The sequence below is a fragment of the Notolepis coatsorum genome (genome assembly GCF_963971535.1).
Source record: "Notolepis coatsorum genome assembly, chromosome: 10".
In the NCBI taxonomy this organism is placed as follows: domain Eukaryota; kingdom Metazoa; phylum Chordata; class Actinopteri; order Aulopiformes; family Paralepididae; genus Notolepis; species Notolepis coatsorum.
In genome coordinates, this window is record NC_140174.1 from 107,155,935 (window position 1) to 107,300,113 (window position 144,179).

The 144,179-nt window shown below is 45.3% G+C and overlaps 1 protein-coding gene across 1 annotated transcript; it reads right to left on the bottom strand.

Annotated features, from left to right (window-relative positions):
* Positions 1-56,071: 56,071 nt before the first annotated feature.
* LOC311235058 (chymotrypsin-like protease CTRL-1) lies at positions 56,072-119,753 on the bottom strand. Its single transcript, XM_084322381.1, has 6 exons — positions 119,552-119,753; positions 89,442-89,456; positions 88,220-88,388; positions 76,408-76,676; positions 60,152-60,297; positions 56,072-56,798 (listed from the first exon to the last, which is right to left on the bottom strand). Exons 1-6 carry the CDS (start codon positions 119,604-119,606, stop codon positions 56,442-56,444), a joined length of 1,011 nt encoding a protein of 336 aa, XP_084178507.1. The 5' UTR covers positions 119,607-119,753; the 3' UTR covers positions 56,072-56,441.
* Between the last annotated feature and the right edge of the window lie 24,426 nt (positions 119,754-144,179).

The window sequence follows — 144,179 nt, forward strand, 5'->3', positions numbered from 1 at the left end:
CAGCAGGGGGGATCGAAACCTTTTTGAGGCACACAGTGCGGGCTTCCCCGATCTCGCCTTCGCCAGGCCAGGTATCATGTTGGTGCCTCCCACTCCTGAAAGATTGGCAGTGGTCTCGCAGGCGCGCGTGATTTGGGTGGTAGTAATATCATTGCAGGGCTACGGTGTGTAGGAACCCATGGGGGCTGCAGAACAACTCCTCAGCATGTTCTGGAGGGGTGTTCAGTGGGGGAGCTTTTGTCACCTAGAACTGATGTCAGCTTCCCCCGTATCAAACCGGCCCTTTCTGTCGGGGTCCCCCCTTGGGTGCGATTGCCTCGTGGGTAGTGTCAGGGTCAGATGTCCCGACACGGAACGCTCTGCTCGCATGGGTCCAGGGTTGGCTACGCACAGCGGGTGGGACCGGGCCGCCTATCTACAGTTCCTAGCGGACCTGCGCCACATGGCGGCGGGTGCATTGGGAGTGTCATCACATATGGCTACAGCAGTACCATATGTCGAGGTGGATGGAGAGAACGCTGAGGTGGGGACTTGTATTTACACAACCCCACCCGTTTTCGGGTTTGGTACAGACCCTATTGTCAGGGTCACCAGCAGTGACAGCTCTGGTCAACGAGATCCAATCTCTGTGGATGAAGCAAGCCATCGTCGTGGTGTTTTCCTCCCGGTGTTCTCTGGTGCCTGAGAAATCGGGAGGGGGGAGTGTTAGACCCATGCTGGACCTGTCCCATGGGAAGGTTCAGCATTTTTTTTGGATCGTCTCCTACCTGTTGAACAGGTGGGGGTCTGGTTCTCCTCCATAGACCTGTAGGATGCGTATTCGCATCTCCGATCTTCCATCCTAGGGCTTACCTACGCTTCCTTTGCAGGGTTAGCGTATGAGTACCAGAGGCTGCCGTTCGGTTTTCTCTGGCTCCCCGCATCTTCACCAAGTGTGTGGAGGCCGCACTGGGGCCTCTGCGTCATCAGGGGTTACGAAGTGTATTCTGCCCTGACGACGTTCTGGTCCTTGGCGGTCAAGGTGGATCGTCAGGTCTCGTACCAGGCAGGTTCCTACCAGCCTGGGGTTTGCTGTAGACTGGAAGTAGAGTACTCCTCTTCCCAGTCAACGGTTGGAGTGCTATGGGCATCCCTCTCAGAGCGTGTTGTCGTTTACGGCGCTGTCCGTGATACGCCTGCTCGGTATGATGGCATCTGCTCATTCCGTGGTCCCTCTTGGCCTCCTCTTCACCCCAGGAGGTGGGTTTTCCAGTATGGAAATAGACCCGGTGAGAGGCAAGTAAGGTTCCCGTGTCAGTACTGGGGGACGTCGCCCCTGGGGAGGGCCTGGGGTCCTCACCAGGGGGGTCCCCATGGGCAGTAGGCTGTCACACGTCATGTTTTTCACTGACGCCTCCCTCGCTGGAGACGCGTCGGGCCAACGCAGTAGGGGCCAGCTGGCAAGCCATGCTGCCCGGTCTGCGCTATGTTCAATGTGTTGGTATTGAAAGCGGTCCTTCTGGTCCTCAAACGGTGTTGATCAGGACGGACAATACGACGTCTGTGTCGTATATCGACAGACAGGGAGGAGTATGCTGTCTGCACCGGGCGGCTGGCTATGGGCGTTCTCCATCTGCGCGGCCTGAGGGCTCTCCACATCCCCGGCAGGGTGAATGTGGGTACAGGTGTAATGTCGTGGGGCAGTCCTCACCCTGACGGGTGGGGATTACGTCCGGACATAGTCAGGCAGGTCTGGGACCGATGCCGTGCCGCCTGGGATTCTTTCCCCCATACATCTGTTAGGTCAGTTGTTGGGGCGGGTACGTTGAGGAGCGCAGGTCGTTGATCCTGATTGCGCCGGACCGGGGCGCAGCTGTGTGGTTCCCGGTCCTGATCCAGCTCTTGGTATCCCGTCATGGCCTGTTCATTGGTCATCGCGGGCCCTCTCTCAAGCGCACGGGTCTCTGTGTTAGTTCCCTGTGCTGGGCCAGCTGCTGGTGGGTTGGCTGGTGAGAGGGTGAGTCTGGAGTGGATGGATCCTTCTGTGGTTGGTACCATCCGGAACGCGCATGCTCCCTCCACTATTGCGGGTTACGCGGGTAGGTGGCGTATTTTCCAAGAGTGGTGTAAGGCCACCCTTTTGTGAAGCGTTTCCTGCTTGGCGTTTGACGCCTTAAGCCGGTGAAACGCTCTTTGGCTCCGAGCTGGGATCTTTAATTGGTCCTCGGTCGGTTGTCCTTGGCCCCGTTTGAGCCTCTTGAGCAAGCGCTGTTGGAACGGCTGTCGTTCAAGACTGCGTTCTTGCTGGCCATCACCTCCGCTAAACGAGTGGGTGTGCTTTGTGCTCTCTCGGTACGGCCAGAGTGCCTGTCTTTCATTCCGATAGCGGTGCCACTCTGCGGCCTAATCCAGCCTTCGTGCCTACAAATATCCGGAGTGCTTTCCGCTCCAGGGATATTATGGTTCAGGCGTTTCATCCGCCTCCTCACGCTAGTGAGTTGGAGGCGGGCCTTCACCTGTCATGTCCGGTCCGGGCTTGGGGGTTTACCTCAGCCGTACTCAGGGCCTCAGGGCTACGATCAGTTGTCTGTTGAGGTGGTTCTCATGCTGGTAAGGCACTGTCGAAACAGCGTCTGTCCCATTGGTTGTGCAAGGGCATTGCCCTTTGCTTTACGTTGGCCGGGCTGGCTCCCCCTGGGGGCGTCAGGGCGCACTCCACTCGTGGGGTGGCGGCCTCTGCCGCTCTCCTGGGTGGGGCCTCATGGTCCTCACCGGGTCACTTCGTAAGGTTTTACCTCATGGACATGACCGGGGGTTCCGTCTCCCAGGCGGTTCTGAGGTCTGTGGCCTCTCCTGCTTCCCGTCCTTTGGTAGGGTAGCAGGTGGGTGTGGGCCACAATGTGTTGTGTCACACGTGGTTCCGCCTGTGCTGTGCGTTCAAGAGGTTCTAGTTCCCTCTTGTTCGCACTCGGGTGGAGTTGACTGCCGCCCCCTCTTCATTAGGAAGGGTGGGGTGACGGGACTCCCCTCCCCCCTGATGTGGGTTTACGGGTCCTCAGGGGGTGCATTTGTCGGGCCTCGCGTCCGCTCTACCCCATATCTCGGTATGGCTTAAGAGCGGGACGCGATGCCAGTACGAATATATAACGACAGGTTATGTATATAACCTAGTTATATGAGTACTGGCTAAGCGTCCCGCTCTTAGCGTGCCCTGAGTTCCCTTGGGGAAACTTTTCTTTGGAAACGATTTTCAGAGGAAGAGTGAGTGGTGGCCACGCCTAGTACTATATAGTACGGCAGTAGGGCGGGGCCTGGCAGGTGCTGGGTGTATTGGTTTTATTCGTTGATGGAGTACACTAGGTACATGAGATGAGGTATATCTCGGTATGGCTTAAGAGCGGGACGCTTAGCCAGTACTCATATAAGTACTCATATAACTCATATAACCGAGAAGCAGTAACACAACACTGAACACATAGTTAAGTACGACTGACGGATGCATTGCAACTATGTGTTCACTGTTGTGCTACTGCTTCTCGGCATAAGCCCCGTAATAAGACCGTCTCTGGCTTCGTCCAGCGGACACCATGATGAGCTCAGCGATGCCGCTCACGGCAGCATACTCTCCCCGCTGTTGAAAGCCTTATCGGAGCACGGAGGTGTGTGTGTGTGTGTGTGTGTGTGTGTGTGTGTGTGTGTGTGTGTGTGTGTGTGTGTGTGTGTGTGTGTGTGTGTGTGTGTGTGTGTGTGTGTGTGTGTGTGTGTGTGTGTGTGTGTATGTGTGTGTGTGTTGAGAAGCAACTGGCCGATTCAGCACAACAATCCATTCCCAGCATAGTGTAAACAAGCACAAGAGTCGATAGAGAAGCATCACAATCATCAACTTCTCTACTGGTCACATCAAACAGAGTCCTGTATGTGGCCAAAAAACCTCCAGAGACAATCTACGGCCTATCAGAAAATATACACGGCCTACTAAAGAATATACTTGAATAATAACTTGCTTAAAACTATGATATAATCGGAGGATAAAAAGCACACATCGCCCCATAGTCCTGATATGGTGACGGCCTTTGGCGCAGCTCACAGTACATCAGACTCACTGTGAGTTCTTAAGCAGAATATAACAGTGTATAATAAAATAACTCAACAACAGCAATCCGTGGCTCCCTATATCAGCCCGGACCACAATTAAGCGGAAAAGGAGAACCATTCACACATAGCCCGGGGGGGGGGGGGGGGGGGGTCGTGGCCACAACTCCCTCCCCAGAGTAAATGTGAACTTGGTCCGCCCCTGCCAAAATAACTGCATGTAAACAAAATGATGCTTCAAAACAGGAAACAGATTATCTAAGCAATATCTACTTCCAAAGGACACAGGAATGGAGTCCACTCCAATGTTCCTACCAACACCTAGCAAGAACAAGGCTGCGGATGAATTAAAAACACATACCACAGTCCTCAACCTCACTAAGTATGGACCTGTTAAAAGGCCAAAAATCTACCAAAATTGAAGGTCAGGAAAAAATTCCGTTGGCACAGGATACCGCCGTCCGACGTTTGTGATGCATCTCAGTACATTTCTGGACATATATCTACGTATGGGATGACCAACTATCACCAATACACCAGACTTGCACTTAATCTAGGTGGGCATGTATGTGTAAGCGTGGAGCGTGACTGGGGGGCCCAGAGGAGAGAGAGTCGGGTGCAGTCAAGGAGAGGGAGAGAGAGAGAGAATGTAGAGTAGGAGAAAGAGTGCAGGTGGGAGTCCAGTAGAATGAGGCCTCTTCGTCCTTCCTCGTGGTACGGCACAGCAGAGTCCTAGCAAAACCTCCCCGCGTGTTGGAGATCACAGACTGTTACATGTGGCAAATAGACGGCCCAGAGGTCATCCAGCCCCTGATCCCCTGCACAGTCAGTGGGGAGAGAGGGAAACGGGGGAGGAGGAGGAGGAGGAGGAGGAGGAGGAGTAGGAGAGGGGAGGAGAGATAGCACTGTGGGAGAAGGACTTTCATGGCTCTTGGTAGGATACTGAGAGACGTCACCTTTTCGCGCTCATTATTACCCATTTCACAAATGAAAAAATAAAAAGAGAGGACAAAATTAAAACACAAAACATATACTTCAACTACACATGGAGCAATTGAAACATTCCTTCTCCCCCTGAGGCCAAGGAGAGAGACATAACAACAGAGATTAATGGGGATCGAGGGGGGAAAACTAACATTGTTTATCATTCCGTAACATACCTTCCTTTATGAGAGCTACGTCTCGGAGTGTCATTGACACAAACTTTGCTGCGCCTATTAGGTTTAGGTTTAGGTTTACTTTATTTGTTCAAGGGGGACAGTGTACATTAATAAAACATTTTACAGATGTAAATGCACCCAATTTTAGCCAAAAGGCTAAAGGCTATTGATTGTAGCTGAGCTATAATGCCAGGCCAAAGCGTGAGGCCATTACCCCCTAGATCCACCAGGGAGTGTAAAGCTCTGGCCCCCTCGGCACCAGTGGCGAATCCTTATGGAAGCCAACGGAAGCCAGGCCTCCCTATCAAAATATGAATTAATATCAAATATGAAATATGAAAAAAATATATATATATATAATTTTTTTTAATATAGTTTACATTCTTTTTCATCTGTGTTATAAATTTTTTTTATTTATTTTTTTAATGTTTCCCTCTTCTCCTTCTCACTCTCTAACATACTGTCAGACTCACTATGCTCACTGCAGCTAGAGGAGAGGCAGGGGGTAGGTGTCTTTCTCCAGCCTCAACCATGTGATTCATGTATGTAGAGTCCAAAACCGATACTAGCCAGATACTATCAGATTCGAGCTGACTGCCACACCTTAAAAGTTTAAAACGGGGCTGTGAGCAGAATAATTAGTCTGGCATCCCCTCTGCACACCTCCCCTCTGCACTCTGAAAATTGTATTAACCCGTGACTGCTCCCACGGGCCGAATATTGACCCGATCCTCGCGAGATTAAATCCACAGGTACCTCTCGGCGTGCCAAAGCTTTTTCTAAATCACTTCCATCATCGTAAACGAGGGGAAAAGGTCGGCTCGCGACCCTGAAAATGTTGCGTGATTTTAAAAACGCTGTATTAAGTGAGCCTATTATGGGATCCACGCAAGCTTTCTATCGTGGAAACATCTGGGCGTCCCGCAACTTTTACTCATTCACATGTAGCCCCGAAAATGCTTAGAATAAAATGGCGAATTTAAAATAAATCAGTCCCAAACCCAAAAAGAGTAGAAAGAAAAAATACAAAAAAAACATAAAAAGAACGTAAAATAAGGACTAAATAGGGAGAGAGAGAGAGGGGGGGGGGGGGTGGGTGTCGTGTGTGGTGTGTGCGCAGTCAGCGTGTGTGTGTGTCAGAGTGTGTGTGTGTGTATGTGTGTGTGTGCTCGTATCAGAGTGTGTGTATGTGTGTGCAGACAACGTGTGTGTGTGTGTGTATCAGAGTGTGTGTGTGCGTGCCGTGAACGTGCGTGCCAGTGCGTGCGTGTAACGGCGTGTGCTAGCGAGATTATCAGCGTGTGCATCAGAGCTTGTAGATGCCAGTGTGTTTCGGGGCGGGACCTGCTGCTGATAACCACCCTGTCTCTGCTGTAGGGGGTAAGTGGGAGGGCGCCGGGGGGAGCTTGATCCCTGACCGCACCCTGATGACAATTCCGTGCCCAGTGACCCCTTCCCCCGCATAAATGGAAATAGGTTGTGTCATTCCGCTGTTGCCGATGTTTCACCCTGTTGTGAAAAGGGGCCAAAAAACCCTAGACCTCCCTCGTGGGTTCCCCTTTCCTTCTGATAGCAGTTGCAGGCCCAATGACCGGCTTTCCCACAGGTATGGCAGCACGTGAGGTCCCGCTGTCGCTCTGCGCCCCCTGTCCCTCGTGGTGCACGTCCAGCCATCTGTCAGTTTGATTACAAAATACAGACACAGGACTCGTTGGATGCAAGAGAGAGAGAGAGGGACGCGTTCATGCTGCACCATCATACAATGCACATACTGAAGTTGTGAGTGGTGTACTTAAAGTTGTGCATGACTGGGCAGTATGTAGCAGACTTGCCCTCAAAATCCCCAAAATCAAACGTATTGTTTTGTAACTTAATAGGCCAGGTTAATGATTATGAGTTATATTTCATATGTTCATATCGATTATTGTTTACCTTTGAAAGAAGTGGAAGTGGAAGAGTGTTTGTTTATTCTAGTCAGAGATACCATTATTTACATTAGTCGCCACGTTAGTAGAAATACAAGTCCCAGGATGCCTTGCACCTGCTACCAGCTGCGTCCTTTTAGGGTGATTGAGTTGCCGACGGCAGAGTGCGTTTTATGAATGAAACTGATGAGAACTCAACTGTAATGTGTGCTGAAGATTCTATATAAAGTACAGCCTATTGGAATCCATACGTATTGGACAATCTATTGGACAATCTATTCTTTTGGAAAGTAGTTATTCTACATTTTTGGTGCCGAAACCAGGGAACTTTAGATCATTTAGATCATTTGGATATAACGATAGAATGGATGAAAGTGAAATAGAACGTCGGAGTGAAATAGAGAGACAGAAACGGAAGCGCGGTGCCATCAGAGGTGGTACTACATGTCTTTTAAATCAGATTGACACTGAGATTGGAAAGGAGGCTCCGAGTGTTGAAGACTTGACAACTATGTTGGATGTACTGGCATCGAAGGAGGACAGTTTGCTTGAAATTAACCGGGAAATAGAGCAGCCAACTTTGACTGAGGATTTGGATGCGGAGATTGAATCAACGGAGACGTGCAAGGAGCGCATCATTATCCAACGGAGCCGCGCACAACGAGAAATAAGGAACCAAAAGGAACTGACGGCAGAGGCCCGGCGGGTGAGTGATACTGAAGCAAGATCACAGAGACAGTCAGTAAAGCTACCAAGATTGGTCATTGAGAAATATAATGGAGATGTCAGTAAATGGCAGGAATTCTGGAGCCAGTATGAAACTGCTATTCACAATAATGATGCACTGTGTAAAAGAGAGAAGTTTACTTACCTGAAGACCTATCTCACTGGACCAGCTGCAAAGGCAATAGCAGGACTGACATTAACAGATGATAACTATGACAATGTGGTCACTTTATTACAAAATAGATTTGGAAGGAAAGATCTGCTGATCAGTGCTCACATGTCAAAACTACTGAATCTTACTCCTGTGAAGAAAGCCTCTGACGTGAATGGATTGCGGCAGCTATATGATGAATGTGAAATTCAAATGAGGAGCTTGGAGTCACTGGGTGTAGTGTCAGAAACCTACGGAAGCCTGCTATGCCCAATTTTACTGCAGATGATTCCAGATAGCATCGCTCTTGAATAGTCATCAGAGGGGAGTAGATGATGAATGGAAAGTTTCTGAAATAGTCACATTCCTACAGAGGGAGGTTCAGAGCAGAGAAAGAGCACTGCAAATGACAACATCATCCAACCATCAGAAAGAAGAGAGCAAGCCATGGAAACAGGCCTACTCATGGAAACAGGCCTACCTCACCACGCAGTACTCAGAGAGGACAAGGTGACGACGAAACTGAGAGTAGTGTTTGATGCTTCATCTCATGAAAATGGCCATCCATCCCTCAATGACTGCTTATTCACAGGACCCAACCTGAACCCAGACCTCCTCAACGTCCTGATTAAGTTCAGGCAACATGCGATCGCCTTTATGGCAGACATCAAGAAGGCCTTCCTGCAAATATCCCTCGCAGAAAGGGACAGAGATGCCGTGAGGTTCTTGTGGCTCACTGGCCCACCAAAGGGAGAAGAGGAGGAAGAGCCACGAGTGTTAAGGATGACCAGAGTGGTCTTTGGCGCTTCCCCAAGTCCATTCTTACTCACTGCTACAATCAGGAAACACCTGAAACAGTATGAGACAGAACATCCATCCGTTGTAGAGACATTGAGAATCACTTTATGTCGATGATTTTATTGCAAGTTCACACAACGTTGAAGAAGCTTACACTGTGACGACAACTGCTAAACAAATGCTGTTGACCGCAGGCATGTACCTCTGCAAGTGGATGACAAACTCTCCTGAATTGATGGGAAAATGGGAGGAGACCAAAACTGACCTCACGGTGGCGCCAGAGACACACGGAGCAGTACTGAAAGTGCTCGGCTTGGTATGGAGGCCAGAAACTGATGACTTCACATTTGACTTAAGGCCACTGGTGAGCATTCTAAACCAGAAGGAGAACACAAAGAGAAGTGTTCTGCAATCGTCTGGACACATTTATGACCCCCTTGGGTTCCTGACTCCTTTTACAGTCAGAGTCAAGTGCATGTTTCAAGAAATGTGGGAGAGAGGACTCTCCTGGGATGAGGAGCTACCACCTGATCTGACTCGAGAATGGCAACAGTGGTGTTCGGAGCTCCCCCAGCTACACCAGCTCGCTATTCTAAAATGGTACAGAATAGACCTGCAGACAGAGAACAGCCACCTCCTGAAACTACATGTGTTCTGTGACGCCAGTGAAAGGGCTTACAGTGCTGTAGCCTACCTGCAGGGCGAAACCCAAGATGGATAACTTAGAACGAGCTTAGTGGCATCCAATTACAGGGTAGCCCCTCTCAAGAAAATGACACTGCCGCGCCTGGAGCTCATGGGAGCTGTGATTGGGGCAAGACTAGCCAGCCACTTGATGAAGACTTTGAAAATGGAACACAAACAGATCACAATGTGGACAGACTCTATGATTATGCTGCACTGGATTTGCAGCTCCGCTCACAAGTGGAAACAGTTTGTCTCAAACAGAGTGACATAGATCCAGTCCTTGACCAACCCAGAGTCATGGTCACACATAAAAGGGAAGGTAAATCCAGCTGACCTCCCTACCAGAGGACAGACTGTGGAAAACCTGATACAGAACAAGCTATGTTTCAAGTTTCTTTAATAGTTGTCATACAGAAGTACAGAATACTTTCATACAAAATGCTTCTTACTGTTACACTCCAGAGACTGTGCTAGACAAGATAGTATCAAATAACATAGTATAGCATGTAATTTAGAAGTAGAAAATGAGGTCACAGTGTTCAGTATAGACATATGTACAATGTTCGGTGCAGAATAGACGTAACTGAGTTACCATATAATATACAATACTATGCAGTGTACTAATGTACAGTACTATATAGTGCAAAGCAGAAATGGGATGAGGTACAATTTAGGTACAATTTACAGTAAGGTGTACGAGTTGTAGTGCAATCCTTCATCAATAAATATAAAGTGTGGGGAGTGGGTGCTACAGTGTGTTTGTTTAAAGTGAGTGTGTGCTATAAAGTGTGTGGAGTGGGTGCTACAGTGTGTTTGTTTAAAGTGAGTGTGTGCATGTGGATGTGTGTGCTATGTGCGTTTGATGGTTGTTGTTGTGTAGTGTTCATTGTTCGTTTAGCAGCCTGATGGCCTGGGGATAGAAGCTTCTTCTGAGTCTTTCTGTGCTCGCCTTTAGACTCCGGTATCGCTTGCCTGACCGCAGTAGTTCAAAGAGGCAGTTGTTCGGGTGACTGGAGTCTTTAATGATTCTCTTAGCCTTGCCCCTGCAACGCTTGTTGTAAATGTTCTGGAGGGTGGGGAGCCCCCCTCCAATTGTGCGTTCGGCTGAACGTGTCACTCTTTGTAGTCTGCTTCGGTCTTGTGCCGTGCTATTCCCAAACCAGGAGGTGATGTTGCCAGTCAGGATGCTCTCTATTGTACATGAGTAGAAGTTCTTAAGGATCTTCTGACTGACTTGGAACTTCCTTAGGCGCCTGAGGAAGTAGAGGCGTTGTCGTGCCTTCTTCACAACACTGTCAATGTGTGTGGTCCATGTCAAGTCCTCGGATATGTAGGCTCCGAGGTACTTAAAGCTGTTGACTCTCTCAACCGGTGCCCCGTCGATGCTGAGGGGGCTGTAGTCCTTGACCCCCGACCTCCTGAAGTCCACAACCATCTCCTTTGTTTTGCTGACGTTCAGGGAGAGGCTGTTTTCCTGGCACCATCCCGCCAGGACCTTGACCTCTTCCAGGTAGGCCCTCTCGTCGTTGGCAGAGATCAGGCCCACCACCACTGTGTCGTCAGCAAATTTGATGATTGTATTGCTACTCCGCTGAGCCACACAGTCGTGTGTGTACAGGGAGTAGAGGAGGGGACTCAGAACACAGCCCTGGGGGGCCCCTATGTTGAGGGTGATGGATGAGGAGGTGCAGTTGCCTGCTCTCACCACCTGGGGTCTGCCCGTCAGGAAGTCCAAGACCCACTGGCAGAGGTCATAGTTCAAGCCCAGGTCCCTGAGCTTGGCTATGAGTATGGAGGGGACTATGGTATTGAATGCCGATCTGTAGTCGATGAATAGCATTCTCACATAGTTCCCCTGCCTCTTGTCCAGGTGTGATGCTGCTGTGTGCAGCACATGGGCTATGGCGTCCTCCGTGGACCTGTTGGGGCGGTATGCAAATTGCAGGGGGTCCATGTTAATGGGGAGGGAGGAGCAGATGTAGCCCTTTACTAGCTTCTCAAAGCACTTCATGGCTATGGAGGTGAGAGCTACAGGGCGGTAGTCGTTGAGGCAGGCAGGCTTGGATTTTTTGGGTACAGGGATAATAGTGGACTTCTTCTATGGTGGTACGGACCTGAAGTTCTGACAACACCTGACCAGTCACCTGATCAGTCAGAGGAGACTGATGAGGGCCAGGTTCCAGAAGAAGTTCACACAGAACTCAAGTGCCATCACCAGGTCACAGTACAGCTAACTGCAAATGACGCAGATCTCTCTGAACGAAGTGTCGAATTCTTACGGAGGTGGAGAATTAGTATGGTTTATGGATTGCACTAACGGGGGAGATAGGATCTTATCAGCCAGTGTCAGAGACGTCAGGACCATTAAAATGACACAACGCAGAGGAATTGGATGGAGGGCCAAACAGACGAAGACGTGATACTGGCCAGTTTGATCAGGATCTTACAGTCCCCCGTTAGTGCAATCCATAAACCATACTAATTCTCCACATCCGTAAGAATTCGACACTTCGACACCGTGAAATACCTTATGAGGAAAAGCGTTGTTTTATTGCTATAAACAGAACCTCATAATCAGATGTTATCAGATGTTATCAAATTGTATCGTCCTTGAAGAGTCTATTCTAATGATCTTTCGGTGTGTTCGTCTATCGTCCTTTTGTTATTCAGTCCAATAGTGTTCAGGCCTGGCCTTTAGCCTAACCCTCCTTGCGTTAGCCGGAGCTAATGATGATGTGATATTCTCCCCCCCCCCTCCTCTCTGTGATGAGAGGAGAGAGTGTCTTCTGTGTGATCTCAGTCCTACTCGCTCTTGGTCAGATTCTAGTCTGCCTTACACCCGGAAACACCGTTCGACTTATAGATCCTCGCCGTAGCAACGATAGCCCACCCCTTTCTGGTTGTCATGTGCCACATTGTCATGACAACTGCGTTAATAACCTTTCACACCATTAAACGTTTCATTCACTGTTGCATTAAAGAGGTCACCCCTCTCCCTCGCTCTGGGATGGGACTCGCTATCAGTGTTATGTCTTCAGCAAAACAAAACACCCTGCTCAGTGTGGTGCTCACTCGCTCTGAACCAACCTCTGCTAAGCCAAACACATTTCTGCCCTCTCTGACCTGGCACCGTTTGATGCTACCATCTTCCCCCAATCTATACATCACATACATTGAAAAAGCACCCCAAATCCCTCACTAGCCATATAAACTATGGGAATAACGTGACACTAACCTAGCCATATAAAATATGGGAATAACGTGACACTAACCTAGCCATATAAAATATGGGAATACCGTGACACTAACCTAGCCATATGAAATATGGGAATAACGTGACTCTAACCTAGCCATATGAAATATGGGAATAACGTGACTCTAACCTGACACTAACGTGGTATTTCTACCTGTGGCTCTAACTTAAATAAATGACCCTAACTTAAATAAATGACTCTAACTTATATATGGAGATGACTCTAACTTAATTAAATGACACTAACTTAAATAAATTACTCTAACTTAAATATGTGGGTAACTCTAACTTGGTATTAGGGGAAAAAAGAAAGAGAGTGAAAGGTGTGAGGGAAAAGAATAAAAAAGTTTTAGATAGAATGGTAGATTGCACCTTGCTTATATCCATTTCAACAACACAATTCAATGGGTTTACTTATATTTTTAGCAACTTATTCACAAGACAATAATGAGAATGCATCCACTCATAACGGCTGTTTTAACTATGCAGATTTCGACTTAACGTAACAGGTTACCTTTGAAAGTGGATCCTCTGAGTGGATGTTAAGTCAATATTGTCCGCGAACAGGCTGGTACGTCTGAATGAAGGCCCACCCAGGGAACGCCAAATTGTCACGTTTTAAACTCGAATACGTGAAAGTTGTAATAAGATATTTAAAGATAAAAGAGATGAAACACTTTTGACGGTATTTATTATAAAAATTGAACAAGCAAAGTAATATAAAAAGTGAATAAGCAAGGTACAATTGAAATCTAGTTGGTACAACCGGCCGGTCGTGTATAAAATAAAATGCAGTCAAGTCATTGTGTCAGTCCAGTCCGTCCAGTCCAGTCAGTGTCCAGCAGTCTCGTCCGTCCAGTCCAGTCGAAGTCAAAAGCAGAGAAGAAGTGAAGTCAAGCCCCCCTCCTCCCTTATCCTAGTGTTTTTATTGGTCCCCCAATCGTCCAGTGTGGTTGTGGTCTTCGTCCTGAGTGCACGTTGTGTGTCTTGCGTATTGGTCAGCCTGTATGTCAGGCATGCATGAGTGCGTGGTACGCACTTTTACGTGCACATATGTGCGTGTGTGTCTCTATCAATAGAGATTAATGGAGACTGTGGTATGTTGACCGGGGTCTCTAATCCCTTGGCTAGTCGTATATTAGCGACTTGTGGCATCTTGTGACAATGAGTTGAATTATTTGATCTGGCTAATCTGGTGAGATCTCTCACCAAAGGAGTCAATGTGTGTGTTTGTGTATGTGTGTTTGTGTATGTGTGTGTGTGTGTGTTGAGAGTGTGTGTGTATGTGTGTGTGTGACAGTGTCCAGCGTGTAGTCAATGTGTGTGTGTGTGTGTGTTGAGAGTGAGAGGGGGGTGTGCTGTGTAGAGGAATGTAAGCCTATTTTTGTGTCTCCTGGATCGTGGCCTATGTGCTGTGTCTTAACTTAGTAATTATTTAACAGTAGGGTGACTAATGCTAATGGCCTTAGATCAGGGGTCTCAAACTCAATTTACCTGGGGGCTGCTGGAGGTAGAGTCTGGGTGAGACTGGGCCGCATCAAATATTCCACAAAAAAAGGGTTTCAAGTATTCAAAAAAAAAGTACAACTGATCCAATGTTCTCAATCTTTAGCAATAACATTTCAGAACATGAACAGTTCTTCAGAAAATGAATGGTTCTTCAGAACATAGGCTTCTCAGTGGTGTCAGTAGACTCATCCACAGCTATGGAAATGCACTGTGCATTTTTAGTTTTTCTATCACAAAGCTGTTTAATCAAATCACCAGCCAGTATTTCAGTTATTCTGGTTGCTGTGTGATCTGAGGGGGATTTGCTTTTGTTTGCCTTCAAACATGGTCTCCATCACTCAGTCATACATTATTTTCAAATTGCCACCCTTCACAAGACCTACCGTTTCTTGGCATATAGTCACATTGGTTTGGTGCTGGGACTCAGGATGAACGCATATTGTTCAGTCCATTCACCTTTGAATTGCAGTCGACTTTTCTTTTACTGACCATCTTTGAAAATGCCATATTTTTCTGCTGGCCGCCTGCTGGCAAAACTAGGCTAGTAGCTACATTTATCTCACAGAGTTTACTGTAGATGCGCTGTCAACTCTGCTCTGACTGAAAGAGAGAGACGACTTGCATTCCGTGAAGACCCGCCCTACTCTGCATCTGATTCGCAGACTGTGGGTGAGGAGGGAAAACGCTGACGGGACAGGGACGGGACGGGACACTGCCACACAGACAGACAGTGTGGCAGTGCAGCCGGACATGCATAGCACTGCTCGCAGTCAGAGGAGATAGCGAGGATGCATTTGCCTTCCACTTTACTTGATATCACTCCGGAATCACGTTTCAACCAAGTCACTAACATAACGTTGCTGTCATGAGCCTGCGCTATGGTAGCCTACAAGTGATAAAATAAATAAAACTTCCAACTCTCGCGCAACGACTCGGCAAACAGTTGCGCGCGGGCCGCATTAACACTTAACTTTGATGTCAAGTAGGGGGCCGCAAAATATCATCCCTCGGGCCGCAATTGGCCCGCGGGCCGTGAGTTTGAGACCCCTGCCTTAGATTCTTCTCCTTTTGGAGACCTCGGATCTCCGTGCTAACAAAGAAGCGTCGATTGGCGTGGGTATCAGCTGTAAGATGACCAAACATCACCTTCAACAACATTTCCGAAAACATGGTGGTGTGTTCACAGCATTTTCATTCGGGTAAGTCGTAAAAATTTTTTTTATGTTAACGCATGGGTTAACGTTACCCCTTGCTAGCACCAGCCAGCCAATTTAGCACAACTAACATTGGCTGGCTGCTGTCTTTGTAATGTCTGTTCTGTTGTGCTTTTTGTTTTCTTTGTGGCCCAAGAAAAGTAGCTGATGTTCTGTGCCAGCTAATGGGGCTCTTAACACATGCAGGGCCATTCGGGGCCGTCTAATATCACTCTAGATGGCCAGCATTTCAAAATAGACTTGCATAGTTTGTGAGGCTGTTTGTAGAGCTAAATCTATACTTTATAATATTGCTATCTGTCCATTCTCATTGTCAATTGAGACCATAAACCGTCCCTTCAAAATGGCTTAAAGAAATACTTTTTTCATCAATACGTTCTCATTTTATAGCCTCGTGAATATAAGCGTTATATGGGATTTGGACTAGTATATTTCCTGGAAGGCGAGATACAGGCTGCTAAGCTAATAACATTAAATCGAACAGCGCTTCGGCACTACAGAAGCTAAAGCTAAAACGCAAAATGCATTATTGTCGGTATTGATGGTCCACCATGAATGGCTATGATAACAAGGCCTGATCAGCGTGTAATTTACGTCAAAAAGATCTTACCGTGGGCCGGTTGGATCCCCAAAAGGATTTCCCAGTTATCGATCGCCATCTGGTAGATCGATATGTCCATTGGCTGATGATATATTCCTTTACTGCATAGTGAATTCGGCGTCGCAAAAGGTATTCCAGCTAACTGGAAACTCCATTGAAAGTAAAAAAAAAAAAAAAAAAAAAAAAAAAGAGTGCACACTGCATTATCGAGACAGCGCCCCTAAGAGGATCTGGCCGGTAATGCACTTTTCAGAATTCCAAGAGTAGGGTACTTCTGCAGTGCCGCTCGGTGACCTTGAGTAGGTTATTCAAATGGAATAAAAGCCAAAACAAAACTCTAGCGTTGGATTCGAAACACGGACATCTCCGTGGTCGGGCGGGAATGTGTTAATAAAATCCCAAGTCCTGCATAGCTACATAACTAATCAAAGAAATTGTGTGTTTTTCAGGGAAACCGGCCTATGAAATGTATGAAACCCACCCAGACTGGGCACCTTCTGTAGACCTCGGGGCACACAGAGGGCAAAGCAACACAAACTGAGCGGTTTACCTGGTGAGCGAAGAGACGGCAAACTCTGACAGTGGTTAACAGTGCACCTGCTACACCTGCCTGGAGGTGAGGTAAAACTTGAATAAAAAATCCAGACTACAGTAAAACAGATGTAACATATGGAATGTGTCAGGATGTGAGGTCAAAGTTGTAAACAAGTAAACGTCTCAAACTAGCAGTGTGACCTCAGTGCAATTGAGATTGAGTTTTCATTACTCATTTCTTTTTTTGGCATGTGCTACAGAGCCACGGCTCACTTGAGGCACGAATAAATAACTGTAGTGCATTATACAGGAAGGCCTACGACTTAGGCATATGACCTAGCCTGCACGAGCTATCAGAACATGTGCTAATAATGTGATGACGTTGCAAACAATATTCTTATCCCCCAGTACTTAATTCAATATGTTTGTCCTTTTGTTGAATTCTGTTCACATGTTTTATTTTTAACACATTTATTTGGGCGTTCAATAAACAGCCTTAAAAAAATGAAAATGCCATAAAATTACATTTATTTATATATATATATAATTATCTTTACGATATGTTTTTGTCTGGGCTGTACAATGGCTGATCCTGCACTCTGACCTCACTGATGAAATTAATATGATGTTTTTGGGGGATATGCAAAACACAAATTCGCCAGAGGGCGAAGCGCAGCCCTGACGGAAAGAAAACCAGACGTGCTTTGATGCTCTGCGCACTTAACAAAATCCAAACTGCAGCGTGCGTGGTTTTGTCAATAGAAACCTTTACCCAGTGAAAAAGCTTTAACAGGCTTACATGCTCATCAGTGGCATTGTTAGCCCTGGGCCCCGGATGTTTTTCTCCTAGCCCCGGAGCTTAAAAAAAAGAAAGAAATTAAATTTTTTACTTTTTTTTTTAGATGTCTTTTTTAAGATGTCAGCATCCCCATTGTCTGTGCTGAATGTTTGTTAGTGTTTGGTATTTTTGGTTGGTTTTTAGTACTTTTAAACATCCATTTTTAGTAAGTAGTTTTCATTTAATCCTATAATTTTTTCATTCACCGATTTGTGGACTTTTTTTTTGTGTCCTGAAAGGCGCCTTATAAATAAAATGTATTATTATTATTATTATTATCATCCAGGAGGGAAAAGACACTTTGCATAGTAGGGACTGCATCTCTGCCTGTCCTGACCAGGAAACACTTTGCAACTGTGATCTCCTCTGGCAGTAGTTGGATATTGTAATGTGTGGCGAGGGGTTGCAGCAATTCCACTGTGAGAAACTGGTCTGAGGCTGGATAACATGCCTGTATGCCTCTCATAAGTTGTTATCCAACTCATGAGAACCTGCTCTCAAGCTCTTGCAGCATTCTGTCGACGACTGGATAGAACAGTCTCTGTCTCAGCTGATCTCCTAAGCTGAGGTCTGAGCTTGTGCCACAAGATGACTCAACTACATACTCGTCCATCCTTTTCTGCTCCCTCCTTTGGCTGGTAGTATGTTCCTCAATCCCAAGGCCATTACATATGGCCTTTGTCCTGTCATACATGTCCACTGCCATCTCTGAGGTGCGATAACCTTTGAGTGTGTCCTGCACTGTGCTTTTAAATAGTAGGCTACAGATAGGTATTGAAGATGTGCACGTTAACGCAGCAGCACCTGGAGCCATCCATACCCATGTCCAGTGTCCACTGACAAAGACATGCTCATGATACTGTGATAAACTATAATAAGCTTTAATCGAACAATGGTTCATTTCCTCGGATAGTCCGGTTGGTTTGGGGTGGTGTGAAAGCTCATTCACTCTTGCAAGTGAACCCTGCTGCGGTTCATTTGAGATGTGAATGCAAAGCGGACCAAAGGCAGGAAAAGACCCAAAAATCTAATATTTATTTTATGAGAAGACTGAAACATAAATTATGTATATAATGAAACACACAATCACTTTTTTTTTTTTGGTGAAGGCAATATCTACCTATTGAAGCGTTGAGAGAAAAAGACAGCCAAGATTGTACTTTAAACTAAATGACTTTTATTTGACTGTATTCTAATACTCTACATGCAATGCTTTGGTCCAACATTAAAACGTCAAAGTATAACTATTATGTACTGTCAGTGCAGTCATCTTATGCAGCATCACTTTTCACATCAAAACAAAAGTAGAATTGTAATGTGGACTTTCTCATATTATTAACATTGACAAACATATTTACAATTAGCATTTTATAAAGTAGAACTGTAATGTGTACTTTCTCAGTCAGTGCTAAGTATAGCATTACTTTTCACATCAAAACAAAAGTAGAACTGTAATGTGTACTTTCTCAGTCAGTGCTAAGTGCAGTCAGTGCTAAGTGCAGCATAATTTTCACATCAAAACAAAAGTAGAACTGTATGTGTACTTTCTTAGTCAGTGCTAAGTGCAGCATCACTTTTCACATCAAAACAAAGGTAGAACTGTGTACTTTTTTTTTTTTTATGGAAAGATCTACAGGGACAGTCTCAAAGATCGACCAGTCGATCAAGATCGACGGGTTGGTGACCACTGCTGTAGACTGATGAATATAATTTATTTATCTCCATACCCAAATCAATGATGCAGACTGATGACAAAAAAAAACATGTTCTCTCCATATACCCAAATCAATGCTGCAGACTGATGAAAAATATAAATGTTCTCTCCATATAACCAAATCAGTCAACATTTGTACATTGTCTGTCTACATTTATTTAGACTAGAATTGGTATTTAAATATTGAGTGCAGTTGAGTAATTGTGGGATTAACATAATTCACACACTGAACAGAGAACAGAGATGGAGGAGAACAGAGAACAGAGATTATTATTATTCTAGATAATATGACAACGTTAGCTAGCGGCTAACGCCAACGTTATATTATTATTATTTATTAGTTACGGACTTACGGTATGACCAGATGGCATTTCGGACCGTGAAACACTTATTGTATTGCGTGGTAGATGTTCTACCACTCGACAGTAAAGACATGTCTAACATAATAGTTTGTTTGAACAACTGAACTTACTTAGTGGAAAATCCTGCTGTTGTTGTAACTTGTGCGTTGTGCGGTTGTGCCTAAACTAGTGTTCACGAATCACGCTGCCTGCCTGTGTACCAGCTTACACTGTTACACCTGGAGTGGAGGCTGCACTGTTGCAGGCAGCGGCGCGCTGTGCAGACTGGAGTCTGCGGGACTGGATCAAACCATATCGGGCAGGGGGGTGTCGCAATCTTTGGAAACTTAAAAACTTGCTATTAAGTGTCATTGCGTATTATTAATTTGATTGAAATTACGTAGTTATGGTTAGATAAGATTTATATATTGGGGGGGGGGTATTTATATCATATGATCAAAAAGTGAGGGAGCAAAGAGACAAGCTTGCTCCCCCAAGTTCAATAGTCCTGGAGCACGTGCATCGCCTGCTCCGTTACGAAGGCGCCTATGCACGTGTGTGTGCGTGTACGTGTGTGTATGTCCCAGTGTGTGTGAGTGTGAGTGAGAGATGGGAGAATGGATTGAGTGGGGAGCACAAGGAAAATTGTTAAAAATTGTTCATGAGAGTGACACTGAACATTCTGTAGATCTGTCGATTGAATGTGAAACCTCATGAAAAATAAAAAGATTTAAAACAAAGTAAAAAAAAAAAAAAAAAGCACCGTTCTGCCACAGGGAACACTGCATTATCGAGACAGCGCCCCTACGAGGATCTGGCCGGTAATGCACCTTTCAGAATTCCAAGAGTGGGGTAAATCTGCAGTGCCGCTCTGTGACATTGAGTAGGTTATTAACACTTTCTTTGCCAGGCTTATGTACATCCTTATACCATCCTCTGCCAGCTCTATTTGTCTATGGAAGAGTTCCCCTTCTTTGCAGGGCTATAACTTTTTAAATTGTATTGCTAAATTGACATTACTATGGCCCATTCAACGTCAATTATCTATCGTTCAGGATGTAGGAACGTTATACTTTTCCATTCACATATTCATACTAAAATACGGTCTAAAGTATAAATATGTTTTTATCGTTTTCTGCAGCATTCTGCAGAACGTGATTTATAGCCCTAAATGCATTATATTGATGATCAAATACAGTTTGATAGCGATCGGTGCGAGATAAAAAAAAATTCAAATGGACGTGCTTCTAGAACTTACTACTTATCATCTGATGTTGACCGGATGGGGGGGGGGGGGGGGTCGTTTATAATTCCGTGGCCAACGTTAGATGATTCTGCCATGAAACTGCATTTCCTCTCAAATTACACTAGGTGGCAGTGTCCCCCTATTTTCTAACACTGTATCACAAGAGAATGGCTATTGCAGCCCTACAATGAAGCTGATCTGTGATTGGTCAGTGTACCTGACCGCAGGTATAAGCTCACGCCTTCCCATAATCGATGAGGTTTTGTTGGAGAGATAGAGAGAGATTGAGAGAGATTGAGAGAGATATTTACATTCATGAGAGCAGCGTATAGTCTTATTATATCAGTGATAGTTCATGCAGTATTAGTAGTAGTATTAGGAGTAATTGTAAGGTATCAGCTGTGATTTAGAAGTACATAGTTGTGCTAAATAGTAGTACTTATTGTGAGGGATTAGTGTGTAGTCTAGGTAGTATATTGTAGTAGTAGTAATAGTAGTTTGATCAGTTAGTTGTTATATTAGATTATTATTTAGGATGAGGAAACGTAGTGTAGGCAAGAAACGTGGGGATAGGCCGACGGATGATCGGTTTGAGTAGGTTATTAACACTTTCTTTGCCAGGCTTATGTACATCATTATACCATCCTCTGCCAGCTCTATTTGTCTATGGAGAAGTTCCCCTTCTTTGCAGGGCTATAACTTTTTAAATTGTATTGCTAAATTGACATTACTATGGCCCATTCAACGTCAATTATCTATCGTTCAGGATGTAGGAACGTTATACGTTTTCATTCACATATTCATACTAAAATACGGTCTAAAGTATAAATATGTTTTTATCGTTTTCTGCAGAACGTGATTTATAGCCCTAAATGCATTATATTGATGATCAAATACAGTTTGATAGCGATCGGTGCGAGATAAAAAATTTCAAATGGGGGGGGGGTCGTTTATAATTCCGTGGCCAACGTTAGATGATTCATCTAGTGTGGGTGATATGATCATTAGAGCAGTTTGTATCGAACACAGTAAAAAAAAACGCTGAAACTTACCCCAGTCTCCTCGGGCCGTTGGGCGATGAGCGTGGAGCTAAAATATTCCTATTATGGGATGTTGAAATATGCGATCCATCTCCAGGTTGTATAATAGTATATACGTCCAAATCATGTTGTTTATTGAGTTATTGGTAACGGATCGCTATCCATTGTGTCTAGCTCGAGTCCATGGACCTATAGCGAGTGATTGGACCGAATTTGGATGAGCACCAGTTTCCGTGTCCGGTTTCCGGTTTGGGCGATCCGCCGATCGGCCACCAGATGGCGCTCTTGAACCATTGGAGAGTTGAGAGGGGATCAACAGTAGACTCCGCGGGAGAAATATGATTGCGATCACAGATTTTTGAAATATTGATCTCAATGACGTGTTACGGCGTCATTGGCAGAATTAGCATGGCGGGGAATGACGAGTAAGGCGTCCTTGGCGATTAAAGTGTTAAAATGGAATAAAAGCCAAAACAACCTTGCCACGGGGCCCTCTACCGTTGGATCCGAAACACGGACATGTCCGTGGTTGGCCGGGAACCAGTTAACTGTGTTTTTATTTTGTTATAGGTGTATATGTGTGTATGTATGTACAGTATATGTATATATATATATATTATATATATATATATATATATATATATATATATATATATATATATATATATATATATATATGTGTATATATGTATATTTGTACTCCTGTTGGGGCCTCTTGGACCAGATCAATGTTTTATCTGGCTAAATAAAGGTTAAATAAATAAATAAGAAACTGATGATTTGGTCCTGTTAACTTTGAATTTTCTATGGGGACTGCCCAGATCCCTCTCATGGACCTGGACCTCACTTTGAGAACCTCTAATCTAGTTATTCAGTATTCGTCTCTAATTACAATGTTTTCTAACCGTAAAAACGCCCCTGATGCTCATCCACTTTTACAGATTCCAAGTGGTTTGATTCCCTGGCACAACAACACACGTAGCCTACCACACAGTCTTTCTGTGAACGGGAGATGAAATCCGAGGGATTCTGACGGAGGGAGGACTTCTACAGCGCCTGGAACCCACAAGGGGCTCACTTTAGCTGATTTGGCAGCACACACTTGGATAGAAGGACAGATCATGATGAATATTTGATGTTGTTGTTGTGTTTTCTTTTAACAATGTTTTATATTCCTCCAAACCACTTCACTCCATACACAGTGTTTTCATATGCAGTCCTGGTGGGCAGCATAGATAATATTGTTTGATAACTATGATTGGGCTTAAACTGCACCAAACGCCTCTGTGGAGGAAGTTCTTGCTTTCATGTTCCGCCACTGGAAATAAAATAAGCTGAAGTTGCTTTTCGTTTTTTTTTTTATCAAATATCTTTATTTCTTTTTTCCTTTTATACATAAAACAAGACAAACACAATACAGTAATAATAATAACAAACAAGACTTCACAATACCATAACAACAATAATGATAATCAATAGAAATAATAAAAACAGATTATAAAACTTTATTACATGGCGTTTTCACATTTGTCGAAATGCTTGCTTGTGATTGGTCAATAGCCCCCTAATGACCGCTGTGGGACAATAATGACCGATGTGCGCAGCTGTTCGCAATCAAGCCCACATCAGTGCAGCAAATCAGACACACCTGCCGCGGCTGCACTGACAGCGGAGTGTGTGTAGATTACAGCGGAGCCAGAACAGTGGCTGCCCGCGATAATAATAATCACTTTATTTGGGCTGACAGAGCCACAGAACTGTGATTTGTCAAATGAATTAGGTATATTGTTAGTAAGTTAGCCATGTAATAAGCGGGATAATGTATAGCTTTACTCGGTCATCATCGCAAAATAATTGACCTTCACTGACGTTTAAAACACCTCGCCGAGGCGGCTCGGTATTTTAAACTACGTGTCGGTCAATTATTTTGCGACAATGACCTCGTAGCTATACATTATCCCTTACATAAAATTCAGGGATGTGATTTCTCCGGTTTAAAGCGGAATTCCGGTTTTTCTGACCTAAAATAGTGAGTCACGTGAATCATGCAGAAAAGCAATAAAAACATTTGGGGGGGGGGGTCATGGTCAATATTGAGCCGCGGAACCGGTATGGCCAGTAGGGCCGTGGCCATACCTACCTTGGCTGTGATGCGCCCGCATGCAGGCACGAGAGCGAAGCTTGCGTCGCATCACAGCGTGGCAATATTCATGACATCCCACGGCTCCCTCGTTCCATTGGCTATCGATAATGTTACTGTAGCAGTTTTGTTGAGTGTCGTGAGCCGCACAAGATGCTGTAAAGACGTCAACGCAGTTTTGTTGAGTGGCGCGAGCCGCACGACAAGAAGACGTCAAGTCCAAGGTCATTCGCAACACTGTCGTCCTTCCTCGCATTTTGAAACACCTGCCAGATTTCGGTTGTCATCGCCAGCTAAGGTAAGTCAAATGTCTTGATATATTTCATTGTGTTTGTGTTATATGCTTTATTATTTATGCTGAATTTCCTGAGAATACACTAAATTGTCCTGTGTAACCCTGAGGTAAGTTAGGCTAACTAACATCTCGAATAGCTAGCTAGCTAACGTTACAACAAAACCAACAACCGGGAGACATCTGGGAGATCATGGGCATGAAAAACGGGACTATGTTTGTCGGGGACGTGAATGAGCTATGATGATATCGATAACCAGGGTGAACACTATGCATACACTGCTGCGGGATAGTTGCATCTAGCTGGGTAACGTTAGCTTGATACACATTGCCACCTAGCGGTTTTGAGAATACACTGCTAGCCAGTCTACTTGACTACAGTGTACCATCCAATACTTTTTAACGTGTAACGTTACGTTATATTATAATTAGCGATGCGGAGTCGCTGGATTTGGTCCTTTTTTTAATGGTTCGGGATTCGCCCGAATCCTTCACAAATATTGGACCGAATGTAACGTTATTTAACAGTGTAAACAAATAACCATTTAGCTATGATTAATAATTGTGTCACTCATAGCTTTCAGCATCTTATCACCTTGTATTTATTCTTTATACTCACCCTGAATCTTAAAGCTTAGAATAACAGATATTTTATCTCAAAATTTGTATTTTAAATCAAGTGAATTGAGAAACATGTTTAAAGTGTTTAATAGTAATCATTGGAATTTAATTTAATACTAAAACTTAAATTTTCTATTTAATTCCCCCCCCCCCCCCCCCCCCATCATAGCATAACTAATGAACCATGGCCAAAGTACCATTTAATAGCCCTGAAGTCAAGACCATTGATGAGGGGGTGAAGAATTGCTTCAAATGGAGCTGGCTACCAACCAGGCAAGGTTACTTGCAACCTGTGCAACAACACCATAAACTATGGCTCAAGTGGGAAGAAGGCACTCCAAATGCATGTTAATCCACCAACAAAATATGATAATTGAAATAACACCAGCAGACAATGAGAGAGAGATACCTGGAGGTTAAAGAGAGAGATACCTGGAGGTTAGAGAGAGAGAGATACCTGGAGGTTAGAGAGAGAGATACCTGGAGGTTAGAGAGAGAGAGAGAGAGACCTGGAGGTCAGAGAGAGAGAGATACCTGGAGGTTAGATAGAGAGAAGGGGATAGAGAGAGAGAGATACCTGGAGGTTAGAGAGAGATACCTGGAGGATAGAGAGAGAGATACCTGGAGGTGTGTGAGAGAGATACCTGGAGGTTAGAGAGAGAGATACCTGGAGGTGTGTGAGAGTGATACCTGGAGGTTAGAGAGAGAGAGATACCTGGTGTAACGTCTGGGCTTTCTCTCCCTATTCAGGATTGGAAGCTCTGCTGCCAACCTGGAATTCTCACTCTGTCTCTGTAATTATCCTGATTGTCGTCACCTGCTGTCTCTGTAATTATCCTGATTGTTGTCACCTGCCTGTGTTTTGTGTCACTGGTTCTGATTGGGTCTGCTGGCTGTGTTGAGGCCTTTATAGTAATACCTTGCCTCTCTCTTTCTGTCGGTTCTTCAGCAGTTACTGGGAACAGCCGTCCACTGGCAGAAGTCTGATATCTCGCCCGTTATCATGATTTAAAAGTTATCTTTGCTTTAGGTCCAGAAGTCGGATCTCTCACCACCCTATTCTCTTATTGCTTTCCTTAAGTTGTTTATCTCAGTATCTTCCTTGTATTACTATTTACCTGCTGTATCTTGTAAAGTAATGTTATCGCTCAAAGTGGTTCTGATAATAAAAGAACACATTCGAGAAGAGCAACACCCTCTCCGTCTCGTTTTTCCGTGCCACACTTGAACTCAACATACCTGATGTTAGAGAGTGTGGGAAATTATTATCAGGCTTGAGAATATTCGTGACGTACTTATTATTTACCTTACTGGGGACATTGATCTAAGTTAAAAGTTATTATTAAATGTTATCAGGTACAATCATTATCAATATAGAATATTGAGTATGAGTTATGACCAGTGATGCCACTACTCCTTTAAGAAGTAATCTAAGTTACTTTACTGATTACTTGATTATCAGAGTAACTTAGTTACTTTGAAAGTAACTAGGTTACGAAGTCGTCGTCGTTCCCCCAACAGTTTTTTTTAAACGCTTTATTGAAAGTGCATAAATTGTTTTTACCTTGTTTCTCTGCACATAACGTAAATTGTTAAACTAGTGCTTCAGCTTCTGTACCATCAAGTATGGTAAAGCAACAGTCTATGATGCTCACAGCATTAGAGCAGCCAGCCAGTGGTTTTACAAAACCAGTGTATCACATCTAACAAATGCAGGCTGAACTATTCAATTATATCAACTGTAACTATTAAATTGTTTTTATAAATGTCTCTCTATAAACATACAATCAGTCTCTCTTTAACATGTAAATTAACTGTAAATCTGGCAAATAAGAGCTTTTGCTCTGCCACCATCAAATATACATTAATCAAAAGGGAAAGAAACAATCTCTCTCTTTTGCTGTTGGACATCCGAGTCCTCCTGTACCTAGTCGAAGCGTCGGCTAGTGTTGTGATTCCAGATGCTTTCAATGCAATTGGATGTGCTGTTTTTAGCGGTAGACAGTATTTTGTTTCCTCCGCATATGAACGTGAAGTAGTGATTGAGGCTACGTTTAGACAAGCGTTTTGGGATGGAAGTCTGAACAGAAACCGCAATCACTTTTAATTTTGCGTTTAGACAACCGTTTTGGGGTGGAATTCTAACGACGGAGCCCTGCTGTCACACGATTGGCGCATATGTCACATGACATGCTGTGAAGACCCGCCCTACTCTGCCTCTGATTCGCAGATTGTGGATGGGGAATGTGATTGGGCCAAAGCAGAGTCACTCACAGACAGAGGGACCAGTCACGCCGCGGGACACATTCTTGTGTAACCCTTTCACTGCCACACGACGTCACTCCCAAAAGAAAAACAGCTCAAAATGTATTTTTGACTGTCGAAAACGAAATAAAATACTGCATTCCGCCTGCATTATGAATTTATGATGAGATAGTAACGAAATAGTAACGCACAGCCACTTGGACAAGTAACTGCAATCAGATTACTGGCTTTTAAAGATTAACGCGTTAGATTACTATTTTCGGGGAAAGTAATCAGATTACAATAACGCGTTACTTAGTAACGCGTTACTGGCATCACTGGTTATGACATTATGTAAGTTCAGGCCTCCCCTTAGTTTAGTGGTGTCTCTGTGTTAAGGCCAAGCACCTGGACGGTTCCCTAGTTATCTCTGGGCCAGTGTTGGATTGGCCACCGACCACATATGCCTATGGACAGAGCGGAGCATAAGAAGGAGGGCTATGGCATTAGCTCTCTCTCTTTCCGGTGTCTCCTTTCTGGCTGGACTCCACTCTCTTGGTCTGGAGTCACACGCCGTCTTTCTGGACTTCTATCTTTAATCTCTTTTCTCCATCTATTCTCTTATTTTCTACTATACTTCTCTATCCCCTTCCTGGTTATTATTTCATCATATCTTCTTCTGTCATGTCATTAACACATTCCCTGCCACCACTTTGATCATCTTATACCATTCTCTGCCAGTACTGTAAGTCTATGGAGATGTTCACCTTCTTTGCAGGGCTATAACTTTTTTAATTGTATTGCTAAATTGACATTACTATGGCCCATTCAACATCGATTATCTATCGTTCAGGATGTAGGAACGTTTTACGTTTTCATTCACACATTCATACGAAAATACAGAGTATAAATATGTTTTTATCGTTTTCTGCAGTAATTCCTAGAACGTGAGATATAGGCATAAATGCATATATTAGATTATCAAATGCCGTTTGATACCGATCGACGCTATATTAATCCTTTAATCGCCAAGGACGCCGTAACACGTCATTGCCCAGATAGCAAATGTGAGAGCAGAGTATTTAGCTTCATATGTTTCGTTTATTTTATTTATTTAGCACATTATTATTACATCACCCAAATACTTCCAGCTCCATCCCTTCTTCATCTGGAGGCCTGAGCATGCCATAATGGAGCGACTCAGGAACAACTACATCCTGCCTTGTCTCTATGGCTGTCTTTCTCCTCAGGTTCTCTCTGCAGGTGTAGGAAGGCCTCGGGTGTAGCACTCAACACTTTGGTCAACATTGTTACTCAGCTGATAGAGTTGAGCCCTTCCTGATGACTTGTCGAACAGAACTTGTAAGTCGCTTTGGATAAAAGTGTCAGCTATTTTCTTTTCTATTTTTTTTTTTTATATCCTTTATTTATCCAGGAATGTCCCATTGAGATACAATATATCTTCTTCCAGGGAGTCCTGACCAACACGGCACACAACAAGTTTCAACATAAAAACAAGGGCATTAAACAAAAAACATACAAATCAAATACAAATACAGAAGGCCATTTGTGCAGTGGCAAGAAGCATAATCACATCAGCAATAATGCGTGATCCACAGAGTCAAACGCTTTAGACGGATCAACAAACAATGCTGCACAGTTTTTTCTTGTCTAGTGCTTCAATTATGTCATTTGAGACTAGCATAGTCACTGAAGTACTATGGATCTGAAGCCTGCCTGAAACTCGTTAAGAATATTATGGTCAGCTAGAAACTTTTCAGTTTGTTTACAAGAGATTCAAAGACTTTGGCCATTACAGACAATCTGGAAATAGGGCGATAACATTCTGCACATACACAAACGCACTTTAAGAAAATAACTTGTTGTGATTGTCCTTGTTTTCCGTCCGTATAATATGTAATGGGATCCTATTCCAGTATGTTATGGCTCTATACATTGCTATATAAATGAAGATTATTATTATTATTTACAAATATAGAGTAAAGGAGGGGTTCAAGACAACTTCCTTGGGGAATACCACACTGGAGTGTTACCATATTTGACATGGAACCATTAAATATAACACATTGTTGTCTATTAGACAAGTAGCTTCTCATCCATTCCATGGCAGTGTCTTCAAGCCCATATGTGTGTAATTTCAATAATAATAGGCCATGATCTATGACAGGGCTATTCAACTGGCGGCCCGCGGGCCAGATCCGGCCCGCGGGATGATTCTGACCGGCCCGCCAAAGATTACAAGATAATAATAAAAAAAAAAAAATTACTTTTTTCTTTTCATGTCAACGTTAACACGCACAATTGAGCCAAAAGTCACTCAATTAATGACAGATTTCATTGATAAATTGAGGGAAAACTTTGCAAGTCGATTTGATGAATTTGACATGTCCAGAGAATTGATGCATTTTGTGAGCAACCCATTTGCCAATGTAGCTGCTATTTCCACAAAAGTACAAGAGTTCCTTGCATCACTTCACATTGATGAATGTCTCCTGCAACTTGAAATAATTGACATGCAAGCATCATCTGCTTTGAAGCAGGCACTTGAGAATGAATCCACCACAACATTTTGGATAAAGTGTATTCATGTCAAGACATTCCCCAAAATAAAAACGCTGGCAATATCTGTGCTAACAATGTTTGGCTCAACATACACCTGTGAATCCAGTTTCTCTCACATGAATGCCATTAAAACAAGCAACCGTGCCTCCTTGACAAATGAGCATTTGCATCACTGTTTGCGGGTAGCCCTCACTTCCTATGAACCCTCTTTCTCTGCCATTGCCCAGTCAAAGAAGTGCAATCGCTCTCATTAGATGTGTGTATGTATAGCTAGGCCTGTCTGCCCCCCACCCCCCTGATGTTTGAGAGTTAAGAGTGGACAATAAGTGCTAATAAGATGCTGTGATTTGCTGTTGTTGCACAGACATGAAGCACTTTTTCATAAGCTCAGCTGCACTATAAATGTGTTTTTTTGTTCAAGTGTTGATGTTAGAATGTTCAGATGCACATCATGCACTTGTTTGTTTTTTATTTTATTTTTATATTGAAATGTTGAAGAGGAGATGTTGCAGTTGTTGCACAGTCATAAATGAAGCACTTTTTGCAGGAGATGTTGCAGATGTGGCACATAAATGAAGCACTTTTTTTTAAAAGTATACTACTTTTGCAATGTAGTTAAATAAAAGTTGTGAAAATGTGGTTGCGTGTTGTGTCAAGTGTACATATATTCATAGCACGGGGAGGCGCCGTGGCAGTCTGGCCCCTGGCCCCTTGGGTTTCTGACAATGTGGCCCCCTGAACAATTTAGTTGAATAGCCCTGATCTATGATGTCGAAAGCCGCACTGAAATTCAAGAGCACTGTACCCACAACTAACTTCCCATCGATCAGTTGTAGCCAGCTATCTGTAAGAGATGTTAAAGCAGTTCCTGTAGAGTATCCTACTTTGTATGCATGCTGGAAATCAGAATTAATGTTGTTTTCGTTGAAATAATAAATACAGCATAACATTAAACATAGTAGTAATAGTATCCAGCAAACCTAGGAGGTTAAGTATCTGGAGTTGCTGCTGCGTTTGGCCACCAGAGGGCGGCAGAAAACCACTGTTCACATTGTTTGGGCAGGATCCCTTCTTCTTCTTCTTCTTTAGATTTTTCGGCAGTGTAGACGCATTGTGGCGTATTACTGCCCTCCGCAGTTCTTTTGATTGAGCTCTTCTTCTTCTTTCTTCTTTTGAATTTCCCGCAGTGTAGATGCACCATGCCGTATTACTATTACTGTCCTCCTCAGTTCTTATACTACGCTAGTAGTATGGTTTCCATAGTGTGGTCTCTGGTAAATCAACTTTTGATTGTTTACACTCTTCTTCTTCTCATCTTCAAAACACATTATACTTCTACTTTCTTCTTCTTCTTCTTCTTCTTTTGAATTTCCGGCAGTGTAGACGCAACATGGCGTATACTTCTGATTGTTTACACTCTTCTGATTGTTTACACTCTTCTTCTTCTTCTTCTTCTTCTTCTTCTTCTTCTTCTTCTTCTTCTTCTTCTCATCTTCAAAACACATTATTATCGTCTCTGTCTCCTTCTTCTCTGCTCCTCTTGTCTGTCTCCTTCTTCTCTGCTCTTGTCATACAATATTGTCAACACCCACCAAAAAAAAAATCACCCCCAAAGCAGACCCAAACACGGAACAAAAAACACCCGACAGCCCACAAGTGCGGCCTCCACCCACAGCCGACCGCTCCAACACAGCACCCAACCAGAACAAAGCAAAAACCAATGAACAACAAAACATCTACAAAATGCTCTGGGACCATGACAGATATAGCTATAATATTTAAAAAGTTATAGCCCTGCAAAGAAGGTGAACGACTCCATAGGCTTACAGCACTGGCAGAGTGGTATAAGATGGGCAAACTGCGTGGCACAGAATGTGTTAATGTATTAGTTTCATCTATCCCTCCCAATGTTCCTCCTTCCTTCCCTCCTTCAACCCCTCCCTACATCCCTCCTTCCCTCGCCACCTGGGGGATCTACAGAGCCCCGTAATCTTCCGTCTATCTTCAAACCTTCTCTTCCTCTCCTCTCTCTCCGTCGATCTGTGGTGCAGATGAAGAGCCCCCGCTGTGAGGAGCGCACATTGGTGGGACTGAGAATTGACTGCAGTCATCTCGATTGAGAGGCAGAACGTTGTAATGACAACAGGGCCCTGGAAATCTACCCCCACCTTGTCCCAGGAGTAATCGACCATGCACAAGCATCTGTGCGTGTGTATCTGTTAGTTTTATGTGTGTAAGCGTGTGTGTATCTGTTCGTTTTTATGTGTGTGTGTGTGTGTGTGTGTGTGTGCATGCTTGTGTTTCTGTATGTGTTAGCATGCTTTTTTATGTGTTATTGTGCATTTCTGTGTGTGTGTGTGTGTGTGTATGAGTATCCCAGGGGGGATCTAGCATGCAAAAGCCCATTTCCGTGGCTCAGAGGTAATGGTCCTGCTTGTCAGTGGCCGTCTGTGAGCTGCTGATAGCTAACAGCCAACAGAGGAATCTGTGTCTGTCTGACCGACATCAGCATCACAAACACAGTGACACACAGACGGTGGCTGTCAGCCTGGAGTGGCCTTATCACTCTGGGTAAGGGCTTACCAGAGTGGCTCCTGTAAAAATCTCTCTCATACCAGCGGCCCCCACATACATCATTTAGACAATGTTAGAATTCACTTACAGCTACTGGATGACTTGAATTAATTCTCCACCGACAGAATGCAGAGGGGTATTGGCCTTTGGCTTGGAGTTGTCTTATCACACTAGGAACCGGTTTATTGGAGTTGGCATAACTCTCTAATACCAACCAGTGCTGACAGCCCATAGACTCATAACACATTGAGCTGCTGTTGTTTGATCTGACTCAGCTATGCTATTGGATGACTAAATATCCAGGTGTACATATAACGGGTTAAAGGGACACTACAATTGCCCTGATTCATTCTTAACATCATATCTTATTCATTTTACCATGGCATTGGTCAAGTCTATATCTATCTATCCCGAGTAGGGATGCCCCGATCAATCGGCCAGCGATCGATATCGGCCGATAATCAGTATAAATATGAGATTGGGGAATTCCGCTAATGCTTCATACTCGCCGATTGCGAAAACCGATCGATGGCGTGCGTGAAAAACATAACAGAAACACAACTCTCAGCGGAGTTGGAATGAGAGCGGAGAGCAAGTGTGTGAGAGAGAGCGTGTGTGTGTGCGATCGTGAGAGAGCGCGTGTGTGCGAGCATGAGAGTAAGTTACTTACTAAGTGTAATAGACTCAAGACGACGGAGCCCCGCTACACTATAGATATATATAAACATTCTTTTTTTAACCTTTATTTTACCAGGTAGTCACTTGAGTTGAGATCAATTATCTCTTTTTCTAGCAAAACCTGGCAAGATTATGCGCTACACTGCCCCAGGTGAGTGCAGTGCAGGTCGCTGAGAGACAACCAAGTTTACCGTGAACTACTCTGCATCTGATTCGCAGACTGTGGGTGGGGGAATGTGATTGGACCAAAGCAGTCACACACAGACAGTGACTCCAGTCGACATGCATTGCAGACAGAGACGCTGCTTGCATTAGAGAGAGCGGAGAATTTCAACTTGTGTGTTGGCGCTGTCTCGCAGATAATGCATATGAAAATGGTTAAAATTCATTGAATGCAGCTCAATAAGGAGGTGTAGTCTGACATTACTGGTTGTTCCACCCGTATATGGATTTATCATTGGGGAAATGGATTATCGGCTATTGTAAGAATTCTGCCCCATGAACATTGGCAAGCTTTCCATTTTTGCACAAAATGAGTTCCCTTCTACCACTAACATTATTGTTTAAGCATTTTTGGTTGAAATAAAGGTAGTTATAAGGTTTTTAATTTGTTTGTAAAAAAGACAAAAAAATAACTACAGTTACCAGTAGGCAGCCTGTTGTTCAGTACGCTATGCTATTGGCCTGTTAGGCTGTCGCCTTATCCTCATCACGGCCAGCTGACCAAGCTAGCTAGCTAACGTTAACGTTACCCCGCTTGTCATGTGAATGAATGTACTGAAACGTACTAGACGTTAGCATTATGTCTACTGTCGTGAATCATTTTAAATCTGGGCATGTAGAGGAGTTTCGGGAACAAGTAAAATGTGCAGGTCCTCTTCTCAGACCTGTGGGGCAGACCTGTGAGGACAAAAGTATACAAAGAGGAGAGAACCATTTTAAATCAGGGCATGTTAGGAGTTTCGGGAATGCCGTCTAGCAAGCTAGCTAGCTACTAACGTTATGTAAAAAATAATAACGTTATAAACTATTGTCACGTTTTAAACTCGGATACGTGAAAGTTGTAATAAGATAAAAGAGATGAAACACTTTTGACGGTATTTATTATAAAAAGTGAATAAGCAAGGTACAATTGAAATGTATAAAAGAAAATGCAGTCAAGTCATTGTCCCGTCAGTCCGTCCAGTCAGTGTCCAGCCGTCTCGTCCAGTCCGTGAAGCAGAGAAGATGTCAAAGCAGAGAAGTTCCCCTCCTCCCTGTCAGGGTGCTCTTTATTAGCGGCCCCACAGTCAAGTGTGTATGTGTCTCTGTCCTGAGTGCACGTCGTGTGTGTATTGGCCAAGCTGTATGTCTGCCGTGCATGAGTGCGTGGTACGCACATTTACATGCACATATGTGCGTGTGTGTGTCTGTGTGTCTTTATGGATAACGATCTGTGATTAATGGAGACTGTGGTATGTTGACCAGTACCTGACCGGGGTCTTATAATCCCTTGGCTAGTCGTATATTAGTGACTTGTGGCATTTTGTGACAATGAGTTGAATTATTTGATCTGGGCTAATCTGGTGAGATCTCTCACCAAAGGACTTAAGTGGATGCATGTTATGTACTAGAGGCCTAGTCACTCCTGTGTCACCAGGGCATACAGGTGAGGGCTGCCAATTAGCCAATTAGTGCTGATTGGTTACCTGCTGGGGAGCTTCAAAGGCAGACCCAGTAACACACATGCACGGTCTGTGCCTAGAGAGAGTGAGCTGTCAGGTCCTTACAGTCCTTGTCCGTTGGGTTACCAGTACATTAGTTTATAGTTATATTAGTAGTTCCTTGGTTTAGTAGCATTTTTGAGTTAGAGCACAGGGTTTTGGTGTTGATTACACATAGGTTGCGTACCCATGAGCCAGGGTCGTAACAATTGGGCGCTGGTCCGGGATCTTTTACCCCTAGCACTTTGTTTGGTGATTTTTTTTTGTGTTGCACGGGGTGTCATCATATTATGGTTTGGGTGGTGTTCGTTACACATGGTGTAACGTGGGGGCTGAGCCATTTTCATCAAACAGGTGAGTATGCCGTATTTGTTTGTAATTTGATGTGACTACTTATGCTGTTAAAATATATAGTTTAGTAGGCACCACATGTAGATAGGGATATTATTTTCTGGTTGTTGGTTAGCGTCCGGTGCACCGCGTACTCCTGGGGCGGTCAATGAAATGATTGTATATGATCTTTGACTGGTAGCAGGTGTGGTTGAAGAAAGTTAGGTCTACAGGGCATTAGTTTAAGGGTAGGTAGGTTAGGGCGGCCAGGAAACACAGGAAGTGTGGTAGGGCTTGATTTAGTGTTTCTTAGGGTAGACATGTGGTAGGCCGGGGTTTTCTGCAGTTTAGACGTAGAAGCATATGTGGTCACATCAGGTTAGAAGGCGCACCTGTTTGGAATATTTTGTTGGATTTATTTTGTTTGTTTAAGTGTTTGGTGAGCATACCTGGTAGCACCTAACACCCTGCGTGTATGACACGTCTATTTAGGGTGGGTGTGTTTTTTTTTGTTTTTTTTTGTTTGTTTGTGCAACCTGGAAAGGTGCGCTCCGTAGAGCTCACATTTCCACCGCGTTCCCTTCTGGTTGTTATTGTTGGCAATTAGCATTATTCATGGTTCTTCAGTGGTTCTTCGTTGTTCTTCAGTGGTTCGTTGGGGGGGTCTTCGTGGTTTGTTAGTGGTTCTTCGTGTCTGTGAGGTTGGGTGTGTAGCTTGGGGTGTCTAGTTCAGTGACAATGGCTTCCATCAGGGACTTTGTTGATCGCCCGTCTCATGACTTATTAGACAAATTTTCCAAAGAACAACTGCTCGAGCTTGCTGTGCACTACAAGGTCGAGCTTACTCCCAGTGAGAAATGTTTGAAACCATCTGCCTTGGGTGCTTTGAGGGTTTTGCTCATTAGGGAACAGGTGCTTGAGGAGAGGGTGGAGGAGCCTCCTTTGTCTGACGTGTCTCCGCTATTAACTGGTGTAGAGGGTGAGTGGAGGATTAGGGAGTTGGAGTTTAAAGAAAGGCAGCTAGAGCGAGAGCGTGAGGAGAGGAAAGAGGAGCGTGAGCTTAAGGAGCGGAGAGAGGAGCGTGAGTTTAAGGAGAAACAAATGTTGTTGGAGCACGAGCGTGCACAGAAGGAGCTTGAATATAAGCATGCTGCCTTGCAGGCGGGTGCTCTGCATCCAGAGTCACGTTCCGGGTTTGATGTAGGCAGGAATATCAGGATGGTGCCACCATTTTTTGAGAAAGACGTGGAAAGATATTTTCCCCTTTTCGAACGAGTGGCAACCACATTGAAGTGGCCTGATACCGCCTGGACACTGCTGCTGCAATGTGTTTTGGTTGGTAGGGCACAAGAAGCCTACACTGCTCTGTCCCTTGAACAAAGCGCTGATTATGAGCTGGTTAAAGCTTCCATTTTGAGGGCTTATGAGTTGGTCCCTGAGGCCTATCGTCAGCGTTTTAGAGGTTATCGTAGGTCCGAGGGGCAGTCTTATGTTGAGTTTGGAAGGGAGAAGGAGAACCTGTTTGACAGGTGGTGCACTTCTCAGAAGGCAGAGTCAAGAGAGCAGCTTAGGCAGTTGATTCTCCTAGAGGAATTTAAAAGATGTGTTCCTGATACCGTTTCCACACATCTAAATGAGCGTGGGGTATCGAAGATAGGCGACGCCGCTGTCTTCGCTGATGAGTTTGTGTTGACACACAAGTCCGTGTTTTTGGAGGACTACCGTGTTGAGTCCGGGGATAGGCGTCCTGTTCAGGGGGGCCGTTTCCCAAAACCTGTGTCTGCTGGTCAATTAACTTCACCTCCTAGGCGGGGTGGTTCTGCTGGTGCATTCCCAGAAGGGATTATCTGTTTTTACTGTAAGGAACCTGGTCATATCGTTGCTGGATGCCCGGTGCTTGAGCAGAAAAATGTCAGAACCGTGGCTCTGGTAGAAACCATATGCAGGACGCCTATGCCAACGTTAGATGGGGATGGGGAAGGTATCAAACGTGTGGACAAAGAGCTCGAGGGTTCCTCAAGGTTTAGGATGAATGGATTTGTTTCCCTGACTAATGCACTAGAGTCCAAACAGGCTATAACAATTTGGAGAGATACCGGTGCTTTTCAGTCCCTCATTCTGGAGGGGGTTTTGCCATTTTCATCAAACTCTTCTTTGCATTCCGATGTCGTTGTTCAGGGCTTTGGGGGTGGATTTGTGGATGCACCTTTGCATGAGGTCACGCTCAATTCTCCCTTAGTATCAGGCAATGTTGTTGTGGGGGTATGTTCTCACATTCCCATAAAGGGGGTGTCCTTCATTCTAGGGAATGATTTGGCTGGTGACAAAGTGTTGGCTACTCCGGTTGTAACTCCCATTCCTGTGGTTTCTGAGGTCTCTAATGAGCTGGTACAGAAACATCCAGGAGTGTTTCCGGTGTGTGCTGTGGCACGAGAAATGTCAAAGGACAAAAGTGATGTTGTTGATACTTCGACTTGGGACATTACACTTAGTGACACATTCTTTGTTGAATTAAAAGGTGCACCTGTTGAGAATTTTGGAAAGCACACTGTGGATGTACCTCTGCATAATTATTCTCTTGATTGTGGTTTTGTGTTAGGCCCGGTGGTGAAACCAGAGTTGACAGGCGTGCCGGAGAAGCATGTGACAGGAGATGATATGGCAGCGCAATGTCTCAACGTCTTCCCAGCCTGTACGGTGGCTGAGGCCATGAACGAATTGGAGGAGGAGTGTGGGAAGGATGCTATGAGAGGTGCTGTTTTTTCATGTGACACCGTTCTAGTTGGAGGGGCTACTAAGCTTGATTTAGGCTGCCAGCCTTCCCACAATAGCTCTATTGTCCCTAATGTTTCACTTGTGGGCAGGGATGGTCCCAGTATGTCAGTTGATGATTCTGACATTGATCCACATGTCCACACTGATTCTCTGCCATGCACTAGGTGTGATGGTCAACCTAGTTACCTGTGTCCTGTGGAGCAGGAGCCGCCTTCGCGACCTGGTCTGTTGAGTGGCAGCCATTTTGATCAGGACAAAGTTATTTTGGGTGACGCCATTTTAGATGGTGTTCCAGACGTTATGCTGGCTGTCGTACTGCCAGGTTCCCGGTACACTGGGGCTGTACCTGAGGCGGTACAGCCTACTCTGGATGTTCACGGTGTGCAGTATCCTGAACTGCCAGTGCCAGGTGGGATGGATATGGGTGCGGTGGTGGTATCAGTGATTTATGGTTTTGTTGTGCTGTGGTCTGTTCTGTTAAGCGCAGTTCTCAGGTTGATTTTGGTTTGCAGTATAATTTTGACAGATCGGTATCGGTGGTCGTGTTCGACAGGGGCCGACCCGGTTCTTGCCTTGAACCATTTTTATGTTTACGTTGGATCCTCCAGTTTGCCCCTTGTTGTGTATACAGACCATAACCCTTTGGTTTTTCTTCGCAGCATGGTGAATTCGAACCATCGTTTGATGCGATGGAGTTTGTTCCTCCAGGCGTATAATTTGGATATTCGCCACATTCGTGGGAGGGACAACGTGCTAGCAGACGCCCTCTCACGATCATAGTGCCGGTGTTTGTGGTACCCGTTATCGCTGTTGTGGTAGTGGCCCTGACAACTAAGGGGTCACAGTTGGTTTTTGTTTTGTTTATGGGTTGTTGTGTAGTGGTTGCCTCTTGGGCAACCAGTTTGGTGGGGGAGGTGTTATGTACTAGAGGCCTAGTCACTCCTGTGTCACCAGGGCATACAGGTGAGGGCTGCCAATTAGCCAATTAGTGCTGATTGGTTACCTGCTGGGGAGCTTCAAAGGCAGACCCAGTAACACACATGCACGGTCTGTGCCTAGAGAGAGTGAGCTGTCAGGTCCTTACAGTCCTTGTCCGTTGGGTTACCAGTACATTAGTTTATAGTTATATTAGTAGTTCCTTGGTTTAGTAGCATTTTTGAGTTAGAGCACAGGGTTTTGGTGTTGATTACACATAGGTTGCGTACCCATGAGCCAGGGTCGTAACAATGCAAATGGATGGATCTGGTCTGGAGCTCTTACCAGATGTGGCAGTGTCCAGCGTGTAGTGGTCAATGTGTGTTGAGAGAGCGAGAGTGAGGGGGGGGGTGCTGTGTAGAGAAATGTAGGCCTATTTATGTCTCCTGCAGTGTTATGGAGAATTGCTACATGGCCTATGTGCTGTGTCTTAATTTAGTAATTATTTAACACTATACACAATATGTACAATTAAACAATGATTTACATTAGTATTTACAGTGATTTACTATGCAGCGAAATAACGTTATACGATTTAAATTATAAATACAAATAAAAAAAATGGTGGTTGGCTATAAACTGATGTTGGGTGAAACAGATACTAGCAACAGATTCAGGGTCAGTTATTTTCCCATTGTACGAATTGTTAAGCTGGAATGTAAGGGAAATCTGATCCTAGGTCTGCGACTAAAGCCAGGCGTCTACGCTGTGGTGACGTCAGTCAGCTGCGCCAAATAACAGTGTAGTTTCGCCGTAACTATCCCTTTATCCAATCTAATATTGAAAATAACTTGTACACACTTGTCATGTACAAAGGTCTAAGGACCACACAGAATAATAACTGGAGCCGGCTGCACATGAGCAAAAAACAGCCTCTCTCAGTAAATGCCTTCAAAACAGTCCCAGGCAGGTAAGAAACGTACACAAGGCGCTTTTCCAAAATAGTAAATTATATTTATTGTATAGGGTAGGAATTCAAACCTCCACTGATTTATTATTCTAAGGAGGGGAAGTAATCCCACAAACATATAAACAAACAGGGAAAAGGGTAAATGTGAGAACAAACAAGGTAAGTATAATAATAAACAAACACTAAACACACAACCACATGCCACGTGGTTGGCAATCTGGGAACCACCCAGCAATAAGATAATTAGGGCTATTTACAAATAACCATAAGTGCCATAAGACACAATCAAGCTTACCTGGCTATACAAAGAAACACCACTCTAACCATATAGCTCACAGTGTAGGATGAACACCACTTTAACCCCAATGTTTAGAGTGTAGGATGAATCACCACTCTAACCATATAGCTCACAGTGTAGGATGAATCTAAAATGGCCAACAAGATACATACCCCCCAGGGTTTGGTCCACGCAGGCAGCACTTAATTAACAGTCCACACACAGTGGCAATTGGCATAAACAAGCACAATAATAATCCCACACAGTTGGTAAACAATGGCAACCCCACTCCACTCTGGTCACTGGCAATTGACAGAATGAGGCGCCCCGATGTGTGTGTGCTGTCAGGTATTTGTCCACCCGTCCCTCTTGAGGTGATTGCCATCAGCTGTCACTCATTAGGCAATCAGCACTCTTCAGTGTAGGGACGGGCAGCACCTGACAGGAAGAGAAGAAGAGACAGCATTAGCTCTCATGTTCACACACACACACACATCACATACAAAACATAACATAACACATACTAATTATACTAACCTGATGTTCACATGGTCTTCCAAATACAGTAATAATGATAATGACCAACCCACGTACGTCACACCTCCCCCCCATAAGAGCGAACCCGCAGGGTTAGCAAAACATTATCACTTATTATTAACCAACATCAGATTAGCACCGCCGTCGTGTCCGCTGTCGTCATCCTGTCCACAGCCGTTATCTTGTCCGTAGTCGCCATTCCGTCCGTGGCTTTCGTCTTGCCTTTAGTCGCCATTTTGTCCGTGGCTTTCGTCTCGCCTGTGGCCGCCATCTTGTCCATGCGCGTATCACGCGCTCTGGTTGTGTTTATTCATGCACGCTCTGTCTGTGTGCCCGGTGGATTTGCAGAAGCTACACCAGACAGTCTTTGTGCATTCGCTTCTCCGATGGCCTTTATCTCCGCATCGCCAACATGCCAGGTCCGTCGTGGTCCTGGTTAGCACCCTATCCCCCTCCTCCGCGGCGGCTGGGTGGGTGTCTTCTGAGGCCCCGAAGCTCCCCAACCCAGCCCTGAACTGTCCCAACGTAATGTCCGCCGAACCGTGTGTCATCAGTAAGGCTGTCCCCGAACCCTGTTTTTAGGGTTAGAACGTTCGACAGGGTTTATCGAACGAACGTTCGAACGTTCGTTTTTTTTGTATTATTATAGATCCTACGGAGGGCGGCATTGCATAGTCTATTGGTGAAAACATGTTGTTTACAGTGGTGGCTGTTCATGTAAACATGTAATTAAACAAAGCACTCAGAAGAAAATAAACAAGCTACTGCATCAAAGTTACTACTTATGATAAACAATAGCCCTTGCACACCGCAGTCACGTAAGGGGCTAGATAAACAAAGGCATTCGTTTTGTGGCATTAACGTTATATAGTTAGTGTTACACGTTCAATAACATCAGCATATTATTTACCCGAACATAGCAAGTAGCTGGCATTACTTGTCCTTCCGTTGCTAAGCCCTGAGTTGTACCCATTCTGCAGTCTGTTAATAAAGTTTTCAATCAGACACATGTATAGAAACAAAGGCTTTGTTTTATTATAACATTCGTTGCAGTAAAATCATTATGCCTCGTTTGGTCATCCTCATCTACGTTCTCGGCGGGGAGCTAATGTATTAGCTACGGTAAGTCTGTTGTGCTTCTCGCAAGCAGATCAATGGCGGCATTGCCGGAAGTAAAAAACGAATAAACGCTTGCCGATTGGTGGTAACAGCAGAGGCGGGTGCAAGCGGTGTGACGTAATTGGCAGAATCGCCTGTCAATCAAAATTGTTCTATTGCATTGGTTGAGAGCTCTGGTTGAGACAATAGTATCCCGCTGCAGCCCGGCAGACCATACTGGTTGAGCCGAGCGCCGTGGGGGACGCGCCTCTTCACATCGCCTCAACCCTGCTCGCCTCGTTTTATTTTTTTCACCGAACGTTCGAACCCATTAATTAAAGTCTGAATGTCAGCGTAACGTTCGAACGTTCGGGCTCAGCCTAAGTCATCAGGAGCGCGAACGGTCCGTACAGCTCCGGCAGTCCTCCCACCACCATCGCCACCAGCCCGTCGCTCGGTGCCTCTCCGGCACTCCTCAGGCCCGTTAGTGCTATGTAGAGGGCCACGACTCCGGGTCCTCCTCGCCCGATGAAATGCTCCCTCGTGGGGGTCGCCAGGACCATCTCCCTCAGCCCCGCCCGTGCATGCAGCACAGCATGCGCTCTCCCCAGAGCTCACAGTTCTCTGCTTTTCCGTTGAATATCGGCCACCCGTCTGCTCTCTTGCCTTCCATCCTCTTCGTATGCTTAGCTTTTGCTCTTGTTGGCCTAGCGACTAGCCACGCGGTGCTCCCGGTGCTATCCTAGCCTATAACTTCAGCTAAGCTTGATACAGCACCTCCACTATTTCGCCCGGCGTTATCTGGGCCCATAACCTGTTAACAGAACTCAGTTTAGGGCGACAATAATGTGGTCAAGAGGCATGGTTTCTATCTTGTGCCTGAACTGGCGTGGCTTCTTTTATTCACATATAAGCAGCAGTTGTACAACTCTTCTCTCTCTGAGAGACGTTGGAGGAGAGAACGAAAGGGGTGGGCACCTTTCCTTTTATAGTTGCCCTAAGGTAGAATACCTGGGTGGCTCCGCCCAGAGCGCCCTCCAGTGGGGACAGATATATATGCAACAAGGCAATCACTGGTGGAGACAATTGTCTACGCAGGTAAACAGTTACTAGTGTAAACAGTCATATGTACAGTTAGACAGTTACTAACAATCCTATACAGAGTCTCTGATCTCAACACTCACAGTCCTTATATCCCTCCTAGTTACACATACACACAGTCCTAATATCCCTCCTAGTTACACATACACACAGTCCTCATATCCCTCCTAGTTACACATACACACAGTCCTCATATCCCTCCTAGTTACACATACACACAGTCCTCATATCCCTCCTAGTTACACATAGTCCTCATATCCCTCCTAGTTACACATACACACAGTCCTCATATCCCTCCTAGTTACACATACACACAGTCCTCATATCCCTCCTAGTTACACATACACACAGTCCTCATATCCCTCCTAGTTACACAGACACACAGTCCTCATATCCCTCCTAGTTACACATACACACAGTCCTCATATCCCTCCTAGTTACACATACACACAGTCCTCATATCCCTCCTAGTTACACATACACACAGTCCTCATATCCCTCCTAGTTACACATACACACAGTCCTCATATCCCTCCTAGTTACACATAGTCCTCATATCCCTCCTAGTTACACATACACACAGTCCTCATATCCCTCCTAGTTACACATACACACAGTCCTCATATCCCTCCTAGTTACACATACACACAGTCCTCATATCCCTCCTAGTTACACAGACACACAGTCATCATATCCCTCCTAGTTACACATACACACAGTCCTCATATCCCTCCTAGTTACACATACAAACAGTCATCATATCCATCCTAGTTACACATACACACAGTCCTCATATCCCTCCTAGTTACACATACAAACAGTCATCATATCCATCCTAGTTACACATACAAACAGTCATCATATCCATCCTAGTTACACATACACACAGTCCTCATATCCCTCCTAGCTACACATACAAACAGTCCTCATATCCATCCTAGTTACACATACAAACAGTCATCATATCCCTCCTAGTTACACATACACACAGTCCTTATATCCCTCCTAGTTACACATACACACAGTCCTCATATCCCTCCTAGTTACACAGACACACAGTCCTCATATCCCTCCTAGTTACACATACACACAGTCCTCATATCCCTCCTAGTTACACACACACACAGTCCTCTTATCCCTCCTACAGACGGAAAGCATGAGAGAAACTGCCCGGTTAAGTTGAGTCGTTCCGCTTGTGATCATGAATCTACAAGCGTTTTATTTATCATCTGAATTTGATGATAACATTAAAATATTCTGAAAGCCAACTTTGTTTGCAACTTGTGAAGCATTAATGGAAGGATCGATTATAAATAGAGCAGCGGAGTAGACTGGCATCATCCTGTCTGCGGAGATAACCATTTATAGGCAGTTTGTGTTATGAGTTTTAATAAAATGATGGATCGTTTGTCCCTGTACTGTTCTTCAGCAGCAAGCTATTATGAGCAAACTAAATTAGTTAGATTGGACATTTGATGAATTATATCAAGCGGAGAATGAGAAATTCGGCACTACAGATGAATGAAGTTTGGAGACCTATTTCAGAATGCGCTGCGAGTAACAGACAAATGAGTGTGCGTGAAAAAAGTTTAAAAAAAAGCTTCAAATATGTTTCTAATTATCTTCACAAAAAAATGTAAAATACCTAATTACATGATAAAAAAGTACTCATTTACTTAGCTTCAGCTAGACGGCTCTGTCAAATGAAAATATAGTATATATTAAATTAAGAGCGAGTCTTTATCCCAAACAGTTCCAAAGATATTTAAGGTTTTGTTTGTGGGAGCGACAGGCTTTAGATGGTTAACGTGAGAAAATGCTAAAACTACCAACCGGGGGAATTTTGCTTAGCATAATTCTCATTTTGTCACGACTCGCCGTATTGAACCCAATATGCAGATAATGAGAAACGGCAGACAGGTCTTGTTAAAACCCAGCACGTGTATATTTAATTAGAAAAGGAGTAGTCAGGTCTCCAGGCAGAGGTCGATTACACGGGGGATTCTCGTACAGTCCAGGGGCGTGCACGGGACAGGATAGTCAGACAGGCAGGGGTCAAAATGGGTACAGGTCCTCATACGTTCCAGGAAAAGGCAAGGAGAGTTGTCAGGCAGGCAAAGGTCAGAGCACGCTTATCGAGAGCCAGAGATCAGGGTGAAGAGCCAGGTAGGATGCGGGGAAAGGAGGACAACAAAGGGTTAGGCACGGTCAGAGAACAATGGACTAGAATGGGGTTCCCAAACTTTTCAGGCCGGGACCCAGAAAATAAGGCGTCAGAGAGCCGCGGCCCAATGCACATCGTCAGGCTTTTTTTTTTTTGCCAGGCGACCGATTTTTTAAGCCAAATATCACTTCAATCCTATTAAGTTAGTTCAAGTTAGTTATTCATTTATATGTGCTATTTATGAGAGGACTAACTTGTTGCAAAATAATAATGATAATAATAATAGCCTCATTAAAATACTATTGTTGCTTCGGTTGTTTTCAGCGTTTTATGTGCATAATCTGTTATTTAGTTTGAAATGTTCTTTGAAATAAGTAGATTTTTCGTTTTTGTTTATTTATTAAGTTAATATAAAACCATATAGTCACATTTTAGAATACAATAGAATAGAAATTTAGAATACAACTAGAAACACTGTCCTGGCCTGCTTCTAAGTTCAGTGACCTAAAAAAAAAAAAATTGGATTATTATTATTATTGGCATTATCCAACCGGACTCCCGGAGAAGCATGCAGCTGCAGAGCCGCAGAGCCAGCGGCGCTCTCTGGGCCGCGCGCTGACGGCCGCGCTGTGAGGCAATAGTATCCAGCTGCAGGACGAGAGCAGCCAAAAAAAACTGTGCATGCGCGCGCACGCGCGTGGAGCGTTTGACCTACTGTCAATTTGCCACTGCACCACTGGTCGCGACCTCGACTTTGGGAACCACTGGACTAGATAACTATACAAGAGCAGAATAACACGACATTTGTTGCATGGATAGAACAAAGGCTGACCACATGATATAATAATAATGCATGAGTAGGGTGATGAGTTGGGTGAGTAACCTACATGCCATTACTGCATTTTATCTATTGACTCATTATAGCTTCTTTATTATCTTGAAATAATATAACACCCACCAGTTACTATGACATTGTTTATCATTACATACAATTTACTAATCGATGTCAAATAGAGTAACCTATAGTACATTTACACACACACACCAACAACACTCACACACTCACATGCACACACAATAGAGAGGGAGAATAGCTTATAGCAGACTTAAGCATTTTAGAATATCTCTGCTAATGAAGTGAAATAATAACTATCCAATTCGTTTTTATAGTGTAACGTTTGGCTACTTCAAATCATTGAACATAGAGAGAGAGAGGGAGATACTGTTGCAGCTGGAGTTGACATCAATGCGAGTGAAATGCGCACTGTTGAGTCCTGGCTTTACGCAGAATCACGAACGGTGTTTTAAGTTATTTCAAACATGATTCATTCATTGTGTATCAGTTAGATGACATGTTGCACATGTTATGACTTGAGTAACGATACGATGCGTTGGTCATGAATATTCAAATCGACAAAATGTCATGGTCAACCTCATCGTTGCAGCCCTAGCCACAAGAAACACACTGACATCAGTTCCCCCGGTCAATGATGATAATAATAATAATAATAATAATAATAATAATAATAATAATAATAATAATAATAATAATAATAATAATAATAATAATAATAATAATAATAATAATAATAATAATAATAATAGGTTACATGTTTAAGGCTCAGTCAAGGGGAAGCAGGTGGAGAGCCTGTAAGACAAGGGGAAGCAGGTGGAGGGTCTGTAAGACAAGGGGAAGCAGGTGGAGGGTCTGTAAGACAAGGGGAAGCAGGTGGAGGGTCTGTAAGACAAGGGGAAGCAGGTGGAGGGTCTGTAAGACAAGGGGAAGCAGGTGGAGAGCCTGTAAGACAAGGGGAAGCAGGTGGAGGGTCTGTAAGACAAGGGGAAGCAGGTGGAGGGTCTGTAAGACAAGGGGAAGCAGGTGGAGGGTCTGTAAGACAAGGGGAAGCAGGTGGAGGGTCTGTAAGACAAGGGGAAGCAGGTGGAGGGTCTGTAAGACAAGGGGAAGCAGGTGGAGAGTCTGTAAGACAAGGGGAAGCAGGTGGAGGGTCTGTAAGACAAGGGGAAGCAGGTGGAGGGTCTGTAAGACAAGGGGAAGCAGGTGGAGAGTCTGTAAGACAAGGGGAAGCAGGTGGAGAGTCTGTAAGACAAGGGGAAGCAGGTGGAGGGTCTGTAAGACAAGGGGAAGCAGGTGGAGGGTCTGTAAGACAAGGGGAAGCAGGTGGAGAGTCTGTAAGACAAGGGGAAGCAGGTGGAGGGTCTGTAAGACAAGGGGAAGCAGGTGGAGGGTCTGTAAGACAAGGGGAAGCAGGTGGAGGGTCTGTAAGACAAGGGGAAGCAGGTGGAGAGCCTGTAAGACAAGGGGAAGCAGGTGGAGAGCCTGTAAGACAAGGGGAAGCAGGTGGAGGGTCTGTAAGACAAGGGGAAGCAGGTGGAGGGTCTGTAAGACAAGGGGAAGCAGGTGGAGGGTCTGTAAGACAAGGGGAAGCAGGTGGAGAGCCTGTAAGACAAGGGGAAGCAGGTGGAGGGTCTGTAAGACAAGGGGAAGCAGGTGGAGGGTCTGTAAGACAAGGGGAAGCAGGTGGAGAGTCTGTAAGACAAGGGGAAGCAGGTGGAGAGTCTGTAAGACAAGGGGAAGCAGGTGGAGGGTCTGTAAGACAAGGGGAAGCAGGTGGAGGGTATGTAAGACAAGGGGAAGCAGGTGGAGAGTCTGTAAGACAAGGGGAAGCAGGTGGAGGGTCTGTAAGACAAGGGGAAGCAGGTGGAGGGTCTGTAAGACAAGGGGAAGCAGGTGGAGGGTCTGTAAGACAAGGGGAAGCAGGTGGAGGGTCTGTAAGACAAGGGGAAGCAGGTGGAGGGTCTGTAAGACAAGGGGAAGCAGGTGGAGGGTCTGTAAGACAAGGGGAAGCAGGTGGAGAGTCTGTAAGACAAGGGGAAGCAGGTGGAGAGCCTGTAAGACAAGGGGAAGCATGTGGAGGGTCTGTAAGACAAGGGGAAGCAGGTGGAGAGTCTGTAAGACAAGGGGAAGCAGGTGGAGGGTCTGTAAGACAAGGGGAAGCAGGTGGAGGGTCTGTAAGACAAGGGGAAGCAGGTGGAGGGTCTGTAAGACAAGGGGAAGCAGGTGGAGGGTCTGTAAGACAAGGGGAAGCAGGTGGAGAGCCTGTAAGACAAGGGGAAGCAGGTGGAGGGTCTGTAAGACAAGGGGAAGCAGGTGGAGAGTCTGTAAGACAAGGGGAAGCAGGTGGAGGGTCTGTAAGACAAGGGGAAGCAGGTGGAGGGTCTGTAAGACAAGGGGAAGCAGGTGGAGGGTCTGTAAGACAAGGGGAAGCAGGTGGAGAGCCTGTAAGACAAGGGGAAGCAGGTGGAGGGTCTGTAAGACAAGGGGAAGCAGGTGGAGAGTCTGTAAGACAAGGGGAAGCAGGTGGAGGGTCTGTAAGACAAGGGGAAGCAGGTGGAGGGTCTGTAAGACAAGGGGAAGCAGGTGGAGGGTCTGTAAGACAAGGGGAAGCAGGTGGAGGGTCTGTAAGACAAGGGGAAGCAGGTGGAGAGCCTGTAAGACAAGGGGAAGCAGGTGGAGAGTCTGTAAGACAAGGGGAAGCAGGTGGAGGGTCTGTAAGACAAGGGGAAGCAGGTGGAGAGCCTGTAAGACAAGGGGAAGCAGGTGGAGGGTCTGTAAGACAAGGGGAAGCAGGTGGAGGGGGAAGCAGGTGGAGGGTCTGTAAGACAAGGGGAAGCAGGTGGAGGGTCTGTAAGACAAGGGGAAGCAGGTGGAGGGTCTGTAAGACAAGGGGAAGCAGGTGGAGGGTCTGTAAGACAAGGGGAAGCAGGTGGAGGGTCTGTAAGACAAGGGGAAGCAGGTGGAGGGTCTGTAAGACAAGGGGAAGCAGGTGGAGGGTCTGTAAGACAAGGGGAAGCAGGTGGAGAGCCTGTAAGACAAGGGGAAGCAGGTGGAGGGTCTGTAAGACAAGGGGAAGCAGGTGGAGAGTCTGTAAGACAAGGGGAAGCAGGTGGAGGGTCTGTAAGACAAGGGGAAGCAGGTGGAGAGTCTGTAAGACAAGGGGAAGCAGGTGGAGAGTCTGTAAGACAAGGGGAAGCAGGTGGAGAGCCTGTAAGACAAGGGGAAGCAGGTGGAGGGTCTGTAAGACAAGGGGAAGCAGGTGGAGGGTCTGTAAGACAAGGGGAAGCAGGTGGAGAGCCTGTAAGACAAGGGGAAGCAGGTGGAGGGTCTGTAAGACAAGGGGAAGCAGGTGGAGAGTCTGTAAGACAAGGGGAAGCAGATGGAGAGTCTGTAAGACAAGGGGAAGCAGGTGGAGTGTCTATAAGACGAGGGGAAGCAGGTGGAGGGTCTGTAAGACGAGGGGAAGCAGGTGGAGAGCCTGTAAGACAAGGGGAAGCAGGTGGAGGGTCTGTAAGACAAGGGGAAGCAGGTGGAGGGTCTGTAAGACAAGGGGAAGCAGGTGGAGAGCCTGTAAGACAAGGGGAAGCAGGTGGAGAGCCTGTAAGACAAGGGGAAGCAGGTGGAGGGTCTGTAAGACAAGGGGAAGCAGGTGGAGAGCCTGTAAGACAAGGGGAAGCAGGTGGAGGGTCTGTAAGACAAGGCGAAGCAGGTGGAGGGTCTGTAAGACAAGGGGAAGCAGGTGGAGGGTCTGTAAGACAAGGGGAAGCAGGTGGAGGGTCTGTAAGACAAGGGGAAGCAGGTGGAGGGTCTGTAAGACAAGGGGAAGCAGGTGGAGGGTCTGTAAGACAAGGGGAAGCAGGTGGAGGGTCTGTAAGACAAGGGGAAGCAGGTGGAGAGTCTGTAAGACAAGGGGAAGCAGGTGGAGGGTCTGTAAGACAAGGGGAAGCAGGTGGAGGGTCTGTAAGACAAGGGGAAGCAGGTGGAGGGTCTGTAAGACAAGGGGAAGCAGGTGGAGGGTCTGTAAGACAAGGGGAAGCAGGTGGAGCCTGTAAGACAAGGGGAAGCAGGTGGAGGGTCTGTAAGACAAGGGGAAGCAGGTGGAGAGTCTGTAAGACAAGGGGAAGCAGGTGGAGGGTCTGTAAGACAAGGGGAAGCAGGTGGAGGGTCTGTAAGACAAGGGGAAGCAGGTGGAGGGTCTGTAAGACAAGGGGAAGCTGGTGGAGAGCCTGTAAGACAAGGGGAAGCAGGTGGAGGGTCTGTAAGACAAGGGGAAGCAGGTGGAGGGTCTGTAAGACAAGGGGAAGCAGGTGGAGGGTCTGTAAGACAAGGGGAAGCAGGTGGAGGGTCTGTAAGACAAGGGGAAGCAGGTGGAGGGTCTGTAAGACAAGGGGAAGCAGGTGGAGAGCCTGTAAGACAAGGGGAAGCAGGTGGAGGGTCTGTAAGACAAGGGGAAGCAGGTGGAGGGTCTGTAAGACAAGGGGAAGCAGGTGGAGGGCCTGTAAGACAAGGGGAAGCAGGTGGAGGGTCTGTAAGACAAGGGGAAGCAGGTGGAGAGTCTGTAAGACAAGGGGAAGCAGGTGGAGGGTCTGTAAGACAAGGGGAAGCAGGTGGAGGGTCTGTAAGACAAGGGGAAGCAGGTGGAGGGTCTGTAAGACAAGGGGAAGCAGGTGGAGAGCCTGTAAGACAAGGGGAAGCAGGTGGAGGGTCTGTAAGACAAGGGGAAGCAGGTGGAGAGTCTGTAAGACAAGGGGAAGCAGGTGGAGGGTCTGTAAGACAAGGGGAAGCAGGTGGAGGGTCTGTAAGACAAGGGGAAGCAGGTGGAGGGTCTGTAAGACAAGGGGAAGCAGGTGGAGGGTCTGTAAGACAAGGGGAAGCAGGTGGAGAGCCTGTAAGACAAGGGGAAGCAGGTGGAGAGTCTGTAAGACAAGGGGAAGCAGGTGGAGGGTCTGTAAGACAAGGGGAAGCAGGTGGAGAGCCTGTAAGACAAGGGGAAGCAGGTGGAGGGTCTGTAAGACAAGGGGAAGCAGGTGGAGGGTCTGTAAGACAAGGGGAAGCAGGTGGAGGGTCTGTAAATCAGGGGAAGCAGGTGGAGGGTCTGTAAGACAAGGGGAAGCAGGTGGAGGGTCTGTAAGACAAGGGGAAGCAGGTGGAGAGCCTGTAAGACAAGGGGAAGCAGGTGGAGGGTCTGTAAGACAAGGGGAAGCAGGTGGAGAGTCTGTAAGACAAGGGGAAGCAGGTGGAGGGTCTGTAAGACAAGGGGAAGCAGGTGGAGAGTCTGTAAGACAAGGGGAAGCAGGTGGAGAGTCTGTAAGACAAGGGGAAGCAGGTGGAGAGCCTGTAAGACAAGGGGAAGCAGGTGGAGGGTCTGTAAGACAAGGGGAAGCAGGTGGAGGGTCTGTAAGACAAGGGGAAGCAGGTGGATAGCCTGTAAGACAAGGGGAAGCAGGTGGAGGGTCTGTAAGACAAGGGGAAGCAGGTGGAGAGTCTGTAAGACAAGGGGAAGCAGGTGGAGAGTCTGTAAGACAAGGGGAAGCAGGTGGAGGGTCTGTAAGACAAGGGGAAGCAGGTGGAGAGCCTGTAAGACAAGGGGAAGCAGGTGGAGAGCCTGTAAGACAAGGGGAAGCAGGTGGAGGGTCTGTAAGACAAGGGGAAGCAGGTGGAGAGCCTGTAAGACAAGGGGAAGCAGGTGGAGGGTCTGTAAGACAAGGGGAAGCAGGTGGAGGGTCTGTAAGACAAGGGGAAGCAGGTGGAGGGTCTGTAAGACAAGGGGAAGCAGGTGGAGGGTCTGTAAGACAAGGGGAAGCAGGTGGAGGGTCTGTAAGACAAGGGGAAGCAGGTGGAGGGTCTGTAAGACAAGGGGAAGCAGGTGGAGGGTCTGTAAGACAAGGGGAAGCAGGTGGAGGGTCTGTAAGACAAGGGGAAGCAGGTGGAGAGTCTGTAAGACAAGGGGAAGCAGGTGGAGGGTCTGTAAGACAAAGGGAAGCAGGTGGAGGGTCTGTAAGACAAGGGGAAGCAGGTGGAGGGTCTGTAAGACAAGGGGAAGCAGGTGGAGCCTGTAAGACAAGGGGAAGCAGGTGGAGAGTCTGTAAGACAAGGGGAAGCAGGTGGAGGGTCTGTAAGACAAGGGGAAGCAGGTGGAGGGTCTGTAAGACAAGGGGAAGCAGGTGGAGAGCCTGTAAGACAAGGGGAAGCAGGTGGAGGGTCTGTAAGACAAGGGGAAGCAGGTGGAGGGTCTGTAAGACAAGGGGAAGCAGGTGGAGAGTCTGTAAGACAAGGGGAAGCAGGTGGAGAGCCTGTAAGACAAGGGGAAGCAGGTGGAGGGTCTGTAAGACAAGGGGAAGCAGGTGGAGGGTCTGTAAGACAAGGGGAAGCAGGTGGAGAGTCTGTAAGACAAGGGGAAGCAGGTGGAGGGTCTGTAAGACAAGGGGAAGCAGGTGGAGGGTCTGTAAGACAAGGGGAAGCAGGTGGAGGGTCTGTAAGACAAGGGGAAGCAGGTGGAGGGTCTGTAAGACAAGGGGAAGCAGGTGGAGGGTCTGTAAGACAAGGGGAAGCAGGTGGAGAGCCTGTAAGACAAGGGGAAGCAGGTGGAGAGCCTGTAAGACAAGGGGAAGCAGGTGGAGAGCCTGTAAGACAAGGGGAAGCAGGTGGAGGGTCTGTAAGACAAGGGGAAGCAGGTGGAGGGTCTGTAAGACAAGGGGAAGCAGGTGGAGAGTCTGTAAGACAAGGGGAAGCAGGTGGAGGGTCTGTAAGACAAGGGGAAGCAGGTGGAGAGCCTGTAAGACAAGGGGAAGCAGGTGGAGGGTCTGTAAGACAAGGGGAAGCAGGTGGAGGGTCTGTAAGACAAGGGGAAGCAGGTGGAGGGTCTGTAAGACAAGGGGAACAGGTGGAGGGTCTGTAAGACAAGGGGAAGCAGGTGGAGAATCTGTAAGACAAGGGGAAGCAGGTGGAGGGTCTGTAAGACAAGGGGAAGCAGGTGGAGAGCCTGTAAGACAAGGGGAAGCAGGTGGAGAGCCTGTAAGACAAGGGGAAGCAGGTGGAGGGTCTGTAAGACAAGGGGAAGCAGGTGGAGAGCCTGTAAGACAAGGGGAAGCAGGTGGAGGGTCTGTAAGACAAGGGGAAGCAGGTGGAGGGTCTGTAAGACAAGGGGAAGCAGGTGGAGGGTCTGTAAGACAAGGGGAAGCAGGTGGAGGGTCTGTAAGACAAGGGGAAGCAGGTGGAGGGTCTGTAAGACAAGGGGAAGCAGGTGGAGAGTCTGTAAGACAAGGGGAAGCAGGTGGAGGGTCTGTAAGACAAGGGGAAGCAGGTGGAGGGTCTGTAAGACAAGGGGAAGCAGGTGGAGAGTCTGTAAGACAAGGGGAAGCAGGTGGAGGGTCTGTAAGACAAGGGGAAGCAGGTGGAGAGCCTGTAAGACAAGGGGAAGCAGGTGGAGGGTCTGTAAGACAAGGGGAAGCAGGTGGAGGGTCTGTAAGACAAGGGGAAGCAGGTGGAGGGTCTGTAAGACAAGGGGAAGCAGGTGGAGAGTCTGTAAGACAAGGGGAAGCAGGTGGAGGGTCTGTAAGACAATGGGAAGCAGGTGGAGGGTCTGTAAGACAAGGGGAAGCAGGTGGAGGGTCTGTAAGACAAGGGGAAGCAGGTGGAGGGTCTGTAAGACAAGGGGAAGCAGGTGGAGGGTCTGTAAGACAAGGGGAAGCAGGTGGAGGGTCTGTAAGACAAGGGGAAGCAGGTGGAGAGTCTGTAAGACAAGGGGAAGCAGGTGGAGGGTCTGTAAGACAAGGGGAAGCAGGTGGAGGGTCTGTAAGACAAGGGGAAGCAGGTGGAGGGTCTGTAAGACAAGGGGAAGCAGGTGGAGGGTCTGTAAGACATGGGGAAGCAGGTGGAGGGTCTGTAAGACAAGGGGAAGCAGGTGGAGGGTCTGTAAGACAAGGGGAAGCAGGTGGAGGGTCTGTAAGACAAGGGGAAGCAGGTGGAGGGTCTGTAAGACAAGGGGAAGCAGGTGGAGGGTCTGTAAGACAAGGGGAAGCAGGTGGAGGGCCTGTAAGACAAGGGGAAGCAGGTGGAGGGTCTGTAAGACAAGGGGAAGCAGGTGGAGGGTCTGTAAGACAAGGGGAAGCAGGTGGAGGGTCTGTAAGACAAGGGGAAGCAGGTGGAGGGTCTGTAAGACAAGGGGAAGCAGGTGGAGAGTCTGTAAGACAAGGGGAAGCAGGTGGAGGGTCTGTAAGACAAGGGGAAGCAGGTGGAGGGTCTGTAAGACAAGGGGAAGCAGGTGGAGGGTCTGTAAGACAAGGGGAAGCAGGTGGAGGGTCTGTAAGACAAGGGGAAGCAGGTGGAGAGTCTGTAAGACAAGGGGAAGCAGGTGGAGAGCCTGTAAGACAAGGGGAAGCAGGTGGAGGGCCTGTAAGACAAGGGGAAGCAGGTGGAGGGTCTGTAAGACAAGGGGAAGCAGGTGGAGGGTCTGTAAGACAAGGGGAAGCAGGTGGAGGGTCTGTAAGACAAGGGGAAGCAGGTGGAGGGTCTGTAAGACAAGGGCTGCTTCCCCATCGGACTGTCTATGACCATTATCTTGCTTATCAAACTGGATTTTTGCGCCTTAATTCAATAAATATTCTTATTGATTGATATTGCTCTTGTGTGGACCTTTTGAATTTGTTTGTATTTGAACCATGGCGAGTCTGGTCCCCACCAGATTCGTCACATTTGGTGGAGACTGCGGGCAAACGTTCTTTGGTTCAAGGACAAACAATTTTCAATCAAAAACACAAAACAGGCTCGCCGACAGAAAAGGGGATTGTTCAATACTCAGGGTAGTCGTCCGGTCCAGGGTCAGTACACAAGGGGGAATCTCAGCCAGTCCAGGGTCCAGTACACAAAGAACACCTACTCGCTTTCTCCTCACCTCTCACTACCTCTCACCGTCACAACTGAATACTCAATCTCTCTCTCAATAACACAACTCCAACTCCTACTCCGCTCAACTTACTCCTGACTAACCAAGTGACTTTGTAGTGTGTGTGTCTGGGGTGTGTGCACGTGAGATGTGTGTCAACTAATTATGCGCAGGTGTATTCTATCAGTACTAATCAGATAGTGTGTGTGTCGGGAGTGTTTGCATGTGAGATGTGTGTGGCTAATGCTGCGCAGGTGTATTCTATCAGTACTCATCAGCTACCTAATTGACTCTACTCCTCCTGTGGCAGAAGTATCTCCCATCCTTCACATATCCATGGGAGGGGGGAGATCTGTCACAACATGTTGGTGATTTATCCATATATACATGTTGATAATGTTTCCAAATATACATGTTGATAATTTATCCATATATACATGTCGATAATTTATCCAAATATAAATGTTGACTCTGCTAACTGCGATCAATGGTGAGTCTGTGAGTCATTGGTTGATTCTGTCGACAATTCAGAGGCCATGTTGCCAAGGAGATCAATATGGAAATAGATAAGAAAGTCTCACCTCACCTTATTTGGGCACAAGTATCTCATATTTTATTATTTTATATTTTATTGTCTGCATACAACCCAAAACATTCGCAGAATAACTTGCGCAAAGTACATAATGTGTAGATTCTCCCTTGTGCATTTGGATATTATTGTAACATGATATATAATGTGGATATATAATTTTTATTCCATTTGTACCACAGAAGTATATCTTTTTACTAGGGCTGACCCCTATTAGTCGATTAGTCGACTAATCGGTCGAAAGGAGCCGTAGTCGACTGCCAACCTCTTATATATATATTTTTTTTATCATTCTTTCCAAAAGAAAAGAGGCCTAGAAGCGTGGCTAACGCTAATGGCGCGCATACCAGAGGCTAACTGCCTACGAAAACAGGCACAGAGGCTGAAAGAGGATTTCACCCATCTAATGAACACACTAGACTAGACATATCAAGATGTATCCATCAGTGGACCAATTGCATGCTTTTGCAGAGGACAAGAAGCCTTCAGTCGACTCCTTCAGACATTAAGCACCCCCCACAGCCCAAATGGAATGATACAAAAATATATATATATAGTGTAATGATCTGGGGTTTTGTGTGTCACTGTACCTGGGGGTGTGTTTCCCCCCGGGAGAGATAGGAGGTGGGACCGGAAGTTACGTTGTTGTCGTGAAATATACGTGAAGGAGGGAGCTGTGTGTGTACCTGACGAGTGAGGTATTGACCTGTATGTACTCATATCAGTGGAATTAAATAACCCAGAAGAAACATAAACCTCTCCTCATTCTTCCTAACAATAAGGGTATGACAGAACGTTACAATATATATATATTATACTTTTTTTGTCTACTAATAGTCGACTAACGGCACATTTTCGCCAATCATAGTCGACTATCCAAATCCTTAGTCGGGGACAACCCTAGTTTTTACACATTTTATGTGAACAAATAATAATAATAAAAAAGGTTTTATTGGTATAAACAAAAAGCATGACAACAAAGTTGCAACATTTTGGGATCCCTCCTCCATCCGCCAATCAACCCAAGACCAACAGGACCTTTACCTTGAGGGTCTTTCGTCAAAACTATAGCAAAATGATGGCAAAACTAACTTTTTGTTCCCAAACAGAGATGTAAACAGTTTTGGACGTGTGTTGGACAAAACACATGTTGATAGAGAGAGACCATCGACATCTTGTGGTTAATATCTCTATGATGCTTCACGTCACTGTACCTTGTTGCTGTATTTGGACGATGATTATGTGACATTATCAATTGAAAATAAGCTCCCATGTTATCAGGGTCTAAGATCTTTAGGGTCTTTAAATCTCCCCAATGAGGACGACACGGGACAGAAGCAGAGACGGTATGAGGAAGAGCAGAGTGTGCTGTCCACCGGGGGCAGCAGAGGACGGCGTGGTTGTATCCGGCGCGGTGGCTGTGGTTGCATCTGTATTGGAGCAGGTGAAGCTGCTGTCCGTGTCGGTACCGTTGGACTTGAACGTGCGGAAGCCCAGGCTCGCCCCGGCCGTGGTGTCTGTGATCCAGGTCTGGAACCGGGACACCCGGGTGAACACCTCGGGGAACCCTGCCAGGGCGCATGGCACCCCGAAGCTGGTGACCCCGGCCTGGACCCACACTGACCCCTGCTGACACTGGAGAGGACCTCCCGAGTCTCCCTGAGGTCAGAGGTCAAACAGAAAATATCTACATGGTAAATAAAAATGCTAAATGGCTGCATTCATATTGTCCAAATATCTAGCAGTCACCGTCAATGTGTCAGCTAGACCTCCCCTTTGGAAGGGTGCAGGCGATCAACTGTTGTAATAGGGACCAAAGGAAACAATTCCGACTCTTGCTTGAACGTTATTTATTCAGGATATACAATCCAAACGCTCAAGTACTCCAGTGTCATTGACAAACAGCCACCAGGTGGTCAATTAGACAGCAGGTAGCTAGTAGCATTATCCAATAATTCAGTCATCAGATTATTTACCTATACAAACAGGATGTCCTACTCAATCAACCCTGCACCAACCCAGCATGTGCTTTGGCTCCACCTATTTTATAAACCTATGCATTTATTTTCATCTACTTTTTCTCCTTATTTTTCTATTTTTCTCCCATCCCAATTTTCGTATCGCCAATTCTCCCCTTCAATTCTCCCCTCCCCTGTCTTGAACGTTGCTAGACTATGCCTCCCACTGGTCGGCTGTAGTGCGGATAGAAGCCTTGCATCACGTGTCCCCTCCGGTACACGAGGAGGCAGCCTGTCGCATCTTTTCACAAGACAGCGTGGACACACACGGACGCGTGGGAGGCTGACGCTGCCCCAGATACTTCCTGTCTCTGCTGTACAGGCGTCACCCAACCGACCTGTAGGAGTCGCTGTCCACAATGTCCAATCCCCACCCATCGACTTTCCACCCGCTACCTCTGCCAATTGAGATAGTATGACGACTGGCCCAAGCCGCAGGCAATGCTGACTCGGGGAGTCAAGACCAGAGTCTCTTGCATATAAACATATGCATTTAAAATCTTGCTGCCCTCTAGTGGTCAGAAAATAGTTATCTGACATGTTAATACATTTAACCTGGCATGTTAACACATTGAGTGCCACGCCCTTTCCGGGAAGTGACCACTTCCGTGCCGCCCATTAACCCCATGTAAACGTAGTTGTAGTTTGTAGAACTAAACCTATATTTTATAGTATCGCTGTGGGTCTAATAACGCCCTCGAGTCTCATTGAGCTACTTCTGGTCAACGTGCAAAAAACAGATAATTTTTTCATCCGTACATTTCCGTTTGATACCGTTTTGAATATGAACATAGTCCGGCCGCTTCTGAGCAATTCCAGGGAAAAGACACGAAAACACGTTGTAATTTTTTGCCTGATTATCGGATCTTCCTGAAATCAACGCTAGATCATCACTATTATCCTTTGTGGTGCACGCATGCAATGTGGTTTAGACCGGCGTGCATGGGATGGCTTTCGAGCCGCAAGAATCAATATGCTTTCGGCGTTTATTGCGTCATACAAACGGAAAATGGATCTAGCAGATCAACATCAAATAATTGGAATATTTTTCCTCCAGTCTCATCGGGCACAGGTAAGAGGAATCTAACGTTATTTCCAGCTCGATTGTCCATTTATTTCATTGCAATCTATCCGATCAACGTATGGCGTCGTACTAAAGAAAGCCGTTAGTGACAATCAAGGAATCATAAACGACCCCCCACCCCTTTCCTTCACGCATGATGGAGCATAATGTATAGCGATCATATGCATTTGAATTTTTTAATATAGCGCGTATAGGAACAAAACGCCAATCGATTATGTGTAATACGCGTCGGGGCCTATAACGTGCGTTCTAGGAATTACTGCTATACACTCCAAAAACATACTTATATTCACGACGGTACTAACACGACAATGTATGAATGGAAGAATATAACGTTCCCACATCCGGAACGATAGATACCCGATGTTGAATGGGCCATAGTAATGTCGATATAGCTATAATATTTAAAAAGTTATAGCCCTGCAAAGAAGGTGAGCACTGGCAGAGAGTGGTATAAGATGGGCATACTGCATGGCGCAGAATGTGTTAATACATTTACCTGGCATGTTAATATATTTAACCTGGCATGTTAATATATTTAACCTGGCATGTTAATACATTTAACCTGGCATGTTAATACATTTAACCTGGCATGTTAATATATTTAACCTGGCATGTTAATACATGTAACCTGGCATGTGAATAGAGCGCCACAGCTTTAATCAATGGGAGGACTGGGAGATTTGTGAGTGCTTAAAATATATCTTAAATTATGGCTATGGGTCTAATACACCCGTCGATTATCAATGAGTTGCTTGCAGTCAACATGTACAAAACGGATTGTTTTTTCATTTGTACATTTCCGTTTTATACCGTTTTGAATACGAGTATAGTTTTGGTGATTTCTAGTAATTCCAGAGAAAGACGCGATAATAGCCCTTTAGTGGAATACACAAAACACATTGTAATTTTTCAGCTGATTATCGAATCTTCCTGAAATCAACGCTAGATCATCATTATTATCCTTCCTTGTGCATACATGAAATGGCCCTCGTAGCGCGGCGCCCCCCCCCCCCCCCCCCCCCCCCCCCCCCACCTCCTGCACCCAACGGAAAACAGCCACACATACACACAGATACAGCGTCGATCGGGGTAGAAATACATATCAGATCAAATTTATATATAATGTCCTTACCTTGTATCTGATGTAATGCAAAAGAAATAATCCAATTATCTGATCGCCATTTGAAGTACTGGGCGCGGAGGTCCGTGCCACGTTCAACAGCATTGCATATGAGGGGGGGGGGGTGGTCAGCCTCGCAGATGTATCGTTGAAATCAGGTTACCTCGCCTGGGTATTTAAACCACACCCGCACGGCTTGGATCGTCCCAGAAAATAAACTATACCATTCCCAGTGGAGTGCAATACCAGCCGGAAGGTGTAGGGGGCGGTATTTGCCCTTTTGCGAGCTCAGACCCATTCCCAACGATAACATCAGGCTGGATGGATGAAAATGCATGGATATCGCTAATAAAAGAAATAACGATTAAAACCCGACTATACTCGTGATTGGCGCTCAAGCGATGGCGAGTTAACCCGACTATCATCGTGACTGGCGTTGAATGAGTTGATATATTTAACCTTGCATGTTAGTTCATTTAACCTGGCGTGTTAGTACATTTAACATGGCATGTTAGTACATTTAACCTGGCGTGTTAGTACATTTAACATGGCATGTTAGTACATTTAACCTGGCATGTTAATATATTTAACCTGGCATGTTAGTACATTTAACCTGGCATATTAGTACATTTAACCTAGCATGTTAATATATTTAAGCTGGCATGTTAATATATTTAACCTGGCATGCGCCCTTGTTTTCCTGGCATGTTAATATATTCAAGCTGGCCTGTTAATATATTTAACCTGGCATGCACCCTTGTTTTCCTGGCATGTTAATATATTTAACCTGGCATGCGCCCTTGTTTTCCTGGCCCGCACAGATCATGTTGTCGGTGATGAAGTCGCCTGCTGGTCTGTACTGACAGGTACACTGGTTGTTTCCCCTCACAGGCACCTCCACTTCCTGTAGAGTCTGAGGAAAGCCCAAAGGATCTGCAGGGGGGAGAGGACTCACATGAATCATTTGTCATTAAGAACCAATTTAAGACCCACATAGCAAGTGAGAACATTTATTAATTTCAGCAAATGTACTTAATTCGTTCTCTCTCTCTCTCTCTCTCTCTCTCTCTCTCTCTCTCTCTCTCTCTCTCTCTCTCTCGCTCGCTCTCTCTCTCTCTCTCTCTCTATCTCTCACACAGCAAGCAATTGTCCGTCATTCTCTCTCACACACACACTCTCACACACACACACACACACACACACACACACACACACACACACACACACACACACACACACACACACACACACACACACACACACACAATTATTTTGTTACAAAAACTTAATTTCCTGCATTCTGGTGCAGGAATTTTTACCCGTTAAATGCCAGTGTTTGTGATGGGGATCACAAATTATTGTAAAAAAGAAAAGAAAACACATATTCAATACATTTTTGAATGTTTACCCTTTAAATGCCAGTTCTGTTTCATTAGGGGCTCTGCTTGGCATCACTACTGCACTCGCTCGCGTACGTGCACGCGCACTGAATAAATTCCACAAATGTACCTTTAATACCAGTATTAGTCTGACCACACCCCTCATCAGCTTACCTTTATAAGCAGGTGTGTGGTCACCTGCTCTCCTCCTTCTCGCTTTCACCACAAGAAAGTGCCTCGGTAGTACCCCACTTGACGTGTTGTTAGTGGAGAAAAAAAAATGTTTACAAGGAAGGAGATACGTTGACATCATATCTTTATTTTCTCTCTCACTATTTTCGAGAAAATACGGCGATATTGTCTTCGTACTGGAGTGTCTGGAAGATGTTGATCATTCTAAAAATCCTCCACCGGTTTTCGTATTGGGAGCACGCCGCTGCATGCTTCTCAACTGCAGTTCCTTGCTGTGTTTGTTGGGGTGAAACCTGTCAGGCCACAGTTGAACTGTCGGACATGCCGCTGTTGTGAGAAGCGGTGCGTTCCAGGTTGGGTGAGTAGTGTTTTGCTGGCAGGCTCCACTTGTCTGTTAGTGCTATGGGGGCTACTTGACAATGTTTATGGAAACCGGCCCCAGGCTAGGGTCCTTTGTTCAGCCACCTAGGCGACAGAAGGCCTTGGTCTGAAGACCATTATAGTTTTAACTAGTGGGCCGCGACCATTAACACTGGTGATCCCTGTGTGTTTTGGACGAGTGGATTCTCTCTGTCACCGTGTTAAGGCCCCATCTTTCATATCCAAATGAGAGTATTCCTTCACGAGGGGATATGTGCATGATGTGCGATAGCGGCAGATTCATGTTCAAAGTCAGCTACACAGGCCAGTTGGTAATGTGCTGATTCCGTCGGGTGTTGGTAAAATCACTGTTGTGAAGCGGTGTTGACATCTTGTTTTCTCTTTTCTCTTAAAAAGTGAGGAGAGGTTCAGAACGGCGGCCTGTCTGGGTGAGTGTTATGTCATTGTTACATGTTCATAGCTTGCGGTTAGCCAGTCAGCTGTTAACTGCTGCGTTAGCCTGCTGGATCGCTGCATGGCCTGCTTTGGTTGGGCCTACTGTTAGCCAGTCAGCTGTTAGCTGCGGTGCTAGCATGGCGTGATCGCTAGGTAACGTTAGCTTGCTGCTATAGGCCATGGCCTGGCGCGGGGTAGCTTTAGCTTCTCGCGCGCCGCTGTGAGCTTGCTTCTGGTCGCGTGCGCAGTTAGCTCGGCGTCTCGCGAGCAGGAGCATTAGCGCCCGAGCGGTTGGAGCGGCCGTTAGCTTGATGCTATTCTGTTGAACGTGCTTTGATTTTAACATGTTTTACACTCTTGACTACGACGTCATCCTTGACAGGGGATGTTTCGTCGACCCTGCCCTGAGCCAGGACGGCAAGGTTGCATCAACAGAGGACTGTAGTGCGGGTTGGAGCGGTGACGCTGCCCAGTTCGACCAACACAGGAGCGGCTGTGTTCCTACGGTGTCTGTGACTGCACTTCGCTGATCTACGCTCCGGGTAGGAACAGGTTTGACCAGACCTTATAACACGTTTTCTGGTTTTACTTTTCTAAATGTATTGTGAATAACGATGTTTTTCCCAAAACGTGTGTTGCTGCAATACATTTGGGATACGGCGCGGGTTATGTGTGAGCTGTTTTTGTCACTGGCAGTTAGCTTCTCCATGCAAATCGGAATGTAATGATCTGGTTGTTGTGTGAGAAACATCATGGTGTTTATATGTACCGTGTACTCACAACTAAGGTAACTAACCTATGAAGCTATGCTTGGTGACAAGTGAGTAAAAGAATGTTCTTTTCTCAGACTGTGATGACAATGAACAGTGTGTTCACATATTAACAGGTTCCTGTTTTAACTGGCCGTATTGAGGGTAAAATAAGAGGATTGTGTTTCCCCCCGGTTCCCTGGGGACTTTTTCATCCTCCTATCAGACATGTTGTGCACTAATTGTGTTTTTTGTGTGGTAGGGATGCGATGTAACTCTTAGCTTGATTGCTGAGGTTGTGCTAAATCTGCTGGAGAAACTTTATTTTCCTAAAAGAAAAAATTGTTTGGTCGCTGTCATGTGTGCTTAGCAAGGCCTGTGGCCGATACTAATCGAGAATGATGTATTCTCTCATTGTGAAAAACGGCGTTCCTCTGTTGAGTGTTTTTTGCCATTTTTTGTAGGTGATGATGGGTTGTGTGTGTCATGTGACCTACAACTGGGTTGGACTGGCCACAGAAGCACATGTGTATGTTGGACCGGGGCTCTTAGAGCCCTCTCTATTCTGTGTTTTTCCTTAGTAAAAATCAGATAGCAGGTTAGCTCATGCGCTGTGTGGAGCTGTCAAACGCTTCATAGAGCTGACTATGACTGTGTCATATTCTCTTTCTGTCATTACATCGTATCATGGGTGTGGGGTCGTAAAGGGGTGAACTGGTAACCTTCCTCTCCCCCTTGTTTCTGTCGGTCAGGGGTACACCCCCTGTCCTTCAAGGTTCCCGTCACGTGGCGGTTCGGCACGTTACGGGGGGGGGGGGGGGGGGGGGGAGGGAGTTTCCTGGTCCCACGGCCTGGTATATTGGGCGTGTGCACCGCAGGAATTCCCCCGCCATAGAGTACGTCACCGTGCGCGTCTCTGTTGGTAGGACTTCCGTGTGCTGTTCAGGTCCATGTGATGGATCTGTTTCGGGGGGGGTGGTCAGGGCTCCTCCTCACCAAGCGCCTATTCGGGCCTTCTGTGAGTTCGGACTCCTTCTTCCATGTGAGGGAGCCTCCATCAGAGTACAGAGCCTTCCTCCTCAGATTGTCAAAGTGAGTGGACCCTCTAGAAGGGTCCTATTCTATTGTATATGTATTCGATTCAATTCGATTATTGAGTGTGTATGGGTTCAGTGCATCTTCCCCGGAGAGCCCTAAAACCAATTTTTTACATGGCTCAGGGTGCAATATATTCTTTTCAATCTGTACAGCTCGCGTGGGAAGTCTCTCTGGGGATCCCCGTCTCCTTCCTATGGGAGGGTGGTGGGATGTAAAAATGTGAAAAAATTTTACCCCGGCTGTGTAGACTGGGATACATACTGTTGATGCTTCCTTCTTTTCTATTCCAGAAGTGTTGGAGTTGGGGAGTGTCACACCCCTCTTGTCGTTCCCCTGGGCGCCTTGGGGATTCAATGACAGGTCTAAATAGCCTGTTCATTGATGGGGGTGTGTCCCGACGCACGTATAGTGCTAGCTCGCTGTAAACAGGCGATTGACTGGCACGCCTTGGTTGCTTGTGGTTGAAACAGCGTTTTTATAGAGCAACTGAGATGGGGGTTTTTCCTCTTCCGACGACCAAATCCCATGACCTGGGTTGGTTTTTTGACGGATTCTCGTTCATGTCTGGGGGATGATGACGGAATGGATCTGAACATATGTAGAGGGGTCTCACGCCCTTGGGGTGGGCCACCAGGCGCGGTTCGCCCGAACGTCTGGGTGGCGCCTTCTTTTCATGTTAAGATCAACACGCATATCTGCCCTTCTCCTGGAGTAGGCATGTCGGCGTGGTTAGGGCATGGGACTGGTTCTGGTCACGCTGGTCCAGATCAGTTGAACCGTTGTCCGCCGGGGATGCAGATCTGCTGTTCTGGTACCCTGAGGGACTTGGGCTTTTTTCAGGGGGAAAAATGCCAGGTCGGTCTGGGTGTCACAGGGTTAAGCGCTATGGAGACCCTGGTTGGGTACGTTTTTACTCAGCACTGTCGTAATGGCTTACAGCCATGCCATTCTGTACACGCTCGATCTCGTCGGATCTCGGCCGCTACACAGGTTGGTCCTGGTTAGTACTTGGTTGGGAGACCGCCTGGGAATACCAAGTACGGTGTGCTTAGGGGCTGGTTCTCCATTATTTTTCGCTCCTCTCTCACGCATGGCGAAGAGGGGCCTGTGGGGGTGGTTTTTTGACCTCCTCTGGTGACCCTGTGCTTCCCGTACCGCCAGGCCCGGTCCGAAGTGATGTTTGCGACCCGTAGGCCTGGGTTAACCCTTTTTTGAAAACTGAAACACTTGTACTGCGGTATAGCCGGTGTATACCCGCAGGTGTGTTTTGGAGTTTTTTCTTGAGGGGTTATAGGAACAACCACCGCATTGGGTAACACCAAGGTGGTTGATTCCCTGGTGTGTTGGAGCAGTGTCAACTCCCGGGTTCACCGGTTGAGGGTGCCCCTGCACGTTCATGACGTCTGCCAATCGTGTCAGCCTTCTCTGCCTCGACCCCTCTGGGTGGGGGTTTTTAAATGGAGGCTTGGTCTTGCAACACCGCCAGCTTACGCTCCTTCCGCCGGGGCGGCTGTGTTCAGCTGTCCCCTCTGGCGCCTGTCTCGTCCGCAGTCTCCAGGCTAGGGTTAACAGCCTGTTGCCTGGTTTTTCCCCGGTGCGCTGCCTGCTTCCGTTGGTTAACCTTTTTTGTGTGCTTACGGCCATGCTGACTGCCTGTTCTGCAGGGTCAGTGTGCCAAGCGGTGTACTATTGGGGGACAGGGCCCGCTCGGCTTACGGCCATACCGACCTGAACACGCCCGATTTCGTCCGATCTCGGAAGCTAAGCAGGTTCTGGCCTGGTTAGTACTTGGTTGGGATACCGCCTGGGAATACCAGGTGCAGTAACTGAGGGGCCTTTGTCCGAATACGCTGGCGATGTGGGGGGCGGGGCACTACGTGCCCACCTGGTGGGGTCTTGATGCTGGCATCATGGACTTCTCCGGGCCCCCGTTCCAGGGAGTCCAGTCCTTTTGGTGGGTCTGGGTCTTCCTTCGTGCTCCGCTGCTACGGCCTTGCCACGGGGTTGGGTTTGCCCTTGACCCCGTGATTCTGGGGGCAGTAACGAGGTTGTTCCTCCGTTCGTTCCCGGGTGGCATGCGGGTTGTGCGTGTGTGTAGTCGTGGGGTCAAGCCACGGTCTGCTCACCCTGTGCGTTGAGTTGCTTGAGTGCCTCTTCGCACGGTCGGGTCCGTCGCCTTCCCGTGAAGCCCCTAATAGGGGGGATACCCTCCATTAGGGGGGGTCGGGGGGGCTCGGCCCTCCCTGTTCTGATGGTTTTGGGGGGCTGTCAGCGGGGTGTATTTGTCAGCCAGCGGCTCCGCTTGGCCTCCCCTTGTGCAGTAGTGATGCCAAGCAGAGCCCCTAATGAAACAGAACGTTAGGTTATGACTATAACCAAGTTCTGTTAATTAGGGGTGACGCTTGGCATCAGACGGCCGTTGCAGCCCTTGACCTCACCTTGTGGTGAAAGCTTGGGAAGGAGGAGAGCAGGTGACCACACACCTGCTTATGAAGGTAAGCTGATGAGGGGTGTGGTCAGACTAATACTGGTATTAAAGGTACATTTGTGGAATTTATTCAGTGCGCGTGCACATACGCGAGCGAGTGCAGTAGTGATGCCAAGCGTCACCCCTAATTAACAGAACTTGGTTATAGTCATAACCTAACGTTTGTGTGATGGCATCACCAATTATTGTTAAAAAGAACACACAAAAAGTTAAATATTTTCAATATATCAAATGCAAAGTACATTTGTCTCGGGGGGATTATTACAGGCTAGGCATGTGTCAATGATTAGCAGCAACACAGATTTTGATGGATTTTTTGTAATGTCAGATTTAACACCAACTCTTTTCAGAAAAGTGGGAGTATTTCATTTTTTATCTGACATTACAAAAAATCTAAAAATAAATGGTTATGATCAGGGCTGAAGTTGAATTAAAGATGTATGACTGTTTAGACTGCATTACTCTCTGTCACAGTGTGGGGCGGCGTGGCTCAGGGGTAGAGCGGGTCGTCCAATGATCGAAGGGTTGGTGGTTCGAATCCCGTTCAAGCTCAAGCCGTTGTGTCCTTGGGCAAGACACTTAACCTACTTGCCACGTATGAATGTGTATGCATGTGAATGAATGTTGGTGGTGGTCGGAGGGGCCGTAGGCGTTGATTATTCGCCACGCTTCCGTGAGTCTGCCTCAGGGCAGCTCTGGCTGCAATTGTAGCTTACCACCACCAGGATGACTGTGTATGAACGAATAATGGACTCTGTGAAGCGCTCTGGGTCAGTGAAGAGCGCTATATAAATCCAAGTCATTATTATTATTATTTGATCTCCTGGTTGTTCCCCACTTAGGTTATCTAACTATCGCGCCGCCACCAGTGGCGTCGTTAGCCCTGGGCTTCCGGGGCGTTAGCCCTGGGCTTCCGGGGCTTTAGCCCCGGATGTTTTTCTCCTAGCCCCGGACCTTAAAAGTTTAAATTTTCTTTTTCTTTTTCCTTTTTTTTTTTTTTTTTTTTTAAGATGTCAGCATCCCCATTGTCTGCGCTGAATGTTTGTTAGTGTTTGGTATTTTTTGTTGGTTTTTAGTACTTTTAAACATCCATTTTTAGTAAGTAGTTTTCATTTGATCCTATAATTATTTTCATTCACAGATTTTTTTTTGTAGTGTCCTGAAAGGCACCTTATAAATCAAATGCATTATTATTATTATTATTATTATTATTATTATTATTATTATTATTATTATTATTATTATTATTATTATTATTATTATTATTATTATTATTATTATTATTATCATCCAGGAGGTAAAAGACACTTTGGATAGTAGGGACTGCATCTCTGCCTGTCCTGACCAGGAAACACTTTGCAACTGTGATCTCCTCTGGCAATAGTTGGATATTGTAATGTGTGGCGAGGGGTTGCAGCAATTCCACTGAGAGAAACTGGTCTGAGGCTGGATAACATGCCTGTATGCCTCTCATAAGTTGTTATCCAACTCATGAGAACCTGCTCTCAAGCTCTTGCAGCATTCTGTCGACGACTGGATAGAACAGTCTCTGTCTCAGCTGATTTCCTGAGCTGAGGTCTGAGCTTGTGCCACAAGATTACTCAACTACATACTAATCCATCCTTTTCTGCTTCCTCCTTTGGCTGGTAGTATGTTCCTCAATTAAAATGCCATTACATGATAATAACCTTTGAGTGTGTCCTGCACTGTGCTTTTAAATAGTACAGATAGGTATTGAAGATGTGCACTTTAACGCAGCAGCACCTGGAGCCATCCATACCCACTGACAAAGACATGCTCATGATACTGTGATAAACTATAATAAGCTTTAATCGAACCCTGGTTCATTTCCTCGGATAGTCCGGTTGGTTTGGGGTGGTGTGAAAGCTCATTCACTCTTGCAAGTGAACCCTGCTGCGGTTCATTTGAGATGTGAATGCAAAGCGGACCAAAGGCAGGAAAAGACCCAAAAATCTAATCTTTTTTTTATGAGAAGACTGAAACATATGTAGACTATATAATGAAACACACAATACAGTTTTTTCCGATTGCTTAAGCATGATTTTGAAAACGGGGCCCGGTGTTTCAAAACACACAATTAGCACAACCACGCACACAATTATCAGAACACCTCAGATCCTTTGCTAAATTAAACACTTGTCAAAACCATACACTAATTTATAAAAACTACATTTTGTTACCATATTAAACACACGTTTCATATGACTTAATTCTGTTTGAACCAGTTACACACACTGCTGTGCTTAACCTAAAACACATTTAGCAATTCTACTTCTCAGTGATTAGAGTACTGTAAGTGAAGTACGCAGAGAATGTGCAAATATACAATAAATTCACCAAACACTACACAAGACCAATGCTGTAGTGTAGACTGATGAAAATATAAATGTTCTCTCCATATAACCAAATCAGTCAACATTTCAACATGGAGAATCACAACAAAACATATCAGACAAACATAAAATACTGTATCTAGTACAGGTTAAAATGACAGTAAAACAAAAACAATTTTGAAACATTTTAAATAGAGTACAGAAAATACTAGACATTATCTCTTTGCCTAGCTGGATCTGGCAAGATAATTTGTTGTTGTTTTTCTCCATGTTGACATGTTGACTGATTTGGGAAAATGGGAGAAAATGTATATTTTCATCAGTCTGCATCATTGGTTGTCTTGTGTAGTGTTTGGTGAATGTATTGTATATTTTCACGTTCTCTGTGTACAGTACTTCACTCTCCTTCCATTTTGGTTGAAGACAGGTGAACTCACCTGCTGCATTTTTATAGTGCTTAAACCTGATTGGTGTATCTACAATTAAGCAATGGTGTGTTTGTGCATCTGATGGCTGTGTTTAACCAATTGGCTCATATGTGTGGTAATTTGACATTCTGTGTCTAATGTAATGCAAGTGTGTTTAGTGTTTTGCAAATCACTGTGTGTATTGTTTTGCAAAAAGTGTGAGGCTGACATTGTGCTTATAGGGGTGCAAATCTGGGCCTATGTTTTGCTCCTTGAGTGTAAGGTTTTGATAATTGTGTAATACTTTTGATTTGAGTGTTTATGCAATTGAAGAAAACTGTAAAGACTAGAGATTAACTGTTTATTTCTTTTGTACATAGGCTGTACATATGTTTGTTTGTTTATTTGCTTATGTGTATGATTCTTAACTGTGTTTTTATTTTGTTATTGGTGTATATGTGTGTATGTATGTATGTACAGTATATATATATATATATATATATATATGTATATTTGTACTCCTGTTGGGGCCTCTTGGACCAGATCAATGTTTTATCAGGCTAAATAAAGGTTAAATAAATAAATAAATAAGAAACTGATGATTTGGTCCTGTTAACTTTGAATTTTTATGGGGACTTCCCAGATCCCTCTCATGGACATGGACCTCACTTTGAGAACCTCTAATGATTCTAGTTCTTCAGTATTCATCTCTAATTACTCTAGAATTGCGTATTCCCCCCTCCCCCCCCCCCCCCCCCCCCCCACCGTGGCCTCGTTAGCCCTGGGCTTCCGGGGCTTTAGCCCCGGATGTTTTTCTCCTAGCCCCGGACCAAACATTTTTTTTTTTTTTTTTTTTTTTTACTTTTTTTGATGTCAGCATCCCCATTGTCTGTGCTGAATGTTTGTTAGTGTTTGGTATTTTTTGTTGGTTTTTAGTACTTTTAAACATACATTTTTAGTAAGTAGTTTTCATTTGATCCTATAATTTTTTCATTCACCGATTTGTGGACTTTTTTTTTGTGTACTGAAAGGCGCCTTATAAATCAAATGCATATTATTATTATTATTATTATTATTATTATTATTATTATTATTATTATTATTATTATTATTATTATTATTATTATTATTATTATTATTATTATTATTATTATTATTATTATCATCCAGGAGGGAAAAGACACTTAGTAGGATAGTAGGGACTGCATCTCTGCCTGTCCTGACCAGGAAACACTTTGCAACTGTGATCTCCTCTGGCAATAGTTGGATATTGTAATGTGTGGTGAGGGGTTGCTGCAATTCCACTGAGAGAAACTGGTCTGAGGCTGGATAACATGCCTGTATGCCTCTCATAAGTTGTTATCCAACTCATGAGAACCTGCTCTCAAGCTCTTGCAGCATTCTGTCGACGACTGGATAGAACAGTCTCTGTCTCAGCTGATCTCCTGAGCTGAGGTCTGAGCTTGTGCCACAAGATGACTCAACTACATACTCGTCCATCCTTTTCTGCTTCCTCCTTTGGCTGGTAGTATGTTCCTCAATCCAAAGGCCATTACATATGTATATAATGAAACACACAATACAGTTTTTTTTCCATTGCTTAAGCATGATTTTGAAAACGGGGCCCGGTGTTTCAAAACACACAATTAGCACAACCACATACAATTATCAGAACACCTCAGATCCTTTGCTAAATTAAACACTTGTCAAAACCATACACTAATTTAAAAAAACTACATTTTGTTACCATATGAAACACACGTTTCATATGACTTAATTCTGTTTGAACCAGTTACACACACTGCTGTGCTTAACCTAAAACACATTTAGCAATTCTACTTCTCAGTGATTAGAGTACTGTAAGTGAAGTACGCAGAGAATGTGCAAATATACAATAAATTCACCAAACACTACACAAGACCAATGCTGTAGACTGATGAAAATATGTTGTATTGTTTTGCAAAAAGTGTGAGGCTGACATTGTGCTTATAGGGGTGCAAATCTGGGCCTATGTTTTGCTCCTTGAGTGTAAGGTTTTGATAATTGTGTAATACTTTTGATTTGTGTGTTTATGCAATTGAAGAAAACTGTAAAGACTAGAGATGAACTGTTTATTTCTTTTGTACATAGGCTGTGCATATGTTTGTTTGTTTGTTTATTTGCTTATATGATTCTTAACTGTGTTTTTATTTTGTTATTGGTGTATATGTGTGTATGTATGTACAGTATATGTATATATATGTGTATATATGTATATTTGTACTCCTGTTGGGGCCTCTTGGACCAGATCAATGTTTTATCTGGCTAAATAAAGGTTAAATAAATAAATAAGAAACTGATGATTTGGTCCTGTTAACTTTGAATTTTCTATGGGGACTTCCCAGATCCCTTTCGTGGACATGGACCTCACTTTGAGAACCTCTAATGATTCTAGTTCTTCAGTATTCATCTCTAATTACTAAAAAATTGCGTATTTCTGTGTTAAAAAAAAAAAAAAAAAAAAAAAAAAAAAAAACCCCGGGCTGAAGCCCCCAATGTTTTCTAACCCTAAAAACGCCCCTGCCCCCCCCCCCCCCCCCCCCCCCCCCACCCCCCGGGCAGACGCCCCCAATGTTTTCTAACCCTAAAAACGCCCCTGGCCGCCACAACCAGAAACACTGGCCTGGCCTGCTTCTAAGTTCAGTGGCCTGACTGCAAACATTTTTTTTTTTTTTTTTTTTTTTTTTGCTTTCTTGTAAATGTTTTCAAGTACCACCAGCAGTACCACCAAGTACCACTAGTGGTACGCGTACCACAGTTTGAGAACCACTGGACTAGGCATTTACAGCTGTTCCAATGTAAAGTCTGCCTTCCTCCGTGCGCTTTCGCCCGCTCTGAAGTCGGACTCGGTGTGGACAGCCATGCGTGTTGTTCTCGCACGAAACCTGCGCATGCTTACGCCTGGTGGGTTTCAAGCGTAATAGGTGCATCTTGCAGGGCGTCAAAGTGCCAGTTGCACAGAATCAGCAGTACAATGGAGAACCGTGTCATCTGCATAAAGGTGGCTTTGACAGCTGCTCAGAGATGAGACAATATTATTAATGTAATAATGTATGTATGTGTCCAGGAGGGATATGATGTACAGTACAGTATGTAGAGCAGCTGTGTGGTGTCTCCTGGGGGGGATATGATGTACAGTACAGTATGTAGAGCAGCTGTGTGGTGTCTCCTGGAGGGATATGATGTACAGTACAGTATGTAGAGCAGCTGTGTGGTGTCTCCTGGGGGGATATGATGTACAGTACAGTATGTAGAGCAGCTGTGTGGTGTCTCCTGGGGGGGATATGATGTACAGTACAGTATGTAGAGCAGCTGTGTGGTGTCTCCTGGGGGGATATGATGTACAGTACAGTATGTAGAGCAGCTGTGTGGTGTCTCCTGGGGGGATATGATGTACAGTACAGTATGTAGAGCAGCTGTGTGGTGTCTCCTGGGGGGGATATGATGTACAGTACAGTATGTAGAGCAGCTGTGTGGTGTCTCCTGGGGGGATATGATGTACAGTACAGTATGTAGAGCAGCTGTGTGGTGTCTCCTGGGGGGATATGATGTACAGTACAGTATGTAGAGCAGCTGTGTGGTGTCTCCTGGGGGGATATGATGTACAGTACAGTATGTAGAGCAGCTGTGTGGTGTCTCCTGGGGGGATATGATGTACAGTACAGTATGTAGAGCAGCTGTGTGGTGTCTCCTGGGGGGATATGATGTACAGTACAGTATGTAGAGCAGCTGTGTGGTGTCTCCTGGGGGGATATGATGTACAGTACAGTATGTAGAGCAGCTGTGTGTATCCAGGAGGGATATGATGGAAAGAGTCATTTGGAGTGCCGTGAGTTAATTGGCCAGTGGTGTAACCTTGATTTTCTGCTTGTTATGTGTGAAGGTTTCAGTTTCAGTTTCAGTTTAAACTTTATTTGAACAGGGACAGTACACATTAACACTTTCCGTGCCAGCCATGCGGTGCCCCGGAACCCCGTTGCGTGCCACCACCCACTTCAATGATAGAGCTCTCATATTTGCGAACGCATAAACTATATCTTAAATTATGACAATTATGTGTCTAATATGGCCGTCGCTTATCAATGACTTGTTTGCAGTCAACATTGTCGAAACGGATTGTTTTTTAATCGGTTCATTTCCGTTTTATACCATTTTGAAAAACTCGTTTTTTGAAAGTTTCAGGAAAATATGAAGATTCTGTGATAATCGCCCTTTAGTGGAATACACTGGAATACACAAAAAACTTTGTCATTTTTCGGCCTATTTATGAATCGTTTTAAAATAAATGCTAGATTATCGATAGTATATGTGTACTTATGCACGCTATAGAAGCGGGCTGAAAAATCTATTATCCATTTCCTGATCAGCACACACACACACACATAGGGCCCACGTTGATATATCTGTGAAAAAAGCTCTGATTATTACAGTAAACTGATTTCATCATTCTAAAATGAATTCTAACATTCTAATTAATTAGATAATAACTGATTATACATGCAAAAGGGACAATAGAACACTGGAACTGGACATCTTAAAAAAATCTTCAAACAGAGACTGACTTCGCATATATCCCAAGACTGGTCAAATAGATTTCTTACCTCAGATCAGATGTTCTCCAAAAAGATGATTCCAATTCCTGATCGCCATTCCAAATATCGATCGCGTTTATTGATCCAACGCTGGGTGGTCGAAACACCGATTCCACGCTGTTCTGATGGTCCACAATGAATCCGATCGGCTCGAGTTACATGCCTGATAAGTAAAATGTGGAAGCAGGACTTTTTTTCCCCCATGCGTTTCATTCAATCCAATCCAAAGGGGTGCAGTACCATCCGGAGAGACGATAGGGAGCGGTATTTTCCCAATGGAGGTCAGAGAGAGTTCCAGTGGTAACGTGAGGCTAGATTGATGAAATATGAATGGAAATCGCTAATAAAAAAAAATAGATATCTCGTCGTTGGCACTGAACGGTTGGCATGAACTAACGACAAATCTCGTCGTTGGCACTCAAATTGTTAATGAACAAGAAGTAAATGTGTGAGACAGTGTTAGCCAAAGCAAATTTTCAACTGTTGTCCCTGGGCCTGGTGTTAAAAAGCCACTAAAAAGAAAGCATAACATATATGGCATACAGGTAAGGTAAGGTAAGGTAAGGTAAGGTGATATATTAACTCATTGGCCGCCGGGGATTAGCCTTATCCTGTGGTAGCTACTGCCACACTGTAAACAATGGGAGTTAGTCACCTTGTTTGTAGAGCTAAATCTATATTCTATATTATAGCCATGGATACAATACTATAGTCATTTGACATTTTTTCATCCATACGTTCCCGTGTTATACCGTGGTGAATATAAGTATGGTTTTAGAGCGGTCTAGGGTAATTCATGAAATGCTTAGTTATGGCAGTATACGTCGATTCCATTGTACACGTTGCCAATGTCTTACCTGTATACGCTATTATCCCGAAATCAAATCTAGATCATAGCTATTATGTTCCATCATAATTGCATGAAAGGGGGGTGGGGGTCGTTTCTGATTATTTGATTGATAGTAACGGCATTCGCATTGAACACTAAAAATGGTTATCGGTGGAAAAGCATTGCAGGATCAAGCTAAAATTGACATCAAATCGCCCATACGTGTGGCCGGGAGTAATCCAAAAAGATATTTCAATTTCTTGATCGCCATCTGGTAGATCCAATGTCCATTTGCTCAATGGCATAATCCACCATAACAAAGGGATCGAGCATATTTGACGGGCTTCAATGTAACCGGCAGAACCGTTCTCCTCGCCCGAGAAGGAAAAATGAAACCCGAGACCTGGGGCCATCCCACAGCCCTGGATACAATGTTAGAAAGGGTGCCTTGATACCGCCGTCTAGCGTGATGCTGCCGGTATTACACCTAGGCATTCTCAATGCAATACCCAATGTTAACGGCAAGTCAGTGGGCCTGGAATGAATAGAAATATCGAATAAAGGGGAGCTCCAGTAGCTCACCACGTACTGCGAGTGCTATTTCAGCGCCGTGGACAACCGTGCTCGTCACGGATCTGGGGCTGAGCGAGTTCGAATCCCGGACTGCAGCCGTGCCTTTCCCAGAGTGTCTTCCCCCCCATCTGAACCCTTTCAGCCTGCTTCTGTCGGTCGAACTTGACCAAGTATAAATGCGATAAACGTATAAAAGAGCCAGGGAAATGGCCAAAGTAAAAAAAAAATTAAAAATCGAATAAAATAAATAACGATCAAATAACATATGACATAACGGTTGTCGGACAAACACGTATTTAAGCGTTGTCGGCGTCCAATGAGTTAATAAGGCCTAATGAGGAGCTTATGGTGTTTGGTAAAAACAACATATTTTATGAATTGCTTAGCGCGAAGACTGGGGGGGGGGTACAGGTAGAATAGGTAGTAATAATAGAACAGAACAAAGTGAAAAGTAATAATGATGATAGTAATAACAGTAGTGAGTGGCAGGATTCAATCAGGCAGTAGTAATAGTGATGATGGTAAACATGGTCCAAACCGTAGTAACACACTGCACCAGAGTCTGTGCAGTGTTTATTAACTCAATGGACGCCTCACCCGAATAAAGACGGGTTAACTCGCCGACGCTTGAGCGCCAAACCCGAGAAAAGTCGGGTTTTCATTGTTATTTCTTTTATTCAATATTTCCATTAATTATCCATCCAGGGAGCCTGATGTTACCATAGGGAATGAGTCTAAGATCCCAAAAGTGCAATACCGGCCGCATCCTACCAGGCGGCGGTATCGGGCCGCATCCTACCAGGCGGCGGTATCGAGCACCCTTTGAAACTCTGTGTCTTGGGCTGTGCGTTGATTATATAGGTCTGGGCGGACTTTTCCATGTCGGGCAAGGGGAGCGGTTGTCCCGATCGGCTTGAGGAGCGTCAAATGCTCTAGACCAGGGGTGGCCAACCAGTCAGAGACTAAGAGCCACAAAAATTACTGTGGTACCACAAAGAGCCACACCATATACCAGCGTTTCTCAACCTTTTTTTTCAGTCACGGCACCCTTCATGTGTTTATAGGTCTCACCCTCTGGCCTCTGAAGTTGCTAATGTTTTTTTTATTTGGGCCTCACAGGGTTAAAAGTACCCTGTGGTGGGTTCGAGCCCAGCTCTTGGCGTTGTCACCAGCTTGGCTGGCCGTTCACACTAATACAATTGGCAGTATTAGGGGGTGGGGAAGCTGGCGGGTGGGAATCTGGCATTGTGGACAGCAACACCTACAGGTCAGGTCTCGGCGCTTGCTAAGCGGGGCAGGACTTGGTGGAGATAGCGTGCCCTCCCACGCGTTACACTTCACCAATAAGAGTCCTCGCTGCCAAGTGAAAAGACGTCACTGGCTGTCGGTGCACGTCTCGGAGGAAGCGTGCGATCGACTCGGGATGCCCTTGTACCGACTCGTAGGAGAACATGCATACAGCAGCCAGGTAGGGGAATCAATCAATCAATCCTCTCTAGAGGGCAACACTGCCCGTAGAATACTCACCCTGCTTCCCAATGTAGCCCCAACCGGTCGTCCAACAAGACATGTCGTTCTGGAACACGCTGGAGCTGTCCGCCAGGCAGACGGGTCGGATGTAGTCGGTGAAGGTGACCGAAGTGTCGAGCTTCATCAGGGTGACATCGTTGTTGAAGGGAGTGTTGTTGTACTGAGGGTGGACTGTGATCTGCAACACGGAGCGGCTGACCTCGTTGGGATTGGAGCCCTGCTGGACCTCTCTGCCCAGGAACAGCGTCCAGTCACCTGGCGTCACGCTGGGTGAGGAGAGGACAAGGACGGGTTCAGTGGATGCAGATTACAGAGGAATTCAAATCAGGCCTGTGTTCCAGAATGAGATGGTGCCCTAAACCCACAGTCTGGTTTAACAGAATAATCCACCGAAGCAAGATGGCCGCCCGTGAACTACGCTGGAGACTCTGCCTTGAGCCATCTAGTGTTTATATATATCTATGGTCTGCCCCCCTATGCGTTCAGTAGAAAGCTATCCGGCTGCAAGCTAGCCTAGCTTAGAACAAAGGCATGGAAGAAGATACAGACCAGGTAGCCTAGCTGTCGGCAAAAAACACCTCTCCTGGAGTTTTAAGCTAGGCTACCTGGTCTGTATCCGCTTCTGTTCATTTGTGCTAAACTAGGCTAGCTTGCAGCCGGATAGCTTTCTACTGAACAGACAGAGAGGGAATTGGTATCCATCTTCTTGTCTGAGTGGAGAAGACGCTAAACGCATTTCCCATTACGTCGGCGTTAGTCTCTAATGAACGGGGACTGAATCTAGTGTTGCTAGGCACTAGATTAGATTAGATGATTAGATTTTATATCTGTATGTTGTGTATGTCATAAATGTCATTATGAATTGAAAATGAGGGACCCTGATGTAAACAAGACTAAAGTCTTTCTCTGGTCTGCATCCCCTTAACAATTGTGTGTATTGAGCTGTACTGTACTGTACCCATTCTGCAATCTGTTATTAAAGTTTTCAATCAATCAATCAAAACCAGTCAGACCGGAAGGGCAAACGGTACAGGATGGGTTTTATCTCTGGTGTCAGGTATGCCATCTCCAATCCATCCATCTCTGATCCAAGTTTCAGTTCACAACATTCCTTCTCGCCATTGTTTTGTAATTCATTTGAAGGAACACGTCATCATTACAGGAATGTTCTTACCGTCTTCACCAGTCAGATGAGAAGATAGATAACAATTTCCTCTCTGTGTGTTCAGTAGAAAGCTATCAAATTGAAAGCTAGCCTAGCTTAGCACAAATTAATGGAAGCGGATACAGACCACTAGCCTAGCTGTTGGCCAAAAACACCTCTCCCGGAGTTTTAAGCTGGTCCGTATCTGCTTCCATTAATTTGTAGCCAATGAAAATAAATGTGTAGCCAATGAACGAAGAAAGGGTTGGAGAGGACGAGGAAGTCCTTTGTTTTGACTCGAGAGGCGAAATGAATGGCAGTGGATGGCTATTTTGCATAATCACGCTGAATTATTGCCGGTACACACATTACATTCACATTTACATTTAGTCATTTAGCTGACGCTTTTATCCAAAGCGACTTACAAGTTCTGTACGACAAGCCATCAGGAAGGGCACAACTCTATCAGCTGAGTAACAATGTTCATCAAAGTGTTGCGTGTTACAGTGTAGGTTAGTTTATTAGTGCATGTGCATGACCGTAAGGTTAGTTAGGGTTAACATTTTTTTTTATTATTATTATATGCTGCGTTCTGAATGAGTTGAAGAGGCTTGGTGGCAGTGGCCGGGAGGCCAGCGAGCAGTGCGTTGCAGTAGTCGAGGCGGGAGATGACTGTTGATTGGACGAGGAGTTGGGTGGGGCGGATCCTTCCGACTTTGCTCAGGAGGAATCTGCAGGTTCTGGTTGTCGCTGCGATGTGAGCAGAGAAGTTCAACTGGTCGTCGAGGACAACACCAAGGTTCTTGGCGGTCAGGGAGGCGGTCACAGCTGCATTCTCGACTGTGATGGAAAGGTCGGTCAGGGGGGAGGATTTGGCCGGCAGGTGGAGCAATTCTGTTTTGCTTAGGTTCAGTTTGAGGTGGTGGGTCGTCATCAAGGTGGAGGTGTCGGACAGACAGGCCGATATCCGCTCAGAGACGTGGATATCTGAGGGAGGGAAGGAGAGGAAGAGTTGAGTATCATCGGCATAACAATGATACGAGAAGCCATGAGACGTGATAATGTTACCCAGTGATTTAGTGTAGAGGGAGAAGAGAAGGGGTCCTAGGACCGAGCCCTGGACCCGTCCGCAGGGGGCGGGTGGCCGACAGGGTCCCTCTCCATGTCACTTGGTAGGAGCGGTCATTGACGTATGATGTCAGCCATGTCAGTGCAGAGCCAGCCACTCCCATTCCTGCGAGGGCCACAAGGAGGATCTGATGGTTGACTGTGTCGAAGGCTGCAGATAGATCTAGGAGAATCAGGACAGAGGAGAGGCCTTTCGCTTTTGCTAAGTGAAGTGCCTCTGTGACCGCAATGAGGGCCGTTTCTGTGGAGTGGCCAGTCCGGAAGCCAGACTGATTAGGGTCTAGGAGGTCATTCTGTAAGAGATAAGCAGTAAGTTGGTTGGATACAGCTCGTTCAAGTGTTTTAGAAAGGAAGGAGAGAAGAGAGACAGGACGATAGTTGCCTATGACGGTGGGGTTCAGGTTTTTTTTTTATGAGGGGCGTGACTCTGGCTTGTTTTAGGTGGGGACCACCCCTGAGTTGAGTGAGGAGTTGATGGTTGCAGTTAGGAATGGGAGGATGTCTGGTGCTATGGTCTGGAGGAGTAGGGAGGGTAGCTGGTCCAGCTGGCATGTAGTCGGACGGTTCGACGTTACCAGTGTCAGGGTCTCGGCTTCTGTAATGGGAGAGAAAGATGACAGAGTGAAGGATGAGGTTCTCGATTCAGTATTTGGAATGGGTGGGGGTTGGGAGAAGGCATTGCGGATGTTCTCCACTTTTTCCTCAAAGAAGATTGCAAAGTCTTCGGCAGAGAAAGATGAGGGAGGAGGGGGTGGGGCGGGAGTGAGGAGGGAGGACATGGTAGCATGCAGTTTGTGAAGATTCTTGGCAGAGGCCTCGATCCTATGGTGAAAGAAAGACGCTTTGGCATTAGTAATGGTTTTGGAGAATGTTAACAAGAGGTTGTGATATGTGTCGATGTCAGCAGTGAGGCGTGACTTTCTATACTTCCTCTCAGCTGCTCTCAGGACCTGTCTTTGTTCTCTCACTGCATCCATCAGCCATGGACTGGGTGGGGAACGGCGGGCAGGTTTCTCAACGAGGGGACAGAGCTTGTCGAAGGAGGTTGCAAGGACTGAGAGAAGGGTGGAGGTTGCTATCTCTGTGGGGAGAGCAAAGAAGGTGTCACTCAGAGGTAGAGCGGATAGTATGTCAGGAGAGGGTGGAGGGGGATAGGGAAGGCAGGTTGCGTCTGAGTGAGACGGTTTGAGTTGGGGTGAAGACCTTTCGGTTAAGCATGAGAGTTAGTGAGAAGGATATGAAGGAATGGTCAGATACATGTAGGGGAGTTACCGTGGTGTTAATGATGCTGGAGTTACGGGAAAATATGAGATCCAAGGAGTTGCCTGCTTTGTGGGTGGGAGGCATGGCAGTGGGAGTCAGGTCAAACGATTGTAGTTGGCAGACCACTGGGACCGACTGAGATGAGTCAGGCAGGTTGAAGTCGCCCAATAGAAGGAGAGGGGTACCATCTTCCGGTAAGGAGCTTAGAAGCATGTCCAGCTCATCTGTGAAGTGATCGAGCGGACCTGGAGGGCGATTGTGTAACAATGATGAGATTGAAAGGATTAGAGACAGATACTGCATGATATTCGAAAGAGGAGAGTGACAGTTCTGGGAGTGGTGTTAAGTTTGTAGCCCATGAAGGAGATGTCATGAGGCCAGTGCCTCGACCCCGTCTGGAAGGTCGAGGTGTGTGAGGGAAGTTATAGTTTGTAGATAATGCTGCAGGTGTTGATGAGTTATTGGGAGTTATCCAGGTCTCAGTTAGAGCCAGGAGCTGCAGATTTTGACTATGGGTGTAGGCAGTAATGAAGTCAGCTTTCTTGACTGCTGATTGACAATTCCATAAGCCTCCCCGTACTGTGACAGGTGTATTAGTGGCTGTAGGAGGGTACGAGAAATTTGCCGGGTTGCTAGCAAACTGCCGTGGATGGGTTGAATCTGTTCTGGAGGAGCAGATTGTGGATATAGGTATGAGACACATTGTGGTGTCAAGAGTGGCAGGGAGAAAGTTGAAGGGAGTAGGGTGGAAGCGGGGTATTAGAGAAATAGCAGAGTGGGAGGGAAAGGAATTTTTTTTGGAGTGGAGTGAAGGATAGGATTATGGTGTAGCACTAGGTGGATCCTGGATCCCTCTTCGGAGAACTCCAGGAAAACTCCTCTCTTTGTCCCTCTTTGTCCATCTTTGTTTCTCGACGCTTTGCTGACGCTAAGCCAGCAAGTCTTTAAATCACTATCACTAATTACTGATGAGTGACACCTGCAGCAAAAGGCCCATGCACAGTGGCCACCTCCAGTTTCTGTCAGCTGGGTGAAACTAATTTTCAATTAACAATTTCCACAACACAATTTTTTGTCACACACTTCAGAATGATGTACACAAGTATTTTTCAGTTAAATGATCCTACCCTCTCTGCTGTTTGTCATCAGAATGATTTCAACAGAGAAAAAAGCTGGTATTTAACAGAAAAAGCCTGTCACAAGTGCCCACTCAACTACACAAAAGCCACATTACAAAAACCTTTGTGAAACACTCATTTTCCGTGGGATTTTTATAAACTTTGGACCTGTAGGCTACTACATAAGACTTCAGGTTATGGAACCATTATGTCTTCCAGCTCCTACCTCTCAGCTAGAACTTAAAAACAGGCATCTGGAAACAAGTAAACAGAAATGTGAGTACACAAAACCTTTACTTCAGTGTGTTCAAACCTCTGTTACTCTATTTCATTAGCACTCAAAGTGATTTTTTTTATTGTGTAGGAAACTTCAAAACGTTACCTTTCAAAAGAGACCAGACTTGTGCATGTGCTATAAGTATAAAGATACGCTTTTCAAAAAAAGTATGCAGTCCTCAAGTTCAAGTTTAAAAATGGCCACTTCTCTGGGTGCCTAAAGGTACCAACCAACATTATGTTTAAGGCACGCCAACATTATGTTAACACATTGAGTGCCACGGCCCTTTGACCATATATGGGCTAGAGTGCCAGCACTGAAGTCAATGGGAGGTCGGGGAAATTTGCGAAGGCTTAAACTATATCTTAAATTATGGCTATGGGTCTAAAACACCCCTCGCTTATCAATGACTTGCTTGCAGTCAACATGTACGAAACGGATTGTTTTTTCATTGGTACATTTTCGTTTTATACCGTTTTGAATACGAGTATAGTTTTGGAGAGTTCTAGTAATTCCAGTGAAATTCCGCGATAATAGCTATTTTTTTTATTATCTTTTTTAGCATTTTTACAGATTTTTCCTGGTAACGCAGGACCGATAGAGGAGGGGGAGAACGGGAGGAGAAGAGGGGAGGACATGCGGCAAATGGTCACTGGGTGTGGGAAGCGAACCCGGGACGGCGCTATATGGTGTGCTACTGGAGCGCCCCTGATAATAGCTCTTTAGTGGAATACACAAAACACTAGGGCTGACCTTCGAAGCTTTTTTTGGCAATCGAAGCTTCGGGGCCGAGCTTCGATTTGAATTTGAAGCGTCAAAAAAAAAAAAAAAATTATTATACTTGTTTTTAAATGTGCTCTATAAATAAAGTGGATTGGATTAATTAATTAAGTAGCCCCTTTCGTGACTGTGACACGGCCAACAAGGTTTCACTTGGCTGCGCTGCCTGGGTGCAGTGGGGCTGCTCTCACAGCCAACGACATGACATTACATAATTATGTTGCAACCTTCGTCTATCAAGCAAACAATTATATTATATTTAATTTATAATTAATAATTATATCAGACAATGCACCTACAAAAGCAGATGATTACAATTAAATTAGCCAACTTGGTAACACATTAGTCATAGCAGCATAGGCATAGCCTTATTAATGTTTTGTGTGGCGTCGCCGTCGTGTACAACGATACTTACGTTTTTTAGGTGATTTGACAAAGTTGTTGTAGAGTTGTGATATGCCATTTTCTTCTGGCATATCTGGCACTCTGCTTTTTGGGCATTGTCTTTGCATATTTTAAAGTGTAACCACACGTCTGATGACTTCTTCGTCGACATGTCTGCTGCACATGTCCTTGTTGTTTTCAACACAGATAATCTCAACATGCTTGTTGTAGAGAGGTGGAGTCGAGGCGCCGCTTACTTTCGTTTCATTCGAATGGAGGCGCAAGATTTTGGAAAAAAAACGAAAATAAACGAATTTTTTATTTTTATTTTTTTACATTGATTTTTTTTTTATGTTCGAAGCTCGTGCCATCGAACGAAGCTTCGAAGCTTCGAAGTATTTAAGACAGCCCTACAAAACACGTTGTCATTTTTCGGCTGATTTATGAATAGTTTTCAAATAAACGCTAGATTATCGATAGTATATGTGTACTTATGCACACTAGAGAAGTGGGCGGAAAAATCTATTATCCATGACCTGGTCAGCGCTAACGTCATACACACACACACACACGCTGCCATGGCTGAGAAAAAAACATCTGATTAACTCAATACTGGTAAAATAGAGTCCTTACCTCACATCAGATGTTCTGCAAAAAGATTAATCCAATTCCTGATCGCCATTCCAAATATTGATCGCGTTTATTGATCCAACGTTATAGCACCAAAACACATAATCGACGCTGCTCCGAGCCTCGCCAGTGAATGTGATAACATGATACTGCTTGCCAGAGAAGGGAAAACCCCGGACCGGACTTTCTTTCTGAGGCACATGCCCATCCAATCCAATCCAATGATGTGCATTACCATCCGGGAGACGATAGGTGGCGGTATTTGCCCTTTTCGAGCTCAGACCCATTCACAATGATAACGTCAGGCTGGATGGATGAAAAATTTATGGATACCGCTAATAAAAGAAATAACGATTAAAAGACGAGAAAACTCGTCATTGGCACTCAACGCATGGCGAGTTAGCACGACTAATCTCGTCGTTGGCACTCAATGTGTTAAAGGTCCACTATTGTAAAATAATTGCCTTTTCCAGTGTTTTGCATTGTTTTCAAGCAATGTGGGGTTGTACCAACACTGACAACATGTGAAATCTGTACTAAGTCCCATTTGTGCAGTTCAGCTGAGACAATAATGCCCCCCACTGAAACAAGCCATTCTGAATTGACTCGCTCTGTGACGTGAATAGGCACTGATCCGCCACTGCCCGCCCACAATCAACTGTGATTAGAGGAGTTAGCATAACGTTGAAAGTATGAGCAAAACGGACAAGCAGCGAGTGGAAATAATGCGGAAGCGGTTTTGACAGCAGAGTTGCCACCTTCAGCTGTTCCACTGTAAGCACTTCCTCAAAAGTGTTCGGCAGTGTTCCTAATCGTTTCCTAATGATATCGTGCTCCACAAGCAATGAGCCAGGGCAGTGGCAGTTTTTGGGCTACACGCTGTTGTTCAGGAGACTAGCATGTTAACTCATTGAGTGCAGTTTTTCCATCTGTACGGCCTAGCGCCAGCGTTGTTGACCATTTTTACGATGTTTGCGGACCCATCATATATTCTATATTATAGCTATGGAAACAATAGTATGGCTAATTTGACAGGCACTATTTATACTCCAATGAACCAGTTCATTTCTACATACTTTTGTTTGTGCGCTATTCCACACTAAACATTGTCCCGTTTCAAAATAATCCAGTCTCGTTTTCTAGATAGTGAGAATGTGAGATATGACGTGTTATATGCATATGCGCAAATCGTTCGGGTTGCTCGCCTGAAACCTATATTATTTCCAAATCAAAGGTATATACCATATATAGATGTTTAAAAATCATCAAGGGGGGGGTTGTTCTGCGAAGCTGCGATCGTTACCAAAAGCATGTTTTAGGTCGGTAAAATACGACGCTGTGATCAATAGAAAAGCATGTTTTAGGTTCGGTAAAATAGACCTAAAATAGACCATACCTTAGTCAGAAGGTACTCCAAAATGAATAATCCATGTAGTTCCAACGCGATCGCCATTACTCGTGTGCATTGGGTCTGTTTTTTTTGCATTGGGTCTGCAAAAAAGGGCATTTTTGCTCATGAAATGCATAGCCATGTGAAAGCCTTCATGACAAAGTTGCAATTAATTTCAAGGCAACTAGGCAGCAACAATCTCAAACACATGAAAACCCTGAAAGAAGTCAAACCATCAGCTGATCACCGGCACAGGTACTCATCCATGTTGGGAGCACTGCATGATGAATTTTCAAGGCGTTTTCAAGATTTCAAAAAGGTTGAGGATGAAATGCAGCTGGTTTCCTCTCCCTTTACCTGCAGTGTTGATAGTGCACCCACTGATGTTCAGCTTGAACTCATTGACTTGCAGTCTGATTCACTACTGAAAGAGCACTTTAAGTCAGCATCACTGCTAGAGTTCTACTCTGCTCTCAAGGAGGAGAACTTTCCAAACATGAGGAGACATGCTCAGAAGATGTTGGTTCTCTTTGGATCCACCTATATGTGAACAGACATTCTCAGTCATGACGTTTACCAAGTCCAGGTACAGATCCTCTCTCACTGATGAACATCTGGCAGCTGTGCTTCGGATCTCCACCTCAGACATGCAACCTGACTTTGATGGACTTGTTAAAGCTCAACAGAGACTGGATCTATCACACTGAATGAAAAGAAAAAAAGAGCTGAAGAACACTAAAATGTGGAAATATAACAAGTGAAATGGGACACTAGATATTTTTTTTTTTTTTTTTTTGCACAGTTCTGAAAACATTAAATGTTTAATATAGGCATGTAAAGTAAAAAAGGCTACTGGGACACTTTTCTTTACACAGTTCAGTAACATGTCTTGTTTATTTTGGCTATAAGATGATGTGATGTCTTTAGAAAGCTAAGAAAATCCTTGTTTCAATAGTATATGAAACTCAAAATAATAACTTTATTTATATAGCACTTTTTCATACATGCCCCTTGTTATTAATGTTTCACATTTTGTTTATCATTTTGGAAATAAATTCTATTTGAATAAATTATATTTTTGAAAGCTAACCTCACCTTTTAACACTTTAACCGCCGAAAACGCCTTTGGACGTCTTTCCTAGCCATGCTCATTCTGCCGAAGACGCCGTAACTCGTCTTTGATATCAATAATTCAAAAATCTGTGATCTAAATCATATTTCTCCTCCGGGGACCTGAGATGTACAGCTGAGCTCCACTCAACTCTCTAGCGGTTCAAGAGCGCCATCTGGTGGCCGATCCATATTTCGTCCGGGCACTCGCGATCATTAGCAGGACTCTATCTCAACACGCTGGATAATCAATCGCTCACCCTAACTCAATAAACAACGTTATTTGGACGTATATAGTATTATACAACCTGGAAATGGTTCATCAGGATCAACATCCCATAATCTAAAACTGTCTACTCCAAGCTGATCGTCCAACGGCGCGAGGAAGATACGGTGAGTTTCAACATTATTTTCTAACGTCTTCTATACTAACTGATCTGATGATCATATGACCCACACTAGATGAATGGTATAACGTTGCCCGCGGAATTATAAACGCCCCCTCGCCCATCAGGTCAATATCAGATGATACGTAGTAACTTCTAGAAGTACCTCCAGTTGAAATTTTTCATCTGGCACCGATCGCTACCTAACTGTATTTGATCATCAATATAATGCATTTGGGGCTATAAATCAAGTTCTGGAGAAAGCTGCAGAAAACGATAAAAACATACTTATACTTTAGACCATATTTTAGTATGAATATGTGAATGAAAAAGTATATCGTTGCTACACCCTGAACAATGGATATAGGACATTGAATGGGCCATAATAATGTCAATTTAGCAATAGAATTTAAAAAGTTATAGCCCTGCAAAGAAGGGGAACTTCTCCATAGACAAATAGAGCTGGCTAGGGATGGTAAATTATGAATTTAACCATGGCGATCAAAGTGTTAATTGCCAAATAATAACATACACTCTTACCAGGGGTCAAAACAATGCCATTTACTGCTTTTTATATAGAAATAAAATGTATATTATGCATAATTGAGTTTGGAATTTTGGCCCGGCCCTCCAACATATTTTCAGTTGCTCATTCGGCCCCCCGGGAAAAATAATTGCCCACCCCTGCTTTAACATAATGTTGGTTGGTGTTCCTTTAACATAAGTTGGTTGGTGTCCTTTAACATAATGTTGGTTGGTGTTCCTGTAACATAATGTTGGTTGGTGTTCCTTTAACATAATGTTGGCGTGTTCCTTTAATATAACGTTGGCGTGAGGCGGCTGGGTGGCGTAGCGGAGATTGCGCTCGTCACCAATGCAATAGACTCCGGTCTCGACTCCCCGAGTCAGCATTGCCTGCGGCTTGGGCCAGTCGTTATACCATCTCAATTGGCAGAGGTAGCGGGTGGAAAGTCGATGGGTGGGGATTGGACGTTGTGGACAGCGACTCCTACAGGTCGGTTGGGTGACGCCTGTACAGCAGAGACAGGAAGTATCGGGGGCAGCGTGAGCCTCCGACACGTTACTCGTCGCCACTGAGAGTCCGCGCTGTCTGGTGAAAAGATGCGACAGGCTGCCTCCTCGTGTACCGGAGGGGACACATGATGCAAGCCTTCTATCCTCACTACAAATGACCAGTGGGAGGCATAGTCTAGCAACGTTCAAGACAGGGGAGGGAGAGGAGAATTGGCAATGAAAAATTGTGATGGGAGAAAAATAGAAAATAAGGAGAAAAAGTGGATAAAAAATTATATATAATGTTGGCGTAAAGTCAGGTTAACTCGCCACTTGTTCAGCGCCAGACCCGAGTATAGTCGGGTTTTCATCGTTATTTATTTTATTCGATATTTCCATTCATTACAGGCACACGGACGTCGGGGTTAACATGGGGAATCATCCTGATATCGCCAAAGTGCAATACCGGCTGCATTCTCCCAGGTGGCGGTATCGAGCACCCTTTGAAACCTTTGAAAGCCTGTGCGTCGATCAAATGTCTCCGGTCAGACTTTTCTTAAGACGAGCGGTTGTCCCGATCGGATTGAGGAGCGTCAAATGCTCCAGATGCATGATGTGTGGCGGATTATGTTGGCGACACGATCGACACCAATACTGGGACTCGCAATCAGATAATTGGAATATTCTTTTTGGGGTACATCCTAGTCAATGTAAGGGCTATATTATATCAATCCTGCTGTGATCCAACCATGACTTCACCTCGATCACAACATGTGTATGTAACGTTACTCCACAACGTATGCCGTTGGTGACGATCAAATCGTTTTCTGGGATTAGACAGGATCACTCTAAAACTATACTCATATTCACCACGGTATAAAACGGGAATGTATGGATGATTTTTTTTTTTTTTTTTACATATTGAACGATATAGTCGATGTCAAATGGGCCATAGTATTGTATCCATAGCTATAATATAGAATATAATATAGCCCTGCAAACAAGGTGACGCACTCCTATCTTTTAAAGCTTTGGCGTGGTAGGAACCAAAGATGCTCAAGTCCCCGGCTTCCAAAGAGTTAACATGATGTTGGCGTGTTCCTTGGCTTGTTGAAGGAGGTAGTTTTGATTTTGTAACCAGATACACGTTGGTACAGATCCAGATGTATAACAGTGCTGACTTACGAGAGCATGCAGTGAGCGGCAGTGAGCACCCACTGGGTGCTGATGAGGGTCCCCCCACAGATGTGGAAACCTACAGGGTTGTAGTGCAGGCTGACCTGCCAGGGCCACGTCCCACTCGGCGCATCAGCACCCCCCACTATCCTGGAGTTCAGTGGGGCCGTCCCACAATCTGACAAAGTGAAGATGACCACAGAGGGCGCAGGGCGTTAGAAGAGCAGCTCCAGGGTGTGTATGATGTACAGACTATTTAAACGTTTATGATGTTGTGGCTATAATAAGCTTTAAATATGTAGATCAATTTCTAACTGTAAAGGTTGACTAGTGTTGTAACTGTAAAGGTGGACTGGTGTAACTGTAAAGGTGTTCTGGTGTTGTAACTGTAAAGGTGGACTGGTGTTGTAACTGTAAAGGTGTTCTGGTGTTGTAACTGTAAAGGTGGACTGGTGTTGTAACTGTAAAGGTGGACTGGTGTTGTAACTGTAAAGGTGGACTGGTGTTTTAACTGTAAAGGTGGACTGGTGTTGTAACTGTAAAGGTGTTCTGGTGTTGTAACTGTAAAGGTGGACTGGTGTTGTAACTGTAAAGGTGGACTGGTGTTTTAACTGTAAAGGTGGACTGGTGTTGTAACTGTAAAGGTTGACTGGAGATTTTATTTCCCCATATCCCCATTAGCTGGTGCCATAGCAACCAGCTAGTCTTCCTGGGGTCCACACAAAAAAACATACAAAAACAATTATTGTACTCAACACACAATGCACAATTAAGATAACAAATAAGATAGCTAAAATTACATGCAAGCAAAGAAACAGAAAACAAAAAAACAAAACAAAAATACTTTACAGTGTTAAATACAATTTAAGATAATTTTTTTAAGTAAATTTACTGTAGATGCAGCAGAGGTTTTGAGGCAGGTTATTCCAAAGAGTCAATTATCTAAAAATAAAAGATCTTCTTAAAGTGTTGGTTTTTGGACCTGGAAATTGAAGCTGCACGTTACTGGAACCTCTAGTGTAATGATCATGCGCAGTATTACTATAAACAATCTGTTTATGTATAAAAACAGGAGTTTTACTGCTCATGACCAACTTGAACAGCACAAGTGTATTAAAAGACAACCTATTCTCAACCTTAAGCCAAGAAAGGCAGGCATGCATACGTCTGCTCCTACGACCAAGGAGATGGTCTTGTGTTGTTGAAACATATGAAGGACGATGGATCTTACCTTGAGCTTCTGACACTGTGGGGGAAAGAAGAGTGAAGAGATTACATTAAATAATAACTAATATTATTATAACAATGATAATAACAACAATACTATTATTATTATTATTATTATTATTATTATTATTATTATTATTAATAACAATTATAATAATAAAATGATAGTAATAATAGATGATAATAATAATCTATTTCAATTAATAAATTATTCCTGAATGAGAAAACTAGCCTATCGCAGCTAATGTCCAATTTTGGTAATTTTCCCGTTTTTACTTCAAAAGTACATGGAGGTCAATCTGAAAATGAGGATGAATTCCCTTTTTTTTTATTATTATCTTTTCCCCCCCTCCTTTTTTCCGATTTTTCTCCCATCCCACTGTTAGTCGTTATGCCAATTCCCAATCCCCTTCCTGGTTGTTGCGCACTGCCCCCTACTGTTGGTCCGGGAGGCCGGAGACTGTCACATGCTTTCCTCCGACGCATGTGCAGCCAGCCGGCAGCCAGCCTGGCAGCGCAGATTCTCACCCGGAGAGTGTAACGTGTGGAAGGTCACACTACCTCCCTCCAGATCCAACCCTCGCTGTGCAGGCGCCCCGACCGAACTGTAGGGGTCGCTGTCCACAACGCCCAGGACCCACCCATCAGCTTTCCCACCCCTAACACTGCCAATTGTGTTAGTATGAACGACCAGCCAAGCTGATAGCAACGCCGAGAGCTGGATTCGAACCCAGCATCTCCAGCGTTGATGGCGAGCGCCTTGCCCACTACACCACCTAACCACCCAAGAGGATGAATTCCTTAACACTTTGAGTGCCAACGACGAGATTAGTCGTGCTAACTCGCCATGCGTTGAGTGCCAATGACGAGTTTTCTCGTCTTTTAATCGTTATTTCTTTTCATCCATCCAGCCTGACGTTATCATTGTGAATGGGTCTGAGCTCGAAAAGGGCAAAGACCGCCGCCTATCGTCTCCCGGATGGTAATGCACATAATTGGATTGTATTGGGTGGCCATGTGCATCAGAAAAAAAGTCCGGTCCGGGGTTTTCCCATCTCTGGCAAGCAGCATCGTGTTACCAGATTGACTGAGGACCCTCAGAGCAGCGTCGATTGTGTGTTTCGGACTATAACTGTTACAAAGGATCAGATTAAACCGAATATATATATTTATTTATTGATATATATTGCATAGTATTTGTATATCGTTTGATATCCCTTGTATATTCCTTGTACATATACACGGAATATCCCTTTAGCCTACTACAGACCATAATATTTCATTCTCCTATTGGACAGCGGTCCACCGGCGCCAGGGACCGGCCTCCGGAGTCAGGTTCAAAGTCACCGTCAAGACATGTCTGGACATGCCCGGCCTTGCCCAGGGATACGCGACAGAAATGAGATTGGCACTAGTTTGTTCACCGTGCATATAAATACGGCGCAGGTGAATACAGAAGTAGAGTTACCCAATAAGTTGAAGCCTCACCCACGATACAACGTGCGGTGAAGTATGGCCTGTTTGGCCCCAGAATAGAGCATTGAGACCGCGTGCGAATTAATAACTGAATTGTCAGAGTTTGGCGCTATACCGTCGAGTGCGACATATTTCTATTAAGTCAATAATAGTCTATTTGTGTATAGTGTATCGTGCGGCTAAAGTTCTACAGTGACCAGCATCTCCAACGCTTCCTCGTATTAGCTAGAGTTCTTATCCAGGCTGGGCTGACCACATGGCGCTTTCACCCGAGGAGACCTAGACGAGAACCGTATGGACATGTACACTGGATTAATCTACCCGACGACTACATAGCCCTTTGCGGCTGGAATATATTTGCTTTGGTCCTGTGATTTATGGAGCGGATAATCGCCGACGCCTGCACGTGTTGGATTTACCCCGCGAGGAGTCAAGTCGAGTCGGCGCCTCAGAGAGCCTGAGGCCGACTAGCTTTCTTCACTGTGGAGCTACAGTCTACGGAGAACAGCTGTATTCGTCTGTGGATCAAGAGGCTATTGCACCGGCTCCTGTACCTGGAGTCTCCTTAGTCATCGTTGACCAGACTCTCTACTACCGACAGATCTTCTACCCCTGCTGGCTTACAACCAGGGGGACCCTTCCAGTATCTCCCGCTATATTACTAGTGTACCATAGATATAATTCCCTAAGATTCAGGTTGTATAATTACCTCCTGCGTAACCAGAGAATGGACATTCATTGTTGATTTGCCTACGCACATTCCTTTGCCTTACAAGTGCATTCAAAGAATAATGTAAAGTATATTATGTACCTTTTGCTCCATTAAATACTTGATTATACCTTTGTGTGGAACCGATTTCATTGTGGGAAGTGTTCATCATATTCATATATCGTGTACTGTATGGCCAGTAATTAAAGTACATAAAGCGGTAGTGGTTTAATGATACCATACTTATCAATACAGTCAGGGAATTGTACCCCTCAGTTACAATTGGTCCTTCGAGCCGGAGGGTAACTAGTGTAATATTAATATAGTGGTATTAATATTGACATGGCCTATGATGAACACTCCACAAAACGGTTCTCCTAAAGTAGATCGCCCGCAGCGTAGACGGCAGACACCTCAGTACTTAGAGGATTACGTTGCCAATATATTACCTAGCCTTCTACAGACGGTAAACGCGGAAAAAGTAGATAGTAAAATTATGTCCGACCCTATCGCTTAGGCTACCCCGCCAATAGAGGCCCTAGTGGGTTCTAACGTAACTGACCAAGCTCACGGTAGGGACCAGGAGGGACCTGACACGACTTTACCCCCCGCCAAGACCGAAGAAGTAGTCCCCGGAGAGCTCCAGGATAAAGACAGCTCTCCAGGGATGGAACTCTACCCGCTACAAGAAGAGGAGAGCACCCCGGAGATGGATCTCCAGGACTCGCCACAGGAGAACAGATCTCCAACGAGTACTGCCAGGAGCGGATCACCTCAACCAGCGTCTTCCCCCAGCGAGGCGGACAAGATGCTGGCACAGGCATTCCTCGCCAGCCTAGCAGCCTCAACAGAGCGCGATCGACTCCAAGCACAGACGCTTAGTGAGCGCGAACATTCTTCCATGGAAAGAGAACGCCTTCAAGCGCAGCAACGGAGCGACGAAGATCGTATACGTCTAGAGATTAGACGCCTTCAGACGGAAGAGAATATGGCAAGGGACCGGGCCGATGCCCAGCGCGTCGCTGCCGGTGCCCAAAGAGAAGCCAAGCGCGACCGATTACAAGCGCAGATAATGGAGCAGCTGATCACCAGGGCAACACCCCCTCCCTCCGCACGGGGTTCCAGGGCCTCGTCAAGACAAGGGTCAAGGGCACCCTCCCCTACCCGATCAAGCGACCCTGAGCCCGACCACCAGAGAGAGCCTATACCCCCCTCCGAACTCCTTCCCCGACCGGTCCAAGCGAGACCCAGCTACAAGGAAGAAACGGTCTACACCGCGGAGAGGCTAAATAGATGACTACAGGATCTAGAGGACCTGCCAGAGGAAGAAGAAGAGGGAGAGGAGGAGAGTCAAGCCCGACAGCAGCACAGTACTCCACAGGACCAGGAGGTCCAGTACAGCCCAGGCTCTACCCCCGCGGCTCTGCGCTACAGACCCCCGACTCAATTCACGGGTGAGCTTGACGCACGACCAGCCCCGAGGAATAGCACCTGGATACGCGGGCCATGGTACCCAGCAGGTACCAGCCCACCAAGAGGCGTAAGAGGAGACTCGCCTAGGAGGCCTCTCTTCCAACGCTCACCGATGTGCCAGCCATCCATGGCATCATACATTGGCACACCGACGTTTCCGGACTTCACCCACGAGAACAGAGCACAGTACACGGAGCTACGAATGTGCTTAGAGACAATGATGTCCGATGTAGCTGATGAACCGTACAAGTATGCCATCCTACTGAAGCACCTCAAGGTGCCCCGAGCGCACAATATAGCGCTAGCCTATGCCACCTCTACTACCCCATACACAGCGGCTCTAGCAGCACTCGACCAAAGATATGGACGCATATGGGACTACGTAATACAAGAGATAAGGCATATTGACCGCCTACCCCCAGCCACAGACAATCGCTCACTAGATGACCTGTCTATCAAGGTACAATCCCTGGTAGGGATGCTGGGGGCGCAAAGAGAAAAGGGTATGCACGAACTGTACGCGAACTCTAATGTCGAGAGGATTTTAGAGAAGCTTCCGCCCGCCCGACAAGAGCGCTTCAGGCGGCAAAGAGACCACCGTGATCCTAACGGTCCCGAGCCATCCCTCCTAGACCTAGCCGACTTCCTGGCGAGAGAAGTCAACAGCCTACGGTTGGATACGTTCATGCGGAGCACCCCAAGCTCCAGAGAGGGACCTAGGAGAGCAAACGATGGCCGAAGATTGGTGACCGTCATGCACCAATCAGAATCAGTACCGAGCAGCAAGAACCACAGTACCCCCTCGATGAAAGAGAAGTGGAAGATGGTGTGCCCGTACTGCGAAAAGGAACACTGGTTGTCACAATGTGACACGTTCAAGAAGATGACCGCCGACGAGGTGAGTCAATGGATAAAGTCCAACCGACGCTGTTGCCGATGTGCGCGCAGTCACATGGCAGCCGATTGCCGCTTAAAGAAGAGGTGTAGTCGGTGTGACGGAGCCCACCTAGATGTCCTACACGACAGTAACAGAAGAAAGCCTGCACCCTCAAGCAGCACAAAGGCAAGTGTTATGTACATTGACCCCGCCAGCAGCGGGGGCGCCCGGGTGCTCTTAAAGGTGGTCCGCGTAACACTGAGTTACCAAGACAAGGTCATGGACACTTACGCCGTCCTTGACGACGGGTCAGAGAAGACCCTTCTCCTCGCGTCCGCTGCGGCCCAGCTGGGGCTGCGGGGGAGCGAAAACCAGATGGCGATTCGGACAATAAGAAGAGATCTAAAGACGATAAAGGGCGAGAATGTCTCCTTCACTATCGCAGCAAGCGGGCAGCCAGAGAGACGGTATAGGATTACTAATGCTTTCACCAGCCAAGAAATAAGCCTGTCGCAGTACACCTACCCCATCGCCAAGCTGATGGATAAATATGTGCACCTGCGTCAACTACCTATCCCGCTCATAGACGGTGCCACCCCGACCCTGCTGATAGGCTCCGACCATGCAGACCTCATAGTCCCGATAGACCGGGTCCACACAGGGCCCAGAGGCTGTCCTGCAGCAGTCGAGACCCGCCTAGGATGGACATTACAAGGCCCCCTCGCTAAGTCTCTTAACCGAACAGCAGCCACTAGCTGCCTCCACTCCAGAGTGACAGAAGAAGACACCACCCTCCTACAGCATGTCGAGAGGCTATGGACACTAGAGACAATGCCCTTTAAGAACGAAAAGAAAGACATTCGTTCCAAGGAAGACATTTACGCTATAGCCCTCCTCGAGCAAGGGACAAAGAGAGTCAAAGTCAACGGAGTGATGAGATACGCAACTCCACTCCTGAGGCGAGAGGGTATGCCTACCTTCCACGCCCCAAAAGAAGCGACTATCTATTGGAAGGAGCGGTATCTATTGAACACAGAGCGGCGCCTAGCCAGAGACCCCGCTCAAGAGACTGTGTACCGCGCTGAGATTAACAAGCGAATCACAGCGGGACACATAAAGAAAATTGACTGGCGACGTCGTGCGCTGCTCCGCGCCTCCCTGATCAAAGACGGCTTTGATCTCCGGCAGCGGGCCAGCCGCGACCCCCCAGTATTGCGCAGCCTCTCCCCAGAGGACAAGCCCCTGCTGCGGTTCCTATGGAGAGAGAGGATCGGGGATGAGCAACCAGCCATCTATCAATGGGAAGTCCTCCCTTTCGGAACCACATGCAGTCCATGCTGTGCTACGTTTGCACTGCAAAAACACGTCGCAGAGGACCCAGCAGCTGATGAAGAGGTCCGACAAAGTGTAGGAAATAGTTTCTACGTGGACAACTGTCTGCAAAGCGTCTCGATGCCAGAAGAAGCCGAGGCCCTTCTACTCAAGCTCCGCGCCTCCCTGATCAAAGGCGGCTTTGATCTCAGGCAGTGGGCCAGCAGCGACCCGCAAGTATTGCGCAGCCTCTCCCCCGAGGACAAGGCAGCAAGCAGCGAGACCTGGATGGCGACCATCCCAGGAGAAGCCCAAGAAATGACATTAGGACTAGTCTGGCGCTTCAAAACAGACTCGCTCCATTATAAACACACACCCCTGACCAAGGAGCAGGGAAGGTCGACTGCACTACCGACCACCAGACGGAGTGTATACAGAACACTCGCCAGACAATATGACCCGTTGGGATGTATTCTACCTTACACCACCAGGGCAAAGATGATTGTAAGAGCGTTATGGGACAAGGACCAGGGCTGGGACGACCCCATACCCGAACACCTTGCATCCACATGGAGAGAGTGGGAGACGGAACTCAGCTCACTCCCAGGTGTCAACATACGCCGCAGCTACTTCCCACCCACAGTGAGGCCGGAGACGTGCCAGATGGACCTGCACGTCTTCAGCGACGCCTCCGAAGTAGCCTACGGTTCGGTGGCCTACTTGCGTGCCCGAGAGGAGGGAGGAGAAATACATACTGCTTTCATCCTGGCTCGCTCAAGAATAGCCCCACGAAAGCAACAATCTATCCCGCGTCTAGAGCTCTGCGCAGCCCTAGCAGGAGCGCAACTCGCCGCGTTAATCCAACGTGAACTCACCATTCCGGTGCAAAGAACAATCTTGTGGTCAGACTCCACGACAGTACTCACATGGATCCGGTCTGATTCGTGCAGATACAAGGTCTTCGTGGGAGTCAGAGTCACAGAGATTCAAGAGCTAACAGAAGTAGCAAGCTGGAGGTATGTGGACACAAAACACCCAGCTGACGTCATCACCCGGGGAATGTCCCTGGATGACCTCACCCATCACAACCTATACAGTGACGGGCCAGAGTTCCTCAAGCTCCCGGAAGAAGAGTGGCCTACACCCACCCCACGGGAAGCGAGTAAAGAGGAGGCCGAAAACAAGAAATCTATGTTCTGTGGATTGAACACACTCGTCTCCACAGACCCCGACATAGACGATTGCCTCACCCTAGAGAGTGCGCAGCTAAAGACATTCCTGTGGCACCACCCAGAGGTTCAGCTCACTACTGACATTACTGCAGCTGACTACGAAGAAGCAAAACTTCTTCTACTACAACGAGCCCAGAGAGACTCGTTCCCCGATGAGCTAGACTGTCTACAGGGAGCAAAGCCCGTCCCATCAGACAGCAGACTGCTCCACCTAGCCCCCGAGAGCGACGCCCATGGTCTCATCAGAGTGGGTGGTCGTCTGCGGAGAGCTCCAGACTTACCGGATGACGTCAAGTACCCGATAGTCTTAAACAGCCGACACAAGGTCACAGAGCTGATCATAAAGAAATACGACGAGGATGTGCATCACGCCGGGGCAGAGAGAGTCTTCGCAGAGATCAGACGTCGTTATTGGATACTGCAAGGGAGAGAAGCAGTGCGGCGCTTCCAGCGAACCTGTCTAGACTGTCGTAAGTGGCGAGCGCAGCCCAGTATACCCCGGATGGCTGACCTACCTCCCTGTCGCCTCCGACTCGGCGACAAGCCTTTTCACTCCACCGGTATGGACTGTTTCGGCCCGCTGTATATAAAGAAAGGAAGAGGAACCGAGAAGCGGTGGGGTATTGTATTCAAATGCATGACCACCCGAGCGATGCATATAGAACTCCTTCCAACCATGAGCACAGACTCATTCCTTATGGCCTTCCGAAGATTCACATCACGGAAAGGCAAACCGTCTATATTATTGTCCGATCACGGGACAAACTTCAAAGGCGGAGAAAGAGAGCTGAGAGAGAGCTTCCAAGCTATGGGCCCAGAACTTAAGACCCACCTCGCTCCATCCCAGATTGACTTCCAGTTTAATCCCCCGAACGCACCTCACTTCGGTGGAACTTGGGAACGAGAAGTACGTTCAATAAAGACAGCCCTGTACGCCGTGCTTGGGGCCCAGACCGTGGCGGAAGAAGTCCTAATGACAGTCCTCACGGAGATCGAGGGAGTATTGAACTCAAAGCCCCTCGGTTACGTCTCAAGTGATGTAGCAGATGTCGACCCAGTCACCCCCAACACACTCTTGATGGGGCGGCTGGACCCCGCGCTACCACAGACAATGTACAGGCCTGAAGAAGCGAACGGCCGAAGAATGTGGAGGTACAGTCAAGTATTGGCTGACAAGTTTTGGAACAGCTTCCTACTCCACTATCTACCGTCTCTACAGACCCGCCAGAAATGGGTGAAAGAGAGAGACAATTTGACAGAAGGAACAGTCGTCATGATTATCGACCAGTCACTACCCCGAGCTATGTGGCCGGCTGGCCGCGTAAGCAAAGTGATCACCGGTGCCGACAGAAAGGTCCGAGCAGCCGAAGTGCTCGTCCAAGGGCGGATCTACACCCGACCCGTGGCGAGGCTAATAGAACTGCCAAGGCTCCCCGATACTATCGATGACGACCATGACCCCATGACTTTGTGAACTGACCGACCCCTCACAACAGACATTGAGTAGGGGACAGTGCGGTTAATCTGTCTCTGCTTAGCTAATTAGGTGGGACTAATTAGGGCGCGGCTGTTACAAAGGATCAGATTAAACCGAATATATATATTTATTTATTGATATATATTGCATAGTATTTGTATATCGTTTGATATCCCTTGTATATTCCTTGTACATATACACGGAATATCCCTTTAGCCTACTACAGCCCATAATATTTCATTCTCCTATTGGACAGCGGTCCACCGGCGCCAGGGACCGGCCTCCGGAGTCAGGTTCAAAGTCACCGTCAAGACATGTCTGGACATGCCCGGCCTTGCCCAGGGATACGCGACAGAAATGAGATTGGCACTAGTTTGTTCACCGTTCATATAAATACGGCGCAGGTGAATACAGAAGTAGAGTTACCCAATAAGTTGAAGCCTCACCCACGATACAACGTGCGGTGAAGTATGGCCTGTTTGTCCCCAGAATAGATCATTGAGACCGCGTGCGAATTAATAACTGAATTGTCAGAGTTTGGCGCTATACCGTCGAGTGCGACATATTTCTATTAAGTCAATAATAGTCTATTTGTGTATAGTGTATCGTGCGGCTAAAGTTCTACAGTGACCAGCATCTCCAACGCTTCCTCGTATTAGCTAGAGTTCTTATCCAGGCTGGGCTGACCACATGGCGCTTTCACCCGAGGAGACCTAGACGAGAACCGTATGGACATGTACACTGGATTAATCTACCCGACGACTACATAGCCCTTTGCGGCTGGAATATATTTGCTTTGGTCCTGTGATTTATGGAGCGGATAATCGCCGACGCCTGCACGTGTTGGATTTACCCCGCGAGGAGTCAAGTCGAGTCGGCGCCTCAGAGAGCCTGAGGCCGACTAGCTTTCTTCACTGTGGAGCTACAGTCTACGGAGAACAGCTGTATTCGTCTGTGGATCAAGAGGCTATTGCACCGGCTCCTGTACCTGGAGTCTCCTTAGTCATCGTTGACCAGACTCTCTACTACCGACAGATCTTCTACCCCTGCTGGCTTACAACCAGGGGGACCCTTCCAGTATCTCCCGCTATATTACTAGTGTACCATAGATATAATTCCCTAAGATTCAGGTTGTATAATTACCTCCTGCGTAACCAGAGAATGGACATTCATTGTTGATTTGCCTACGCACATTCCTTTGCCTTACAAGTGCATTCAAAGAATAATGTAAAGTATATTATGTACCTTTTGCTCCATTAAATACTTGATTATACCTTTGTGTGGAACCGATTTCATTGTGGGAAGTGTTCATCATATTCATATATCGTGTACTGTATGGCCAGTAATTAAAGTACATAAAGCGGTAGTGGTTTAATGATACCATACTTATCAATACAGTCAGGGAATTGTACCCCTCAGTTACAATAACGTTGGATCAATAAACGCGATCAATATATGGAATGGCGATCAGGAATTGGATTAATCTTTTTGCAGAACATCTGATGTGAGGTAAGGACTATTTTAAAAGTATTGGGTTAATCAGATGTTTTTTTCTCAGCCATCACAGCGTGTCTGTGTGTGTGTGTGCGTGTATGACGTTAGCGCTGACCAGGTCATGGATAATTGATTTTTCAGCCCGCTTCTCTAGCGTGCATAAGTACTCATATACTATCGATAATCTAGCGTTTATTTGAAAATGATTCATGAATCAGCCGAAAAATTACAACGTTGTTGAAGTGCCACGAAATGCCCCTTTTTGTATTTTGACATCCTGTTCTCTCTCTCTGACTTGTGTCCCTTGTATGATGTAATATATTAAGCATTATAAAGGATTAAATATAACTATGTATTATAAGCTTGATAACAGGACGAGTAGGCCTCTGATATGACGGATGTCTTTTTGTATTCTTATATAACCTGTATAACTATATACACTATAAACTATACTACAGTTAATGGAATATGCACAGAATGGGATAGGCCTCTGTGCTGTGTAGGAATGTGGCCTTGGTTAACAGCTCCGACCGGAGGAGCCTGCAGAGTTAACCCTTGCAGTTATGAGGCAGAGAATTATTGAGTATTGAATAGTACAGGTATATATATATATCTGTATATATCTGTATATATATATATAAGCGTATAGGCTATTCATGATAGAAGGACCATGTATTGTATATTACACAGGGCAATTGCTTGATTCAATACTGCTGGACGCCCTTAGGAATGTGTCTACGACCTTGGGGGCCTCTGCTTGCCTGCTAAAGACTCTTAGGGGGTTTCCCACAGCACAGTAATCTGTTACTTTTTTTGTTACTAACTAGTGGAGTAGCGATGAGCCAATGACAACGACACAAGTTGAAAGAGGGAGTGTTTATCTGTGCTTGCTATATGACGCTACGGACCTATGTATAAAAAAGACAGCTTCAGTCTCGTCGAGCAGATTTAGATTTTTCCATTCTTAGACTTCAGACAATACAAAGAGTTTTTGCTATGCTAAGAGAGAGATGTTTTTGTTTTATACTTCTTTTAACTGAGTTGGACATTTCCAATGAGGTCTCTTTTGTAACTTGCTTTTTCTAAATAAAACAGCTTTTTTATAATATCTGTTGAATTCGTGGACTGCTTTCTACCGCAATGGGCCACGACGCTGGCCTCGCCCTGCTTTCATCTGAGGTGACTATGTTCTGGTAGCCTGAAATACAGATTGAATCAATTGCTGGTTAATGCTTTTCAGCTAAAGTTATATAAAGGATATATATATACATATGGCAATGTTTGTTGTTTGCGGGTTCCGGTATCTCTGTGTTCGACGGGCTCTGTCAAGTTTGTGGGAAACTGATGATCTAGTCACTGCAGGACCGGATGATCAGTACCACGGACTGATGGGCCTGTCGAATTGATAAGGGGTACTGGGGCTTGCAAATAATGATTGAGTGTTAGTACGCTAATATTACACTATTGGCAGTAGTAAAACTTATTAAACAGTGAAGTAATATCATCAGACTTTCAAATGAGTAACATTACAGGCCATTCCTCACAAATGAGGATAGTGGTGACGGTGATAGTGGTGACGGTGAAGTAATATCACCAGACTTTCAAATGAGTAGCATTAAAGGCCTTTCGTAATAATGATGATAATAATGATGATAATAATATTATTGTTATTATAGGCAATAAGAGTTCTCCCAGACATACATTCGGTTTATTACAAACAAAGAAGAGGTTAACAACTCTTCTATGCTTACATTTCATATCAACTGGATATAACTAACTAGTGACTATGAAGTAAGCTTGATAGAAATAGTAATTGACCAGAGAACTTAGTGAGTTTAGCACCTCGCTGGGGGATATCGGGCGGCCAAAGGGTTATATCTCAAGTAAGTGATTCTGAGATAGATAGAGACATCCCATCGGCATTCAACAAACGTGCTTTGTGTATTCCACTAAAGAGCTATTATCGCAGAATTTCTCTGGAATTACTAGAACTCTCCAAAACTATACTCGTATTCAAAATGGTATAAAACGGAAATGTACCAATGAAAAAACGATCCGTTTCATACATGTTGACTGCAAGCAAGCATCCTCATTGATAAGCGAGGGGTGTTGTAGACCCATAGCCATAATGTAAGATATAGTTTAAGTCTTCGCAAATTTCCCCGACCTCCCATTGACTTCAGCGCTGGCACAGAACGGCCATATATGGTCAGAACAGTTTACCCTTTCAGAGATTTTCACCTCATGTCATAACTGTGTGACTGATACCATGTGTAGACCTACCTAGATGTTACTGTGTGACTGATATGTGTAGACCTATACCTAGAGATGTTGCATAATGATATTACTAACATTATAGATTTAGTTTTTCTTCTCAGCAATAATGTCAATGTACTATTTTAGAACGCTGTTACAGCAATTCCCCATGTTAACCAATCAGAAATCAAAACAGCAGCCCCACCACCATAAATAAGAAATAAAATAAGATTAGACGTGTTCTCATTCTCCAGTTGATTGACTGAGCTCTTGAAACACCAGACAAACCGTCAATATGACTTTTTTAATTGTATTTGCTCTATGTTGTGTCTGTAAAGAGATTTGTTGACATTGGTAATGTGTGTAAACATCTTACTGTCGGAGTAAAGCAGAATATTTATATATATATTTATATATATAATATATATATATTCGGTTCAGAAACATTGCAGACAGTATTTTCTTTCTAAAGATCACTCTTCAAGAATGTGAATATTCCCCACATTGATTATTGTTCGGATCTTTCAAAAAATTTCAATTTGAATCCCTCCGAAAGGGCTGACAGGCACCACACAATGGATGACTCAATGGTTAGTCATTAGAGTTTGTTTATTTAAAGGGGAACTATCTTATAAATGACCTTTTCCAGTGTTTAGGGTCATTTTCTAGCTATGTGGACTTATAGTAATAGGATCTATGTCTCTAATTCTCGATTTGGCGCATTCTTCCAATTCTTATCTCACAATAATGTCCCTCCCTCAAGTGAGTCATCTGAAAATTAGCGTATTCGGGACGTCAGATGGTCCTCATTTGCATAATAACGCCCGCCCCCCTCTAGCTGCCAGCCGAGCGAGAGAGAGATGGTGGTGGACCAACTGGACCTCGGTGTCTGTATTCGACAAAACATGTCGGCGCGCGCGGACCAACTGGACCTCGGTGTCTGTATTCGACAGGCTTTTGTCCCAATCGGCGCACCAACTGGCCCTCTCTCGCGGACCAACTGGGTCGCGCAGGATAACTGGATAGGCTGTGTCCTGTATTAGCCAGGCTTTTGTCCCAAACGGCGCCTCATAGTCCACCACCGCGCTGCGCCGGGAGACACGCAGAGTGTTTACACAGTTCTTTTTTTTCTCTCGCTCTCTCTCTCTCTCTCGCTCTCTCTCTCTCTCTCTATCTCTCTCGCTCTCTCCTTTTTTTCTTCCTCTCTTTTTGTCCCCTCTTCTTTTTAATGTGGAAGTTTTGAGCAATCGCTGGCTGCCTCTGTGGCTCGGTGGGAATGGCATTTTTAGAAGAATGTCTCATACTGTGGTTTTAACCCATTCCTGTGTCCCATCTCTCTCTCACTCACATACACATATACACACACACACACTCCAACACACACTCTCTCTCTCTCTCTCTCTCTCTCTCTCTCTCTCTCTCTCTCTCTCTCTCTCTCTCTCTCTCTCTCTCTCTCTCTCTCTCTCTCTCTCTCTCTCTCTCTCTCTCTCTCTCTCTCTCTCTATCTCTCTCGCTCTCTCCTTTTTTTCATCCTCTCTTTTTGTCCCTTCTTCTTTTTAATGTGGAAGTTTTGAGCAATCGCTGGCTGCCTCTGTGGCTCGGTGGGAATGGCATTTTTAGAAGAATGTCTCATACTGTGGTTTTAACCCATTCCTGTGTCCCATCTCTCTCTCACTCACATACACATATACACACACACACACACACACACACACACACACTCCAACACACACTCTCTCTCTCTCTCTCTCTCTCTCTCTCTCTCTCTCTCTCTGTCTCTCTCTCTCTCTCTCTCTCTCTCTCTCTCTCTCTCTCTCTCTCTCTGTCTCTCTCTCTCTCTCTCTCTCTCTCTCTCTCTCTCTCTCTCTCTCTCTCTCTCTCTCTCTCTCTCTCTCTCTCTCTCTCTCTCTCAGACTGTGTGGACTGACTGTCACTCAAAGTGCTTATGGGCGGAGCCAGGCCATAACAGCCTGAAATCCGGAGGTTGAAAAATGATGGTTTTGAGTACTTGATTAGAAATATAAACCAATGCATTTTTTTGAAAAAAAACGTACAGATGTCTTCAATAGACTCACAGGAATTGTGTAAAGTTGCCCAAATAGTGCTAGGAATAGTAAAATAGTTCCCCTTTAAACAAACTAGTCGAGATGTTTTTCTCCACAATACAACTTATAATTCCCACAGTTGACCATAGGCTTACCATAGGTCAAAAACCTGTGAAATAGAACAAAATGCAGTGCATACACATTAATTAAGCATAATATTAATATACACTATATATTAATATTAATACCAACACCAATAAATCAATTAATTAATTAATATTAATATCAATATACATATTAATATACCATCAATACCACTATTAAATATACATACACTATTCATTTCATTTACACTATACACTTTATCAAACCAGCATGTCATGTCTCCTTTAACTGTGGGTGAAAGGAGGGAGAACTGCAATGACTACATTACCCAGAATGCCTGGCAATGTTTACTTCCTCCTCCGTAACGTGAGCCACTGAGCTCCTCGTCTGAGACACAGCGCAACCCACACACAACGGACAAGATAGCAGTTCTCATTCATCAAAGCACACACACACAAAAGTTCCACCACATGAATCTCACCGTGACAAATCAGCAGAGCCACAGAGACACTAGCTCAGCTGTGCACCTTCAGCGAAGTGCGTTAGCCTAGCCACAAGCTAGCGGCAAGCATTCAGACACAACGTTCATTCATTTAGCCAGCATCACTAACACCGTGCACATGCAAATATTATCCGCAGGCTGCATTAGCAGCCAGCAGCCAACGTGATACATTACATTGTGTTTATATGTGACATAGCCAAGTTAACAACGTTGCAATCCCTTAATCAAGTCCACTTACCAATGGGCGATTTGATCCTGTCAGTGCTATAGTGAGAATCACAGCCAGCCACCATTTGAAAGGCAGCTGCGCCAACTGCGCATGCTCAAGTCACAATCACAAACACCTGTTAACTTATTTAGACCCCTTTACATAGATCCTTATATTAAATAAACCAAAAGTCTTGACCCCTCCCACTTGGCCGACTGATACAATCCAAGGAGGCCACTAAAATACAGGCCACTATAAATACAAGTCACTAGAGTGTTAATGGGCATCTCAGCCTTAAATCAAACTGTTGTAAGTATTAAAGTGCTTTTAATTAAAGTGTCCTTCAAAGGTAAGTGGGACAATGTGAACACAACTCGCATCATGAACACAAACTAACTAAGGAGGTGGGCCCCACCACCTTTCCTCCTACTGAGTGTAGGTTTGCCCTTGAACCACTCAGTTACCTCCCAGGGTTACCCGCTAACTAAAGAGAGCCACAAAGTCTTTTGGGTACCCGATGGTGAGGACTTCTTCTGCTGGTCTTCAACCAGAATCAGGACCACCAGCCTCCGCACATCCCTGCGAAGGACGATGGTTGTGGGCAGGGTAAAGTCCTTTCCCCGGGGCCTGGATACATGGGGGGCAGGAAACCCTATGCAGGTTGTGACGTCCGCGTCACGGACCACTCCCTTCTTGTCTGGATACGTGAAGACGATCCGGCCGAGCCGGATCTGTCCTCTTAAGGCATTCTGGTCTGCGATCCAGACCACATCTCCAACCTTGACACTCCTCTCTGCTCGGTGCCACTTATGGCGGATAAACAAGTTTGGACCTGCCAGTTCGCTCCATTTCGACCAGTTAGGTACTCGACTGTGTCCTCTTGCTCCTGTGCCTTTGGCGTCGATGGGTCGTTCGTTGGTTAAGTTGGCTGCCGAGTAGAGGAGGGTCTGGAACTCCCCCCAGGTGTAGCAACCGGTGGTTCCGTCGAGGCTGTTGAGAGCTCTTTTTATGAGCTTAGCAGCTGCCTCTGCTGCTCCGTTCCTGTGGGGCGAATCCGCAGGATGGAAGTCCCACTGCCACTCAGTGCCATCCTTGGCGACTGCATTCTCGACCGATGCCTTCTGCACACATGCTAGGTGCCTGTGCAACTCTCTCAAGGCAGGCTTGGCGCCCACAAAGTTTGAGCCTCTTGTGCGCAGCAGTGTGGCTGTAATGCCTTCAAGCAAGAGTCCTGTGTTGTCATCTCTGGTCACAACAAGGCAGTTCAGGGTTGTGTCCTGAAAGGTTACGTCGTCTTTAGTTGAACGGGCCAAGTCTTTGAAGGCCACCATTCTCTCTTTTGCAGACAGCTTAGGACCCCTTGCCTCCCACTTTGCTGACTCCGAGGCTTGGTATTTAGCATTCAGGCTACTGAACAGTTTGCGCTTGGCAAGGCTCACAAGAGCAACACCCCAGGGTGGTTTCCTCTTCGGCCTGTCTGCTGCTGAAGTTGGACCTTGGTCATTCAGCGGAGGTTGCAGCGCAGAGTCTCTCAAGTCTGCACCAACGTCAGTGTTGCTGGGGCCTGAGAGCTTTTGTGATTGAGCCCTGGTGACTACAGCTGAGGATGCCTTTCTCTGCAGTCTTTGGATGTCATCAGCGATGTTGGTCATAATTTCGCTGGCCATCTTGACAGGCCACTCAGCTTCAGGCCATCCCAAGAACTTTGAGCCTCGTAGCCACTCTGACTCATAATGCTCCTCCGGAGTTGCTCCCCTTGTGACGATGTCAGATATGTAGAGATTTCCTCTGCCCGCTTCTTGGTAGGAGTCTCTCACAATCATCACTTCTTTCCATTTTACGGGTGTGGCAAGACCCATGGGGTCGTAGAATCCAGCGACCTGGCTTAGCAGTACTCGACGGGTCAAGGGGTTTGGAGTGTTACTTCTCACTTTCTCTTGGCGCAGATTGAGTCCAGTCCTCATCTTGCCTCGCTTTCTCGAGAAATTGATGGACGTCATTATGCGAAGCTTGTCAGTCTCTGGTTCGTAGCCAACTCCCAGTGCTTTGCTTTCTTCATCCCGCATCTGGTTGGGTAACACCAGAGTCTTGGGTGCAGACATAGTTGTCTTTGGGTTACTGGAGCTGTCCGCAGTTCCAGACCTCCCACTTTGGGCTGACAAGACCCACGGTTTAAGGGAGAAGCCTCCAGCTTTCAAGATATTTTCGACTCCTTCTGTGATCTTCTCCAGTTCTTTTAAGTCAACGTGGGACGTCAGGATGTCATCTACGTAGCTGTCTTCTACCAGAACCCGGCGCTCTTCTACCATGGCTGCGAACTGGGGCAGATTTGCCGTTTCCCTCATGGCGACCTGAGCGATGCAGCCAGCAGGTTTATCTCCGATGTTGACTCTGACAACGACGAAGACTTCGATTTCGTCCTCTGGGTTGTCTCTCCAGAGGAATCGATGGAGTTGGACTTCTTCGTCTTTTAGCCACACAGAGTTGTAAATTTTTCTCACGTCACCTAGGGCGGCGAACATCCCAGTCCTGAATCTCAGAAGGACTCCTCTGATCAGATTGAGGACGTCTGGTCCCTTGTACAAGAGGTCGTTTAAACTCACCCCCCGGAATTCTTGGCTACTGTTCCAAACAATTCTCACAGGGGTAGTTGATGAGTGAGGATTTGGCGCGACCAGATGACTGATGTACCACTTTGGCTGTCGTCTTCCTCCTTGGTGAGTTTAGCGGCAGCTCCCCTTGAGACCATCTCGTGGATCTGCTCTCTGTATGCAGCCTTCCACTCTGGCTCCATTTCAAGGCGTTTCTCAGTGTTCTGGAAAGTCGCCTCCACGGCACGTCGGTTGTCTGGGAGCGTCGCGGGGTCTCCTCTCCATGGGTAAGCCGCGTCCCAGTGGGGGGATTTGCTGTGCTTGTCAGATTGTACGTAGGTGAGACATCCTTTGATCTTTTCAAGGTCTCTTTCCTCTCCTAGGGTCATTTCTTTCCCTCCAGGGGGACATCTACCGCACTTGCAGCCGTCACATTGAGGATTGCAGGCCGCGCCGACGCTGTCTCACTTGAACCATTCGATGACTTCTTTGTTGGTAGACGCAGTACTTCGGAGGAGTACTTCTTGATCTTCAACCTGGGCTTTACTTGATCCTGCTGGACCCACAAGGATCTCTCGGTATGCCTTTGAAGTTGTTCTCATTGACCGTGCAAAGTGGATTTCAGACCTATGCACCGCTAGGTCCACTGCCTCAAAGAGGTCGGGATGAGCTCCACCAACAGTCTTTCCCATGGGACCGTCCCAGAGGACGAGGTCTCCCTCCACTCTGATTGGCTCTGGGACTAGGCGACCCTAGTAGGTCGATCTTCTCAGGGCGGACCAAGTCTTTGACTGCGACGTCTGGGAAGAACTTTTGGAGTTGCTGCGGCGTGACTGCCTGGTTCACCTTTGCGATGTTTTCCAAGCCGTAACAAAGGAGTTTGTGCTCCGCCACTGTTCCTTTGGGGGTTTTTACCCTCAATCTTAAGGAATACCTTTTGGTAGCAACTGTTTTCTCCATCCCTCCAACTCCTTGGACAATCAGTTTGATGTCTTCGCCATTTAGTTTCAGACGATCAGCGGCTTCGTTCGAGATGTAGTTTGTATCTGAAGCTAGGTCGATCAAAGTGCCGACTAGCTCACCCGAGTTTGTCGTCACCTCGAGTAGCATCATTACCACTGGATATTCTTTTGGCTCACCACTGGTGCACACTGTTGTTGATGTTCTGTTTGAGAACGCTTCCTTGAACTCTGCTTTTAATTCAGGGGAGAGTTTGGCAAGGAGCTCCTCTTGTTTATTGGTCAGTCCAAGTCCCCTCCTCTCTACTTTTGAATAGCTCTGCTCCTTCTGCTCTCCACTCTTTTCCATCTTCTTGGTCGGTGGCATCGGACAGAGCAAGTAGTTATGGTCTGAGGACCTCCCTTTCCGACAGTCATACTTTGCACAGAGGAATTTCTGGGTGCAACTGCCGTCTTCACCATGGAGGCACAAGCACTTGAAGCATGCTCCAGATTTCTTTAACTGAGCCTTCTTGCTGGACAGGCTTAGTCTCTTGAAGACCTTGCAGGAAAACAGTCTACCTGCATGCTCTTCGTCCCCACACGCTATGTATGAGCTTGGTTGAGAGCCCTTTTGGGTGTTTCCCGCTGTGGCTTTGGTGAATGCCCTCCTTTCTCTACCTCGGTCGTTGGGTCTCTCAGGATAGTCTGCTGGACTGGGCTGCAGCTGATCCAACTCCTCAAGGATGTCCTCTTGTCTCTTCAAGTACTGCAGTAGGCAATCAAAGTGAGTCTGTGGTGAAAAGCCGCTTACAGGGTCAAGTCTATGCGTAAGCCACTTTTCTTTCAGGGTTTCAGGCAGCTTACTCTCGATGGAATGAGCCACCACCCGATTCTTCACGGCATCTTCCTCCCCCAGGACTTGGAGATCACGAAGAGCTCTTTCCACAGCCTGAATTAGTTCGATGGTCTTTCTTGGTTGGTTTCCCTTGACGGGGGAAAGTCCATGAACCTCTTTTAAGATGAGCAGCACTATCTTCGGCTTGTTTCCGTACTTGTTGTCCAGGAGCCTGAATATGTCATCGGCGGATCCGTAGCTGGACAGCATGAGGTCCCTCTTGACTTTCTCATCTAGGCTCCCTAGGAGATGGAATTTCCTGATGTTTTCCAACCCATGTGGGTTTCCCAGCTGCTGCAGGTCCTCCCATTCAGCTTTCCAACGGTAGTAAGCTCTCATGTTACCAGAAAACATGGGCAGGCGTGCTCGCTCTAGAGTGATCTGGGGCCTGAAGTTATAAGCACCAGGGTATGTGCCGGAACCACCTGGTGGTGCGTGGAAGGTGCCATGTGATGTGCTTGTGGCATTTTGAAGTGCAACATCGTTGAGATCAGGGGCCATGCTGGGCAAGCTAGGCTGGACGATGCGTCCAGGGGTCTGAGAGTCTATGGGGAAGACCAGGTAAGGGTGTGCGTGAGCACCGGTCATTGCAGTTTGCTTATCGCCATGCTCTTTGTGTTCAGGCTTTGCATGTTCTTGCTGGTCATCGTCGTCGCCAGGCTGGTCGCAGCCTCGCCACGACCATTCATCCCACAGTTTATCATGTCGTTGCTTTAGCTCCTTGGTAAGGTCCCTTGACTCCTTTAAATTTGTTATTGGAATCAGGGCTGTCCACTCATGCACAGCTCTGTAGAGCTCGCCAATCTTCCGTTCCAGGTCTGTATTACCCAGTTCGCGCTCCCTCCTAGTCATCTTCTTATGGTCGGTTGCCTCGGCCTGGTCCAATGCTGCTTCAGCCCCTTCAGCGAGGGTGACAATTGTCTGTTCAGCAAACCTGGCCCAAAAGTTCTTTTCGACGATGACCTTGATTCCATCAAACGTACGGTTGCACTCCGCCGTTTTTTCGTTGACTTGCACCGCCTTTTTTGTGGTCTCTTCAATGCCCTCTTCTTTCAGGGCCGTGCTGTATTCAAACCCTGCTTCTTCGACTCTGGTATGCTCCATCTTGAAGTTCAATCATGCACCTGTCAGTTCACTTTCTCCTAGTACATGAGCCCTGGAGGTGAGATGGTTGGCTTTTTTGGAAAAAGCAGTCTGGGATGCTGAACGCCTCTGCTTCAGCTTCTCCAGCTCCTCCTCTGTCGCTGCCATCTTGCTAACTTTTCCTTCTTCGACCGTTGTTGACTTATGAGCTTTTCTCCCAACTGGGCTTAATAGTCTTGTTTTCCGACTGTTCCCTTTTATTGGCTTTAGCTCTTTGTCTTTGGCTAGCAGGTTTAGCAGATGTACAGGGGGCAGTATGGATGGGCTGTTAGCCAACAGTCAGATGGGTTAAGCAGTCTCTTTAATTAATTATTTTGGTCCTTGCTTCAAGGTCATCCGGCCTACTCTCTTGAAAGCCGGGCCTTGGTTTTTGACTGAACCAATGGTTTATTTGTTGAAATAATAATTTGGTTGTCACATTATTTTATGACTGTACCAATGGTTTCTTGGTTGGACCAGTGGTTTGGTTGTCACATTGTTTTATGACTTAAAACCTGTCCTGGTTTATAACTGAACCGTTGGTTTTTGACTGCGTCACTTGGTTGACTGCGTCACATGGTTTTTGACTGTTCGGATCTTTCAAAAATGTTCAATTTGAATCCCTCCGAAAGGGCTGACAGGCACCACACAATGGATGACTCAATGGTTAGTCATTAGAGTTTGTTTATTTAAACAAACTAGTCGAGATGTTTTTCTCCACAATACAACTTATAATTCCCACAGTTGACCATAGGCTTACCATAGGTCAAAAACCTGTGAAACAGAACAAAATGCAGTCCATACACATTAATTAAGCATAATATTAATATACACTATATATTAATATTAATACCAACACCAATCAATCAATTAATTAATATTAATATTGATATCAATATACATATTAATATACCATCAATACCACTATTAAATATACATACACTATTCATTTCATTTACACTATACACTTTATCAAACCAGCATGTCATGTCTCCTTTAACTGTGGGTGAAAGGAGGGAGAACTGCAATGACTACATTACCCAGAATGCCTGGCAATGTTTACTTCCTCCTCCGTAACGTGAGCCACTGAGCTCCTCGTCTGAGACACAGCGCAACCCACACCATAGACCACTACACTTCCGCGTTACATTGAAATCGGGGAGGAGATTGCGGGGGGAGCATATGAATGAATGTGGACGAGAGCCGTGATGTAAGTGGTTGCCAATACGGCTGTGGGGGTGCTAGAGACATGATCGAATAGACGTTTATGCGTCTCACTCTCCTGAACACGGCGTGACCCATAACTAATCGATCAGAACTAAATCGGCAGAGAAAAAGCCCATTTTAAAGCACCTATTCCGCATGGACATGCGCAGAGTGCCCATGGACTCTGGAAAACGCGAGATGACGCTCGAATGAATGTGGACTGTTCTATCTGCCAGTGTCCTTTCAGCCGAACAGGATAATGAAAAAATGATCCCACTAAATGGCCCGACCGTCTTATGGCGACATCTACAATTACCTCATTGAGGCTCCAGGTAGACTAATGTTTATATTTAAGTGCAGCGGTCTGTAGCCACTTACATGACTCCCCCCTCTGATGGAACAGTCCACATTCATTCGAGCGTCATCTCGCGTCGTCCAGACTCCATGGGCACTCTGCGCATGTCCATGCGGAATAGGTGCTTTAAAATGGGCTTTTTCTCTGCCGATTTAGTTCTGATCGATTAGTTATGGGTCACGCCGTGTTCAGGAGAGTGAGGCGCATAAACGTCTATTCGATCATGTCTCTAGCACCCCCACAGCCGTATCGGCAACCACTTACATCACGGCTCTCGTCCACATTCATTCATTTGACCCCCCCGCAATCTCCTCCCTGATTTCAGAATCCCGGAAGTGTTGCGGTGGTCTATAGCTGTCAACATAGGGAGGAGACAAAACGTGTACATGTTAGCCCCGCCCATTCCCCCGGCCCTGCCCCCTCCCACTCGGCCCCGCCCCCTCCCAATGGAGCTGCCTCGTCGCTTGCCATCTGCTGGTCAAAACCTGTATGTACCCAGCCATTCGTTTAAGGGTAAACTGTAAATCTTTTTTTCACAGGAAATGCACTGTATTATTTTACAGATTACTTTTGTGTTCCTACTTTAAGTGTAAATGCTATAAAAATACAGTAAATTACCTTTTATCAAAATATTAACCATTAAATAAAGGTTGTAATCTGTAAATGTATTTGGTTTTACTGTAAATGTTATGATGAATTGAAAATGGGGGAAGAAGTCCTTCTCTGCTAAAAACAAGCCATTGTAATTGATTTTCTCCCACCTTGTGGTGAAAACGGAATTCCCTCATTTATACATCTATTGCACTCTTCCACAGCCAGACACTCTCACATCACATCTTAACTGTAAACAATCATTCTTCACATACCACGAGAGATAAACATATTTCTTCATTCATATCAACAGTCACAAAACATTCATCCAAACTTTATCTGACTTGCTTTCATGCAAACCAGTGCAGCACGTCACTATTCTGCTGACGTCATTCATTCATCTAAGCCAATGGGAGGTCACATTGTTCAGTCATACCAGGCACACAGACCAATGAGAGACGTCGATATTCAACCAAACTCCCCAGTGATCCAAAACAGGAAGTAAAAAACGTTCATTCTTATCGGCAACCTTCCTCATTATATGCCAAACCAGCTAGATTTTTTTTTAAATCTGCTTTCACAGTTACATTCACACCTCTCACCCAACCTTAGTTCATGTTATTAATCCTTACGTAAACCACTTCCCTGCACGTAAATTGAATCTAACGTCACACGTTAAGCCAAAGCCGAAGATTTTTCGTCCGCCATCCCGTTTTAAACAGCGTAAATATGACATTTCTCTTTGTTTTTAAAGCAATCAATTCATATTCGCCAACTCCTACACATCATAGCTAGTATCCCTCCGTTTTTAATAACAATCCGACCGTCGCAACATATTCTATACACCTAATATTCGCTGACGTCCTGTTTTCCACCGTGTGAGAAGACATTGAAATCAGCTCGGCATACATTACACTGCTGCCAGTGTAAAAATTAATAAGTACAAAATACGTGCCAATTCGTGAACCGTGAACAGGGCGTGAAGAAGGTTGAAAAAACAGGAGAATCCCGGGAAAAACGGTAGGGTTGACAGCTATGACCCACACACAACGGACAAGATAGCAGTTCTCATTCATCAAAGCACACACACACACAAAAGTTCCACCACATGAATCTCACCGTGACAAATCAGCAGAGCCACAGAGACACTAGCTCAGCTGTGCACCTTCAGTGAAGTGCGTTAGCCTAGCCACAAGCTAGCGGCAAGCATTCAGACACAACGTTGATTCATTTAGCCAGCATCACTAACACCGTGCACATGCAAATATTATCCGCAGGCTGCATTAGCAGCCAGCAGCCAACGTGATACATTACATTGTGTTTATATGTGACATAGCCAAGTTAACAGCGTTGCAATCCCTTAATCAAGTCCACTTACCAATGGGCGATGTGATCCTGTCAGTGCTATAGTGAGAATGACAGCCAGCCACCATTTGAAAGGCAGCTGCGCCAACTGTGCATGCTCAAGTCACAATCACAAACACCTGTTAACTTATTTAGACCCCTTTACATAGATCCTTATATTAAATAAACCAAAAGTCTTGACAATTATAGTCCAAAACATTTATTTAAATTATAAATCCATTATAAATAGTTGTATAACATTATTAAATTGACTGTGTTGTGTCTCACAGGCAGTGATTGATGTACCTGAACACGTTCAATGAACGATCGTTGATGAACTCGTTCATGTTTTGGGCGAATGTGAACTGAACGTACTGTATTTCCGCTAGATGAACGTAATTGTGAACGTGTTCATTCTCGGCACTCTATCACAGTATAACTTTGTTCAAAAGTGTGCCAGATTTGGGACAGGCGCACGGGCACACACACACACCGAAAGATTTCCGTATGTGTGTGTTGCGCGCAGAGACTTGTTAAGCGCGACGCGGGCTGCCCCTTCAAGGCAATGGTAGGGGAAACACTAATAAATAATCACAGTGTGATGGAAATGCAATAATTGTGGCAATAATTTTGACAAATAATAGCTTGCAGCAACGTATTTAAAAAATAACTATAAACTATAGTCCTCGACAGCACCCTATCATTCCATTCCCACATCAACAACACCATCCGCCTACTTCCACCTTTGCAACATCAACCGCCTCCGCCCTTCACTCACTCCCAACAGCGCCGCAATCCTGGTCCACTCCCTTGTCACTTCCCGCCTAGATTACTGCAACTCCGTTCTCTTTGGTCTCCCCACAAACTCCTCCATAAGCTCCAACTGGTCCAGAACGCTGCTGCCCGTATAATAACCAGAACCCCTGTCATCAGTCACATCACCCCCGTCTTACCATTAACTGGCTTCCCATTAAACACCGCATTAATTACAAGATCCTCCTCCATACATTCAAGGCCATCCACAACCTCGCCCCTCCATACCTGTCCGACCTCCTCCACATCAACATTCCCACTCGGTCCCTCAGGTCTGCCTCCTCCATCAACCTGACCGTCCCCCCCACCATGGGGTCAAGAGCCTTCAGCTGCTCTGCCCCCCGCCTCTGGAACTCCCTCCCCCCGACATCAGGAACATTGACTCCATCATCCCATTTAAAACCCACCTCAAAACCCACCTGTTTAGGCAGGCGTATGTCTGAGTTAAAAATTTAAAAATGTATTGTAATTTATTGTTTTATTTATTGTATTAATTGATTGTATTTATATTTAAAAATTGATTGTGATTGTTAATCAACTGTTTTAAGTGTCCTGAAAGGCGCCTTATAAATAAAATGCATTATTATTATTTATTATTATAAACAAGTTCATTTTTGAAACCATGAACTTTAGTTCAAAACTTTGAATTATGAACTATGAACTGAACTAGTTCATTTAAAAATTTGTGAATTGTCAACTGAACTAGTTCATGTAGAAACACTTTCCCAACACTGCTCACAGGTAACAAAGTGCCTCAAAGAGCACCTACGGGAGGCTACAATTCGAAACTGGCCCCCATAAATGTCCAAAACCCCCCTCCCACCCCCTCCTAATGTACAGTTTACTCCCCTCGTATGTATATATTTTCTGTTAGGATCTCTGTTTAACAGTACTGTATATTTGCATATCTTGTATGTCACAAATGTAACAGTACTGTATATCTGTATGTCATAAATGTCATGATATATATCTGTATATCTGTATGTTGTAGGGCTGTACCGAATGTCATTTTTTAACATTCGAAGCTTGTATTGAAGTATTCGAACGAAGCTTTGAATGTCTGTAATTTGAATAAAGTGATTAATCTGATTAAATTAGTATTTTTTTTTATTAAATCAACTTTCTTTAATGAATATAACTCATCAGTTTCGTCAACATAAATAATCCAATAAGGGCACGGTTGGTACGAAAGTGATGTAGTATAGTATAATAGTACTTATAGTATAATATTATAATATTAGTGTAGCCTAATCTTTATCTGCAACTGTGAAGAAAAACCCCATTGGTTTAAAGAGATTGAATAGACACATACAAAAAAGATTTATAAAAAAATTATAATAATAAATAAAAATAAATTTATTAAACATTTTCATTTCAAATGTTGATTTAGAATTTGAATGTCAACATTATGATCGAAGCTTCGAAGCATTCGGTACAGCCCTAGTATGTTGTGTATGTCATAAATGTCATTATGAATGGAAAATGGGGGACCCTGATGTAAACAAGACGAAAGTCTTTCTCTGGTCTGCATCCCCTTAACACATTGGTTGCCAGCCGGATATGGCGATTTATCGCTTGGATGCCACCACGTTAATCAATGGGAGGACGAGCACATTTGCGAACGCATAAACTATATCTTAAATTATGGCTATGTGTCTAATACACCCGTCGCTTATCAATGACTTGCTTCCAGACAACATGTATGAAACGGATTGTTTTTTCATCAGTACATTTCTGTTTTATACCGTTTTGAATACAGGTATAGTTTCGGAGAGTTCCAGTAATTTCAGAGAAATTCCGCAAAAATAGCCATTTACTGGAATACACAAAACACGTTGTCATTTTCCGGCTGATTTATGAATCGCTTTCAAATACAAGCTAGATTATCGAGAGTATTTGTGTTCTTATGCACGATACAAAAGCGGGCTGAAAAATCATTTATTTGCGCCTAACGCCACACACACACACACACACGTTGTGAAATCTGTGAAAAACAACTCTGATTAACCCAAAACTGGTAACATAGATTCCTTACCTCAGATCAGATGTTCTGCAAAAAGATGAATCCAATTCCTGTCGCCATTCCAAATATTGATCGCGTTTATTGATCCAACGTTATAGTCCGAAACGCATAATCCAAGCTGCTCCCAGCCTCGCCAGTGAATCTGGTAACACGACACTGCTTGCCAGAGATAGGAAAACCCTGGACCGGAGTTTTTCTCTGATGCACTTTTTCACTCAATCCAATCCAATGATGTGCATTACCATCCGGGAGACGATAGGGGGCGGTATTTGCCCTTTTCGAGCTCAGAGCCATTCCCAATGATAATGTCAGGCTGGACGGATGAAAAATGAATGGATATCGATAATAAAAGAAATAACGAGAAATCTCATCATTGGCAACCAACGCATGGACGGCCAATAACGAGAAATCTCGTTGTTGGCAACCAATGTGTTAAAGGGGACATGTACTGCTATTCCTAGCACTATTTGGGCAACTTTACACAATTTCTGTTAGTCTATTGAAGACATCTGTAAGGTTTTTTTCAAAGAAATCCATTGTTTTATATTTCTAATCAAGTACTCAAAACCATCATTTTCCAGCTTCAAGATTTCAGGCTGTTATGGCCTGGCTCCGCCCATATGCACTTTGAGTGACAGTCAGTCCACACACTCTGCGACTGGTAGACAGAGAGCGATAGAGAGAGAGAGAGAGAGAGAGAGAGAGAGAGAGAGAGAGAGAGAGAGAGAGAGAGAGAGGGGGGGGGTGCGAGAGAGAGAGGGAGAAAAAAAAAAGACAGACCGTCTCTTCCTTTCGTTTTTTCTCTCCCAGGCAGCTTGTGTGTGGGGGGGGGGGGGTGCGAGAGAGAGAGAGAGAGAGAGAGAAAAAAAGAAGACAGGCGATCCGCGTCTATATTAATCCCAGCCGAAGAGTGCGTCGCGTTTCTCTGATTGGCCATGACGCCCATGTGACCGCGGCAGCGCGAGAGAGTGGCAGTGCGGAAATAGGCTGCATCCTCCACGTCAAGAAAGACAGACAGGAATTCTCTGCGACAAACCCTAACCTTAACCAACTCTGAAATAATGCCTAACCTTAACCCTAACCTTAACCAACTCCGAAAGGCTCCACAGCACGGCGGCGTACCAGTTGAGGTAAGCGTCGATGGAAAAACAGCGGGGATTATGGCTACATAATGCCGCAAGCTCTGCCGCTCCGCTCTCTCTCTCTCTCTCCCTCCAGAGTATGCAGAGGTGTCGGGTTTCACTGCCTCGCAGTATGAGGAAGTGCGCTGTCTAGTCTAGGTAGATTGTGGGCGGGCATTAGCTACAACCACAGAGCCAATCACATCACTGTCTTCTACCCAGAGCCTGAATGACGTGACTCAGGCCTTCAAATCAGGATGGCCTGATTTACTGGAGGAGGAAATTATCTGAGCTGAATCAGAGCAATCCGCCAATATGGTATTTAGACACTAAAACACATTGATACTAACTCCTATTACTATAATACAATGCTAGAGACTGAAAAATGACATTTATAGTACATGTCCCCTTTAACAATTGTGTGTATTGAGCCGTACTGTATTGTACCCAGGCCCGGACTGGCCATCGGGAGCACTGGGAGTTTTCCCGTGGCCTGGCCTGCACAGATAAAAAAATAAAAAAATATATAAAAAAGAAAATATTATATGTTTTTTTTATTATAATTTTTTATTGAATTTTTTGCCAGGCCATTGTTTCTAGTTGTGGCGGCGGCGCGGCGCGATAGTTTTTAGATAACCAGGTGGGTGGGGAACAACCAGGATTTCACTGTCTGCGACAGAGTTGGAGAACTATCTGACTCTCTCTCCCTCACGCGGACACACACACACACAATGGAGCCGTGCTGCCGCTTGTGATTGGTGGAGGCGGGACCAGGCGATACAACTGATTGACAGTGGAGGCGGCGAATGGAATGGCAGATGGCACACTCCCAAAAGGAGTTGTTAAATCTGACATTACAAAAAACAATATGTGGTGGTTATGATTGGGGCTGAAGTTGAATAAACAATTTATGAAAGAGAGAGTCAAAATAATTCCAAGATAATTCAAAGATTACACACCTTTGCCACATTGGCTACAAACATAATCACTGCAAAGTTATCAAACAAATAAGAATCTGACCAGACACAAGGGTTAAGTTGTTGTTCCCTTTCTAATTTCCTCAAAAACATCTAGTCTAGTTAATGTGATCAATATTATTTGACAATTGATGCTTTTTGTTGGAAATTTCTGTCAGTGAGCTCATACTTTCAGCTAATTTTATAGTTAAAATGATTGAGACAACACAATATTCTGTCTTCGTTGTGCATGCATGCGTGTGCTCACCACACGTGATACATGTGTCACTATTCTGGCAGTGGCTACTGTTATTATAGTATTGTAATGAAAGGTCTGTTATTTAATGTTTGTGTAAAGGGCTATTTTAACTGTTGATGGGTAGTGCATCAGTAAAGTGAATATGGTATTGTGCTCTTGACTTGTTTGAATAGGTGGAGAGAGTGGTTAACTGTATTATAATAGTAAATAGAAAAATATGTTGTGCTCTTGCTTTTTTCTTTTTGAAGGTGGAGAGAGTACCATTGCTAGTGCCACAACAGTTTTATTTGAGGTTCATAACAGTACATTGTACTAAGCAATTGTTGGCTCATTAGTTTGTGATTCACATGCACTAAAATTCACCAGAATTCAGGAAATTAAGTCTTTGTAACTAAAATCTTCCGGGTGGGGGACCCCCAGACCCCCCGCTTAAAAAGTGGCCTGATTGGGGCTATATTTCGCGCTATATCTCCCGGTATGAATTATTTCCCCAGTCTGGCCCTGATTGTACCCATTCTGCAATCTGTTAATAAAGTTTTCAATCAATCAATCAATCAATCCCCAGTATCACACAAATCACACAATACAAAGTAACTCCAAACCCCCTGACGTCACACAAGGAAAGGACTTACTACATTTGAAATCATTCACTGACATCGAGTAGCCCTACGTGAATTTGACTGAATGAAGTTCACACATTTATAACAACGTAACCCCACCCAAAGAACATACCTTCCCCAAACAGAAGAATGGCCAGTGAGAATATGAAGGCTGTCAGAGGCGCCATGGTCTCCGCTGTACGTGCTGTTCACAGGATGAGTAGACAACTTTAGGAGGACTGTTTACGTTTCTTCCCATTGTCTTTTGTACCGTTGTTGGACTGCCGTGCAGATCATGCCACACCTTCCACAACCCTGTCCTTCCACATACTTCTCACTGCTACAGTATGCTATGAGCCATGGCACAGTTACAGTATCTGCATGGGCGACAGTAATCCGGAAGGAAGTAGAGCGGTCGTCCGGTAATCTGAAGGTTCAGATTCCAGCTCCTCCTGGCTACTTGTCCAAGTGTCCTAACATGTACAACACATTTCACTTGATATTAATATTCCAAGTATTTTATGTTCTGTGGGAATTGACTGATTGTTTGAACATTTTATAAACAGATTGCAGAATGGGTACAATACAGTACAGTTCAATACACAATATATATATTTTTTTATCAAATCTTTTATTTTCCTTATTTTTTTTTACACGAAACAAGACAACACAATACAGTAACAATACTAATAAACAAGACATCACAGGACAATAACAGTAATAATAATAATAATAATAATAATAATAATAATAATAATAATAATAATAATAATAATAATAATTAACACTTTAATCGCCATGGGTTAAATTCATAATTTACCATCCCTCGCCAGCTCTATTTGTCTATGGAGAAGTTCCCCTTCTTTGCAGGGCTATAACTTTTTAAATTCTATTGCTAAATTGCCATTATTATGGCCCATTCAATGTCCTATATGTATTGTTCAGGGTGTAGCAACGTTAAACTTTTTCATTCACATATTCATACTAAAATATGGTCTAAGTAAGTAGTTTTTATCGTTTTCTGCAGCTTTCTCCAGAACTTGATTTATAGCTCCAAATGCATTATATTGATGATGAAATACAGTTTGATAGCAATCGGCGCAAAATAAAAGATTTCAACTGGACGTGATTCTAGAAGTTTCTACGTATCATCTGATGATGACCGGATGGGCGGGGGATCGTTTATAATTCCGTGGGCAGCGTTAGATGATTCATCCAGAGTGGGTCATATGTTCATCAGATCAGTTAGTATAGAAGACATTAGAAAATAACGTTGAAACTCACCGTGGCTTCCTCGCGCCGCTGGCAGGTGAGCGTGGAACAGAATTTTTTCTATTATGGGATGGAGAAATGCCAGATCCATTTCCAGGTTGTATAATAGTATATACGTCCAAATCATGTTGTTTTTTCGAGTTATTTGCACCGATCGATGTTCACTGTATCAAGACGGAGTCTCTCTAACGATAGCGAGTGCCCGGACCACATATGGATGAGCACTTCCGGTTCAAAGGTTCATTTCCGGTTGGCGATCTGCCGATCGGCCACCAGATGGCGCTCTTGAACCGCTAGAGAGTTGAGAGGAGATCAGCAGTGTGTCTCAGGGCTCCGGAAAGGAAATATGATTTCGATGACAGATTTTTGAAATATTGACATCAAAGACGAGTTACGGCGTCTTCGGCAGAATGAGCATGGCTAGGAATGACGTGTAAACTCGTCCCCGGCGATCATAGTGTTAATAATAATAATAATAATAATAATAATAATAATTAATAATAATAATAATAATAATAATAATAATAATAATAATAATAATAATAATAATAATAATAATAATAATAATAACGACAATGACAAGACCATCAGTTAACCAGGGGTGTAAAGTACTTTGTTACAATACTTAAGTACTGTTTTGGGGGATTTGTACTTTACTCAAGTAATATTCGGTTTGTATACTTTCTACTTTTACAAACAGCCAAACAAACAGCCAATCAAATCCCCATCAATGTAAAATTAACCCGCCCATACCCATGCTGATTGGTCCTTGTGCAAGACTAGAAAGTGGGGATCTTTGATTAAACACCTGTTATCAGAAGAATAGACAAGCCATAGAAGATGGCCACAATGAGTGATGAAGAGGACAAAACGGTCGGCAACCTCCAACCTTTTAGTGTTGTTGAGTTGCCATCATTCAAAAACCTGATAAATGGTTTGCGACCAAGCACTAACGTCATTACGAGACCCACTGGCCGCTCGAAGATCAGCAAAGCTGCTCAAACCATGAAAGAGAAAGTCACTGCTGCTATGAGTGAAGTTGAATGGATCGCGACAACAACAGATTGCTGGACAGCCCGACAAAGAAGTTTCATTGGGGTAACCGCTCACTGGATCGACACTGAAAGCTTTGAAATGCGTTATGCTGCACTTGCCTGCAGAAGACTGAAGGGCTCCCATACTTTCAATGTTTTGGCCAGTGCCTTAAACGGCATTCACTTGGAGTACAAAATCTGCATTATGCTGTGGTTAATATTGTGATATTATTCAGTGTACTCTTTAATATTGTGACACTTGACACTCACTCGCTCTCCCCCCCCCTCCCCCAATACACACAATTGTTAAGGCAATGCAGACCATCATCTTGTTTACATCAGGGTCCCCCATTTTTTATTATGTTTTTGGTAGATTTTTATTGTTTTTACTACCGGGCAGTCCGGTAGAGAGAGAGAGAGAGGAAGAACGGGAGACAGAGCGGGGGGAAGACATTCCGCAAAGGACACCGGGTCCGGGAATCGAACCCGGGTCGGCCGCTTCACGACGCAGGATTGGATAAATTACATGCTGGTGCTCTAGTGCGACATCTAGTGGCTGAATGTTATCTATAGCACCTGATTGGATAAATGACATGCTGGTGCTCTAGTGCGACATCTAGTGGCTGAATGTTATCTATAGCACCTTTAAGTACGGTTGTTTAGGTATTGACTGACTTAGATACTTAGGTACCGTTAGTACCGTAAGTTAGCATAGGATTTTAGTTTAGTATGGTTGAATAGTGAGCTATAACTTGAAGTCTGAAGTTGTCAAATCCAATTGAATACTCAAAATCTATTGAATACTACTCTCCCATTGCGAGTCTAATAAAGATCCTGAATATAGTTTAGAGTCATGTGTCATTTAAGTGTCACCAGGCTACACATTAGGTACCAGGACTAGGGTAACTATTATTTGGTACCAGGACTAGGGTATCTACAGTATTATTTGGAATTTTCTGATAAATAAGAATAAACAATAAAACATCAGCTAAGACAGTTGCAAGTGGACACACAGCATACATAACTGTAGTGGTAACGAGCCAAAGAGGGTACATCAATTTAATACTACTCTCCCTGTGAGGGTAGTCAGGAAATAACCTGAATATAGTTGAATACTCTCCCATTGTGAGGGTAGTCAGGAAATAACCTGAATATAGTTTAATACTCTCCCATTGTGAGGGTAGTCAGGAAATAACCTGAATATAGTTTAATACTCTCCCATTGTGAGGGTAGTCAGGAAATAACCTGAATATAGTTTAATACTCTCCCATTGTGAGGGTAGTCAGGAAATAAACTGAATAGAGTTTAATACTCTCCCAGTGAGGGGAGTCAGGATATAACCTGAATATAGTTTAATACTCTCCCAGTGAGGGTAGTCAGGAAATAACCTGAATATAGTTTAATACTCTCCCATTGTGAGGGTAGTCAGGAAATAAACTGAATAGAGTTTAATACTCTCCCAGTGAGGGGAGTCAGGATATAACCTGAATATAGTTTAATACTCTCCCAGTGAGGGTAGTCAGGAAATAACCTGAATATAGTTTAATACTCTCCCAGTGAGGGTAGTCAGGAAATAACCTGAATATAGTTTAATACTCTCCCATTGTGATAAAGATCCTGAATATAGTTTAATACTCTCAGATTCAGATTCCTTTAATAAGCCATATGTGTAATTGTTTCGGCATTTACAGTGTATGCATTTTTCCATACATCTTTTTTTTCACATAACAACAGCAACAACAGACACAGGACAAAGACAGTGCAGTGAAGGATTAATAATTTGAATAAATATAAAGTGTAAAGTAAAGTGCAGAGTTCCAGGTCAATGGAAAATGCCCACATTGAATTGACAAAGCGGCTCGCTCAACATACAGCCGATGAACAATGTAGGGGTCAAATAATGTTGGGGGTCGCGCAGGACATTAGGACCGCGACAAAGAAGATGCAAGATCTGGATTAAATTAAAGCATTACAGGAATCATTGTAACCTGTTTCAACCCACCCACCCACCCCCCCCCCCCCCGCCACGTAACTCAAGTCTGTGGAAGAAAAGAAGGAATGTTTCGAGGTCAATGAAAGAGGCAGAGGAGAAGAAGTCAAGATAAGACCTGGTCTATGACGTCCGTACCCATCGCAACCAAGGACGGGACAGTATCTGACTGTCTGAAGATAAGATGGATGGCCTCCCCCCCCCCCCCCCCCCTCCCCATCCTCACGCAAACCTCCCCCCCACGAGCACGACTGGCGACGTGCACGGAAGGAGGGGTGGATCCCTCGACTGCCTCACACGCCCAAAACCCTAAGCCACTACCCTCTCCTTAACTCCCACCCCCCACTCTCCGCCCTCCCTCCCATCCCCCAAATTCCCTCCCCCGAGGGTGCTTCCTGAAGCTCACTGACTTTCGACATAAATGAACATTGTATCAACAAATGTGCTTTGTTTTGTATTAATTTAGGGTTGTGCCATTATTATTATGCAAAGATAATAATTGTGATTAATTCTGTAATGAGTTGTGTGTTTCTAGCATCCTTGACACCCAAGGACAACGATGGAAATAAGTCAAGAGGCTTTTACGTTACTATCCTTGACAGCAATGTAAGCTGGATTAATGATCTGTTTATGTTGTGGAGTCTAAATAAAAACCTGAAACCTGAAACCCAGTGCAGTATTTTTGCCAGTGTCATTGTTATTGTGCCAGTGCTATTGTCTCCCATTGAGACATACCACATCCTGTGTTTTTCAAATGTCACCAGATACACATTGATTAGTGACAACAGACAGGACCAGACGAGCAGGAAGAGACAGACGAGCTGACAACGTAAGAGAGAGCGAGAGAAGAGAGAGAGAGGTGGGGGGGAGAGAGAGAGAGGGGGGGGGGAGAGAGAGAGGGGGAGAGACTTTTGATATTCTTTATTAAAACATCTCAACTAAAAACAGCCAGTAGAGACAAAAAACCTCACAGCATCTTCATAAAACCAACACACACACTCACACACGCTCGCTCACCTGCACACACCCATAGACATACACCCCCCCCCCCCAATAATAAACACATAATAAACACATAAACAGTACACAGTCAGTGCATTCCCCAGGTATTCATGAACGCACCAACATCATGTCTCAGTGAAAGATACATGAACTCTAACCTAAGGCGTGCAGAGATCATACCCCTCAACATAGGCACTGATTCCGTAGGACCAACGCCCCTGATCCTATTCCTACGGGTCAGCCAAATGGCTAACTTAGCCTGCCCATATATAAAGTTTAGTAAAACACTTACAGCCTTATTACGTAATGAATATGTATGAGGGAGAGAAAGAGAGAGGGGGAGAGAGAGAGAGGGAGAGAGAGAGAGAGACCAGAGAGAGACAAGAGAGAGAAACAGGACAGGCGCTAGACGTCACCCCCATGACATTGTTGTAGAAATTGTAGAGGCCAGACTGTAGAGACTGTAAAGACCAGACTGTAGAGACTGTAGAGACCAGACTGTAGAGACTAGGGTTGTCACGATACCAACATTTTTGTTTCGATACTATACCAATATGAATTTCGATACTTTTCGATACTTTTCCTCAAAATCAGGTAAACATCAGGTAAAAAAAGCAAATGGCATTCAAAATGCTGGAGAACTTTTTTTGCACTCAAAACAGTTGCTGTACAAGGTTTCTGAACCCAGCTTTCTCAACTGTATATATTGGCACTTGGTCCACACAGATGAACTCTGCAACTGCCCTGTTGAGCCTTTTAGCATCGTTGGACTCATTTGTGTACTTAAAATGCTGCTTGTTGTGTTCTCTAACATTACAGGTGAAGCTGTACTCCCAAGAGTCTCCACATGGGGCATAGTTAATAGAATGATGTTATGCCTACAGGAAGTGCAGAAGAAGAGTACACATGCTGTATGATGATACCCTGCTGTACCATGCTGTAACCTAACGTGCTTAACTAAAAGGCTAACGAGTAATCCTGCTTCCTGAGTCTTATTACTACACGTCTACTTACATACAAAATACTACGGACGTACAACATAACACTGCTCAAAAAAAGCTTGGAGGTAGGTTGCTTCTGAGCGGGGGGAGTCACTCTCTGTGAGCCAAATGCAGCAGACTTCTGTAGTTCAAGGGGTAGAAAAGGTATGGTTTTATTATTATTATTATTATTATTATTATTATTATTATTATTATTATTATTATTATTATTATTATTATTATTATTATTATTATAATTATTATTATTATTATTATTATTATTTTATTATTATTATTATTATTATTATTATTATTATTATTATTATTATTATTATTATTATTATTATTATTATTATTATTATTATTATTATACATTTGTCATAGCAGAGGGCCTAATTAGTTTGAGATACCATAACCTAGAAAACATTTTTATGAGTGAGACTGATTAGATATAGCCTATCATAATCTAGAACTAGGTTATGTCATATTGTAGACTGTTTAACAAAAATAAAATTGATTTCCGTTGTCTTTATACACTGTATGAACCATTAACACAGTAACTGCTACGCTGTGATCATGGCGCTGCAACGAACGGCTGCCTCTCTGATCGCTCCGTCGAGACTGTGCTTTCTTTTGTTAATTTTTATAGTATTAAGAGTTTTATTTGCACCTACTGTTGGTGCATTATACGTGTATGACCGTCAGTCAATCATTGACATTGGATTAAAGAAAACTTACCGATTGGATTGCTCTCTGGATCGGATTGCCGAACAACAACAATGGCCCGCCGAGATCCTTTGTTGTGGCCATGGCCAAAGCCAGGAGACGCCACGACGAAGAGGGAAGAGAGCCGGAGTCCGGAACAGACTGAGGTCCAAATGACACAGAACCACATTGCCCAGCATATTGTTGGCCAATGTGCAATCGATAGGGAATAAACTGGACGACATCAGAGCACGGATCCAATTCCAGAGGGACATTCGGGATTGTAACGTCCTCTGTTTCACAGAAACTTGGCTGAGTCCAGATGTCCCGAATCACGCAATAGAACCGGCAGACCACTTCTTCGTCCTCCGCAAGGACCGGACGGCAGAAGAGTCACTAAAGAAGAAAGGAGGCGGCATTGCCTTCATGATAAACAAGGAGTGGTGCGATGTAGGCAACGCAAAGGAACTGTCTAACCACTGCTCCCCAGACCTGGGCCCTCATGCATCAACGTGTTCTACGCACAGATCTGTGCGTAACCCGTGCGTACGATCATTTCTAAGCAAAGAGTGGGATTCATCAACTTCAACTTGAACTTGACTTCGTGCTTACATCTACGCACATTTCGGACCTGGCGTACCTCGCGCCCAGTGGTAGAATATATTATTACAACAAGGAAATGAGCTTCTGTGCATAATAACACTGGATGTTCTATGAACCGTAGTTCATTATAGTTCATTGTAAAATAGCAACAGTAGTGTAATTATGGTCAAAACCCTATAAATAGCATTTGGAATAATAGATCTTTCTCTCAGAATGAATGCAGCATGTCATATATGTTACGATGAATTGAAAATGGGGGACCCTGATGTAAACAAGACGAAAGTCTTTCTCTGGTCTGCATCCCCTTAACAATTGTATGTATTGAGCTGTACTGTACTGTACCCATTCTGCAATCTGTTAATAAAGTTCTCATTCATTCATTCATTCATGGTTTATATAGCGTTATCGGAATATACGGGGTGTAGGCTACTGACTGACTGCGCTCCGCGTAGCTTGATTGATTGATTGATTGAAAAGTTTATTAACAGATTGCAGAATGGGTACAGTACAGTACAGCTCAGTACATACAATTGTTAATTGGGGATGCAGACCAACTTTCGTCCTGTTTACATCAGGGTCCCCCATTTTCAATTCATCATAAATCATAAAGCTCAACTCGTTATTATTTTGCGCACAGACCGCCGAAACACGGGAACGTTTTGATTATATTTAAAAGGCTTTACGTTAAACGAAACAAGTGGAATTTCGAAGCTGTAAGCAGAATAAGTCATGAATATAGTGTTCTTCCCCCTTTTTACTGTACAAGAAAGAATAGAAAACGCATTGCAATGACACCATGCAGATAGTGGACAGACTATATGATGGAATTCAAGTTCATGTATTGAAAGGCAGGATACATCATACATGCAGTGAGATTCATTGTTCTTGTATATGCTCTCGTATTATATTGTTTATATAGGCTACCCAATACTGACATCAAAATAGATTGTAGTAGTATGCCTCTAGAAATCATGCAGCAGGTAGAAAATTGACGGGAGATCCATCGCGATTTGGAATAGAATTGAGGAGAACTTTAATCCGTGGGTATTAATCAAACAACACGGGAAAAGGCAGTCATATTCCAGCGCGGTCTTTATTAGCCGACAACAAAATAGATGCCTCTAAAAATCATATAGCCAATCGAACACAACTAATAAAGGCATTCATATTGTACAGCACGGTTATAATGACACACAACACAACCAACGCCAAACAGTGGTCAACGAACGGTCTTTATTAGTATTTTGAGCTGTCCAGGCAGAATTGCAGCAATGGTCTTAGGGAGCCGTTGATATCTGACATCACCGTTTACAAATCCGCCTTTTATTTATCCACCTCCGTTACGAGGACCTCCACCTCGGTGTCTGTGTAGTTTCTCTTTTTCGTTCGCTTTGCCATCCTCCAACATTCCACGCACAGGGATTCCCTCATGGTATTTGAAGGGGAGGGCCTGACCATATTTGGTTGGTCGGGGCGGTTTTGGTATGCAAATACGTGAAAGCGTGCACGAGCTGCGGCGCAGGGCCAAGGTGGGATTCATCATGACAGGTGTGCGTAGAGCCTGCTTACGCACGTGTGATGAATGCCGACTTCCCTGTGCGTGCGCTAGTTCTAAATTCCGTGCTTACGTGTGGAAGTAGGTCAAGGTCAAAGTCCACGTTGATGAATGAGGGCCCTGGAGTTTATCACGATAAAATGTCGACCCTTCTTCCTCCCAAGAGAGTTAACATCCATCATCCTCATCGGAGTGTACATTCCACCACACGCGAACACTGGGGTCGCACTTTCAAAACTTCACAACGAGGTAAACAAACTCCAGACAGCTAATGTTGACGCTGCCATTTTGGTTCTGGGTGATTTCAACAGCGCGCGTCTTAAAAAGGTGTTGCCGAATTTCTATCAGCATGTGACCTGTCCCACCAGAGGCGAGAACATATTAGACCATGTATACTCGCAATTTAAGAATGGGTACAAGTCACAGGCTCTTAGTCCATTCAGTAAAAGCGATCACGCCGCCATCTTTCTTTTGCCAAAGTACAAACAAAGTCTCAAGCGAACGCCGGTGGTCTCGCGAGAGGTTAAGCGTTGGGCCGTGATGTCAGAGGAGTCACTCCAAGCTGCACTTGACTGCACAGACTGGAGTGTATTCCGTGATAACACAGCCAATATTAACGAATACACCGAAACGGTAATTGACTATGTCTGTACTCTGGTAGAAGAAACAATCCCCTCCACCAAAATTAAAATCTACCCAAATCAAAAGCCCTGGGTAGACAAATCCGTCCGTGAGGCTCTGAAAGTGCGCACATCAGCATACAACACTGGGCTGGTGACAGGCAACATGGAAGAACACAAGATGGCAAGATACAACGTCAGGAGAGCAGTAATAGAGGCAAAACGGCGTTACAGGGATAAAGTTGAACTTCAGTTTGAACAGGCTGACTCTAGAGGCATGTGGCAGGGCCTCAGAACAATGACAGACTACAAAGGCACCCCCCTCAAACTGAACAGTGACATCTCCTTAGCAAATGATCTCAATTCCTTCTATGCGAGGTTTGAGGCTGTGAATAACAACACCAGCCTACAAACCACGGCAATGGGGGGGGGGGGGGGTCTGCTGATGGAGACTCAGTGTTCAGGGTAACAGAGCATGAGGTGAGACGGATCTTTAAAAAAGTGAATATCAGGAAGGCAGCAGGACCGGACGGCATCCCTGGCCGCGTCCTAAAAGTCTGTGCCGACCAACTGGCCCCGGTATTCACTGACATCTTCAACCTGTCCTTGGAACAGGCTGTCATCCCCACCTGTCTGAAGAAGTCCACCATCATCCCTGTACCCAAAAAATCTACGCCCGCTTGCCTCAACGACTACCGCCCTGTAGCCCTCACCTCCATAGCCATGAAGTGCTTTGAGAAGCTAGTGAAGGGCTACATCTGTTCCTCCCTCCCCATCAACCTGGACCCTCTGCAATTTGCATATCGCCCCAACAGGTCCACGGAGGACGCCATAGCCCATGTGCTGCACACAGCAGCATCACACCTGGACAAGAGGCAGGGGAACTATGTGAGAATGCTGTTCATCGACTACAGCTCAGCATTCAATACCATAGTCCCCTCCAAACTCATAGCCAAGCTCAGGGACCTGGGCTTGAACTATGACCTCTGCCAGTGGGTCTTGGACTTCCTGACGGGCAGACCCCAGGTGGTAAGAGCCGGCAACTGCACCTCCTCATCCATCACGCTCAACATAGGGGCCCCCCAGGGCTGTGTTCTGAGCCCCCTCCTCTACTCCCTGTACACACATGACTGCGTAGCACAGCGGAACAACAACACCATCATCAAATTTGCTGATGACACAGTAGTGGTGGGCCTGATCTCTGCCAACGACGAAAGGGCCTACCTGGAAGAGGTAGAGAACCTGTCACAGTGGTGTCAGGAGAACTGCCTCTCCCTGAACGTCAGCAAAACAAAAGAGATGATTGTGGACTTCAGGAGGTCGGGGGTCAAGGACTACAGCCCCCTCAGCATCGACGGGGCACCGGTTGAGAGAGTGAACAGTTTCAAGTACCTCGGAGCCCACATATCCGAGGACTTGACATGGACCACACACATTGACAGTGTTGTGAAGAAGGCACGACAACGCCTCTACTTCCTCAGGCGCCTAAGGAAGTTCCAAGTCAGTCAGAAGATCCTTAGGAACTTCTACTCATGTACAATAGAGAGCATCCTGACCGGCAACATCACCTCCTGGTTTGGGAATAGCACTGCACAAGACCGTAGCAGACTACAAAGAGTGACACGTTCAGCCGAACGCACAATTGGAGGGGGGCTTCCCACCCTCCAGAACATTTACAACAAGCGGTGCAAGGGGAAGGCTAAGAGAATTATTAAGGACTCGAGCCACCCGAACAACTGCCTCTTTGAACTGCTGCGGTCAGGCAAGCGATACCGGAGTCTTAAGGCGAGCACAGAAAGACTCAGAAGAAGCTTCTATCCCCAGGCCATCAGGCTGCTAAACGAACAATAAACACTATGCAACAACCATCAAATGCACACAGCACACACACCCACACGCACACACTCACTCAAACAAACAACACACTGCAGCACCCACTCTCCACACTTTAGATCACACAAACACACTTTACACTTTATATTTATTGATTAAGGATTTGCACTACAACTCGTACACCTACTGTGAATTGTACCTAAATTGCACCTCGTCCCATTTCTGCCTTGCACTATATAGTATTGTATATTAGTACACTGCACAGTATTGTATATTGTATGGTAACTACGTCTATTCTGCATCGAACATTGTACATATGTCTAAACTGAACACTGTGACCTCATTTTTTTACTTCTAATTTTACTATGTTATTTTATTTCATACTTATTTTGTCTTGCACAGTCTCTGGAGCGTAACAGTAAGAAGCATTTTGTATAAAAGTATTCTGTACTTCTAGGGCGGCTAGGTGGTGTAGTAGGCAAGGCACTCGCCACCAGTGTGGAGACGCTAGGATTCGCGTGTTCGAATCCAGCTCTCCACATTGTTTTCAGTTTAGCTGGTCGTCCGCAGTAATACACATTGGCCGTATTACGGGGAGGGAAACTGAAGGGTGGGGATCGGGCGTTGTGAACAAGCGACTCCTACAAGTCGGTTGGTGCGCCTGCGCAGTAGAATCAGGAAGTGTCGGGGGCAGCGTGAGCCTCCCACGCGTTACTCCTCGACACTGAGAGATCGAGCTGCGCAGGTGAAAAGATGCGACTGCTGTTACCTCAAGTACCGGAGGGGACTTGTGCTATGTATGACTTAGTCCACATTGCAGCCGGCTTGTGGGAGGCAAGAAACAGCGTTGAACAGGGAGGGTTGAATTGGATGATACGAAATTGGGATGGGAGAAAATATAGAAAAATGGGAGAAAAAGTGGATCAAAAAAAAAAAAGTATTCTGTACTTCTGTATGACAAATATTAAAGAAACTTGAAAACTTGTTTGCCCCTCACATACCACTCTCTGCCACCACTCTAAGCCTATGGAGATGTTCACCTTCTTTGCAGGGCTATAACTTTTTAAATTGTATTGCTAATTATACAACGGCATGCAAATTTCTCGATTCTGATTGGCTGAAACAGTCAATTTACACGTATGTATCCTTCACAATTCCACGCTCCTGGTCCCAGGACCCGCCCACAACCGAATTACAATCACTCCGCCGTGCGGATTTTTAGGAAAAACAAGATGGCGGACAATAATCTTTACAAATGGATATGTTGATAGCCAGGGCCGGACTGGGGAAATAATTCATACCGGGAGATATAGCGCGAAATATAGCCCCAATCAGGCCACTTTTTAAGCAGGGGGTCTGGGGGTCCCCCACCAGGAATTTTTTTGTTACAAAGACTTCATTTCCTGCATTCTGGTGAATTTTAGTGCATGTGAATCACAAACGAAGGAGCCAACAATTGCTTAGTACAATGTACTGTTATGGACCTCAAATAAAACTGTTGTGGCACTAGCAATGCTACTCTCTCCACCTTCAAAAATAAAAAAGCAAGAGCACAACATATTTTTCTATTTACTATTATAATACAGTTAACCACTCCCTCCTGTAAGGGCCTTTCTTTTTCTTTGTTTTATCCCTCTCTCCTCCACCCTTTCTCTTTCTTCCACTGTCCATCTTGACATCACCGTTAATTGACTTTCGCTCTACTGTATCTCTCCCGAGTCCCTCACTACCTGGCTCACTGCCTGGCTGTTATTCTGCATCTGAGTGCCATCTGCCATTCCATTCGCCGCCTCCGCTGTCAATCAGTTGTATCGCCTGGTTCCGCCTCCACCAATCACAAGCGGCAGCACGGCTCCATTGTGTGTGTGTGTGTCCGCGTGAGGGAGAGAGTCAGATAGTTCTCCAACTCTGTCGCAGACAGTGAAATCCTGGTTGTTCCCCACCCACCTAGGTTATCTAACTATCGCGCCGCGCCGCCGCCACAACTAGAAACAATGGCCTGGCAAAAAAAAAAAAAAAATTATAATAAAAAAAAAGAAAATTAATAATATTTTTTTTTTTATATATATATTTTTTTTTAATCTGTGCAGGCCAGGCCACCGGGAAAACTCCCGGTGCTCCCGATGGCCAGTCCAGGCCTGTTGATAGCATCATAACGACTAAATATAAACCGATTCTGTCACGGCGAATGTCTTAGTCTCTTACACAATGTTGGATGATGTAATTGATGGGTTATGACTCATTGTGGAACAAAAGAAAAATCGCGGATTGATTGATTGATTATTTGCAATTAAAAAAAAAATCTTCCTTGCCTTCTTCCTTTTCTTCACACGCACACACACATACACACACACACACACACACACACACACACACACACACACTCCTGTCTGCAACGGTGGAGGAGAGACAGACTGAGAGACATAGAAGCAGCTGCGCTGTTTTAAGTGAGCATGGCCTATTGAATTGATTGATTGATTGATTGCTAATTTTATTACTGTACGCCTGGTTTCCAACTGGTTAAGTTTAGGCCCTCTAAAGTAGGTTTTAAAAAATAAATAAAAAAATAGGGCGAAGAAAACTTTTTTTTCCCTATATGGCAAAGAAAACATTTTAATTTGTTTTACCTACTTTCTATAGAAGCATCTAAGAATGAAGTTCTATAGAAAGTAGGTCTGCATCCCCTTAACAATTGTGTGTATTGAGCCGTACTGTATTGTACCCATTCTGCATCTGGTAATAAAATGTTCAATCAATCAATCAATCATTCCAATAACAACCGCTAACTTCATAATTAAAAACTAAAGAAAAGTTGGATGTGTTAGTTGGTTGGATGTCTTAGTTGAAAGACAGTTGGATGTGTTAGTTGGTTGGATGTCTTAGTTGCAAGACAGTTGGATGTGTTAGTTGGTTGGATGTCTTAGTTGAAAGACAGATGGATGTGTTAGTTGGTTGGATGTCTTAGTTGAAAGACAGTTGGATGTGTTAGTTGGTTGGATGCACTTCCGAGCTGATTCCACATGGAGGCAACTTCTCTTTTTTGTGTTGTGGGAACTACTTTTTGTGGCGGATGTTTTTTTCAATAAATCTTCGATTAATTAATGTGTGTTTATTGTATAGCAATAAGGTTGGATGAATGTGGCAGTTGTATAAAAGCATTACACCACTTGCAGTCATGATTTGTGAAAAATAAACCATGCCTAGGGGGGTCTAACGACCACCCCTAGGCTTGGTTAATTTTTCACAAACCACTCCTGCGCGTGATGTAATGCTTAAATTGACATTACTATGGCCCATTCAACATCGATTATCTATCGTTCAGGATGTAGGAACGTTATACTTTTTCATTCATAGATTCATACGAAAATACCGTCTAGAATATAAATATGTTTTTATCGTTTTCTGCAGTAATTCCTAGAACGTGAGTTATAGGCATAAACGCAAATATAGATTATCAACTGCCGTTTGTTGCCGATACACGCTATATAAAAAACTTCAACTGTACATGATCCTAAACGTTATGACTCATCATGCGCGGATGAACGGGGGGGAGTCGTTTATAATTCCGTGATCGTCAGTAAATGCTTTATGTAGTATGGGTGATATATTGATCAGAGCAGTTTGCATTAATAATAATAAACAATGATGCTGAAAGTAACGTTACTGTCCTCTTACCGTTCGCCGATGAGACTGGAGGAAAAAGATCCCACTTATTTGACGCAATCTACTAGATCCATTTCCGGTTTGTATGGCGAAATAAACGCCCAAATCATATTGATTATTGAGTTATGGCAGCGATCCATATACACGGATGTGTGTCTAGAGTCCCGCAACAATATGTGCCTGCCGGACGCATTTCCCAGATGCACGGAGATCACCAGAGATCCATTTCCGGTTGTAACTTGCCCGATCATCCACCAGGCGGCGGTATTGAAGCGTTGCACGGTTGTGCCGAGTCCCACTGTCTCAGCCGAGGCTGGCTGAGGGAATTATGAAATATGATCTCAATAACGACGTACGCCGTGGATTGGCGGAATTCGCATGACCTTGAAACACATTGTAAGCCGTTTCCGGCGGTGGATGTGTTAAATGGGCAATTGTCAAATGTCTGTATAAATCACCTTGTGACTAAGCTATAGAGATGTATAAATCACGTTTGTGACTAAGCTATAGAGATGCACATGTGCATCAATTCATTTCTGTTGTGGGTAGGCAACAGAGGATACTGTGTTTATTAGCTTTCAGCACGACAGTGTAGAATAGCTTATTATTAGGCTTTTCAATTTATTTTCTATTCTTGCAAATAGTATTGTGGACATTTTCTAATGATCGTATAAGGCAGGGGTTCCCAAACTTTTCAGGCCGGGACCCAGAAAATAAGGCGTCAGAGAGCCGCGGCCCAATGCACATCGTCAGGCTTTTTTTCTTTTTTTTTTGCCAGGCGACCGATTTTTTAAGCCAAATATCACTTCAATCCTTAGTTAGTTCAAGTTAGTTATTCATTTATATGTGCTATTTATGAGAGGGCTAACTTGTTGCAAAATAATAATGATAATAATAATAGCCTCATTAAAATACTATTGTTGCTTCGGTTGTTTTCAGCGTTTTATGTGCATAATCTGTTATTTAGTTTGAAATGTTCGTTGAAATAAGTAGATTTTTCGTTTTTGTTTATTTATTAAGTTAATATAAAACCATATAGTCACATTTTAGAATACAATAGAATAGAATTTTAGAATTCAACTAGAAACACTGTCCTGGCCTGCTTCTAAGTTCAGTGGCCTGACAAAAAAAAGAAAAAAAATAGATTTTTTATTTTTTTTTTTATTATCATCTCGCGGCACCCCGACTTTGGGAACCACTGGTATAAGGAACTGTAGTCATGAGAGCTAGCATAGCTCGTCCAACGAATGTTGGCGTGACTACAATACTGATATAGCATTAACCTAACGTTAGTTCTGTATACATAGTGGCTCCGCTCGGCGTCACTCATGCACTGTCCTCGCACACGTGCACGCGCACTGAATAAAGACCACAATGTACCTTTATATCCCAATATTTGTCTGACCACACCCCTATCAGCTTACCTACATAAGCAGGGGTGGGGCCACATACTCGCCTCGTTCTCGCTTTCACCACAAGGTAGTGCCTTGGTAGATCCCCACTTGACGTGATGTGATGGTAGGAGAAGAGTTGGAAAACAAGAGATACGTTGACATCATATCTTTATTTTCTCTCTCACTATTTTCGAGAAAATACGGCGATATTGTCTTCGTCACTGGAGTGTCTGGAAGATGGTGATCATTCTAAAAACCTCCACCGGTTTTCGTATTGGGAGCACGCCGCTACATGCCTCCCAACTACAGTCTTCCTTGCTGCGGCTGGTTGGGGTGAAACCCTCCAGCGATACAGCTGGACTGTAGGACGCGCCGCTGTTGTGAGAAGCGGTGGGTTCCAGGTTGGTGAGTAATGTTTGCTTGTGAGCTTCACTTATTTAGTGCTATGGGGGCTAGCTGACAATGTTTACGAAAACCGGCCCCAGATTAGGGTCCTTTGTTCAGCCTCTTAGGCGACGGCGGAGGACCTTGGTCTGAAGCCCATTATAGTCAACTAGTGGGCCACGACCAGTAACACTGGTGCTCCCTGTGTTCTCTGGACGAGTGGATTTTTCTCTGTCACCGTGTAGGCCCCGTCTTTCATATACAAATGAGAGTATACCCTCACAAGGAAATATGGGCATGGCTGTTCGTTATCGGAAGATCCGTGTTCAAGTCAGCTACAGCCCAGATGGGACTTGTGCTGGCTCCGTCGGATGTTGGTAAAATCACCGTTGTAAACTGTGTTAACATCTCGTTTCTCTTCTCTCTTAAACAGTGAGGAGGGTTTCAGAATGGCGGCATGTCTGAGTGTGGCTTGTTATATCATTGTTTACAAGTTTAGGTGATAGCTGCTTAGCTTGCGTGCTAGTTGTGGCCTACTGTGTTAGCCAGTCAGCTGTTAGCTGCGGCGCTAGCTCGCTGTCTTTACCAAGCCTGTTGTGTCACTAGGCTAGGTAACGTTAGCTTGCTGCTATCGGCCGAGAGCGGCCGTTAGCTTAATGCTACACTGTTGAACGTGCTGTGACTATAACATGTTTTAAACACTCTTGACTACGACGTCATCTTTGACAGAGGATGTTCGTCGAACCTGCCCTGAGCCAGGCCGGCGAGGACTGCGTCAACAAGGAGCACCGTAGCGGCGGGTTGGAGCAGCGAGCTGCCCGTGTCGTCAAACACAGGAGGCTGTGTTTACTTCGGTGCCATGTTAGAGACTACAATTCGCTTGATCTGCGCTTCCGGTAGGCAAGGTCCTGACCAGACCTTGAACACTTCTTCTTGCTTTCCCTTCTAAATGTTTTGTAAATAACGATGTTTTCCAAAACGAGTGTTGCTGCACTACATTTAGGATACGACGCGAGTTATGTGTGAATTGTCTTGTCACTGGTCTCCATGCAAATCGGGTTATTGTTACAGATGTGAAAATGATCTGGTTTGTTGTGTTGAGACACATTGTGTGTTCATGTACCGTGTACTCACAACTAAGGGGGTTAAACTAACCTATAAAGCTATGCTTAGTGACAAGAATGATTCTTTGCTCAGCCTGTAATGACAATGAACAGTGTGTTCACATATTGACAGGTTTACCTGTTTAACTGGCCGTATTAAGGGTAAAGTAGGAGGGTTGTGTTTCCCCCCGGTTCCCTGGGGACTTCTTCATCCTCCTCTCAGACATGTTGTTACACTATATTGTGTCACTGTGTGGTAGGGATACGATGTAACCCTTAGGTTAGTTGTTGGGGTTGTGCTAACCGCTTGAGAAACTTTATTTTCCTACAGAAAAGATTGTTTGGTAACTTTTTCGTGTGTGCTTAGCAAGGCCTGTGGCCGATACTAATCGAGAATTGTGTATTCTCTCATTATGAAAAACGGCGTTCCTCTGTAGAGTGTTTTTGCCATTTTTTGTAGGTGATAATGGGTTGTGTGTGTCGTGTGACCTACAACTGGGTTGGGCTGGCCACAGAAGCACATGTGTAAGTCTGGTACCGGGGCTCTTGCGAGGGCCCGCTCTGTTCTGTGTTTTTTCCTTAGTAAAAATCAGATAGCAGGTTGGCACATGCGCTGTGTGAAGCTGTTAGACGCTTCATGGGGCTGACTATGACTGCGTCATACTCTTTTTGTCATTACATCGTATCATGGGTGTGGGGTCGTAAAGGGGTGAACTGGTAACCATTCCTCCCCCTTTTTTCTGTTGGTCAGGGGTAAACCCGCCTGTCCTTCAAGGTTCCTGTCACGTTGCTGTTCGGCACGTTACAGGGTGAGGGGGGGGGGGAGTTTCCTGGTCCCACGCCCTGGAATATTGGGCGTGTGCACCGCAGAAATTCCCCCGCCATAGAGTACGTCACTGTGCGCGTCTCTGTTGGTAAGGCTTCCGTGTGCTGTTCAGGTCCATATGATGGATCTGTTTCAGGGAGTGGTCAGGGCTCCTCCTCACGAGGCTCCTACTCGGGCCTTCTGTGAGTTAGGACTCTCCTTCCCTGTGAGGGGGCCTCCTCAGAGTTCAGAGCCTCCTCCTGAGATTGTCAAGGTGAGTAGAACTTCAAAGAGGAGTTCTGCTCTATTGTGTGTGTATTCGATTCACTTCGAGTATTGAGTGTGTATTGGTTCAGTGCCTCCTCCTCGGAGGGCCCTAACCCCAATATTACGTAGCTCAATATGGCAATATATTCTTTTCAATCTATACAGCTCGCGTGGGAAGTCTCTCTGGGGATTCCGTCTCCTCCCTATGGGAGGGTGGTGGGATGTAAAAATGTAAAAAAATTTACCCTCAGCCTGCGTCGCGAGGGATTCATGTCAGTCTGTGTTCTTTCTTTTTTGAATAAAAAGAGGAAGGTACATGAAGCACGACGGCTCCGTGTCGTTCTCCCAGGCGACTTGGAGGAACAATGTTTGGTGTCTTGATAGACTATCCATTGATGTGTTTGGGTCTCGACGCATACATAATGCTGGCTCGGTGTGTTTCTGTTACAGGATCACACAGGGGCTACGTGCGCCTTGGTTGCTTGTTGAAACAGCGTTTTTTATAGGGCAACTGGGATGGAGTTTTGTCTATTCCGAGCGCCAGTTTACTAGGTTGTCTCGATGAATTCTCGTTCATATCTCGGGGATGTTAACGGAATAGATCAGAACATATGTAGAGGGGTCTCACGCCCTTGGGGTGGGCCACTGAGCACGGTCTGAATGGGGACCGTCTGGGTGGCGCCCTCTTTTCATGTTTTAGATCGACACGCATGTCTACCCCTCTTCTGGAGTGGGCATGTCGGCGTGGTTAGGACACGGGACTGGTCTGGTCACGCTGGTCCAGGTCAGTTAACCCGTTGTCCGCCAGGGATGCAGATCTGCTGTTCTGGTACCCTGAGGGACTTGTGCTTTTTTCAGAGGGAAAAATGCCAGGTCGGTCCGGGTGTCACAGGGTTAAGCGCTATGGAGACCCTGGTCGGGTACATTTTGTACTCTGCACTGTCGTAATGGCTTACGGCCATGCCAACCTGTACACGCTCGATCTCGTCAGATCTCGGCCGCTACGCAGGTTGGTCCTGGTTAGTACTTGGTTGGGAGACCGCCTGGGAATACCAAGTACGGTGTGCTTGGGGCTGGTTCTCCATTCTTTTCGCTCCTCTCTCACGCTTGGCGAAGAGGGGCCTGTTGGGGTGGTCTTTGACCTCCTCTGGTGACCCTGTGCTTCCCGTATCGCCGGGCCCGGTCCGAAGTAATGTTTAGTCGACCCGTAGGCCTGGGTTAACCCTTTTTTGAAAACTGAAACACTTGTACTGCGGTATAGCCGGTGTATACCCGCAGGTGTGTTTTGGAGTTTTTTCTTGAGGGGTTATAGGAACAACCACCGCATTGGGTAACACCAAGGTGGTTGATTCCCTGGTGTGTTGGAGCAGTGTCAACTCCCGGGTTACCCGGTTGAGGGTGCCCCTGCACGTTCATGACGTCTGCCAATCGTGTCAGCCTTCTCTGCCTCAACACCTCTGGGTGGTTTTTTTTTTAAATGGAGGCTTGGTCATGCAACAACGCCAGCATACGCCCCTTCCGCCGGGGCGGCTGTTTTCAGCTGACTCCTTTGGCGCCTGTCTCGTCCACAGTGCTCCATGCTCAGGTTACAGCCTGTTGCCTGGTTTTTCCCCGGTGCGCTGCCTGCTTCCGTTGGTTAACCTTTTTTGTGTGCTTACGGCCATGCTGACTGCCTGTTCTGCAGGGTCAGTGTGCCAGGCGGTGTACTATTGGGGGGACAGGGCCCGCTCGGCTGAGGGGCCTTTGTCCGAATACGCTGGCGATGTGGGGGGCGGGGTCACTAAGTGCCCACCTGGTGGGGTCTTGATGCTGGCATCATGGACTTCTCCGGGCCCCCGTTCCAGGGGTTCCAGTCCCTTTAGTGGGTCTGGGCCTTCCTTCGCGCTCCGCTGCTACGGCCTTGCCCTGGGGTTGGGTTTGCCCTTGACCCCGTGATTCTGGGGGCAGTAATGAGGTTGTTCCCTCCGTTCGTTCCCGGGTGGCATGCGGGTTGTGCGTGTGTGTAGTCGTGGGGTCAGGCCACGGTCTGCTCACCCTGTGCGTTGAGTTGCTTGAGTGCCTCTTCGCACGGTCGGGTCCGTCGCCCTCCCGGGAAACCTCCAATAGGGGGGGTGCCCTCCATTAGGGGGGGTCGTGGGTGCTCGGCCTTCCCTGTTCTGATGGTTGTGGGCGGCCTTCAGCGGGGTGTATTTGTCGGCCGGTGGCTCCCGCTCGGCCTCCCTTGTGCATGAGTGATGCCGAGCGGAGCCACTATGTATACAGAACGATAGGTTATGACTATAACCAAGTTCTGTTAATAGTGGTGGCGCTCGGCGTCCGACGCCGCTGCAGCCCTTGATCTCACCTTGTGGTGAAAGCTTGGGAAGGAGGCGAGTATGTGGCCCCACCCCTGCTTATGTAGGTAAGCTAATAGGGGTGTGGTCAGACAAATATTGGGATATAAAGGTACATTGTGGTCTTTATTCCCTCCCTGACCCTGCAAACATGTCACAGCAGGATCTCTCTGATAAATTCAATACCTACTTTGCATCCATTGGTGAAGACCTGGCGAATAAAATTAGCCATCCCGGGCTAAGCCACTAAATCTCAGCAAAACAAACTTTATTGTCTTCCACTCAAATCAGATGCACACACATCACATGTGCATAAAAATAAATGAAAAGGAGCTGTCAAGAGTGGCGTCCACAAAATTCCTGGGGGTCATCATCGATGAGTCACTCAACTTCAAATGCCACATAAAATACCTACAAACAAAACTGTCCAAATATGTTGGCTTATTCTGCAAAATACGTCATTTTCTTCCCTTGCCTGCCCTTCTCACTTTATACAAAACCCTGTTTGAACCCCTCATTAATTACTGTAACGTCATATGGTGCAACACATACCCCAGCCATCTCAAAAAACTAGAAAGCCTACAAAAGAGGGTACTACGAGTGCTGTCATGGTCCGGGTATCGAGCGCCCTCAAAGCCTCTTTTCCATCGCTTTGGTCTCCTGAGGCTCGCTGAATTTAACATTCATCAAAACGCATCAATTATGTATCAAGTTGTCAACAACATGAATCACAGACTGTCTGAGCTTATCCCAGTCTGCCAACCACTGCACATCCACAACACAAGAAACAAGCATCTTATATCTGGCAAGAGGAGAAGGCTAAATTGTGCTAGCCTAAGCATAGCATGCAGGGGTCCACAGATCTGGAACAAGCTTGATGAAAATCTAAAAATGACTAATACCTTTAAAACCTTTAAAAAATCATTGAAAGAGGAACTGCTCAAATCATATCTCTAATTAAAATTATAACTTAGGAATAAAATTGTCTGTATTATGTATCTCTGTTATATGTCAGTTAGTAGGTAGGTGTATAAACCTACCCACGTTGTAGTTTTTTGTTTTGTTTTTGTTTGTTTGTTTTGTTTATTTTGTTATTGTTTTGTTGTTCATATTCTGTTGTATCTGTGTTCAGGCTCCCTCCAAAAGCTTTAAATAGCTTCTTGGGAGACCTGGCACATGCACACAATGTGCGACATGTTATCACATGAGGATACTCGCATGTAAAATGTATCGTGTGTGTGTGTGAATAAAAATTCATTCATTCATTCATTCATTCAATTCATTCATTCAGTGCGCATGCACGTGTGCGAGGACAGTGCATTAGTGACGCCGAGCGTCACTAAGTTGTAAGTTGCTTTGAATGAAAGTGTCAGCTAAATGACCAAATGTATTTAAATATGTAACTCACAAAACATTCCATGGCCCCAAAATCATGTGGGGACCCCCCCTGGGGGTCCTGTCCCACAGGTTGAGAACCACTGCTTTTCCCTCTTTTTTTCTTTTCTTCACCCCAATAATATTGTTCATTTTCTGCCTACAGTGAAACATCATGATAGCAGCTATCTTAGTTAAAGCTGTTGACAAAGTGTACTGACTTGTGTGCTGTTTGGGAACAGTTGATTTTCATCAGCTCACCTGAATGTGTCCTCAAGTTAGTGCTGGACGTGTTGAGAGAGTAGCATATGTTTTAGCCGTTTTTTCAGTCAAACTCATAAATGTGTCCCAGATAGGGCCATGGAGAGTCATTGTTGTTATTGACATCATCATCTTCATCAATGCCATCGAACCCCTCTGCCATTTCGCGCAGACTGGTTCATGTAATCCGTTAAATTGCATTCATTCAATACGTCTGTGTTTTGATTTTCACTTCCTGCTTTGCGGCTGGAGTCCCGCCCTATCCTGCCTCTGATTGGCCTACCCGTAATGTTTTGGCCTACCATACCCAATCGTGAGTCGTCACTCATATCTAAACAAACCAACCAATCATAGTGGGTTCTAGTCTAGACTGTTTCTCCCGAAAGTAGCGTGTAACGTTTCTCGTCGCTACGTTACTACTTCGTTCTATAAATAGCTCCGCTACAGAGATCGCTACCCTGGTTAAAAAGTAGCGAGCTACCAGCACGCTACTGAGAATTGTAGTTAAGCTATGTAGCGTCGCTACTTGTAGCTAGCTACTGCCCATCACTGTAAAAGACACTTAAAAACATCAGAGGGACTCAAATCGGACCGGATTGGTGGAATGACTCAGCTACCATTATATTGATAGCTATAATGTTTCAGATAGCAACGTGGAGAGCTACATAATAACATTAGGTTGATAATGATGTCAGTGTTTCAGATAGCTTCAGCGGGTGAAGTTGACTAGTAGAGCTTTGGTTGAGAGAGATACAGTGCTGTCTCTTAAAACTCATAAACAAGTCTTGAGCAAGACGAGTTAGTCTGTTGTGCGTATTGTATGGGAGGGATATGATGACTGTTTGTAACTAGGAGGGATATGAGGACTGTGTGTATGTGTCGCTAGGAGGGATATGAGGACTGTGTGTATGTGTAACTAGGAGGGATATGAGTGTAGCATGGTGGATTATCCCTGCTTTATGGGAGTGGATGTACACGGCCACCTGGTAGTGAGAACGCAGAGCTGGGTCCGGCTGAGTCCCCGACTGTAGGCCAGGAATGTTGAAGTGGAGGTAAAAAAGCGGGAGTGGATGGGGCCTAGGATTCACTAACCTAGGGATGGTGCGCTGGTCCTTGCCCTCCAGGGCGATCAGCAGTAGCTCCCCACACACCCACACTTCCCCCAATACTTCCTGGGCCCTCCCACACCCGATGGCAGTAAGGATGGATGATATATTCGCTCCCCAAAGCAGTACCCTTCCCGATTGATGAGTAGAGACCTTTCCCAATGAACTATAGGCAGGGGGGTGGGGAAAGTTCAAGTTCTTTAATAGTTGTCATACAGAAGTACAGAATACTTTCATACAAAATGCTTCTTACTGTTACGCTCCAGAGACTGTGCTAGACAAGATAGTATCAAATAACATAATAACATAATATAGCATGAATTTAGAAGAAGAAAATGAGGTCACAGTGTTCGGTATAGACATATGTACAATGTTCTGAGTTACCATATAATATACAATACACAATACTATGCAGTGTACTAATGTACAGTACTATCTAGTGCAAAGCAGAAATGGGATGAGGTACAATTTTAGGTA

What these genes read in the sequence shown, in the direction of transcription:
- LOC311235058 (XM_084322381.1), bottom strand. Translation starts at nt 119,606, where the DNA reads ATGGCGCCTCTGACAGCCTTCATATTCTCACTGGCCATTCTTCTGTTT. An exon ending in GGGCTACATTGGGAAGCAGG is followed by an intron (nt 60,298 to 76,407) that starts GTGAGTATTCTA and finishes TCCCCCCTGCAG; the next exon opens with ATCCTTTGGGCTTTCCTCAG. An exon ending in AAAACAAGGGCGCATGCCAG is followed by an intron (nt 56,799 to 60,151) that starts GTTAAATATATT and finishes CTCTGACCTCAG; the next exon opens with GGAGACTCGGGAGGTCCTCT.